Source organism: Rhipicephalus microplus, chromosome 3 (assembly GCF_043290135.1).
Source record: "Rhipicephalus microplus isolate Deutch F79 chromosome 3, USDA_Rmic, whole genome shotgun sequence".
Classification (NCBI taxonomy): Eukaryota; Metazoa; Arthropoda; class Arachnida; order Ixodida; family Ixodidae; genus Rhipicephalus; species Rhipicephalus microplus.
This window is the reverse complement of record NC_134702.1, coordinates 167487125-167631303: the sequence shown is the minus strand read 5'-3', so window position 1 is coordinate 167631303 and position 144179 is coordinate 167487125. Positions and strand designations below refer to the sequence as shown.

The 144179-nt window shown below is 46.3% G+C and overlaps 1 protein-coding gene across 4 annotated transcripts; it reads left to right on the top strand.

The window, feature by feature from the left end:
- The first annotated feature begins 48157 nt into the window (after nt 1-48157).
- LOC119184640 (uncharacterized) lies at nt 48158-140010 on the top strand. 4 transcript variants are annotated; one of them, XM_075890472.1, is made up of 10 exons: nt 48158-48584; nt 92742-93102; nt 95195-95335; nt 96068-96157; nt 98865-101977; nt 102856-103116; nt 111876-112106; nt 117613-117756; nt 120154-120297; nt 135817-140010. In XM_075890472.1, exons 1-10 carry the CDS (start codon nt 48301-48303, stop codon nt 137474-137476), a joined length of 6429 nt encoding a protein of 2142 aa, XP_075746587.1. In that variant the 5' UTR covers nt 48158-48300; the 3' UTR covers nt 137477-140010. The 4 variants fall into 4 exon arrangements, with proteins under 4 accessions (XP_075746587.1, XP_075746588.1, XP_075746589.1 ...); XM_075890474.1 differs by lacking the exon at nt 48158-48584 and adding an exon at nt 69321-69833; XM_075890473.1 differs by lacking the exon at nt 96068-96157.
- The last annotated feature ends 4169 nt before the right edge of the window (nt 140011-144179 follow it).

Below are 144179 nucleotides of genomic sequence, written 5' to 3'. Positions count from 1 at the left end.
AATGGTAGCCATTTCGTGGGGGACCCGTCGAATCTCACTAGGTCTAGCTTAGGGAGCCTTGCTCCTGTGCAGCCCAAAATATCTGATGGGCCTGCTAGACGCGGCAGAGAAGAGTCGGTTGGCAACTACCCATTTTACCTGGCTGGTCCTGATATTCCGACAGCCAGCTCCTGGATGTGATGTTTAAGAAGGCCAACGCTCCCTGCAGTTCGGTTCTCGTACTCTAGCACCGAGTCCATGTCCGCCAGCACCTCGTCATCCGTTATGTGGGCGTGCAGTGCTCCGTAAGCCTTGGCAAGCTCGTCAGTGCTTTTCTACAGGCGCTGAAGAATGCTACAAAGTTCCGCCAAGTCGAATTCATTGGATGCTAGAAGCTCATCAACGGCACTGATGATCTTGGAGCGGTGTCGCCATCTAGCTGCTCTCGTGTTTCGCAGGCGTTCCATGGTCCTCCTTGAAACCAGGTCGGATTTCGGGACCAATGTAAAGTCCAAATGCTTTTTTCGTGGAAAATCGGCTTCAAAGGACTAATACGCCTGGAGATGAAGAGCAGAGCGTCTCGACGTCTGTTTGTTGCGGCGTAAATCCAAGAACCACCCCACGTGCCACGTGCCATCCTTCGTCTTTCTCTTCCTCTCCTGCACCTTACGTCTACTGTTTTTAACAGCTACGATACATAAGAAGCCTTATTTGATACAGGCGATTAAAGGTTCTGGCGCGGATGAGAAGAAGCTTTACAGGCCAGACGTAAGGAAATAGAAGAACGAGAACAGCTTGCGTTTCCTAACGAAACGTGCCGATGGTTAGGGTGATGTAAATCTAGGAGAGACCAGGCACAAGAAACATAGAACACATGGCAGGGCTAGATGTTGACAGCGTCCATCGCCAGTTCGGGAAAGCAGGCGTTCCAATCATGGCCACAAACCAGGTGAATGACTTACTCGTAAAGAAAGTCTTGACGGCACGGCGTAGACTAAATGCGATTTCTTCGAGTGAGCTGCGAAAGAGCACAGTGAGCTGTGAAAGCAGGAAGTGTCGAGTCGAAGGTGGTGTTGCCTGTATATAGTGATATGCAAAGCCAAAATGGCGAAACCGGAGAGGTCATTTGTGAGAACAGCCCTAATAAAGCTTTTAAAAGCGCCACGAGGGATAACGGACTGCAAATTCACGGCTCTTTAAGTGGGTGGACCCCGATACATTTTTCGTGATGTCTCAGGTTGTAGCGTGCAGTTTCTCAGAGGTCATTATTATGTTAGATTTTGAGCCAAAAGAAAGCGTGTGCGTGCAAGTCAGGATCGTTCAGACGCTCCCGTCTGCATGTGACCGGAGGGAAATGCTTCAGTTTGGATCACCTGGTTTCTGCCTCGCGCATAAAGCTTCCTTGTAGCTTGCTGGTGTTTTCGTGCGAATTTCCAGACATGCGTCTAAAATAACGCGCTTGAAAGGGGCATTTTGTCTGGGGTCCATTCAGCACGTCAACTGATTCCGTCGCATTATTTGGCACGTGACCACCTAAGCGTCAAGTTATTTAACGGTTTACCACCATTCTGCAGGCTTCTGATATGCTAAATATTAGGAAAGTAGCCTTTCACTACTTACACCTGGTAGATCTCGTGAGAGCTGAGTGTTCCCAGCGTTGGTATTGGAAAGAGTGCTCCCCTTCCCACCAGGCAGAAGATCAGCTATGGCTATTGGCCCAAGAGTAACCGCCCTATGAAGACGGTGACCTTCAGCGCTGTGGCACCTTCGACCAAGAGACTACCAAGCAGCAGCGCCCGGGTCTCTGCAGCTGTGTACGCCACCTGCTGTGACGAAGCGTGTGTTTGGCGCTGTTGAGTGGTTGCTATACGCCGAGTCGTGTGCGTCTACCTACCGTAAGTCTGTGTTGCGTGGCCCTGAGTTGAGGTGGACAGCGAGTGTGACGCTCAAGGAGACGTACAGCAGCCATTTCAGGGAGCAGGGACGCTGCAGCCCTTACGTGTCCTCTTCGGGCGGCAGACGGGCTGTTACGACCGGCAGGGCAAGGACATGGCCTTCTAGGGTCTGCTCATTGTCGTACTTTCCTAACGCGGTACGCATCCTGCAGGAACGCAAACGGTGTCCGCGTGCGCTGAAGCTAGGGAACGAGCATTGGCGTCACTGGAACACGCATTCAGCGTTTCGAAAGAAGCGCATGCACGTACTGGGGGATACAAGTACCGCACACTGGACAGATGGAGCTGCGTTTATCGCACTGCCCAGTCTCACTCTGACATTCGCCGCTAGGGGCACGCAGAAATAGACGCGTGCTCGCGTCCCCCGTGTATTCCGGTCACAACCAGCCGACAGATGCAGGGCGCGAAACACACGCGTCGTGTTCCATTTCATTGAGGCCGTTTCATGGTTGCTCTTTTTTATCCACTAGGTTATGTATTCTGGCGCTGCAGTCAGACTGTCCAACTCGACTTAACGGGGCCTTTATTAGGAGCATCGCGAGAGCCCTGGATGCTCTCTCTATCTGGCCTTCATTACGGCTGGTCGTGCCTCATGTGAAGGCAGCTCGAGCTTAGTGTGCTTGACCCGTGTAAATATGTAAATAAATCGTGTTTGTGTGAGCAAGAAGCCTCGAAAGGATGTCTCCTTCCCCGGTTGATGGGTGACTGCAGGTGCCCCGCACCTAGGTCACATCAATACCGAGTTTTTTTTTTGTGTGTGCTTTAAGACTTAAGCTGCAAACTTCTTTAAAGCTCGCTTCAGAAGTGGCTTGGTGAAAGTTGGGCTGCGTGTTCGGATCATACCACTAATTGTCCTGAATAGCTCAACTTCTTCACTGCTGTCGTGCCTCTAGTTTGGTGCATATAGTTTAAGTTTGTTACTAGCACACCTTTCGTAAGGTTAAGAAATCGGGTTCCTTAGGTATATCTTCTGAAACTGTACAGAAACGGCACTGAGCCGAATGTAAAGTGTAAAGACAACACAGAAAGCGTGGAGTGGGAATTGTAGCGGCTATGGAGTACTTACGAATTTATGCCCGGTGTTTTGTAATTAGATGTTTAATTATCGAGCCCATGATTCCACTTCAATGAAATTCTCTACACTTGCTGGAAGGCTATGCATGCCGTCCCCTTCTTGTTATAGCGACTGCTTCGCCCTCTTTTTCTTACAATTGACGCCATCCCATTTGTTTTTCTTAAGGCACTAAAATTCGGGAACGCTGCTGGAGCATGCATGCCTTTGCTCTGTGCTCCTATGTTGAAGTGATCTTTGAGGGTTTATGTATTGTACTGTACTGCACAGAGCTATACATAATTAGCAATTTTATACTTATACAAGCCACACATATGTATAGTGCTGGTTACACGGCGAAATTTGAAGAGAAATGGCGACTTTTGTCGACTTCCCGCTCGTCGTTTGGCGAGTTTCACTCGGTAGTCAGTGCCAACCTTGGCATGGGGTTTCCTGTCTGGAAAAGCGTCGTTTTTATCACGTCTGCTACCTCGTCCACTAATTTACGATATTCGCCTTTTCTGCCCTTACGCGGACTTGCACGAGCTCGGCGGACTTTGTCGCCGTTGATTTCCATGAGGCGAACCTAAGGATCGTATCACGCACGCTACTCTTGGATCACTTGCTTTAGCGCGATAATTTCGAGACCCAATTTTTATGTTTTTTAGTTTTCTCGCGAAAACATGCCGCATTGTAGGCTTCCTAGGCCTGATCGTGGTAGGTGCTTTTTGGGAGTGGTCGCGGATGATCAAAATGCGGTTTTGTGCAGAATCAACGTAACTCTCCTCAGAAGCTCTACTGAAAGAAAAGGGGCTGGGGTGGCGCTTGTAACAATTTAAAATGGTTAGCCATTCAATTCCAATGTCTTGAATATGGGTTGAGAGCTTGTGAAATCGAACAATTGGTGCCGTTCAGCGCGCGAAATGGTCTGAAATGCAATCAGCGAATTACCGCGATGGAGGTTTCTTTCTTTAGTTTTTTCTTGCAATCATTTGCTTGGTAACGTGAATGGTAATTTTAGAAATTTCGAGTGCGTATCACGTTAAAAGCCCCGATTCTCGGACGCTCTAGACTGTATGCTCAACACATTTCGCGCTAGTGATAGCCTATGAGGAACGCTGTTTCGGATGTGGTGTGGATATCAGTGACTTCGGGGAAGTACGTTACTAACGGTTTGTGCTGTAGTCGAAAATAAAAATTTCACAAATTTCACCCCACATAATAGACACACCCCGATTTGGGAGCTACATTTCCTGAAAAAAAAATCACAGCATATCCACGAAGTGAATGATGATGAGTGGGCGAAGCTCCGGAGGTAAACCTGGTAAACCATGAATCCTCCGTACATTTTGCCCACTCGATTTTATTGCAACGCTCCCCCTAGCGTACGTCGCCGCACTATATCGAACGATGACACGCGCCATATGTGGCATCATTCTTATTTTATAACACCTCGCATCTTTCATAATCAACTACACGTACCGCCGTCTAGTTTATAACATCTTGCATCATTTGGACGGACGGACGGACGGACGGACGGACGGACGGACGGACGGACGGACGGACGGATGGACGGATGGACGGATGGATGGATGGATGGATGGATGGACGGATGGATGGACGGATGGACGGATGGATATGGCTGTACCCTTTAGATCGGGCGGTGGCTAGCGTAATACTTAATGCCGTCAGCTACAAGTACCGCCATCTAGTGAACACTGCAAGAACTGAACGAGAGGTGGCTACATACAGGGGACGCACAGCCCACGCCTTAAGGAGCTTCGCTCTTAAAAAACAGCGCTATCCTAAAGCTTCGTTTTCAGAAGTTCAACGCGATAGCGACATCCTGTTTTTATAGAGCGTACTTCGAACACTTAATGCATGAAACCTTTTCGAATTCGCTATGCACACACTATACGTGGCCTAAAGGGAATGGACGCAGTAGCGTGTGCCTTTTGTAGTGGGGCAGTTACTTTTAACCACGGAGCCATTATGATAATCACATATTCTGACGCCAGTTGGCAATGGATGCTTGTACCATGCATTATTACTGCAATATTTCGTGTTTCATTATGAAGCATGTATAGAGGACGCGTGTGTTTGTAAAGCACGAATGATACTTTCACTGCATTTGTAAGCAGGGGAAGTTCTTGCCACGCAAACGATCCGGGATAGATCTCCAATTGGACGCAAACAACCATGGTTGAGTCCCCACTGTACTTCAGAATTTTTTAACACTTATTTATCTTATTTGCATTAATTGTTCTCTATTTTTTGGTCACGCATAGGGTCATGATTTTTTACTTACAACCAACGACGCCGACGCCTGAAGTCTTGTGAAACAAGCTATCGCGTTAAATGTGGGCCTATTATGCGAGTGAATACAGTATTTCTTATCTATCTACTTGGAGATGCTCTCCTGATCAGCCACCTTCTAAAGTTCCGGTAGGCCAAGAGCAGTATGGGAGGGTAAGAGCGTTTGATGATCATGGCCGTCTGGTCATGACTTCAATAGTGTCAAAATCTCATCGCGTACGACTTGAAACGCATTTCTCGAGACACGTGTGGAACATACCCGTATATCACATGCCGTGGTATGCCGGTATGCGCCACATGTGTACGACACTTTGTAACTACCGAGTAACGGCTAGACTAGACATCGGTAACTCAAGTGCGACAGCATAAGAAAAACCGGCATCGGCAGCATCGTTCACCCGACGAACGTCAAGAACACCATGGACACAGCATAAGTCGGACCCAAGCATTTTCGGTGGCAATCAATATTCTAGCACAGAGCCGTCCCAGTTCGCAGAACTGCTTTAGAAAAAGATCCTACGCAGGCGTATTATTGGTGAAACGCCAGTTGTGTTTGCAGAGCTGCCCATTTATTTTAATGAACATTACACATGTACCTAAATGATACAGGCGTCATGTCGGGTTAGCGTCGATTTTATTTAGGCGCCATCCACTGAAGTTTTTTTAGGTAGCATTATGTAGTTTTACCATCTGCCCAAGCACAAGTGCTACATTTCAGCTTACCGCTTACAGTGTTGGTAATATGCTTTTGCATCGTTAAGCAACCGTAATTAACTGGATATGCGACACATGTGACTGTTCAACATAATGTCTGCACGTACACTTCAATGCCACTGCAAATAAATTGGTGGGCCATCGGAAAAACTTTCTTGTCCCGGAATTTCGTTGTACAAATATTCCTTCTACAGGTCTTAAAATTTGGGAACATCTGGTATGACTCGTCATTTGGTTCCAGCAAGCGCATTCAGTGACCTCTTGCTAAATAGGAACTACCTGGCCTACACCAAGTGGACGTATTTTATCGCCTATAACATGATCAGAATATATAGAAAATTTGGGGCTGATGTCGGCGTGCGAGTTGTACGAGAATTTCGGTGCGCAGGTTGATTTCATGGCTCGCCCTCACAGTAATGAGAGGAAGGTGGCTTTGCGTCAATACGCGGGCACTTTTGGGGAGCTTGCTCGGGAAGCTTCTTTTGGTCGCGCCCGGTCCGGTGGTCCTGCGGCGTCGGCGTATACAACAGTGTTGCCGGTGTACACTTCCCCGTCACCGCTGAAGGTCTCCGCTCCAGCCACTACGCAAGGGTTATTCTCCCAAGCCCCCTCACTTTCGCCTGCTTTCAACTCCGTTTAAGAACGCCTGATAGCTCCACGTTTGCCATTTGGGACCGTTCGGCAGTTCGCTCACGGTGGCGGCGAGTGTGGCATAAAGGGGCAGGTGGTTAACGCGCTGATCGACGTAGCCAACACTGTTCAGTGCCAGCCACCTAACGCGCCCGACGACGCTGCCTTCGACGTACACATGCACCGGCTCGTTAACAAGCCTTCTTACAGAAATGGTCTCACCAAGAAACGTCTCGTGATATTCCGAGCAAACTCCTGTAACATCGTTCACTTTGTGGGTGTGGCGGCGATTTTAGGGGCGAAGCTCCTTATAGCGGAACCCGTTCGTCGCTCGTAGCCGTTGTAGTATGTAACAAGTGTAACATTTTGACCTGCAAGGTGTTGCCGGTGAGAGATTTCTTCTGTGCGTTGTTGAACAATAAAAGATAGTGCTCAATGTACATGCCAATGGCTGCTAAGGGGGAATGGGAGACAGCAGCATTCGGCTTTTAGTTAACGCGCACTCTGCGATCTGCATTAGCAGCCATTAGCATGCACATTGAGCACTGTCTGACAAGAAAGGGTTGCTACGTTAAACTCGCTGGGTGTAACCTCCTTGGTTTCAGAAAGGTTTAGCGAGCGTTGGGTCACAGTGCCATGAATACAGTGAACTAGTATATACCATGAACTCGAGGTGGTTAAAGGTGGGAAGTAGACCCGAAGTGCAAGCTGTAAGAAACTGTGCGTGTGCCACCTCTCGTGTAGTCCTTGGAATGTCCGCTGGATGGCGGTGCTTCTATATGGGGAATATACGATGAGAAGATGCGGGATGGTCATATTGGAGTGTTGAGTAGATGGACGAACGGACACACAGACATGGATGGATGCATGAACGGACGCAGGGGCGGATGCATGGAGAAGATGCGGGATGGTGGTACTTGGAGTGTTGAACAGATGGACGAACGGACACACAGACAGATGCATGGAAGGACGCATGAACGGACGCAGGGGCGGATGCATGGACGAACGCAGGGACGAACGCATGAACAGACGCACGCACGGATGGGCGGATGGATGCGTGGACGGTCACACAGACGGACGCATGGATGGACGAATGCTTCGCCCCACTCTCCATCATTCACTCCGCGTATATGCTGCCAATTTTTTTAATGTTCGTTGAATGAACGCCACATGGTTATAGAGCGAACGGATGTGCTCTGGGCTCGTGTGGACGCCGAAATGCTACCGGTGAAGTCGGCTGTGTGAACGCGAGTGCTGCTGACAGAAGGATTGGCTTTCCTGCGTGACACGAACGTCTCAGCGGGCAAGATGGCGAACCTTTGCGCAGCCCTGATACCCAGATAGATAGAAAGATATGTGGGGTTTAACGTCCCAAAACCACCGTATGATTATCAGAGACGCCGTAGTGTTGGGCTCTGGAAATTTCGACCACCTGGGGTTTTTAACGTGCACCCGAATCTGAGCACAAGAGCCTACAGCATTTCCGCCTCCATCGAAAATGCAGCCGCCGCAGCCGGGATTCGAACCCGCGACCTGCGGGTCAGCGGCCGAGTACCTTACCTTAGCCACTAGACCACCGCGGCGGGGCAGCTCTGATGCCCAAAGGTAGCATACACAATCACTCTAAGATGTTATACCATGTGCCACGGGGCTGGTGCTTTGTGTGGGAATTGAATGTTCGCCAGTAAAGGTCACCGAAAGTGAACTGTGAAACGTGACCGTTTCAAGGATGCATCGAAACAACATTGGAAGTTGAAAGTGGCGCCAAGAGACCCTTGTAAAAAAAGGACCTGTCCCATGCTTCCGTCCGGAAAACACGTCCGAAAACACGTCCGAAAACACGTCCGAAAACACGTCCGAAAACACGTCCGAAAACACGTCCGAAAACACGTCCGAAAACACGTCCGAAAACACGTCCGAAAACACGTCCGAAAACACGTCCGAAAACACGTCCGAAAACACGTCCGAAAAACCATTACCCCCCCCCCCCCCGGTCTTCGTAGAGCCGCCACATACCTCTCTCGCCAGGCTCAAGGGTCACTTACGGATGGCATTCGCTTGAACTTTGTGGACTGTGAACTTTTATTATTGGTTTAGCTCTCCCTGTTTGATCACCCACCTGTTAAGCATTGTCTCTGCGTATATTAATTTTCATGCAAGCTTGATTTGCAGTGTTGCACACATTCCCCAAACGCGCAACGCATCCGCGTTCCTCCCCGAATTCAAAACTTGTTCCCGTTACAAACTCCCTAAATTAATGTGGAACTTGTTAGTTACGACAGTTATAGCGCAAGAACAAAACGACGACACAGAGACAAGTAGGACACGAAAGACGCTGTGTCGTCGTTTTGTTCTCGCGCTATAACTATCGTCATGCCATACCAACTAGCCCAAGCTGCCACACTCGTTAGTTACGTTTCGAAAATATTAGCATGTCGTTCTATTAACTTTACATCTGAATTTTTATCAAAGTATAGTGCGAGAATCTGGAGGTCACATAAAGTGAGCAATGTATTGTCCATTTAGCGCTACAGGTATGAATTACAAATTTAAAATCGGCAGCAGCAGGTTATATGTAAATAAGAGTGTAAGCAAACGATGCATGCCGAACGTTTAGACGTCACAGGCCCTAGTACAAATATTTCTAAGTGCAATTTTACTGCTCGTATGTTACAAGTGCAACGCATATGGCACTTTCTAAACCAAGAACACCATGGCTTCAAATTCAGTCAGAATACTGCAATTTGAATATTAACACAATAGCGTCAAAGAGCTTGTATTGCTGAAATTCTGCTGTCGGCGTCGGCATTATTGGTTGAGAGCGAAAAACGGGCTTGTCCTTAAGTTGACTACAAATAAATAAATATCGCAAAGCAGTTCGAGTGCGAATTGAGTGCCAGCATTTTACGTATAGCAAGCAGCTGGTGTTCCACCAAACTGTCGGGTAATTGTTTGAAACTGCTTCGGAAAGAAATATAGCAATATGAAGTAATTGGATGAGTATTCTTAACGCATATAGTGTTGCGTGCAGGAGCATACAATCACGCCAGGTGTAACAAATAACGATTGTGCCACCAGGGGGTCTTAAAAGCCCACCCATAAAAATCCCTCAAGCAAAATCAACAGCTGCGTAGGTTCGCGTTTGCCTAACCGATGCGTATACTCTTCCCCATTATAGAAAAAGGAATAAATGATGCGTAGTGGGCACTTCACAATCATTGGCGCACCGAGGGGGGGGGCTGTAAGGGGGTTGTAACCCCCCCCCCCCCGAGACCGACCGAACCGTTCTCTTATATATGCCCCAATGTCCTTGCTGCCGAGTCACATAGGTCAGTTGTGCACCCAAGGGGGCGGGAACCATCGGTTTAAATTCCGCCACCAGAGGTCGACCCCTCCCTCCCCGTAAGTGCAGCCTTGTTTAAGTTGTCGTCGTTCCAATTTAAGAAGTGGCTTGAGGGCAAAGTTTCTTGATTTGTTCTATTAATTATGTCGTATTCACTTATCTCCTCCTATACTGAAAGAGCAGAAACCGCATGCTCCGTTGCTCGAGCTGCGTTCACTTTCAGTGAAGCAGCTTTGTACACAAAAAAGTGCTTTCACGAGTCATCAGTCTGTCCATTCCTATTTTATTCTTGGTGGAAGTCTAAGAGGGGCTGTGTACAATGAGAATGCCCTGCTTGACTTGGCCATAGGCATGACGATAGTTATAGCGCGAGAACAAAACGACGACACAAAGACAAGAAAGACACGAGCGCAAGACACGTCTCTGTGTCGTCGTTTTGTTCTCGCGCTATAACTATCGTCATGCCATACCAACTAGCCCAAGCTGCCACACTTCTTGGCAATAGGCTTTGGTGCACAGTGCGTCCTTTCAAAGTGTATTACATATAGCAGCTCAACCAGTTGTGTATACATTGCTACATACATGTATGTTGCAAATGCGCAACATTTGCAACATTCTTTTGTAATACTTGTGTCCATGTGCTTCGAGTTTTCAATGAATACATCCTCGCGCTATCAAATGCTAGCTACCTGGTTAGCTCAACTGGCACAGCAACCACCCCAGGTGGGTGTTGGTCCTGGCTCGAACCAGGTACCAGGACGAATTTTTCGGCAACTAAGAGGCTTTCTTTCTGAGAAATGTCTATGAATTTCCTTGTGGCTTCCTGCTACGAACGGGTGGTTGTCTTCTTTCCCTTTCATGCATGTGTGTTCAGAACAAGAGTTCGCAGTTTCTTCATTGTTTATAATAATATCCGGTTCACTCGGGCAAATCTGCTGCACTGACTTTCATTCTGCAAATACTTGGTTCACTTGGACGCTCCTAATGAAATTAGAGATTAAGATCTCAAGTGCTTAGATACCACTAAATTATCGGCCTCAAGGCTTGATTTAATGGCCCTAAGGGTGTGTTATTACCAAGCTGCAAAGTTATACCATTACCCTCATGTTGCTTTAAATGTGCAACTTTGTTCAAATAAAAAGTCATGAAGGTCATTTTATAGAAATAACAGGAAAGTTCATTCAATAGCTTTACTCGCTATGGAAGTGAAGCACGTGGTGCCCATTTGTAGTTTCGATTCCGGTGGCAGTTTCGTTGCTTTTTTCCGAATCTTTTATATTAGAGTGAACAAGAATTGTGTCCATTATGTAGCTTGTTTTCCTTTAAATAGTCAGCAATAAACACACTACTTGCCGAAAAATATTCTTTTTGTGTCATAAATGAGCTCCTCAACACACGAAGTAAGAACGAAGGCACCTATTTGACGGCAAACACGTGTTGCCGCTAAAATGCTCTTTATATTTAAAGTCTTTCCAATCAGCGTCACTGTTGACGTGCAAAGGGTGTGTAATTCAAATTGGCAGGATGAAATTGGCAGGATGAAATCAATCAATAAAAAATCAATCAATAAAAAGAGAAAAAAGCATTTCAAGCATCTCTGCATTTCCAGATACATTGTGCGACTCCTCTTTTCCTTGCCTCATCAACAATGCATTGGGTTTGTTATAATACAAACTTTCTCATTATTATTTCACCGTTTGGAACTCTGAACCGTGTCTGCTTGTCGCCGCGACAATGATAACAATTAAACACACCAAGAAACATGATTTTAATCCATTCCAACCGTAGCCGTACCTTCTCAAGGATCAGATTCATCTGAAGGTCTGTCGCTTCATGAAATCTTGAATAGCATTTATTCTCTCATCTAAATTTATAACGAGTATTCAGTTCTTGAAACAGAAGCTCAATGGCGCTTTTGGGTGTTCTCGCAACCACAAAATGAAACGGCAAACACACCTACCCTAACTGATATCTTCAGATCACTTCAGACTACCTGAAAATCCACGATACATCAGTAGTAAAGACAGTAATGCGATGAGCCGCAATCCAGTGCAGTGCACAACTAAAAAAAAGAAAAGAACACGATATATATAGCAATCTCACCAAACACAGTTACCCAAGTGTGGCAGCTTGGGCTAGTTGGTATTGCATGACGATAGTTATAGCGCGAGAACAAAACGACGACACAGAGACAAGAAGGACACGAAAGACACGAGCGCTCGTGTTTTTCGTGTCTGCTCGTGTCTTTTGTATCCTTCTTGTCTCTGTGTCGTCGTTTTGTTCTCGCGCTATAGCTATCGTCGGGTTACCCAAGACTGTTAATTCAAAATCAATGCCCTTCCAAAAACACAACGATACAATATTATAAATGCTGGAACAGTATTCCCCCTATCAACACCACGACAGAAATATATCACTCTCCGTTGTCCGAGGCGCCAGTGGAACAATCACCCGTTTGAAGTGAACTCAGGTGGAGTGCCATTCGTAGAAGGCTGAGTCGGGTGATCGTAAGAACGTGAGTGGAGTGGCCCGTCCACTTTCGCTGCAGCCACGCACACTCACACTCTGAAGCAGGAGGGATAAAGGCCGAACTAGGGCCAGTTATAAAACGGAAACGATCCTTCACACGCGACTTCAAAGTGAACCACATGTTCGAAGAACTGCTCACGTACTCAGCTAAAGAAAGCAAAAAAAGTATCGCTCACTTTCCACCCTCCGAATGCGTTGCCCACAGCCGTGGATGGGAACGGGTGGTTCATGCACCCCTTTTTGAACTCTGAAGAGGAACCGTACGCATTCCGAAACGTCGGGACAATGCCCACTCAAAGTTTTAAAGATAAGAAGGCACTTCGAAACACGTGTTTTCTGTTTTCTTCGGGGCTTGCGTTTTCTGCAGGCAAATAGTACTATGAGCACTGGAGTGGCGAGAAGAAAGGCGGCCTTGCACGTGACTCCTTCATCAAAGCAACTGCGAACCGCGGAGGCTCTGCAGCATAAGCACATGTCGATATTCGTTTAAGCACATACGTAGCTGTGGTTCCTGTATTTCTGAGCAAGGCTTATAGCGTGTGTGCCGCCAGCATGATGGCCAGCCACCCCGCAGGATCACACACATGCAGGGACCCCAAGCAAGCATGACTGTCATGCGAAACCTACAATTGGGAAGAAGGGAGCGGTAAGACGCCGTAGTACAATGAGGAAAATGGCGTTGGGAACTTGCGAAAGGCAATATGGTAGATGTCACAAAAGTCAACTGGTCTTATTAATATTTCTCGTGCATAATGTGCTAAGGTGTGCCGTCTAAGATAATTTTTCCGCTGGCATCTAAGGCCAACTGGATGTAACTCATCTCGAATGGTGGGCCGTGATTGCGCGTGCAGTCATTGGTCTTTGTTAGCGAAAGCCGTATGAATATACCTCTATGTCCTAGTATGGATGCAACATGTCAGAACCGGTGTCTCTGGTCTTGTGCAACTTCAAAATAATGGTTCGCCAGGTAAGGTGGTCTGGTCTCGAAAGCATCAGGGCCGAACGTGCTATCTTGCGTGTCTATGAATGCGGCGCCGCAAATACGTGTACTCCACTTGTATGTTCGCGCTATAGCCGTAGGGCATATAATACCTCTATTTCCGAACATGGCTGAACCGTAAGAGCCATGGTGATTCCTCACTCGGGTTATTGCAGAACTGTCTTTGCTGCAATAGATGCTCGGCTTCCACTGGAATCAGTGGTAAACGTTCTGTAATATAATTCTTTAAGAACGCGGTGCCATGAGCGTGCTTGCACCACTTAGTACGTATTTGCATTAGCAGTAGGGAATATACAACGCTGTACCGTCTTAGAATCTTGAGATCTAAGAACCTTGGTTTTTGACTTGTGGAATTCTGAAACTGTTCTCTCGGCAATGGCTTGCCTGCAAAGTATGAACCTTCGAATGAATCCGAGCTACGTGTCATAACATGTGCTTCTGTTTTGTACATGATTGAATTGCACGCTGGTAAAAGTGAATGTGTCAAAACATGTGATTTTGTTTTGTATATTAAGTGTGTGCCATGAGGGTGACCGACTACTGAGACGTTGTGTCTCCGCAGCCACTAGACGTTGTGTCTGTGCAACGTGTTAGACCGTGTGCTACGTGGTCGGTTGTGTGTATGTGTTGACCTCTCGCCAGTGAAGGTCACCGAGGGGGAGGTGGGAACCACAGATGCAACGAGTGCGTACGTGACCACTTTAAGGATACATCGATACTACACTAGAAGTTGAGTCCGACACCCAGAGACCCTTATAAAAACCGGGCCGATGCCATGCTTCGGCAGTCTGCTCGACACCGGAGAAAAGATTCGCGCTGGGCAACTCCCGCGACACAGCGCAGCAAACAATACGTCCGGAAACCCAACACCGCTCCGTTCTCGTGGAGCCGCCGCCGACCCGTCTCGCCACCCTCAACGGGCACTTCAGAACGGCGCCGGTCTGCTGCACCCGGACACGAATGTCATTCGCTTGATCTTATATAGTGGACTGTAAACTCTAATTAATGGTTCTGCTTTCGCGGTTTTATCATCCACCTGTTTTTGAGCATTGTCTCCACATTCTTTAACTTTCATGCATGCGTCACTTGTATTATGAAATGTGTAATTAATTCCGCTCGGTTTTGGAACGAACTGCACTCTTCGTTTGAAATATCTTCTTTTTATTTGTTGGGAAAACCTTTATCTTTGTTTAACTGCCTTACTAAAGCTTTTGTCTTTTTTTTTTTTGAAAAGGATCTTGACTTCTTCATACCGCCAATTGGCGCAAGCCATACACCATAGGCCCAACCCCGTGCCACGGCTTGGGAGAAGCTTGTGCTTAGGCCCCGAGTCGTGACAGTATCCGGTTTCCGCGAAAAAACATCTGGCGCAAACGCCACCTTGAACAAGTCAGGATCCTTAGCCAGTTATCATTTTAGTGCACGGAAAGTTAGGGAGTTTTGTTTTCGAGCAACAGCAACCAGTCGAAAATCTTCGTTTGGGAAATTCCCTAGCGCTCTATTGCATGCCTAAGGTTTTTTTTCACTATGGAGTTGGAAAAGCTTGCGTCTATCTGCACTCAGCTTGGTCTGTCAGGAGTGGAACTGAGAAAGTGAATAAAGGAGGAACAGGCAAGACAGCGGGCGGAAAGAGCCTTTTCCAGACAGGCTGCAGAGAGAGAGAGAGAGAGCGGTAAGCAGGGAAGAGCGAACGAGAAGCAGCGGAGAGAGAGCACGCAGCAGCACTTAATGCAAGCGAATGTGAGGTTGAAGCGTTACTTTTGAAATTGGAGCTTCAAAAGCTCATAAAGGAGAATGTTGTTAGTGATTTCAGCACCACTCGGAAAAGGGGTGCCGACAGCGGCTGGTGGTTTAATGCGAGAAAACTCATGGCATTTGATGAAAGGAAAGATGATCTTGACGCGTCCATACGCCGCTTTGAAGGTATCGCGAAGGGCCAGAGGCGGCCGGAAGAACAATGGTCAATCATTTTGAGCACGTGCCTAAGTGGGGAAGCAAGCGTCTTTGGCAGGGCCGGAAGACGTGTCGAGCCACCCCAAGGTCGAGGCCGCTCTTTTGAGGCGCTTTCAATTTACCGTTGAAGGCTTCGAAGAGAAATTTAGGACTGCGAAATCAGTGGATGGCGAGACCGCTCTGCAGTTTTCGGCTAGGTTGACGCATTATGCTTTTACCGCTGAGTTTAAATAGCGGGTATAGCGAAGGACTACTCGTCGATCCGCGAACTTTTGATTCCGGAGCGATTTCTGAGAAGTTTCTTTCTAAACCTTATGCTTTATCCAAAAAAAGGAAAGCTGAGTCATTTGAGAAAATGTTAAAACTGCCTGACCGTTTCTTAGGTGCCTAAGGGGGAGCTAAGCTTGCGAAATCAAAAATAGACGTACGAGAAGAAGCAATAATCACGGGGATAGAAAAAAGGCCGGCCAGAAGGCACCGCCAAAGTGTTATATCTGCGGCAAATTGGGACACCCGGCAGCACAATGCAAGAGCAACTTTGCAGGCAGCCATGATCTTGTTTTCTTTAAATGTGGGCGGAAAGGACACAAAGCAGATGCGTGTCAACAAAGAGCGTAGGAAAAGCCTGCGACTTCATGTGTGTACTCGCCCGGCAAGGGAGAGCAACGAGAACACATTCGTGATGAACATGTGGAGTTGAAAAATGGTGACAGGATTCCGGTGGTGAACGCAGTTATACTGACACGACCGCAATTCTTAGATGAGAGAACACCGGCCTTTGCAGGCACCATTTCCTGGAGGTCTGTCTCCGCACTGCGCGATACAGGAAGCAACACGGCAATTGTCAGGCGAAGCCTTGTTGAAAACGAGGGGCTCAAAGGGGATATCAGTCAGTATATTTGGTGGACGGCGCCGTAAAGATGCTATCCGAAGCTCGAATCTCTGTTGAAATCCCCTATTACTCGGGCACCATCACCGCACTTTGTATGCAGGAGCCCTTTTTTATTGTACGATTTAATCTTTCGGAACAAAGAAGACTTACAAGCTGCGGACAACCCGGCAGCCGCCAGCGAAAGACTGATGAAGCAACAGCTCACGGAAGAGAGGGTGACTGCCGCAGCCGTGACTAGAGCCCAGGCAAAAAAAAAAACAGTGAACAAATTTGAGAGGCTCAAAACACCCGGCGCGGGCGATGACCCCGAAAAAACGAATGAGTACGCGGAAGCACAACAAAAGGACGGTTCGTTGCGAAACTGCTTTTCGCCGGATGGCAACAAGCTACAGGGCAAGACTAAAGGCGTCATCGAATTCAGAATTGAAAATGGGCTGTTATATAACGCTTTTTGAGAACAATGTGGGACATATGTGAAGCAGCTGGTTGTGCCGAGGGAACATCGTGAAGTGGTATTGGGGATCGCCCATGACGGAATAAGGGCCGGGCACTTAGGGGCCCAGAAGACAAAAGGGCTTACCACAAGAGATTCGTTAATTCCTGTGACATTTGCCAGCGAATGACACCGAAAGGTAGGGTACCCAGAGTACCCCTGGGAAAAGCTCGCCTTATCGATACGCCTTTCAAAAAAGTGGCGATCGATATCGTGGGACCAATACAACCACCTTCATATAACGGAAATCGTTACATATTGACCCTCATGGAATACGCGATGAGGTATACCCAGATGCTGTCGCACTACCAAGTGTCGAGAAAGAGTGAATCGCAGAAGATCTGGTATAAATGTTTTCGCGCGTGGATTAGCCCAAAGAAGTACTCAGCAATCGCGGAACAAACTTCACCTCAAAACTGATAAAGGAAGTGGCCCGGCTCTTATCACTAAAACAGCTTCACACATAGCCCTATCACCCAATGGCTAACGGCACGGTGGAGAAACTCAATGGGACGCTGAAGCTTATGCTTAAAAGGATGTGTGCTGAGAAGCCTAGTGGCTAGGGCCGACATTTGGCACCCTTATTATTTGCATACAGAGAGAGGTACCTCAGGCTAGCCCTGGGTTTTCACCTTTTGAACTCCTGTACGGTCGTCATGTCTGGGGGCCCCTGGCCATTCTAAAAGAAGTCTGGACCAATGAAAACCTCTAATAAGGAGCTAATACCACGTATCAAAACGTGATCGACCTTCGCAATCGATTGGAGGAGACTAGCCGATTGGCCCACGAAGAAGTCGGGAAAGCCGGTGCTCGCTACGCCAAGCTGTACAACTGCAAGACCAAGGCGAGGTTGTTTCAGTCGGGGGACAAGGTTTTAATGTTATTATCAACTGATAAAAATAAGTTGCTTCTGCAGTGTAAGGGGCCATTCCAAGTAAAAGAAAGGTGATGCAGGCTACACCGTTGAGACTCCTGGTGGTCTGAAAGTTTTTCATGCAAACTTGTTAAAGAAGACAGGAACCTTGTGGTACAAGCAAAACAGTGTAGCGCCATATTTGGCGTCACAGAAGAAGAGAAAGACATCCCAATGCCGGAGTTTGGGAAGAGCGAAACCGTAGAAGACGTCATACTCGCGCCTCTACTGACCAACACACAGATAGTGCGATTCGAATATGAAATGAACAAACAAGCAAACATCTTCTCCAATGTTCCGGGAAAAAATAACTGGTCTGAATGCCACTTAAAAACGGCTACAATGGCCCCTGTAAACGTCAGACAATATTCACTGCCATTTACTACGAAAGCTGAAAAGGAAAAAGAGGTGAAAGAAATGGAGACTCTGGGGATAATCGAAATAACTGAATCGCCTTATAATTTTTCAGTGTTGTTTGTGGAAAAACCAGACGGGACAAACAGGCTGTGTATCGATTTTCACCGTTTAAACAATGATCTAGTTTCAGATTCTGAGCCCATGCCGAGGGCAGATGCCATTTTTGCCACAGTCGGAGAAAAGAATACTTCTCAGAGATGGACTTTACAAAGAGATATTATATTCCACTTTCAGAGGAGTCCAAACCAATGACGGCAGTTTCGACGACCACAGGGCTTTATCAGTTCGTCTTCATGTCATTTGGCATATAAAAACAGCACCAGCCGTATTCGCCAAACATGCGGAGGATCGTGAAGGGAATCCCGGACGTAGAGCGTTACTACGACGACGTCTTAGTCGCAAGCACAACGCGGGAGGAACACCTTCCTTCATTAACAAAACTGTTCAAACGAATACAGGCCGCAGGACCTATGGTGTGCCCGACCAAGTGCGAATTTGCGTTAAAAGAGATTGAAGGACACCGAGCGAGAGGTGGAAGGCTGGAGCCACTTGGGGCCCCGCCGCGGTGGTCTAGTGGCTAAGGTACTCGGCTGCTGACCCGCAGGTCGCGGGTTCGATTCCCGGCTGCGGCGGCTGCATTTCCGATGGAGGCGGAAATGTTGTAGGCCCGTGTACTCAGATTTGGGTGCACGTTAAAGAACCCCAGGTGGTCAAAATTTCCGGAGTCCTCCACTACGGCGTCTCTCATAATCAAATGGTGGTTTTGGGACGTTAAACCCCACAAATCAATCAATCAATCAATCATGGAGCCACTTGGGAAAATCTTCGACGAAATTGAGATGGCACCGCGTCCAAAGACCAAGAAGCAAGTGCGAGTCTTCCTAGACCTCACCGGCTACTACAGAGATTTCATCCCGGGATACGCCGAAATAAGCACCTTGCTTACCGAACTGACAAAGAAGGGAGAAAAGAACGTTGTCAAATGGAATGACACACTAGGAAGCGCTGCTTCATCAAACGGTTTCTTCGCCTTTTCAAGGTTTTTCAAGGTCTCACGGTGATAACCCCTAGAGATTGCTCTCATCATCATCTCATTGCATATAATATTAGTAGTAATGATAAAAAACAAAACAAAACAATTATTATTATTATTAATATAATTATTAATATTATTAATACTAATAATAATATTAATATTAATATTATTAATATTAATATTATTGTTGTTGTTGTTGCAGGTAATATAACCTATAATAATTAGTATGTGGTATTTTAGTTTTATCTCAAGTCCCCCCCCCCCCCGAGAGAGAAATCCTGGGTGCGCCAAGCGCCAATGTTCGCGACTATATTCTAAAATATTTTCAAACGGTGAATGTATAATGCGTGCTAACGCTTTTTTTCTTTGCGGCATACACAGCTAAAGCATCCACCGAGAACCAAAGTTATGCCATAGCAACTGATGATGCGACACATATGGATCCCGATTACGCTATCGCGTTTTACCGTCTTGAAGGCGAAGCTCAAACGTCATCCAAGTTTTGTTGAAATAGAAATTGCTGCACACAGAAATAAAACTGCACCAAAAGGAGCAATACGTGGTCGTTTAATGAGTGCTGATTCAATACTGCAGTGTGAGTATATCAAACAATTATAAGATAGAAGTCCCTTGTTCGCACTCGGCAAAATTTCCATCGCGATGTTGGTATATACGATAGACAAGCTTCGATTTGTCGTTACCAATTCGTTGACAATGTTTAAGAGCCACTTCGTCTAGCGCTTGAGGGTTCTTCCAGTTGTACGCAAATAAGAACCATGTCAGGACGAGGTAGTAGGGGTTTGGGCAGGCTGAGCGGGCGCAACAAGAATGTATGGCTGGATGTAAGCGTATCGTTATTGCATGACAGTCGTTATCGGTGCGGTGGCTGTTGAAATGAATGACAATAAGTACTATAGACTGATAGCCATGGAGATAACTGGCATGTTAAATGATGCCTGTGCAAACGCAATCGTCGCAGGCACCAGACAGGTGCCACTGCGGCACCCGCTTCCAATAAGTATCGTTCCGCTTTCACGCAATTCACGCACCCGGGTGTCAGGACATATTTGTTGATAGTTTCTGGCGGCATGTACGAGATACCTAAGGAACGATTGAGCCACGGAGCAGCTAAACATGCGCGACGAGAAAAACACTCCCAGGATCTAAGCTTTGCAGTCCGTGAGTGCGTTAACACAAAACATATAAAGTCTGAAGCTTACACTGCACGCTTTAAGGGGGCTCAATTTGTACGCATTTCATATGTGTAGCCTTGCCACCGTTACATTGGGGCTGATGTGTTCGGGGGTCTGCCCTGAGGACCGGAGGCAGCCAGAATCTCGGAGAGATGTCGAGGAGAGGAGCCGGGAGCTGTTAACAGTAGCTTTTATTTACATTATATACAGGTAGCGTGTTGCTACATGATGGGATTAGCATCATGGAAGCCCTAGAGCTTCTGTGAGCTTCTCGGAGCTTGTGAAAGCTTGCCGGGAGCGCCTCGGCGCTCCCACATTGTTTCCGGCCCTTCCCAGGGTTCCCTTTTAGAAAAAACAATGGAGGCCAGGACAGTCCGAAAAATTTTGCCATCTTCACCTTCGCCCCCAAAGGGGGAAGGTGAGACGCCGCCTTCTTCCCAACCCACGAAAAGGGGAAAGAGGCAGGCCCAGTTCAGCCCATGGAGAGGGAGGAAACACAGCACACCGCGCACGACACAGCCCAGCACGAAGACATTGCGTACCACGTGGAAATCAACTCTGTAGACCGTTGCAGTGATGAGTATACGGCGCTAGGCAGACCATGACTTGTGGAAACAGTGGTATTAAGCACCACGGAAACCGTGGGAAAGGCATCCGCAGACGGTTCTCAGTCGTTTGGCTTATTGTCCACGGCACTCCGGCGAACAGAGACGTACAGAGATAACCACCCTTTTTAAGCTGTTTTGACCGTGAACAGCCCTTCATAGGCTGTCAATTGGTCGGGTATAAGTTCAAAGGGTTCGACGAAAAGAAACGTCTGCACCGTAAAATTCCAAGTATTGCTTGCCTGCCGTTGTCGTTTTTTGGTTCACCTCTGGGAGCGTTGTCCCGCAACCATCTCCCGTCCAAGTGGCGCCATGTCAGAGAGGCTGATCATAACAGGCCCCAAGATCATTCATGCCCAGTGGGACGTCACTGGGATTGCCGTGGTCAGGACACCGGTTCTTTACTCACTTCTTGGGTCTCACGCTTTGTGATTGTTTCCTCTTTTCTATGCCCGATTAACCCATTTCGCGACATTTATTCGCACCTTTCGAAGACACCGTAGGTCCCTTTTATTTGGCTGCACGGGTGGCACCAGTTCAACGTGTCCAGTACCTTTCTCCTCGATTTGCTAGTGCCACACGTGCGCTCTACACTGGCTCCCTCGTTTTGTCACGGTACAAGCGTAGTGCTGCACGGGTTCTCTGCCGACCTGCACTTGCTGAAAAGGAGGTGCAGTGTGCCCGTCTCTCCTCCCAATTTGGAGCAGAAGACGCTGCCTGTTGTTCAGGGCATGTCTGCAAAACCAGTTCAGCCAAGCTCGTGCCATTGACGGGTAATCTTAGACGTGTCTTTTCGGCTGCTATAAGGATGGATTTTAAAGACGAAGGCCTTTCTTGGGGTACTTAAACGTATCTTGTTTGTCTTCTACGTATTTTGGTCTGTCTGTCTGTCTGTCTGTCTGTCTGTCTGTCTGTCTGTCTGTCTGTCTGTCTGTCTGTCTGTCTGTCTGTCTGTCTGTCTGTCTGTCTGTCTGTCTGTACATTTGTCTGTTTGCCCGCCGTCACGATACCCCAAACGGCACCAAGCGATTCTCCAAACGGCAAACCCCATCCGCAGCGCCCACCAATATTGCTCACGTTTCACCGTTCATACTCGTGCAATCGTGAATTAAAAAGCAATTAATGCGCATAGAAGAACACGTCAATATTTTGTATGTGGGGCATTATACTAAAGAAGGCACACATAAGTAATTCTAAGGATCCGTAGCATTTATCACGCTGCGCTGACAGTGCAACGTGACGCTCAAAAAGTCAAGTGTTTCCAATGCTTTACTATAACGACACGGTGCTGGCACCTGCTCATCGCTTTGCGTTCTGCACATGATCACCTCCGAGACAGGCGCCCATCTTTTTCCGTGGGCGCGCACGCCTTCTATCGTTTCCGAATAAAACTGCCAGATAGCGCCCGTGTCTAACGTGCCTCAATGCGCTCGTTCGCCTTCGCTGCACAAATCGAGACTCTCTAACGCAGCGCTTTCATAATACAATTTACTGATTTTCTCGCACAGAACATCAAATCAGTGTTTTCTTCACTCTTTCCACATGCAAAACTATCTTCTTTTGACGACATTCCCAAGGAAACGTGCAGATACCGCCCTGCCACGGTGGTCTAGCGGCTAAGGTACTCGGCTGCTGATCCGCAGGTTGCGGGATCAAATCCTGGCTGTGGCGGCTGCATTTCCGATGGAGGCGGAAATGTTGTAGGCCCGTGTACTCAGATTTGGGTGCACGTTGAAGAACCCCAGGTGGTCGGAATTCCCGGAGCCCTCCACTACGGCGTCTCTCATAATTATATGGTGGTTTTCAGACGTTAAACCCCACAAATCAAATCAACGTGCAGATACCGGGCCAATGTTTTTTTACATGTGTGTCTTATGAGCAGAAAAATCCACCGTAGTTGACTGCGGCAAGAATCGCAGAAGAAAAAGTTTCAGATAAATCAAAAAGATGTATCTCAAGGCGCAAGCTGTGCGCTCACTTCGTATTTACGAAACCATGAAGCCGATGCGATGGGAAGCCTTCAAAAAGTCTGTTAAGTTAAAACATGTGTTCAAGGGAGCTTGCATATATGTCTTTTAATGGTACAGCGTGGAGAAAAGTGGCTCTGTCGGTCCAAGAACCCTCGAGATTTTTTTCGCATTTTCTTGCCCTATGGCCTCGCACGCACTTGAATAGAAGGTCAGCAGTACGGGATTGAATACTAAATCGCTAAATAGTCGTTCTAGACAGTATCAAGTCTCTTAAAAATCATACTCGTAGACCCGTCCGACAGCGTTCCTGTACCTGGGAACACGTCAGACAGTTTCACGTTCAACGAGCAAACGACCAAACAAAACACGAACCCTGTCAACACCTCCTCTGTTACTGTACAGATTGCCGTTGTCGGAATCATCGACGCTGCCGAGCTGTTTTTTTATACGACAGTTCTTTTTGACAGCCACCACGGCCGTGTTTTTGCAAACACTATCTATACACACCGCGTTGGCTTTTCGGCTTACTCTACCTGCCCTTGCATCTTCGTTTTGGCCGTAGACGCCGCGCTGTATTTTCGCGGCTGCACCTGCACTTGCTGAACCGGTGCTGCGTTCCCACCGCACAGCTGGCCCCGCTGTGACACTTTTCGGAACTAGCGCAGGCAGTGCAAGCCAAATCGAAGAGACCTCGTGAAACCTCACGCAGGTGCCTCGACCATACCGACAAGGTCACATGGGCACATTGCAGAACCGCCAGAACACACACACACACACGCACACGCACACACGCACACACACAGAGACAGACAGACAGACAGACAGACACGCACATACACAGACGGACAGGCGGACAGACACGCACACACACACAGACGGACAGACAGACGGACAGACACGCACACACAGACGGACAGACAGACAGACAGACAGATGGAAGAGAGAGAGAAAGACACAAACACACGCACACAGACGCGCACGCACGCACACACACACACACACACACACACGCACGCACGCATGCACGCACGCACGCACGCACGCACGCACGCGCGCGCGCGTTACTTATGAGTTGGTTGAACGGAAAAGTCCCTGAAGTTTAAAATTGTGCGCCCTTTCATGGCGGCGTCCTTACAATGACGTTCGGTCATTCTCGAATGTCAAGTACAAATGCTCCAAGTTGTGTCAACACTCATGTCCTCCAGAGCGGCCCTTGATTGCTGCTAGAATAAATCATACCAATAGGAAAAGTAATCGGATGCCCTTCCTACACGTGGTCAGTCTCGGTATCACGCACTTCAATCCAGGATGCAGCACAGTCAAGTAACAGGTGAGTGGCTGATTGTAGCACCACACGCAGTCAGCGCTCTGCCCTGTTCTGCATTATATGCAGCGGGTATGCACCTGATCAGTGCCAAGGAACGTTTACAAAAGGAACGCCTCTCTTTCTGCTGTTCCTGTGTACGTAAACGTAACGCGCTACCGTTACTGTTTCACTGATCCTCAGTCGAACAGGGGCGTTCCTTCGTTCCTCCAGAAAGGAACTAGTGCGTTCCTGGAATGTCGTTCTCTGGAACTACGTTCCGCGCAGCACTGGCACTTGTATTATGAAATGTAGAAACAGTTCATTTTGGTTTTGAACTAACTGTTCTCTTCGCTTGGAAAAGGGTGGGTGGGTGGGGGAGATACTCTTATATATGTTTAAATGAATAAATAATGCTTTAGTTTTTTTGTTTGGAAAGGGAAATTGAGTCCTTCATAGCAGCGATTGGCGCAAGCACCAGAGGCGCAATACCGTGCCACAATTTGGGAGGATCTTGTGCTTCGGCCCCGAGTCATGACAGAAGCCAAAGAGAAACTGACCGAATTGGTAGCGTTATTTCACGGCGATTCTAGGCAAGCTCATTTTTCTTTTGTGGTAGTACTCATGTAAACTTCGTAGAAGCGGACGTACCCGGAATAGTGTTCGTTGTGACAAGTCATTTTTCACATTGCTTTCCAGTGGCGGACGTGGAATCGAAAATTATTTGTTCTGGCGGAAGTTTCACTGTAGGCGACTTTGTTAAAGCGAGATTCGATTGTTTTTTGTGCATATTTTTAGCACCATTCCGTAACGTTTGGATTGGCAAAAAAAGCTACACCCCGGTCACTTTCCCTCCACATGTTTCGCATGACATCGATTCCCATGGTATACGGGGGATCTGTCAATTTTTTTTGTCATGGCATACAGATCACTAAATGACTCTACGCCCGATGAAATTTAGACCCCCTCCCTCTTGAAACAAAAATGTTGTAGTCACTTTAGTAAATGGAAGACACAGAACAAGCATTGGCCTTGTCCGAAGAAAAAGTCAAGCTAATGTCGTTTCGGGGCCGGCGGTATACGGGCGCTCATTGCTCATAATGAAGAGCATGCAAGAGGAACTATGTGGTGGGTTTACCGTACAGAGCCCACGTACACTGTCGTACTTTATGACAGGGAACACGCAAACGCGTGGCCTGCGCACTGCGGCGGCTGCCTACAGCACCATCAATTGACAGCAAAAAAAAGCTCGTTTTCAGCGTCAGCTGTTGCCAAAAATAACAATAATAACGAGTTATGGCCGGTAGACAAGCGCTGCTATAGATTGCATTTCAGTGCTTAGTTCACTACCAACATATCAAACCTTGTGCGGGACCATGGTGCAAGCTGCATGCAGTAATCACCCAATATCGCTCGCCGCGCGAGTAGTGAGGGAACGTAATCTAGCAGCGCTTGTCTACCGGCCATGACTCGTTATCTTGCTTGGCCATAGATGACGCAAAATCGAACGTGCTTTCTCCACTTGTCGGTTTATGGTGCTGTAGGCAGCCGCCGCAGAACGCAGGCCACGCGTTGGCGTGTTTCCTTTCATAAAGGACGACAGTGCACATCTCAGGGAGATTACACTACGTTGTTTTATTAGGCAGATATTTTAAATGCAGCCATTTCGAGAGGCGCTTCTCTGCCGCAATTATGCTCGCAGAATCCCAGTGGTTTGTGTTCAAGTGATAATCAGAAAAAGCATTTAATCTTGCGTTGCCCTTCTCTCCACCATTCTACTGCTGCCGGATTCTTCTTTTAAGGTTTCCAGTTTCAGCTATGTAGGATGCGTCACAATCTCTGCTTAGTATAGATAACACTAGGAAATCTTGAGCCTTCTAAACGATCCTTCACGCGTACTACACTCTGCTTGCATCATCTTCATTGTGAATCAGGAACAGGTAGTGGCCCCTAAACGCCAATATGTTTTTTTTTTCGAAAACTTCATTGCGTGTTTTATATTAGCGATTAATTTCCGTCGCCTCACGAGTGTTCGTCCAAACTTGGACTGAGTGACTTGAGTCTCGTTAAGAAGCATTTTGTCACACTTATTCCATCATGCAGTTTTGAACGTGCAAGTCGTTACGACCCCATCTTATTACTCGTCTCGTTTACATCGTCCCATGTGCACACACGTCCAAAGAGAGGAATTACTTTGCTTGTGAGATCATTTTTACTTTATATGACGCATGGCTTGTTCTAATGCACTTTTCACATTCGTACTTCATGGCGCGAAAAGTACTTTTTTTTTGCTTTTGTATGCTATATCATTCCTACCGTATAGTAGTTGCATTCGGATTCAGTTGTATCGGCCTAACATCGTATCCTCATGTGTATGATAGATGTGATTAACTTGCAAGATATTTTTTGTTAACATTTGTTTATGTACTCCACACCCCTCTGTAAGGTTATCGGTGACTGAGGGTAAAGTAGGCCTCAGTCTCACAAATCCTGCTCTTCAGCCACAGAAGTCTCGAATTCACGTACTTGGCCAAAACTGCCTCCCGCAGAAAAAGGGATAGTCAAGGAGGTTACAGCGTAGGTATGGGGGAGGGGAGTTAGAATGAAACTTGAAAGAAGGCCCTTCCTATCCACACTGCATACATGCGTCATTTCTGGCATTTTGCATCAGATTTTCACACCAGATTTAGCAACACTGACTGATACCAATGTCCACAATTGCTAAAGTCCCCGGCTCTGAAATATAGTGATCCCGTTCAATTGTTATGTTTTAACTCACGGTCAGCGCATGGGTTTTTTTTCACGAAAATAAAAACGTTTGAGGCCAGTCACGTGGAATGTAGCCGTTGAGCATTCTTATATTTAAAAATGTACAGGAAACAACCACATACAGGACAGCAGAGGTCTGCCGGCCACGTGCTTCAAGTGGTGGGCAAGGGAGCTGATCGAGTCGGCGATGGTCTTCAATTCCCTTTCGCTTGTGGAAGCACCTCGAACACACTTTGTGTGTTCGCGCATGGATTAGTATGTGTGCGTATATGTATGCGCAAGTAAAATTTAAAAAAAATTGGGGGTAGGGGGAAACTTGTAGCTCCCCTCTTTGGCTATACGTTCCTGCATGTGGGAGCCGAAACGTCAATAAATATTTTTTCATCTCGATCTGCGTCCGTAAAGTGTTTTAACCGATGCTTCATCCAGACCAGATGAGATTTCGTTAGACCCTCAACATTACGCACGGGGTCACCTCGCTGGCGCCAACCCCAACAGTTAGTATGAGGTAACCTTTAGCGGCGTGTTCTGTGTAGCGCAACCAATGCGACTGATGCAGAGCGCGGAGACAGTTCCCGACCCGTCAACTGAGGAAGCTGATCGGTTCCGCGAAGGCGAACGCGGGCAACCTGCGCACGGGAAGTAACGGAGACTCCTTCGTTCACACGGTTCCCTAGCGGAGCCGTCAAGGTTGCCCCCGTTTTGGGACTAGAAGGGGAAAGCTTACTCGGAAAAGCGTCTGGCAAGAAGCAGGCCAGGCGCTGCCGTCTGAGTTTAGGCCATTGTTGGCATGCACCGGTGCCATTTAGAATGACGACGGGACGTGACCACTGAGCTGCCCGAGACACAGTGGCGGCATAGACACGAGCTTATCCTCTCCCGCTATAATGCATCATTACCGACTGTTGTTAGGATGGCGTGGCGCCTCGCTGTCGCATGCACACCTGGTCAGCGCACAGGGCCAGACGGTGTAATCTCCGCGCTTACGGAAGCTTCTACGAAGCAACGTTAATGAGAAAGGTGATGGAGCCCGGGCGTGAGAACGGCTACCGACAGAGGTCGGCCGATACACGGCATCGCTTGGGAGAGAGTGTGAAACGTTAAGAACCTGCACTCGAGTCATCGTGCACTCGAGTCATCGAGGGGACCCATTCTGAACCTCAAACATCTTCCCTCCTTAGCTAGTGTAGAAGCTAGTCGAGGAGGAGAAAATTAACTCCCAACACACGCTCACACGCCCATACTTCTTGGGACGTCTTCGCCTTGAGAAATACATGCCACCAGCGTGCGGAATGCGGCGAGTCCGTCTCGTTAGTCGAGCGGACCACCCGGGATGTCCGACGGCGGCTGCTGGCCAGGAGGCTCACCTTCCATCCCCAAGCACGGCTCTGTCCCGCCCGTGTTGGTCCGAGCGCAGATGCGTTGTCAGCCGGAGACACTGTGGTTCGAAGCCCTGCTTCCACGTATTCGGGGAAACTCGGCGTCGAGGCCCCAAGCTGGACGCGAAGTGTCGCATTGCAGCTTCGGCACCAGCGACAATCGCCGTGTTTTGCCGTGCTCATCTTCTTGAATGTGAAACAGCAGCGCCTTTATGCTTTGTTTTTTTTTTCTTGTCACAGTTACTGGGGGCTGCTGTCGTTACTTTGTCCTGACGACCCACATTGATAGATAGATAGATAGATAGATATAGATATAGATATAGATAGATAGATATAGATAGATAGATATAGATAGATAGATATAGATAGATAGATAGATAGATAGATAGATATAGATATAGATATAGATATAGATATAGATAGATATAGATAGATAGATAGATAGATAGATAGATAGATAGATAGATAGATAGATAGATAGATAGATAGATAGATAGATAGATAGATAGATAGATAGATAGATAGATAGATAGATAGATAGATAGATAGATAGATAGATAGATAATGTGGGGTTTAACGTCTGAAAACCACCATTTGATTATGAGAGACGCCGTAGTGGAGGGCTCCGAAAATTTAGACCACCTGGGGTTCTTTAACGTGCACCCAAATCTGAGCACACGGGCCTACAACATTTCCGCCTCCATCGGAAATGCAGCCGCCGCAGCCGGGATTTAAACCAGCGACCTGCGGGTCAGCAGCCGAGTCCCTTAGCCACTAGACCACCGCGGCAAAGCGACCCGCATTGAAGTCCCGGATTGTGATTCCACGAGAGATGGAGCATGCGTGCCCAGATAATATTTGTTTTGTCTGATTTTGTTCTATGTTATGTGGCTACACATTAGGTGCATGGATCTGCAAATTTGATATCCAAGAACTGATCCTAGTGCCCGCCCCCTTCAAAAAAAAAAAAAAATGGTTGGAAACTCTCGCGATTGCTTGACGCAAAATTTTTTGGATTTTGCAGGTGCATTAAATGTGTGCTGCAAACGTTGTATCGATTTTTTTTCTTGTTTTGAGACGCCTCACAGTGAACTACATCTGTCCGCAAAACTAAATTGATGTGGCATGGCGCATTTCTTATTTCATGCAATTATTTTTTTCAAGAGTGCCAATACAGAACAATATCGTTTCAACACTTCTGCAAAATATTGTTTCCCTAGACGCAGCGTGATAGAAGAAACAAATAGTTAAGAAGCGAGTTTTTTCTTTTTCGAAAATGATTCATCTAAAAAATGTTGAAAAAAAAAGTGGTCACAATTTTAACGATTTTTTTTATCGCAGTCTGCTTAAGACACTCAATACATGGTTCAATTTTTTTTTTATACGGAATACAGCGGGCTAAAATGGCCTTGCTGAACGGGCTGCCTTGAGTGCGGTAATGACACCTTTCGGCTTCAACACTTACGCTGTTTCTTAAAAAAAAAAACGAAAAATGTCAGGCAACGATTGGTACAAACTAAGCAAGATTCGCGTGCGTCTTTTATCATGGCAATAATCGAGAACGTGTTTTGTGCTTTGTATTCTCGTATTCAAAACAAAATCGGACTCTTCTTTGTGGCGCTCGAAGAAGTTAATTTAGAGTTACGGCTCAGAAAGGTTTGATTTGGTCGCGCTCCTCGCTGATTGAAAAGAGGATTTCCTTGAGGCGAGTAAAACAATGCTGCCAAACCTAGTCGGTGCCAAATAGCCTCGACCTCTGGCGGGAGCTTTCACAGAGACGCAACATCCAAAACGTTCACGCAAAGAAATATCTTTTTTTTTTTCTAGCAATCTTCTTCTCGTAAGCGCGTAAATAATCAGCACAGAATACTCAGTCATAGCTATGAGCTCTATGCAAGTCGAGAGGTTAGCACTGAACAGCGCCGCACTCGTCGCTTCTCCTACGGCGTTGCTGTGACTCATGAAGGCATTGCGAATTCACGTTTTAAGACGAGTGCTTTCAAAAGTTTTCACTCTAATAACGTGTGGGCCACCCTGTGCGTCGAAGGACAAAATCCGTCTGGCGCCACCAGAGCCCCGAAGTGACTTTGAAGGAAAAGGGAAGAAATAAGCGCGACGTCGTCACTGTCTCTCTCTATGCAGGACAACCTTGGCAGCACCGCGCGGGGGTGGGGAAGGGGTGTAAAAGAAAAGAACAGGAAGAGAAAAAAAAAAACATTTGGTCTGCCTCACGTACGCGCACAAGAACACCCGCGTGCGACACGTTGTCGGCGGGTAGGTCACCGAGGAAACCGGGGGTACAGTGATATTGACGTTAAAAAGAAAAGAAGAAAGAAAAGAAATGGCAAGAAGAAAAAAGATCGGGGCGCTCCCTGAAGAGATCCCAACCAGTGTCCCTGTTCAGTCAGTCCTCGATCCCGGCCGTAAAGGTCGCATTTCGATAGTGGCAAAGTGGTAAAGGCGAGTGAACTTAGATTTAGGTGTACGTTAATGAACAACAGGTGGCTGAATTTTTCAGAGCCCTCCGCTACAGCAATGTTGTGGTGGTTTTGCGACGTAAAACGCCGCCTTCGCATTTTAGAACACCAGAAACGCCGGGGGTGAGGTAATACAGGAAAAAGTTATCTGAGAGCGACGCCGACCTCGCCGGCTCCCGAAATCGCCTCCAGGAACCAAAGCACGACCGAACTTGCTTCGGCACTTCGTGGCGATCAGGTTGCTCCCTGTTGACTATCGGGAGCAACAGCTCTGTGTGGTGCCCCTGCTCGCCTTCGATTCCATGGCTCCTCGGTTTGGCCTCTCAAGCGGCGCTTCCTCCAGGACAATGGGACACACATCGTGAGTTCGAAAAGCCCATTCCTTTCTCTGTATTGTTTCCCTGGCTTTCTGGGCGGTCTTCTCGGTCGACCCCGTGTGGCATGCGGGTGTTCTTGCGCGAGTACATGAGACAGATTGAATGCTTTTTTTTAATTTTTTTAAGCTTCTCGTACCTTTTTGTTCCAATCCTTTTCATTCCGATTCCCCCATCCCCCGCGCAGTGTTCTCGAGGTGTCGTCCATAGAGAGAACCAGTAACGACACTGCGCTCATTTCTCCCCTTTACATCAAAGACACTTCGAAAGAGATGATAACGGGAAACGAAATTAATGGCTCGAAAGATAGCAGAGGTAATGTCTTCAAAAAATTATTTGCGTACGTTGTGCGTTTCACTACGTGTTTGAAGGTCTTTGTATCTGCTGCATGGTGTGTTAGGGAATGATGCATTAAAAAAAGCCCATCCATAACAGCACACCCGCTCATCGTAGAAGCCGGCAGTAAATGTTGCTTCTTTGGCGCCGATTGCATAAGCTGTACCGCGTGCGCCTGGCTGGTTTCGGCAAGGTCATCTAAAACACCCTTGCGCTGACTGTCCGTCCTCCGGTCTGGCGCGAAGGAGTGCCTTAGATCTTATATAACCTTGATATAATCTTCTTGAATACAAGCTATCAGAATCAAGTTCTTCTGTTGCTGCAGAACATTAAAATTAGAGGTATTAGTAGAATGCAGGCTTATGGACAACCAGTAAGGGCCAAGCACCCTCAGCGAGGGCCCTATTTGCCCGCTCTATTTCTTGAACAAAAAAAATGAGGACATAAAATATTGATACATGTATTTAGTGGCATAAGCGAACGTCAATAAAAATTTTTGGCTGAAATTGGAACCGGGTTTTTAAATTTTTTTTTTCGAAAATGAGCTTTTTTGAAAAAATAAAGAAGTTGCTTTTTCACACATTTTTTCTTCTATCGCGCTGCGTCTAGAAGAATATTCGTTCGCATAAATGTTATAATAACGTTTCTCTATATTTGCATTTTTTTGAAGTTCTTGCGTGAAATGAGAAAAGGGCGCGTCAAAGATACAAAACTTTTTTTTATTTCAACCGAGTTCGTCATTTTTTCAGACTTTTATGGCTCTGTAGACAGCTTAAGGGAAGCATGGGGGTAATTCACTGTGATGTGTATTAAAACTAAAAAAAAAAACATTTCGTCACAACGTTTGCAGTGCGCCATTTATTTCGCCTGCGAAATCAAAAAAATGTTGCGGCAAGCAACAGCGATACAAGCACGCTGCCACCTTCAAATATTTTTTTTTTGTGCGCTACGATCAGTTTTTTTTTTTTTTTTTTGCGGTTCTGTGCACCTCTAATATAGGCACATAGCATAAAAAAAGGCAAAACAAAACTATCGTTCAGACGCATATGTTTACATCTCTCGTGGAATCACCCAGCGAGGCTCGCCAATCTTAACTCTATAGCTCACTTTCTTTTTTTCCTTTTCAAGCATCAGCCCAGCGAAAAATTTTTCCTTTGCATGCTTTTATTACTTCAGGAAAAAAAAAAAACCTTTAGTGTGTATATTCTAGCGTTTTTTTAAGTTTGAGAAGAACCTTCCCGTCTGTCACAACAGCGATGAAGGTTCGTTGTTTATCAGCTTGAAACATTGCAAAGAATTGGTTGCCAGATGCAACCGACACAACGGGTTGCATGTTTGGGTGTGTACGCATGGCTGACTCAGTGGCAACTACATCTGGCTTTACGTAGTTTCTTAGACGAAGACAGCTCGCCGGCGAAAAAAGATAAGTCACAGCTTATCCTTTTACCTTCTCCTCTTTTGCAGTAGATTACAGGTACTTACAGCATCTATCTGTGGTTACAGGGGGAGATCGGCGCGGCAACTGCGGGCCGTTTACCCGTTTTTCAATACCCAGATACGGACATAGCACATGCGTGTAAGAAGCGGGGAACCTTTTTCTCCGGGAATGCTGTCTGCTTTGGGGTCTTTCGTCTGTCAATTCTACACGGAGCATGGCGGCGGCAGGCTCATCCCAAGGTCGGTCGAAGTAATGCGCAGAGCGCGATATTTCTGGTCCCGCGTAAGCCTAAACCGTCTGCCACGGGAAGGACGTGTCCCCCTCTTTCTTTTCCCGCCCGCAGTGGAGTCCTTGGGTAATCACAGGCGCTGGTGCGCGTGGGTCACGTGATTTATTACTGTGCCGTCACGCAAAGGGTCAGAGCGTGAATGGGTGGCCATTTTGGTTTTGCGCCTGACAGCTAGAACCTTGAGCAGCGCACGTGCTCTAAGCGTAAACGCTTGGTTCAAAGCATGTCGTATACTTCGACGTTGGCGCCGCCTGTGAAAGAATGCGATGTCCGAGCTCTCCTTTCTCGTAAATAAACGAATGCAGCGCGAACGAGGAACGAGCGACAAGAAGGCACTTGATGCGAACGTTCGAAAAAGTGCGGCGAGAAACAGAAAAAGTGCGACGAGAAACAGCTTTAAGTACAAAGGCCACGCGGGTTTGGGCGTGCGCCAAGGCGAGTCGATGACTCGTATTCTACAGCCTGTTACGTGTGAGTTTGATTTCCTCCTGTTATGTTTCGCGCCGGATTTCCTGCCGTTCTGTTCCGCGCCGTACATGTTCCATTGACCTCCTCTCTGCGGGGTTTGTTCGTTCCGAGTTTTTGGTCCTCCTGCGTTCGCCAATGCTGTGCTCTGCCGGTTCGGAAGGCCGGTTGGAATTCTTTTGAGCCGTTATTAAAGGCGGTTCTTGTTCTCAGCATTGCTGGCTCGTGTCCTGCGAACTTTGGCTGACTGACGCCCATGAGCGGAGGCGGGTCCCTCAATACATGCATACATACATACATACATACATACATACATACATACATACATACATACATACATACATACATACATACATACATACATACATACATACATACATACATACATACATACATACATACATACATACATACATACATACATACATACATACATACATACATACATACATACATACATACATACATACATACATCAGGGTCTCACCAGATAGCATCATCTACCCGGCCTCCTGAGGTTCGCGCAAAGAACTTTGCTGACTGACGAAGTACCTCTATTATCGTCGTTAGTGTCTGAGACGTGCGGTAAGCGGCGCACGCTGGTGGTCGCCGCAGGCAAGGCGATCACATAAGGGCGGTGTCGTCTTTCGCGAGTGCTGAAATGGGCTCCAACTCGTATTAGAAGCAGTTTTCAGGCGCTGTGCGGCTGCGACCAAGCACGCGCTCTTCCCATTCACTCTGTACGTGATTCCGATTATTATATCACGACGTTGTCTGGTTCTCACGCAACACCATAGCAACGCGCCCTCGCTGACATCTTTACGATGGTGTACTTGTGGCACTTGTAACGAGTTATCAGGTCAGTCTCTTCAAAGTTGCTCATTTCTGTCAAACTTTCAGGTAAACTGCTGTAGGTATTTTGTGGGCTGCCAGGTTTCCAGCGCTGTATCTGACACGTTGCCGATAATTTTACGGTAATGTATTGTTTGTGTTTACGTGGGTTCGATGGAAACATGTCAATGGGAACATTAAGAAATCGGAATAACTTGAAACATTATAGGTGATATTGTGACATATCAGTTGATACGCGTCTTTCAATGCGCCTTAAGAAGGTGTTGAACCGATCACGTCGTAGGTACAGAACAATCTCGAGATGTGTACCCACGAACTGCGATCCCGAACAGCCCCATGCGATGTACAAATGTACGAATCAAGTGACTGTCTTTCTATGCAGTTAGGACAAAAAGTGGATTGTGGCCTAGTTTGGCTCGTTAGTTCTCGCAAATTTTGTTATGCAAAGACTTGATGTAATTTCCTGGAAATTTAACTTGTTATAACTCTTAAAGACGCAGATTGCAGATTGCTTTTCACGCAGATTGCATAATCAGTGCAGCTTCATGCGCATATACGGGTCTACTAATGCATTCAATTCATCACCACTGCCTCGGGCCGTTCGTCTTTGGAATGACCTCCCTGATTGCATAGCCTCCATATCTAATCCCGATACATTTCGCCGTCAGCTACTCACTCTGTTCACCATGTGACCCTGTTTTTGTATTCTGAGTGCATTGCGTAACGGTGATTTATATTCCCCTTGTCTTTTATTTTAAAATGTATCCCTCTGTCGCAATGTTCATATCAACAAGTGCTGTATTCCCTCAAATTTACCTCGCCTTGTATAGCCTAAAATGTGATCTCATTTATATATATATATATATGCTTTTTCGTTGTTTTTGCACTGATCCTGCCTGTAAACTGTTCATTCCGATTCCTCCCCCCCTTACCCAATGCCCTGTTCTGGGGCCTGTAAGGTTTTTTTTGAATAAAGAATAAAGAAGACTACGGTTTATTGTACACTCACGTTACCATAGTTTGGGCATTTCAGTGTTTACGTTTCTGAAAATCGCTCCGAAAGCGCCGGTTTAATACTAAAAATATCAAACACGATACTACAACACAATGTCAGAAATTGAGTCCTCGCAAAATTACATTGTGTTTGTATGTTTCTATCTGTGTTGACGTGTTTAGCTTTCGATATGCCTAATCGGTTTAGTGCAAGATACTTCGAAAATTTGTCTTATTTTTTCCACGAGGCCCTTATATATATCGAGCTCTGTTGAAAACGGTGATATATTGGAATGGCTGTCATGAGCAAGCTGGAACACTGAAATCACCTCCCAAGTATTGCCACTACCTTCAGGTGTTTTTTTTTCCCCATGGCCTGTAAAATTGGCAGAGCTTATTTCGAAAGCCACGGCTTTGCTTTTGGTGGTACCTTGCGAAAGTGGACACGCGCGCGTCCACAATCGTAGTATATGAAAACGAAAAAAAGAAAATGGTTCCAAATCTGCATGTTACACCGCAAATGTAGTCGAAAGACAGTAGTCTTGCATCTGGAGAGAGTGAACAAAACGTCTATTTGCTGTTCTGCGCAAGAAAATCAGTGAATGGTATTCTGGAGCCGCTGCGTTAGAGTGCCTCGAGCGTGTAGTAGAGGCGAACGAGCGCATCGAGGCACGTTAGACACAATCGCCATCTGGCAGTTATCTTCGAAAAGAAAGGCATCCCGCCGAGAAAGATACACGCCAGTCTCGGAGGTGATAAGGTGTAGAACGCAAAGCGACGGACAGGTGCCACTGTACCGTGACGTCGTAGCAAAGCGTTGGAAACGCCTTTTTGAGCATCGCGTTGCACTGTCAGCGCAGCGCGATAAACGCTACATTCCTTAGAGTTACTTGTGTGTGTCTCTTCTAGTTTATAGGCAGCTATACAAAACATCGAAGCGTTGTTATGGCGCCTCAGATATGCGCAATAACTGCTTTTGAATTGACAATCGCGCATCTATGAGCGCTAAACCTTGAGTAATATTGGTGGGCTCTGCGAATAGGGTTGGCTGTTTGGTGCCGTTTGGGGTATCGTTTGGGCGCACAAACAGACAGACAGACAGACCAAATTTTTTCCGTCGAAGGTCCCCCAAGAAAGACTATCGTCTTTAAAAACGGTCAACAGAACATTGTAGGATGCGTAATGATACAACCTATAACGCACAGAAAGCGAAAGATCAAGGGAGAATGCAATTAAGAACGTGAAAATGCTATTCATCCCAGATGAAGCGATCTTTGTACCACTGATCGCGAGCGTTACTACCTCAACTGATCGTTTATGTACTCCTTCCCTTTGACATTGTGTAGATATCGAAAATTAATGCATTTAGGGTCTACCGAACGTACACTGAAGCGCTTGCCTTGAGCTCGATGTCGCCTGATGTTCGCTTTTAATAGTGATTTGAAGAGCGGCAAAATGCCAAACTTCTGTTGCATTGAACTCACTGTTCGCGTTCAGGTTCCTAGTTTTCTGAATCGTAGATTGGCTCAAGAAGCTTTCCATGTTTTTAACTTTGAGGAAACTGTGCTTCAACACCAACGAAAAAGGGTGTTCTAGTCTGGCTTACCCGCAATCGCTTGCGGACGGAGGGCGCTGGTGTCAGTGTTTTTCGTAGCGCCACATTAACAGAGTCTGACGTCTCAGAGTCAAAGTGGATAACAGATATGTGCGATAACTTCTACAGTGTTGAAGTGGATATTATGTATATGAGAGACAGCCCACAAAGAAAGAAGAAAAAGGTGTTTTTCTGGAGGTCCAGGGATCTTTCTGTGCACCTTTTGGAGACAGTATACCACGTGAACGTAACTGAGCTGAGAATTCGTAATCATTTAGGAAGCTGTTATCAGAGGCCCTCATTCTCCGCATCTTTGCGTCCTTGCTACCAAATGTTCTGCTGCTAGTTATTGATAACGGAGCAACCTTCCGACGTAATTTCTATCGCACAAATTTTTGTGTGTGATGACAATTGAAATAGCAAAAAAAATTGGCTGATCTCACGTACAGTGGGAATCGATTATATGCGAAGAACGAATGAGGAAGGTTGTTCTGTCACTTTAAAATCAACACAACGTTACGCGGCGGACTTGATTTTTGCCATACATGACTTCCATGTCATGGTTATCATGTTGGCATGTTTCATTTACCTTCGTTACCTATTTACGTCACGTGACTCCAAATTTGGTATATGTGGATCGAGCGAAACGGCCGCGAGCGCGCTATGAGTGTAGTATGTAGTCAAGTTTTACATGACGATTATTATGTTCGGACGTGTCATTTACCTTCGTCGTTCATTTCCGTCACGCAATACCAAATTAGATATATGTGAAGCTAGCGAAACGGCTGCGAGCACATCTTGAGCACGGCATGTAGTAGTCTTCTTACTTGACACACATCTGAAGATTGATATGTTTGCACTAGTCATATATGTTCGCCATCCATTCACGTCCCGCAATACCAAATCTTGTATATGTGAAGTCAGTGAAACGACTGCGAGCGCACAATGAGTGGGGCGTGTAGTCATAACTTACATGACATGCATGTCATAATTTCCACGTTAGGGTCTGTCACTCATGTTCGCCATGCAGTCATGTCATACCATACTTGTTTGTAATGTCATGGGAACGAAACCACCGAAGGAGCAGCTAGACCATGAAATGTAAATCATGACATTTATGACATACATCATGACATATATGTCATTTTTATTTTATGACTAGTCACTCATGCTCGTTATACGGTCTACTATTCTATACCAATTTCGGTATCGATACCATTATCGAAACTGCCAGGAGAGCTAAAATTTGTAGGCGATAGATAGATAGATAGATAGATAGATAGATAGATAGATAGATAGATAGATAGATAGATAGATAGATAGATAGATAGATAGATAGATAGATAGATAGATAGATAGATAGATAGATAGATAGATACGTTGAAAGTAACCACAGTTCGCTAATAAATTGATCGCATTTCACTTTGAAACTTTATTCATTCCGCCATTCCATCATTTGGGATGCTGAGGGCCGGGGCATGCGATGCGGGCTTGTTGGTATAGCTCATCCCCAGTAAGTTTACTTGTAGCGTACGTGTACAACAGTAGGAAATGAGGGCACATGAGGGGCTAAAATGCCTCTTCACGGGCTTCACCAGGACCACGACCCCCGTACAAAGTGGCATGGATAGTCAAGTGCACAGGGCAATACAGTAGTGTATGGAGTGAAAAAACAACATAACCCGAGTGAGAAAAATTATGGTATAATATAATCAGGCAACAGTATGTCACTCCATTAGAAATCTAAGCAATACTTTAAATAGATACATAAATATTTACATACGCACATATATAGACACAAGTGAAGCAGATCAAAAAATAAAGCCGTTAAAACGATGTACCAACTTCAATTTCGATCATTACGATAGTATTACACAAACAAGACAAAGAAAATTATATTTAGCGATATTTTCACATTTCTTGTTGATTCAGTATAAACGGCAAGAGAAAACGCAACATCTCCTTGCCGTAGTTTGTGCGCGTGCGTGGAAGACACCACGTGTGAGTGTTGTAAAAAAAAGGGTCCACTGGTTTATACGAGCAAGTGTGCCCAAAAAGTAGTCACTTCTTAGTCCAGTGTAATAGCGTTTCATATGACTTGTTTGATAATATAGTGGTGGTAATACTGTACACCAACCACCCGAAGGGCAGCCGGTCAAAGAAGGCGGCCTTGTTCAAAGAAGTCGGGAGCTGTCCCGCAGGCGCTCGGAAACGAGGGGTTAGGCGCGTTCCGCCGGCCACCATTGTGTGGCGGTGCATCAATGGGTGGTTTTTGAAGGAAGGAAAATGGAGCTAATTTCTGTCTGCCTCATCTGGCGACATCGCAAAGCTCTTTTCGGGGGATAGTAGAAGGAATAGTAGAAAGAGAGAACTCACCGCACGCAAGCGACAGAAAGAAGAGAGAAGTAGTATGAATGATGGGGGGCACGGTCGAAGGAAGTCCGAGGACGGTGCACCGATCGGCGACTCTGTTAACTACTAGTAGTACTCAGTGGGAAACCTTCCAGGTACTCCAAAGTGTTCAGAGAGAGAGAGTAGTTCTGCAAAGTGGGGAGCGCGGTTCGGCGCCTGTGATGAGGGGAAAAGGTAGGGAAAGTCAGGTTGACGGGCTACAGCTCAAGGAAACGTCCGGTGGAGACATATTCATTGTTCGGCGAGGTAGTGAACCTTCATACTTGGTTTCAAGGCATGATAGATGGCAAACGCTAGAAATGGCAGGGGACAAAGCGCAATTAAAGCAAGTATTGAAACAATGTCCGTGGATCGCCCCATTCTCTTTTACTACCAAAACTGTTTGAAATAAGCGCTTTCGGGACGAGCTACTATGGCTGTCCCGGTGAGAATTTGACCATGCCTCGTGAGGCAGTGCTCGTCGGTTGCGGTGGGTCAATAGATGTGCTTTGAATGGGCGAAGCATTTTTTTTGAAGAGTAGAAGTTTGCACCGGTGCTTAATGCATTATTCGTGAAAGAAAGAAGAGTAGACGGGACAGCAGAAGGGAAGACAAACAGGGCAAAGGGGTCCGTCCTGTCTATCTCATTTTGTTGTCCCGTTTATATACTGCGCTTCATTTAGGCAAACGAAGTTTTCCCCTTTTTTTCTGATTATGAAGATTGGCTGAATCACCCGTTGTAAGAGGCTTGTTCATTGGCACTTTAAGTCCCACAAATTGTTTTCATTATGTGTGATCCAGTTTTCTGCCACCAGTCTTCAATAGTGGTGACTTGTGCTCGTTGGTTTTCCGTATTGCCGACAGGCACAGCTGTCAGTTGTCAATAAGCGTATGCTCCTGCTCTTCCTCGTTTATTTATTCACTGCTCTGATTCACGGTGCACTTTGTTAACGATCTTCCGGCTTTATCGTAGTGACCATTGCTGCAGTTTCAATTGCGTTCCCAAAGCTGCATTTTAACCCAAAATCTCGGAAAGACAATGCCTGTTCGATTACTGGATAACTGTCTTGAGAATAGGCTCAGTATGATGGATTGTTTCTGGACCAGTAAATACGAATCGACTTCGTTTAATTCTGGAGTCTCGCGTCCTCAGACACCCTTACCTGTCTTCAAACAACAGAAAACTTTGCTTTGATTAGTCATGAAGTTTGCCCTGATTGAGCAGCGTCGTCTGGTGGTGCAATTTGAACTACCTACTGTTTTGCGGCCATGACACCACCGTGCTAAAGCGTGCTTAAACGACAGAAGAATAAATGCACCATGTTATGACCATCGTCAGTAGGCGCCATGCTGTCGCTGAGAAGCGTAGCCGGGCAGTGCTCCCACGCCTGGAACCCCAGTTCTCTCGGAACCAGCGTCCAGAGCTAATGGGGGAGCGGCGCCCTTTTAATCCTCAAACAAGTAGCCGACTGGCCCGCTGATTATGCCCGCCAGGTATTGTCCCTGCTAGCCGGAGGATGAGACGTCGTGTCGCCACGACACCGTAAGCCGTTCCAGAAAGGACAACAAAGACAGCATCTTCCTTGGAAGAAACCGCGGCCGCCGCCACAAATTGCCCTGCTAATTGAGCGGACAGATCGGCGGACCGTTTGATGTATGCTGTCAGGAGCTTGGGACCGCTCGACCAGTGGCACACACACGACGAGGAAGAGCCCCTCTGGCGCCACCTTGCAGTGCAGTGATCACGACTCGATATTGGATGTTCACGTGGGCCGTGCATGCTCGTACCCCTCGCCTGTTGTGTGTGTGTGATTGGTGTTCCACTCAAGAAGGAGTCCGACAGGGCTTATAACGACGCCGCAGAGTGCGGGACGTCGCTCTGAACCATGAAACGGTTCAACCACCACGCTCGTGGTTTGTGAACTCGTAACCTCATGCTGTAAATAATTGTAAATAGTGCCATAAACCTGTTTGTTTTTTCGTATCCCCATCTTGTGAGCGTTCGTTTCCTCAACACGAAACTACACCACGCTACCGCAAAAGACCGGGCAGACCCTGGTGCGCAACAACTGGTGATCAGCGCTGCGATTCGGAGCAACAACTGGTGAACAGCGCCGAGAGCCGCAACAACCACCTCAAACCGAAGCGGTTCTTGTGAAGCAGGAGGAAATGGCGCTATCTTATGCAGCCCTTGCGGGAGGAGCGCGGCACAGTTCTGTTTTGGTCCGACTAATTAAACCATTTGCCTCTCAGCCGAAGGTCGGCGTAGTGCACCAGCTTTTTGTCTTCCTCTCCTCAACCCCTTCAGCACTCTGACTGATAATGTTTTACAGTTCACGCGTCGCTTCTTCTTTGAGGAGGAAGGTCGTACGTGGCAGTACAAAGCGGACGCCGCCACCACCGGCTTATCATCGGTGGTGGTGGTAGGGATTAGAGGAAAGACGCCTAATTTCTGCAGCCCGTTAGGGGGCACGGCGCAGCGTCTTAACCATCGGCCACCCGCGGGTTTCTAGCATCCTGGGAAGGTGCATTCTTTTTTTTTTATGACCACATGAAAAGTTACAAGGGCAAGAGCCACCACAAACGCATCCGCACAACGGCGGCCGAGGCGGCGGCGCCACTTTGACATTGCCGCAAGGCCGTCTTGCTCTGGAGTTCAGGAAACCTACTGGGGAGGGGGCATTACAATGGGACCTTCAGAGAAAAAAAAGAAACGACTGCTTTTATCCTTCTCCCTTCTTTTGCAACGCGAGCCAATGCACATGTACATGCCGGGAAACGTACGAGTTGAGACAGTGAACTGCTTTTAAAAAATCAGCTGAGAAGGACTGAGTGAAAGAGGTGTTGTTTATTAATTTCAGAAGGCAAAATTATTTGGCATCGCTTGAGCAAACACACATATTACACTTCGCTCGTCTGTATAGTTTATGGGCACATGCACCACACACTCAATGCCTCAAAAGATGTATGAGACGTAAATTTATTACGTCTCATACATCGGATTCGGTTTATGCCTCATAATTCGGATTTGGTTCATGCCTCAAATTCCGTATTCAGAAAACTTCTTAGGCTAAAAGCGTGCGAGATTACTTCAGTGAGTCCTAGTGCTGGAGATATTAGGGAATACGGTTGTAACTGATGACAAAAAAAAAAAAAAACGTACACTAAAGCGAAGCATTGTGAGTTTGCCCGATGAGATTATCAGTAAGTATACATAATCTTATTCCCCTTTTTTAGAACAGTTCTACTTATGGTCAACAAAGTAGCCACCGAGCGGGTTATTTTTTTATTGGCACCATTTTTGGGCAGAAAAGAGATTGCACTTGTGAGCACTGATGATCAAATGAAGGAATGGTACGCGGTTGGCTTCTTTACTCCTACGTAGTGCACTAGCACCATATAGCGCGTGCAGGTATTTATGTTAATAATTATATGCTCTCTCGTACATATTGAATTTATGGTTTTGATGTGTGACTCCATATAAGCCCTTGTGACTGTTGAGAAGAAATCTGTACATGAGATCCGAGTATACCGACGTCTCAGAAATCCGGAAACCATCGTGTGGGTTACAGCAATACATTAACTTTCAGAATATTACAAGTTATTATGTATGACAGACATATTGATCTAAGGTTTCCTGCATCAGAAAGCAGAACTCTGTCATATGATTTACATTATTTGCAGAGACAGACATAACTAACGCGATAAATCGTAATGCTGTCAGCCCCAATTTCGGGGAGTACATGCACGGTGAAAAATAGCCTCTCGCTGTTCTGCACCCTCTTTTTCAAAGTGTCAGGCCCCGCCGCGGTGGTCTAGTGGCTAAGGTACTCGGCTGCTGATCCACAGGTTGCGGGTTCAAATCCCGGCTGTGGCGGCTGCATTTCCGATGAAGGCGGAAATGTTGTAGGCCCATGTGCTCAGATTTGGGTGCACGTTAAAGAACCCCAGGTGGTCGAAATTTTCGGAGCCCTCCACTACGGCGTCTCTCATAATCATATACTGGTTTTGGGACGTTAAACTCCACATATCAATCAAAATGTATCGTCAGTTCGGACAGGAGTTCCCCATCCTAAGCTTACATTATCCATACTTTCTGCATCTTAGTTAACTTTTGGTAGTACTAAATACCTTTACTTTCTTCCTTGCGAGATCTACACTGCGAAATTTAGAAGAAATCACCACCGTATCGCGTAAGAGCGATCGTCGGCTTGCGTCGGCGGCAGCGCGTTAGTCATGTGCCAGTCGCCGTGACGTCACTTAAACGCGACTGCAGTGACGCCAGTGTTTGTTCTGCGAGCTAATTGAATATAATCATTTTTTGATTAGAAGTTTGGTGCAAAACATAAATTTGATATACACAAAATTCTTATTGTGAGTTCCTGTAAGAGACACATGGATTGAAGTTTACGATCGTATAGTAACGGCAAAGGTAACGTCCATTACTTTCTTTCGGTAACGTTGGCGTGTTACCTTTTTTTGGCTGTGACGTAGGGTGGCAACGCGTTCATTTTTTCTTGTTGGCCGGCCTTGAAATGGCTACGCAGTAGAAACATTTGCCGGGAAAATAAAATCATCACTAACAATTTTTCTTCCTCTGGCGTTTGCAGCAGGTTGTATTTTCGTTCGAGTGACTGTGCCAGTGAACACCAAAATGAAAAAAAAAAAAAACTTGCTGCCGGTGCGCTGCCAACCGTATTTAAAGAATGCTTGTCATATACCTTGTGCCCCTTGCAAAGGAACAACATCAAGAATCTAAAAGCCCGATAATCTCCTCTTCAAGCAGGGAAACGAAATGAAAGTGGGAACCTGAAGATCGTTCAAAGATCTAGCCAAACATAAAGTCAGTAAATGCACGAAAACACACAACAACAACACAGCGAGTCATTGGGCACGTTTCAGTGATAGCGAGGCGGTGGTCTAAAGAATAGCGTATCTCGTTTCCACTTGCCACAGAGCTAGCCCACCAGCATCTATAAGACGCGAGGATAATGGTCAGCTCTTACCGTAGCAACAAGCACCATTTGTAAACGACAAAGTTTGCTGCGTATGCTAAATAAGGAGAAAAAGAAAAAAGCTTCCTATATACTTCCCTAAATAGAAAATCTACCAGACGGTTCTGTATGGACCCATGGTTTGCAGCATCCCACCGCTGCTACCAGTTCCCGGGTTGTTACCGTTATGGGCACCGGAGATTCGGTAGCAAGAGGCTGATTGAAGTACTTGAATGGCGAAAATTCCCATACATTCCTTGAGCGGGGCATGACCGCCGCTCCTCGCCTGCTGTTAGACCACTGTGTTCGTTCCTTGACGTGAAATGTTCCTTCCTTTCGTCTCGTCGGACACCTAGCGGCGTTGGACTGCATGGCGCCTCACTTTCCTGGAGGAAAGACAATACACGGCTGTCAGCAGGCTCGTGGCCCTTCAGCAACTTGTTTGAGGAACAATGAACGGAGATTGCCACTGCCCGTTCGTCCTAGACGCTGATCATAACAGCGTCGTGCCCGAAGCAGTCAACAAGATTTGATTGATTGATTTGTGGGGTTTAACGTCCCAAAACCACCATATGATTATGAGACGCCGTAGTGGAGGGTTCCGCGAATTTCGACCACCTGGGGTTCTTTAACGTGCATCCAAATATGAGTTGAAGGGGGAGTTGAATAAAGAGACACATTATATCTACAGGTAGACAGATTTGACAGACCTCTGTCTGGCTGGTTAAACGTATACGAGAACAGACTCCAGCGACGTTTATTTTTTCATACTAAAAACTGGCCAGGCTTCGTTTCGAGAACCGTTCAGCTTCTTCTTCAGAGATGACTGTCTGGTCGTCTCTGATGCTAAAAACTTTTTTTACTTGCTGCCTCGCTCTCTGATTTTGTTTTTCTCGTCTTCATTGTTAATGCGTTGTTTTGTCCATCGGTTTTCATTCCGAGTTGAAAAGCCTTAGGGAATAAAAATCGCAAGCAAAGCAAACGGCACAAAATACGTGTGTTTCAGGAATTTATTGCTTTAAGCAATTTAAGCTGAGGATAATAAAACTCTTTACAAATATAATAATTTTGCTACTTTTGCTTTCGTCTTAAGTAACTTTCAACGGTTTTATCACTGCTCATTTTACTTTGCAGCGTGATGAAACTTTAAGTGGCTTTTCCAAAACCGTGACCAAAGATTGGAAATATTTTTCTCAATAAGGCCATTCGTATTTTTGTAATCCTTCTAGTGGAAGTTGAGGGCCCTATCCACCATTACTCGTAAAAGGAAAACAAAAACGTTGAAATATTTTAGTTGCTAACAATTTGTAACGCATCAGATGTAACCAAATCAGAATTGCGGCCACCATTCGCTGTAGGCTGGAAATATGATATAAGTCATTCAGCATAATTGAACGCAACACAATCACAGAACAGCAATTCCACGACGACAAATGCTCATTGAGATTGTATGGTACAGCCTCAATGCAAGTGGTGCCAGGCAGGGGCGACTTATGACCACATACTGGGAAAATACAGCATGGCACCGCCGCCAGTGGACGATATGCGTAATACCTCTCTCGAGCAATGGGAGTCCGCTTTGACCAGCTCACACCCAGTCGTCCAGACAAAGGCCGTGTAGTGGGCCACGCAGGTCGCCGTCAACCTTGGGCAGATGGCCATCCAACATAGAATCGTCCGCAGTTGCCTTCTGACAAAATAAAGTTTTTCCATCGATGTATGATAAATCAACCTTTGTCGCGCTATCAGCCGCCTGATGAATAGGTGGCAGCGGCCGCTCGATGCTGCAGACCTCAAAATTTCTGCTACCTTCTTTTATAATAGTGTAGTCCAGTTACACTCGCAAAAGCAACGCCCTGCACACACCATGCTGCCATGTTCGAGCAGCTTCCCAATCGTCCGAGATCGTATTGCGTTCGGATTCCGTTCAGGACGTGAATAGTCGCGCTTTTTCAGCAGCTCTTGCACGCGCCAGCGATAACTCTAGAACCTTCAATGCCACGTGTCGAAATACCGACGCGCCTTACGCCTGATCACATTACTGACGGCTGACGCGGGGTGCGCCGCTATCCATTGTGCATTGTTGTAGTTTGATGTTCCGTGTTCCGGCCGCAAGTACGGCCAACCAAATAGTTTTCGTCTTGGGCACGCCGACTGCTGCTTTCGTCAACGTCATGACCTCGTGACTAGGGCCACAACTAGGGGGGGGGGGAGGAGGGGAGGGGAGCTTCGGGGGTTCTACCCGAAGTTTCTTCATGCTATAACTTTTCGGGTGACACTGAAATGTTTACATACCTTGACATCGACCATCAGTGGTAAGTTAAACCGTTCTACACATGAACACCCCTCTCTCCTCCCCGAAAAAAAATTTTCGGGCACAGCCCAGCATGCGAGACACCTGTCCTTTGTAAAGAAGGGAGTGGGGGAAGGCAAAAATGCAATGAGCACGAATGCCAGCTTGGAGTTGGTAATTTGCGCAAACGGTCAATTATATATATATATATATATATATATATATATACACACTTATATATATATATACACACTTCGTTACCATCATGTTCTGAAGAGCGATGACCAAGGTTCTTGTGAGCGCGCAGGACTACTTCCGGTATTTTTTTTGTAATTCAGACAAAAAAAATAAGAAATAAAAAAGCAAAAAGAACTGCCCATTCACAGAACCCTCTGAGACCATTCATCAGGATCTTTCACGTCTCCCCCCCCCCCCCCCCTGTCTGCCTCACCCTCCACGTCGTCGAAGCGGAGCGTACAACGCGTTCCTTGTATGTGTGTACTTCATCTTCGTCCGTGTCGTATTCATGCCTTAATCTTCAAGTATGTTAAACCAACAAGCCCAGTCTGCCATTCTTACGGCGGAAAACAAGCGCTGGCATCGAGGAAGGATAGCGTGAGTGCTGGTAAAGGAGGTGGTAGTGGTTAGACGATGAGAAAAGGCACCTAATTTCTGCAACCCGGTCGGGAGCACGGCGCAGTGCCTAGGTAAAGGAGGAAAGCGGCCACGAACTCGTCGCGCCTTCCCTGCTGTCCCCCTTTCCTTCTCGTTCCCAATGTCTACGGGCCTACCGCAGTCTGGGAAAGATCGGCGGCCGCTTGCTCCTTCATGAATGTTTCTTTACTAAGAGAAGGAAAAGATGGGGGCCAACTTGCAGCCTGCGCACCGCTATTGCCAACGCCAACACCATGGCGCCGCTAGAGAAGGGCAACGCGTAAGCAGTACCCCCCCCCCCCCCCCGTCCCCTCTCTCGAATTGTTTAATCTGATGATCCAGTGATGATGCGCGAACTCTTTGAAGTCTCGTGCTCGTCACCCCCCAAGTCGGCTCTTGCTCGGCCTTGAACAAGCTTCGTGCTCGCATTGGGTGCTTCTCTACGTTCCTTCACACTCTCTCCCCTGCGCTGTTGCCACCCCTGGCGACGAGTGGACGAATGTGTGAGGACCACGTGAGACAGCGCTTCGCCGCCGCCAGCATAGTCAGTGCCGCTGAGTGTATACATCGCGCGCGTTGCTCCGCAGATGTGGTGGTGGGACGCGGACGTGCCTGCGCGTGCGGCGGCTTGAGAACCTCGCAGAAGGTGTTCTGTGACCTCGCCTTTTTTCATTGACATAGTGACAGAACGTGTGCGAACTGTGCGCGTCATGGGCCGCTACGGCAAGTGGGTGCGTTACATGCACAACTGCGGACGACCTCAGTACTCGCCCGGTTTGCCCGGCCGGCTCGATCATGGGGCCGCGCGCGGCGATCGCGGCTGGAGGCCGCAACATTGGAAACTTCGAAATGTGCCGCGCAATTTGCGCACGGTTATGATGCTGGTAAGCTCTGTCGGTCCCACCGTGCTGCCGAAGAAATCGTCCGAGCAACCAGATCCACGAATACCCTGTCCTCAAAGGGACTTCAATTGGAACGAAACCCGCCACTCGAGGTGAGTTCACTGCTGGCATCAGCGAGTTGAGATTAGTGATTGCACCTGTTCGTTATAGTAGTGCTCGGAAAAGGAGGAGCACCGTTCTTGAGCCTTCCATTAGCATAATTTTGTGCTCGTCGTTATCGCGTGTAACCCGTGTAGCGTCTGACGATGTAAAGAACACGCGTAGGTATTTTACTGGAATCATAGCGTCATAATAATTGAGCATTTTTAATTGTAGTTTTTTCCCCGAGTTACCAACACTGCGGTTCGCGCTTTCGGAGCTTTTGCTCGCTGTATATTAGCCCGTTTTAGTGGTCACTGGCTGTTTTTTCCCTTGTGCTCGTCGCCAGTGAAGGCCATCTAGGAGGACCAAGTTTTGCCTGTTATTATTTCATGCCCCGCCGCGGTGGTCTAGTGGCTAAGGTACTCGGCTGCTGACCCGCAGGTCGCGGGTTCGAATCCCGGCTGCGGCGGCTGCATTTCCGATGGAGGTAGAAATGTTGTAGGCCCGTGTGCTCAGATATGGGTGCACGTTAAAGAACCCCAGGTGGTCTAAATTTCCGGAGCCCTCCACTACGGCGTCTCTCATAATTATATAGTGGTTTTGGGACGTTGAACCCCACATATCAATCAATGTTATTATTTCATGTGAATAACAACACCCGCGAATTCTTTCGGCAGGGTTCTGTTTGGCGTTGCATAAGTGGTTGCCACACTGGGAGTGTTAGTGTTGCCAGACTGCTGCTAAATATGACCACAAATTTTTTTTTTTGTAGTTGTGGCTTCTCCGTAAGGGTTTGGTGCCATCCGCGGTGTGTTTCGCGAACGAGCGACGTTGGCCGTTTTAATTAACGGAATGAACCGCGCCTAGCAGTAATGGAGCGTGGCGCTGCCGTGCAATTAAGAGGCCGTTCTAATAACGAATGAACCGCGCCTAGCAGAAGTCGAGCGCGGCGCTGCTGCGCAATTAAGAGGCCAATTTAATTAATGGAATGAACCGCGCCTAGCAGAAGTCGAGCGCGGCGCTGCTGCGCAATTAATAGGCCAATTTAATTAACGGAATGAACCGCGCCTAGCAGAAGTCGAGCGCGGCGCTGCTGTGCAATAAGATTTTGTTTTAATTAACGAAATGCACCGCGCCTAGCAGAAGTCGAGGCGCGTTCTCTTGCTGTGTGCGCATCTGTGTGATTAAGATATCGCGTCTCAGTATTAGGGATGACGGGGAAAACTGAATAGAGTCGCAGGAGGTGATGCGCTGCCCACCTTCCCCCTTACTTTTTTTTTTTTTTCTCTGAGCTGATCGTGTCGCGTCGACCGCGCGCTACGACGGGGGACGCTACGCTTCCCCTTGCTGCGTAAGCACAAGACATATCGTTCGGACTCGTATGTACATGTGATGAATAAGCGTTCCAAGGCTGGTTAATAGGGGTACGTCGGATATGCTACAGCTATGTACGCCTGGAAGGCTGCTTTATCGAAGCAGATGGAGCGAATTAAGCGCGACTTGCGCGTACCTGTAAATGGGACCTGGCCGACAAGCCGCCGTCGCTTACAGGGCCCCACCCACAATAAGCACAAATTGCCTCTCAGCTCAAGAGCGCAGTATAAAACAATAGGGTGGGTACATAAGAATAAAATGGCATATGTCTCGCTACACGCTCATTACTCACGATATGGCAGGGATCCCTAAACGGGATATCGGCGAGCGATCACCTCCATTAATCGAAGGAAAGGGTCTTTCACGTTCGGACGTGCAACAACCAAGTACGTCTCGAGAGGCAAAAAAACGAGCCTTCCCCCTGTCTACCCTGCATCGTGAGTGTCCCGCGGAGCTGGGACAGCTAGCTGTTTCTTGCAACCATTGTACCTGAAGTGTGGGTCTGCTCGTTTTTTCGCCGGGGCGATTGTACGTGACGGCTTACTGCATCCTGGGTCACCATAATTAAGCCGAGGTCCTTGCGAATTCTCCATCACTCGGATGTCGGCGGCCGCTTCTGTGCTGTTCCCGACTGTCTGCAGGTCGAACTGCCGCTCGAAGCGATGGCGTCTTCGACAGTCCAATAATGCGACGCCTCCTGAAATGGTGACAATGTACTTCGCAGAACTAACGTTACGGCATTTCATAAGGATCACGATCCTAAAGCTTAGGGATGGCGACCGAGATAGGGAGCACCGAATAAGGAAATTTAAGAGGTTTACGTGAGCAAGTTTGGCCATGCCTCGACGCCCAATGCACCAAGGTTGAGTACATGCCCTAGGTGGTGTACTATTTACGTGATGCGTGGGTCACATCACGTAGCATCACGTAACGTCGTTCGCCCTCCCGCTCAAGTCACCATTGCTGTGGAGAAGGAGGGGCACAGAAGTGGAGTACGTGACCTAGGTGTTGTACGATTCGAGGCGTCTTCGCCTATCCCGTATTTTCACACATATGCTCGCGTCGGCGCCCTGACCCACCCCCTCTTTCTCCGCAGACACGTCGCGTCGGGTCGGCGCCATGTCAACCAACGTTAGAGGTACAAAAAGTTTTTTTGTTTTTTTTTTTTATTCCAGGCGTCTTTGCCCATCCCGTCTTTCTCCGCAGGTGCTCGCGTGGCGTTAGGGCCGTGGCCCATCCACTCTTTCTCCGCAGATGCTCGCGCCACGTCGGCGCCGTGACCCACCCCCTCTTTCTCCGCGGACACTCACGTCGGGTCGGCGCCATGTCAACGTTAAAGGCTTTTTTTTTTTTCTGGCCATGCCGATTTGAGGCGTCTTTGCCCATCCCGTCTTTCTCCGCAGGTGCTCGCGTGGCGTTAGGGCCGTGGCCCATCCACTCTTTCTCCGCAGATGCTCCCGCCTCGTCGGCGCCGTGACCCACCCCCTCTTTCCCCGCTGATGCTGCATCACGTAGGCGCCCTGTCAATGTTAGAGCGCTCTATCCCCCTTTCACTTCACGACCCTTATAAAATGCCGTAACATTAGCCATGCAAGCTACACTGTTACCAGTTCAGGAGGCGTATGGTCATGGACACGCACGGATAGACCCCAGCATTGTCGAAATCGCCGACATCATAAGGTACCCTTCCGCGGAAGAGGCCTTCCTTCGTGAAATCGGACTGTTGCCTGCGCCCATCGCTTCGACCGGCAGTTCGACCTCAGGCAGCCGGAACAACAATGGGGCGGCCACCGACATCCGAGTACTGGGGTATTTGCAAGGATCTCTGCTTTAATCCAGGTGAGCCAGGATGCGGTGGAGAAGTCGTGACGTACAATCGCCCGGGAAAGAAAGGAAGCAGACCCACATTCAGGTGAAATCATTGCAGGAAACAGCTCTCCCAGCTTCGCGGGACGCACGCTCTGCAGGGTAGGCAGGGCCAAGGTTCCTTTTTTGCCTGTAAAGACGTGCTTGGCCGTCCTAACGTAAAGCTCGCTCGACGCGAAATAATATGGCTCACGTACGCCATGGTCAAAGGGTTCTCGTCAAAGAACATGAAAGAGCTTACACAGAAGGAGTTTAAATTTAGCAACTCCATGCGGACCGATTGGAGAAATTATATAAGAGAAGTAGCACTCGAAGAGCTGCGCGCACAGACGGTGATGGGTGGAGTGGGCGAGGTCGTCCAAATCGACGAATGCTTGTTGAGGGGTCGGCGCAAGGCGAATCGAGGTCGCCTGCTGACTGGCGACAATGTTCCTTCAAGGCGCCGCAACAATTACGGTGGCGTTTCTAACAAGGGCCCGTGGATTTTCGGCATGATTCACGTGTCCACGAAGGAGTTGAGGCTGTTTCAAGTGGATAAAAGGGATGCTGCCACCCTTGGTTCACTGATAGCCAAGCACATTCTTCCCGGGACGACGGTGGACAGCGACGAGTGGGCCGCGTACCACTGCATACCCAGCCAACGGAACACCGCTAAACTTGGACTGGCACACCGTGAACCACAGTGTTAACTTCTATGACCCTGCGACAGGCGCCAACACGCAAAGGATTGAAAGTGAATGGCAAAAGGCAAGCGCCGTCTCGTTCGCAACAGCAACAAGACGACTACCTCACTTATGCCGTCTCACCTCGCCTGGCTTTGGTGGAGATCAATTAACGCACGTCCCAACGTGAAAGACCCTTTTCTTCGATTAATGGAGGTAATTGCTCGTCGGTACCCAGTTTAATTGTGATTAGCGCGTAGTGAGACATATTGTCATTTTATTCTTATGTTTATATTGTCATTATATTTTATTTATATTATTGTCATTATTATGTTTATTATGTCATTTTTTATTGTTTTAAACAAAGCTCTTGGGCTGAGAGACAATACACAATCATTATTTGGAATTTTGGTAGTTTGCGCTTATTGTGGGTGGGTCCCTGTAAGCGACGGCGGCTCGTCGGCCGGGTTTCATTCACAGGTACGCGCAAGTCGCGCTGGGAGGTCCGGCTGGGAGGTCCGACCAGGTCCGGCTGGGAGACCGCAGCCTCCCACGCTTCACTGAGGAGGTCTTGGTCCGCATCTGGTGCTGCTGCTCGTAGTCTTGGGACGCTTACTTTGCACTGCAGTAGGAGGTGTGCCAGAGTGTCTGCCACATTGCAGTGAGGGCAGATGTAGCTGTGCAGCGTTGGCCTCATATGGTGCAATAGTACGCCGTGTGTGAACGTGTTGCTTTGAAGACGCCTATAGTCAGTCCTTTCGTCTCTTGTGAGTTTTGGATGTGGCGGGGGGTATAAGCTGCGTTCTAGCCGATAATGTTGCAATAATGCATGGTACGTTAGTGGTATGGCTTCTCTTGCCTCTGATTCTGTTGTTGAGTGGGAGGTGCCTCGGATCTTGTATGGGAATGCCCGGTTGACGCATTCGCGGGCGGCGGTGAGTGCCGCTTCATTTCCCTCGAGACCTTCATGACCCGGAATCCACACGATGCATGTGTAGGGAGGAGGATTGTCCATGCGCTTTAGTAGCCTAATCGCCACCGTGGAGACCCTGCCTTTCAGGTAGTTCCGTGCCGCTGTTTGTGAGTCGGTAAAGGCCACGATGGGATCCTTACTCGTCTGGGTGGCGAGTGCTATAGCAGCCTCTTCAGCTGTTTCCGCACGTTTGGCGAGAATAGTCGCCGATGCCAGTACTGCGCCCTTGCAATCTACGACGGTAATCGCGAAGGCATTACGTCTCGGATATTTGGCTGCGTCCACGTATCGCGCCTGCGGGTCATTGCCATGTTTTTTCCGGATCATGTTAACCCTGGCGAGCCGCCTTTCTCGGTGATGTTGAGGATGCATGTTCCGAGGGATCTGCTGAATTTCAAGGCTTTCTCGCAGCTGTGACGGTATTTTGCCTTTGCGTTCTTCGTTGGGTTCTAGAGTGGTCTGGTATCCTGTGCGTCGAAGCACGGCTTGCCCTGTGAGTGACAGCTTGAGTCTCTCGACCTGGTTGATGAGGTGTGCTTCGGTGAGTTCTTCCCACGTATTATGAACTCCCATGCGAAGCAGTCGGTCAGTGGAGGCGGCTGGCGGCAGTCCTAGGGCAAGCTTTGTAGCCTTTCGTATCAGCAGATTAAGTTTTTGTTTCTCCGCTGTCTTCAGGTTGAGGTAGGGAGTTCCGTACGTTATGCGGCTGTAAAGGAGCGCTTGTACCATTTTTAGGGTGTCGTGCTCTTTGAAGCCACTGCGGCGATTAGCCACCCTTTGGATTAGGTGGGTGAGCTGTGTCACAGTGTTCTGCAGCCGGGGTAGGGCAGCGGAGCCAGACCCATCTTTATGTATGTGTAGTCCAAGGACTCGAAGCGTGTCAACTTGTGGTATTTGGACTCCCTGTAGAAAGACTTGTGGGTCAGGAGTGTCGTAGCTTGGTGGTCTACCCCGGGTGCGTGCCGCAAGTACTAACAGTTCCGACTTTTCCGGAGCACATTGGAGGCCGCAGGTCTTGAGATATCCTTCAGTGATGTTAATCGCCTCTTGAAGTCGGTCCTCCTGTTCACCCGTGCTTGAACCTCTTGTCCACATAGTGATATCATCGGCGTATAACGCGAGATGTATCCCAGGGACAGCGTCCAAGAGACGTGGGAGCTTAAGGAGGGCCAAGTTGAAAAGCACTGGTGATATCACTGAGCCCTGTGGCGTGCCTTTGTTAGGGAGTTGAAAAAGCTCGCTCCTGATATTGGCAATCCCTACAGTGGCAGTGCGGTTGGTGAGGAAAGCCAGCATATAGGCGTATGTCTTGGCACCGCAGCCGACATCTTCCAGGCTACGCAGAATGGCTTCGTGGCTCACATTGTCAAATGCGCCCTTTACGTCCAAACCTAGAACAGGTGACTTACTGTGCTTGCTCAAGCGGAGAAGAATATCTTCCTTTATCTGCAAGAGGACGTCTTGTGTGCTGAGCATTTGGCGGAAGCCGAACATGGTGTTCGGATAGTGACCATTGTCTTCGAGATGTGTGGTGAGCCGCTCGTTTACCATGTGCTCAAAGAGTTTCCCAGCGCAAGATGTAAGGGAAATGGGACGAAGATTCGCAATCGAAATCGGCTTGTTTGGCTTGGGTACCATGGTCACCTCCGAGTGCTTCCAGACTTGTGGTAGCTCGCCCTTCCTCCAGCAGTCGTTATAGTGCCGAAGGAGCGCCGTCAACGCCCGGGGCGGTAGCTGTCGTAGGTGCTTATTGGTCACTCCGTCTTTTCCCGGGCTTGTGTTGCGCGTAAGCTTAGCAAGGGCCGCGTGTAGCTCTGCCAGCGTGAAAGGCTGGTCTATTGCTTCGTTCGGTGCTCCTCGGTACTCCCTGGGCGTCGAATTGTTGATGGAGGTAGCTTGCTGGTTAACCGAGCCACAAAGTTTTGCTTGAAGTTCTTGGAGTATCAGCTGAGAGAAAAAAAAGTAAGGGGGGAGGGGGGCAGCGCATTACCTCCTGCGACTCTATTCAGTTTTCCCCGTCAACCCTAATACTGAGACGCGATATCTTAATCGCACAGCTGCGCACACAGCAAGAGAACGCGCCTCGACTTCTGCTAGGCGCGGTTCATTCCGTGAATTAAAACAACCTCTTAATTGCACGGCAGCGCCGCGCTCGGCTTCTGCTAGGCGCGGTTCATTCCGTTAAATAAATTGGCCTCTTAATTGCGCAGCAGCGCCGCGCTCGACTTCTGCTAGGCGCGGTTCATTCCGTTAATTAAAACGGAATAATTCAATGCGTGGTTCATTCCGTTAATTAAATTGGCCTCCTAATTACACGGCAGTGCCACGCTCGACTTCTGCTAGGCTCAGTTCATTCTGTTAATTAAAACGGAATTCTGCAATGCGCGGTTCATTCCGTTAATTAAATTGGCCTCCTAATTGCACGGCAGCGCCACGCTCGACTTCTGCTAGGCTCGGTTCATTCCGTTAATTAAAACGAATTCCGTAATGCGCGGTTCATTCCGGTAATTAAAACGGCCAGCGTCGCTCGTTCGCGAAATGCACCGCGGATGGCACCAAACCCTCACGGAAAAACCACAACAACAACAACAACATTTTGCAGGCAAATTTAGCGGCAATCTGGCAACACTGACCCTTCCTGTCTGGCAACCACTTATGCAACGCCAAACGGAACCTTGCTGAATTCTTTCTGAACTAGCCGTAATTTCAGACGATTTTCGTGGGCCTAAGACGACAAAAAAAAAAGCATTTTTTAACAAACCATGCAGCTAAACGTGTTACCTTTCTGAATATCCACCTGACCAGCGTTTGCAGCTTCTGCCAAATTAATATCCAAATGAACACCTTTAAAGTAAGTGCTAAAACAGGCGGGCTACTTTCACGATGTCCAAATTAGGCGAAAGGTGAATGGATTTGCTTATTCTAAATATTTTAAGCTTTGATAATACAGGTTTCGGAAGCAAGCGGGAGGTGAAATAATAGTTCAATAAAACTTGTTGCTGGATTGGTTGGAATCACCCGAGAAACACACACGACGCTGAGTGTCGTGGGCGTTTCTCGGATGGATGAACTCGAGTGATTGTACGATTGTTCGCGGGAGTCAAAGTTGCGCCTATTTTCTTGCGAGATGAGGAAGGTAGAGTGACAGTTTTAATGAATTTGTGGAGCGGAATCATGCGCATTTAGAAAAGAATGCACGGGTTTCATTTTTACCGCATGAGATATTCATCGGCAAATCGCATCGGGTCGACCTGGCTTGCGCTTCGTCCAATCATCGTAGCACCTATAAGTGTCCCGCTGCGATTCGTCGAAGGACGCTGTAGTGTTCACTCTGGTCATTGCACGTCTGCTTAACGCGAATGATGGGTCGTTCACAGAAGCAACATAAGGTGGTAGATCTGTTATTGAACTCAGCGCTCAAGCGTCAATGTCACGAACAAGCCGCCGGCAATGCGGGTTTCCATACGCGCGAGTAGTGCCAAAACACACAGCCTAGTGGAAGCATCAAAATCTGTTCCGGCAGCTTGCGTAAAAACGGTGCACAGACAGGAGACAACTGAGCGCGTCGACTAGTTCTGCCAGAGGGTCTACGAGCGCGCCATTTGTTCGGTACCCGTGGTTGCCGTTGCCGGCTTCACTGTGGCGACACAATTCTCGGCACTGCTGAAAGTGAAATTCTCGAATTTTCAGAAATGCGGGTATCAGCCCAAACGCGTGGCTAGCGACTGGAAAACTTCACAAGCGACAGGCTGACTAAACTATGCCCCTGTACAGAAAAAACTTGCCTTCGGATAGTTTGCGAAAACCGTACTATTATTTTTTTTCCTGGGTCGTTGGCATTCCACGTTCATTCATTCTTTTCCCACGTTCCACCTCACGCTTTCTTCCCTTTCCCTCATGACGAGGGAAAAGATGCACTCGATGAAAGGTCGTCACGCCTCAACTTCAGAGCGCGCTCTGAGCAGAGGCCTTCCCTTCACTAATCCTTCATACCAGCTTTTCACGGTACGGCTTCTGTGGTGCCCCGTTTTGTACGTCCCTTTCCTTTGATGTTTTCTTTAGCTACTTTCCATCCGCTGTTTCCCCGGCGGCGCGGCCAGACGAGCGTAGCCCCCTTCTGAAAGGGCCGCCACCGGGATCGGGGTCCTGCAGTTTATGACTGTGCACCGGCTGCGAAGGCATTTGACAGGCTGGGCGACGGCACCAGCTCGCGTTTACCAGAACAGTCATGTTTCTCTATGGAACTGTCGGGGGGGGGGGGGGGGGGGGCGCTGTGGTCGTTGTTTAAGCGACTTTAAGCGGGTAGCCTTAACTTGAAGGAGGTTATCTGATGGTGGCTAAAGTCAAGGCACGAGTGAAAATAAACCCTTCCCTGCAAAGTACAAATCCCCAACCTCATTGCTTAAAGGAAAAAAAAAAAGATAAATCTCATAGTTCACTAAGTATTATGGCTAGGTGGCGTTAGCCGCCGCCCGATCTAAAGGGTACAGCCACATCCATCCATCCCTAAGCGGCGTACGCCCGCCCTTTCGGACTGTGTGTGTGGTGTGCGCTTTACTCGCACGACGACGAAATCGCTATTCGAGATCTCGGATTGCGTACTACGTCACTTCGCTTTACAAGTTACCGCTTCAGTACACTCGTAGCGATTCGCGGAACAGCGGGGGAGAGTCGCGGGAAGAACTTCCACAATCTTTCCTGTAAACTTGCCTTGCTGCGCAAGCTGAAGGCAGAAGAGTCGAAGACAAGATGCTGATTACCGATTTTTTATTGTCGTTTCATGACACCAATATAGGCATGCCACACTGTGCTACCACGATGCGCACAAAACAGGTTTATATTGCAGAAGTGCCGCCACCAGAGCCATCATGACAAAGCACTGCAAAAGTAACAGACGCCTTAATCTAAACTGCGTGCTCTGAAGATGTAAACTTCTATTTTATCTAATTTACTTTTTATCTTTTTATTGCACCAAGCTTCGTCGAGGACGTGAAAGCGTGAAAAGGAACTGTAAAACCTTTCTTTTTTAAATCTTAAAAAAAAAAACGCTTGACACCGAATAAAACGAAAAAAAAACATTTTCAAAACACCCTAAGCCAGCACCAAATTTGCAAAGCGATGAAGCACTACGCCGAGAGAATCAAAAACAATAAACCCCATGAAAAATTACTAAGCATCGCATGGCAAACAATGCAAGAGAAACGAGTGAACGCTCATTAGGTCAACAAAAGAATGAAAGCAAAACGTTGCAATGTGTTACTCACAAAGTAAACATGGTGATGTAGGAAGACTATTTCCCCCTCCAAAAGATGGATTGATGGCATGCTAATGCATTTGTCAATCAATTGCCTGATAAAATACGCTTAAATTATTGCCCTTTCAGTCTTTTCACGTGCCTTAGCCATGACTGCCACATTCTCATATTGGGCGGTGCAACCACATGTCCAACAATAAAATCTAAGTATGGCAACGAGCATGGTTTTCTCTCATACAGAAGGAATTATAATTTTAGTTTGATGTTGAAAGCTGACAAAGAATAACCAGTAGCAGCTCTGAACAGCAAGCTGGTTCAATTACAGGCAGAACAAGAAATTACCGCAAGTTGTTATTTTGCCGAAAAACAAACATCCATAGCTTGAAATTGAATTGCAAGCACTTGAGGCAGCTTTTGGTTGCACCAGAGTACAATTTTTACTTTTTCTCTCACGCGTTCAAAGAGGCGCCCGGTGGCTCTGCCGCCGACGGTGTGTTCGCTTGACTACATGCCTGCCTGGAAACGGCGGAGAAACGCGAGCACTGCAACCACCGCCGCTGATACAAAGAAAAAAAAATGTACCAGCATTAAACGACCACTGAGGTATTTGTTTTATTAATAAAGGCACCTTGATTGGAGCCGCAAAAAAAACAAAACGGTTTCCTTTCAATGTTCACTGGCATTTATCCCGCCGTTGGAAGGAGGCCGAACGCAGATCGAAAAATTCTGTTTTAAAGATTCATACATACTTTCTAGAGAAACCGCTACAAGGTTGTACACTTCAGATTGCGTGTGCCCAGATTAGGGTGCACGTTAAAGAACCCCAGGTGCCCGAAATTTGCGGAGCCCTCCACTACGGCGTCTCTCGTGTTCATATGGTGGCTTTGGAACGTTAAACCTCACATTTTAATCAGTCATACACTTCAGATTGCACGCTTTTGCACGAAACAGAAAAACAGTCAAGAACTGCAGGCAGTCCCTTTAGCTTAAGCTTTTCCTTTATTTCGTTTCTTCCGTTCTGTGGGAATATGACGAGGCGTCACATTTTTGCAGTGTGCCTTGAATAGCCTTTGTGATTTTTGTGGTTCTTCCGCATCTTCACCGGAATGTGGACGTACGGTGGAGGGGTAAACGGCCTCGGAGCTACAAGAACAGTCTGGGAACGAGGCTTCTGGTTCGAAAACATTGCTGCGGGAAAGCCAACTTAAGAGATATCCGAATCACGTCACGTGACTGGTTCGTCCACGATCACATCCGTCGCGTGAATACAGCACAAACGTTACTGTCACACGCAGCTTTTAACAGCGGAATCCGTAACCTGTGTTCAGAATTGACCGCAGTTAACATTGACGCGGTTTGCCATTTGTTCTGATCGGACTACGGCTTGACACCATGGACACTCGGAATGATTTTAGCGGCGCCTGCCCTGCTTTATTCCGAGTCAACGTTCCCCGATGTGAATTTGCTTCATCGGCAACTTGATGGTTGTGTTCATCAAAGCTCTTATTGAACCTCGTCAAGCGCACCCGGCCGAGTTTTAAGTTGTCAAGGCCTGGAAGTGAGCTGTCTGCAATCAGGGCTGCAAAAGAAGCGGTCAACCGTGTGCTGCTTTTGTCTAGCGTTCTGCGACATGCACCGGACGATCAACCGAGTGTCTTAAGATCCTTCAGCAGGCACCCCTTCCAAGTTTCAAGGTGCCTTCGCGACTCGGCCGGCTGGTTTGCATGTGCGACACCTCTAACCGGTCATTCTACTATGTCTTCTCCCACACCGCCAGACGAACCGTGTACGCCATGAACCAGGCGTAGGTCTACCCTCCTTTTTGGGTTAGGCCTAACCCTTTCAGCCCTAGATTTTGTGCGTGTTTTCCTAAGACATAACTTGAATTGACGATACTGTGGTTTGCATCTTCAGGTACCGGGCTGCAGAAATTGGGTGCCTTTTTTTCTTCTAAGCACTATCACCACCACTCTTGCTCGACCTCGCGCAACGCGAAACGGTAGACATCAGATTAGTGCCAGTGGCCATTCCTATTCCTCGCGTTAGCCCATGGCGCGACTGGCGAAGAGAAGAGAGCGGGGAACGCACTACGGAACAGAAAGGGTGAACGACTTTGTCGTCACTTGCACTTGCACTCTAATGCGTTGAAAAGTCATGATGTCGACCGCCACTTTCAGGTACCCAGCGCAGAAAACACTGTGACGCCACGTGCAAGTTCCACAAATGAAAAATTGAGTCACTGGTGCTAGTATTTATATAATAATGAACGCGGTGTCAAGTATGGTCATCATGGCTCAGCTAGTCAAATGATAAAAAATTCGGCAGATCCCACGTACCTGGAAATCGAAGTCATGCGAAGCATGCGGAGGGAAAACGACCGTGTTGCATTTTTTTAAGCGACACGTCATGCAATGACTCTAAATATATGTACAAATGTTGCATGCACAGACATATGTTGAAGAGTTGCAGATGTTTGTATAACCAGTTGTTTGCACTTGCATAATGATGCCAAATGGAACATGCGTATTAGCAACACCAGAAGCTGATATGAAGCGCTGATGCTCGCGAAGGTGCTGGCCCTGAACACTGCTACATAAATCAACTTCAGCGCATGGCAACTAACCACAATTGATGTTAACTCGACGTGACGGCTGTATCAAAGGAGTACATATGTAATGCTTAATAAATTGGAAAGGCAACACTGCAATCACTATTGACGTTTCACGAAGATTAGCGTCTATTCAAAAAGTAGTTCCGAGACCTGGCGTAGCTCTGTGGTAAAATGCTTCGTTGCCATGCAGAGTGCTTCGGTTTGATTCCAGCTGGGACCCTAACATTTATTCTTTTCATTCGTCGGGTCGGCGCTACCGATGTCGGGTATTTCTTGATGCTCGCGCGTTAAAATCGCCCAGGTGTGTTCTTGTCGTTCCTGGGTAGATGCTAAGTGTCAGCCAAATGAACATCCCATGCTAATTTTGGTTCCCGCCAAGTTAAGGGGGTGATCACGAGAGCACCTTAACGTAAGCGGCTATGTAGATGCGCTCAAAGTCGCTGATGTTCACTAAGAAATGCCTCACGTTTAAAATGGCTTCTTTGTTCCTGCTACTCGCTGGAGTACGCAGAATTTGAACCAGCGGCTTTTTTTTTCATTGCGATACTCACTGAAGCAGCTTCGCTACGCCGTCCCGAAAATATGCCTGCCGTGTAGCTTCTTGTATCGAAATGCCGAAAAGACCTAATGCTGAACACCACCTGAGTCATGTTGAACACACGTGGAATTTTATTCCTTCGAAAGGAAATGAACGAAGAGGCGGTTTGGTGTGCTCCCGGAAAAGGAAAGAAAAGAAAACTTTTCTGCAAAGGCGGTTATGTTTACATGCTAGAAAGTAGGTCCTACACAGTATTGGAAGCCAGAAGCGAGGAGAATGGAACACCAGAGGGTTTATCGACCCTCCAGGAGAAGGTACTCGCATGGTAATGTCGAACACAGTGTTCCGTGCTCTTCAAGCTCATCGTCACCATGACAAAGGAGCAAGCTAGACTCAAAAAGGCAAATCGAGAGGCCAGCCGCGCTGCTCGCAGAACAAGAGTCTAAGGCTACGCGAAAGCCATTTGGCAGCTGCTTGCGGGACCGTGACATTGATGTTTACCTTTTCTGCAATGAAATCTGGAACCGGAACGACCCGATGCCGAAGAGTATTCCTTCATAACCTACAGCGACGTTCTGCAGTACTGCAGAACGAGCAGACGCCTCTACCCACCGCCGCACCCAGACCTACAATGGAGCGAAGCAGCCACACTACAGCTGTTGCAAGTACAAGCCGTATGAAGCCCCGTCTGGGTAAAACGCGTCTTCCCGGAGGTGCTTTGAGGTCTACCTGGAGACGCTCCACAGATATATGCCAACTCTGCAAGAAGGCGCGAGCCACACAGAGACATCTCTGGCACGGTGCGCCACCGCCGGGTAACCAAGAAAAAGTGCCAACATTAGCAGAAAAATCATGACCCAAGAGCCATGCAACCAAAGAGTCATGGTCCAGCACGTGCTTGGTATTCTGGAACGCCAGCGGCCGAAAGCAGCGCCCCCACGGATATGACCCGAGTAAGTTGCTGCTCCGGGACGTCTGAGCTCGCTAGAGTTCCTTTAGTTCCCCTACCTCTTCCGCCATTAATGCCATTTCAGTTCTTTCAGGGACATCGGAAGAAGACAACTCGATGTGTGTGTCCGAAGTCACTGCTTGAGGATTGCGCTCAATATAAGTACCAGTTTGACCATAGCGAGGGAGCCGAATTCTGCCAACCGTAAAGGGGCACGGCTCAGTGTCATTGAGGGTTGGGTAACTGGGCGTAGCAAAAAGGGGAGGCGTATTTTTCGAGAAATGCACAAAGTGTGCATCCAGAAATGAGCATGTCACACGCGAGGCTACAATACCATGCGCCGGACAAGGTACGTCTTTCCCTTTCAGGAAAAAGAAAAATCGAGCAGTGACATAGCTGGACTATGTCAGGATATACGTAGCTTGAGCTACGGATGGATGGACTGAAATATCGAACGAATCACCAATCAATAGATAGACGGATGGGCGAATCACGGATGGACAGACTACCGAATGATTTCACGTGAGTCACGTTCCAGCCCACTAGTCACGCTTCACTCCAGGATCTTCAAGGTCTTCTACGGTAAGCCAGCTGTGTGACGTCTGATCACCAAGCGAAACTGCCCAACCTCAGCCAGTGTAGCTAATGCTACAAAAAAAAAAAAAAAAGAAAACCTTGTCCCTGCTCCGCTTGTTAACCAGTTCTGCGAAAGCCCCGACAATTCCCGGAAAGCCATTCCTCTTGGCCATTGCTTCCCAGAAGCCGCTTGCAATGTGGCAGCAATCTGGTTTCGTGCTTTGCTTCCAAGTGGAAAACATGTTTCGTTCGGCCTTAGAGAGTTGCAATTCTTCGAAATAGGACATATTCGGTAATCCACTTTCATTCGTCACACCTGCTTGCCTCTCCCCCCCCCCCCCCCCCACTTTCCTCATGATGGAGGACTTGATCCGCGTTACTGCAGTTGTTGTTTGAAATGCCTCTGTAGTGCTCTTGCACCTTCGCTGGAATGTTGAGAGCTTAATGCAATTATTCATAGTGTTCTCTGACGCCACTGTGGTCGCCATCTTGTAGTGCAGGCTGGTTAAAACCGCTCGCGGAGTGAGACACCGTGACAATAGATTAGTACGCGTTTCCCCTCTCTGTTCCCCGGTGGCGCGGCTGGCGAACAGAAGAAAGCGGTTAGAGCACAAAAGAAGGCGGAGACCAAACCAATCTGTCCTCATCCGCATTCCTAAAGATGGTCACGGTGGCTGCCATGTTTTTGTACACGATACAGAGAACCTGTCTGTGACGTCACGTGAAAACTATGTAGACCATGCAAAGGACCAATGGACGAGAGAACGCTGCCTCGGCGGCTAAAGAAATAGTCCGGGTCATTTTTCACGGTGTCAGTCTGAAGTATGCGCCCACTGGTGCTGGCTTGTGTGAATTGGCCTTCGAGAAGGATAGCCGCGGACTTCCACAGTTGCATCCGACCTCTCAGCAAAGCCAGGTTCGCAAGTTTTGACGGCATGTGGAAGAAATGGGCTTTTTCTCAGATTGGTGACAGCGATCGACTTTGTCTGGATAAAGCGCAGATGACTCGACACGTTGATTCAGCAGGTAATGTGAAACAGCAAAATCATTTTCAACTTCGCTTGCTTATGCCGTGGCATTGATCACAGGTAGCCACGCCTACTCTGAAACATGCACTAAATATGTTGGTGTTCCTGTTCCGAAATTTCTTATAATTCTTATGGTTGCTTTAAAACTGCATTCTAAAACTAACGCAACATTTCAGAGTGCGTTGGACATTTAAACTAGTGATATGTAGTCACTTTCTTCCATTGGGTCGTCGCTATCAATTTCGCCTTTTTAACTTGCGAATACGTCGTCATGCCCGTCATGAATCGGCAATGCTAGCTGCGTAAAAATTTTGATCTGCGCTGTGAGTGGTGACGCCCACGCAGCGGTTAATTTGCTGCCCGCAATAAAACTGGTCATGCGTTCATATCGGGGCAGTAATGAAACGTCGCGACGGGAAATAAGTCCCCGCGATAAAAGATTACACTGCCGTATCAGAACCGATGTTCGCCGACAGGCCTTGATTGGGATGACGATGATGATGAACGAAATTAATTTAATTAGCAGAGAGATCCTCCTCCCCTTTCAGGTGCGAGAGTAAAAGCATGAGTTATTGAAAACAACACATGCAAATATGTCCTCGGCCAGCGCCGGGTTTTGCACGCACGACGGATCCATCAAACTCCACGAGTCATAAGTAGCATTATCGCTCGAAATGCTCACCAAATAGGTCATAAAAGTGACCAACTAAACCATAATTCATTCTAGGCCACGATTTTACTCGGGGCACTGCACTGAGAAGGTGACGCTGCTACACCGGTGAAAACGACGTCATGTTTTCCTACTTCGTGACACATTTTCGCACATAATGTCTTCCTTATTCGTTCCCGCTGTATATTAATCAGAGTATGCGACTACAGCTTACTATGTGTACACATTTCCCCCTTTAAAATAGTGTTTTTCTTGGGCCTGGTTAAGAATGCTGCATTTACTACGTTACCGTCAAAAGTAACGGTACCTAATAAACTATCGTCTTAATAACAGGCAGACACCTCCATATAATGAACACTTATTTTGCTGTCGCTGCTCGAGCGCGAATTTCGTACATGCTATTTAGTGCAACACAGTTTGTTTTTTAACGCAAAGTTGCTAGCACTTTCACGACACCGCAATGTTTTTGGTGAAAACGGTCGTTAAAAAAACCTATCTAGAATTCAGGCGCAATGGCCTGACTTTGTTTTCTCGGTAACATCAAAGGCCTTGAAAATCGGTTATGGAGAATCTTGCAAGTTGGCAGTAAGGTTCTGAAAGGAAATATGTTTTCGTCAATAATGAAGCTTTTGTTCTGAAAAAAAAAAAAAAAATCTGCCGATTGCCTTGTTGCTTTGTACTACACTAGTGGTTGCCAGTCTCCCGTTTCTGGACTAAAGTTTAATCGAAATGCCACTGGTGTAAAATATATAGAGTGGGTCTTTCGTTCTCTCTTTACATTTCGACTGAAGAACGGTGTATTTTTCAACCGCAAGATAGAGCACGCGCCTTCGTCAATTTGTATTCGTTGGCTCTAGCGAGATCCTAAGAAGTCCGAGTACAAGAGCAACAAAATGGCCGCTGTATCAACAAAAGAAGTCCTGAAAAAACATCTTCACTCACAGCAATAGGTGGGGTACCACTCAGAGCCTGGTACAGTACTGTAACAAGGAAAAAAAAAAAAAAAAACTCCAGAACTGGAGGTTGGAAAAGAAGGTAAAAAGTTGGCATGGTATGTGCGCTGGCCCATATGAAAGTTCACCGGCCCGACTTCAGTATAAGTAAGCAGATACACAAAATATTTTAAAGCAAATACATTGTAGTCAGTCACTGTCACGGACGGCTATTTTTGGCGGCACCGCGTCACGGCAATTAACGGGCGCCGTACTCCCCGACTGACCGTGAGAAACGGCGGCACATGAAAGGGAACCGATAAGTGCAAAATGGGGTGCTCTCCTTAGAACGTCGCCGCCGACGGTTAATCCTTTTGTAACTGTGGCGGCGTCTGCAAGGTCGTAGAAGGCCGCGGTATACCCCGTACAAGGATTAGACTACAAGACGCCCGGCTGAGAGCTAAGTGGTTGACCGTTCCCACGGAGAAAAGCGTGGGAAACGCTCTGGTGGCCAAGCCGTATGACAACAACCCGACAGGTTGTCACTCTCGCTAGTTGCGGGCCCTCTCCCTATTAAAAAGGGGTGGGGTCAAAATATTTTTGGGGCGGAGTTTCCCCTCAATTAAACGCGCATGATTGGACCCAGGTAGAGGTCTCTTGTCCCCAAGGAAGAGAGCGAGGAGACACGAGGGGGATTTAAGCGCAGGATTTTGCCCTGCTAGGCAGACTAGTCGCTGACCAAGATGGTGTAGAAACAGATCAACAAGCATCTCTTCTAGAAGTTTTTAGTGTGGCTCTGTATCGGCTGGCCACCTAAACTTAGCCGTTCGTCTAGTTGTGACGCGATATTAACGTCTGCAACGTAGACATCGGGACTTCGCTTCGAGTTAGCTCAACCTGCTCGAAGTCACCTGCAAGCACTAGCCTCCCGGAGCCACCAGCGTTGCAACACCGCCGACATCGCAGTCGTGCCAGAACTCTCTTCGACTTCTCGCTTCCGATCGTCGGGGACGCAACGCTGCCGGTCATCACTCGTATGCCTTCACCTGTTTATATCTTCGAACTTTCTCCTCTGTAGTTCTGTTGTGTTAGTTTGTGTAGTTTGTATTAGTTCTCTCTCATAAGCTGAGTTATTGTTTCTGTTATATATTTCTTAGGTGTATCAAGTGTCGATGTATTTTGTTAGTTGTATTGAAGTGTTGTATTAGATCTCGTGTGCTGCAATATCACTAGAGTAAAGTTGTTTGGTTTTCTCACGTCTCTGATCTCTTCACTGTCTCTGCTTGCGTACGGAACGAACCGACCTGCTGTCATTCCCGTCGCCGACTTCGCGCTGGCGACGCTAGAGTGGCCGCTTGTAACAGCGAGGCTAGGTCCTACGGCTTATAATGTCAACCTTGAAGTCGCCGACTAGTGTAAAGGATGGACGGATACATGAACCGATGAATGAAAAGACACGCTGAAGCACGGACGGACACAGATGCACGAACGGATGTATACGGGTGCAAGAATGGATGGACGGACAGATGGTGAATGGACTGAAGCCCGCAGAAGCGGGCAGATAGGTGGACGAAAGGAAAGATGCGCGGACGAACATACATGCATGGACGGTGGGACGGACAGGCTACGGTCTATCTCCTCCTTCACCGCTTTAAGCGTCTTCAAAGGCAGTACTGTTAAGGCAGTACCAAAATGCGCTACCCCCCCCCCCCCCCCCCCTGGCGTAGCCAGAAGTGGGTGGAAGGGCTAAAACACTCCCGAAAATTTTCAATTTTCCTTGCGTATGTACACAAGCACACACAAAATCCCGAACATACATAAAGTATGGTTGAACCCCCCCCCCCCCCCCGAAAAATATTTCGGGCTACGCTACTGCCACCCCCCATTTTTTTAGACTCTTAGTATTCGTGATTGATTTATATGTGGGGTTTAACGTCCCAAGACCACCATATGATTTTGAGAGACAGCGTAGCGGATGGCTCCGAAAATTTAGACCACCTGGAGACTTTTAGCAAAACACTTCATTCAACTGACACCGATAGGAATGGCTATCAGTAGATTCTTGAAGCAAATGTAGAAGCTACCTTTTTTTTTTTTTAAATAGCGGTGATATCTGAACAGCTTTACGGACCCTGATGCCGACCTATCTCCTTGACGTTGACCGCCTCGGTGTTCAGTGGTCGAGGCGTTCGGCAGCGCACCCAAAGCTGTATGGTTGGATCAGAACCCAGCTGCTGCGGCCGAATTTTCGATGGAGGCTAAAATGCTCGAGGTTCGTGTGCTTAGCTATACGTTACAGAACCCCAGGTCGTCGAAACTTCCGAAGCGCCTCACTGCGGCGTGCCCCATAATCGTATCATCGTTTTGGCGCGTGAAATCCAACATATTATCCTTGGCTCATTTATCTCAATTAAAACCAGCGAACCCCTCAATGCACTTGCCTTGTGGAGTTTTAGAATAGCGTACGCAGAGTTTTGCGTTAGTGTTTCGCGCCAGTGTGCATGCATCGTGCGCTAACCACATGTGGGCTCCCGTAAAGTGACTGAAATAGGGGGCACCCGCAGACAATGCCAAGTTAGTTTACCCTGTTTGAAAATGTAAATTTTTAGAATAGCGTACGCAATGTCTTGCGTTGCGTCGTTCGCTCACTTGTTGCGGGCTCCCGTTGAGAGACGAACGCTTCGCCCGCAACGTCTGCGAACTTGGCGCACGGTATTTAAAACTCTGTAATTTGCACCCTATCAAATGCCTTGCAAAAATGCAGATCGTACCAGTTTGGTCTCTCTCGCCAAGAGCTTTGGAGATTGCGTGTACAGTCACTAATTTCGTTACATACACGTGTTCACAAAAGTCTATGTTGATAAGGCCGTAAAATGCTGTTTTCACTCACATGACCTCTCATGTAGCAATATGCCCGTATACTTTACAACGTGACAAACGACAATGGAAACGCGCGTGTGTGTGTGTTAACTGACGACTCTGGCTTTGACTCCGCGCTTCTTCAGGATTCAACGCATCTTGAAAATGATTTGCCTTGAAAACGGTGTTGAAAGGTCATTTGACAGTCCGTCAGCGCGAGGGCTTTCTCCCCCCCCCTCCCCCCTCTTTTTTTCCCCTTTGCTGCGTGCTCAACACCACCCGCCGTTATCACAGTGAAATTTCACTTCACGCTTCCTGGAGCCAGCGAACTCGAGGGCCGATTACGAACGAAGAACCTGCGATGCGAATTGCGCGCCGCCGCTATCTGCCCCATCACTCCTCCTCTTGGCGCCGCGCCAGTGATCGCTGCCTCATCGCGTTTGACGGCCGTTACCGGGGCACGTACCAGCCGAGTTCCGTGCCGGCCGCAACCGGCGTCAGTGCGGTCTTTTCGGAGCGTTGTCGGCGCCTACTCGCTCGTGCCTTACTCCTTCGGAAAAACGCGTGCTCGTGTCGAAATCGACGGAGGTATCAGATACGCCGCGCCCTTTTCGTTTTGTGCGGCATCTATCGTCCGGCGGTGCACGCGTCGTTCTGTTTGTTTCGTGTGCGCGGTGATCTTCGGCGAGGCACACGCTCCCCATGCGTGCTTGCGCTGCCCGTAAAACGTGGTACTCGTCTCCTAAGCGCTACGTTCTTGTGCCGCGGCTAAGAGGCGTCGGCGATGTACTGCCGTCTCTCGGAGCCCACACGCCGCTGCCGTTCAGTCCTTGGCTCATCTCGTGTTACGGACGCTTCGCGCGCACCAGCGGATGACGTTCCGTTTCGCCACCCTCTGCGAGAGGAGCTTTCTTCGGTTTTTAAAGCTGGCTTGGAAGTCGCTCGGAAGGCTCAATGCATCGGGCCAGGTCAGTGTTTCAAATCTTGGTGTGCTCAGGGATGAGGGAATGTTGACTGCTCTGTGGGGGCCTTTCACCGTGGGCTGCTTGTTATGCATGATCGTAGGAAACGCTGCAAAAAAAAAAAAAAGAATGCTGGAAGGACTACACGTACACAGTGAAATTCATGCTAGATACCCTTTCCTTGGCCTTATTTTGCGCAAATATCTACGATGATGCTGAAACAATTCGCCCAGACATGCATTTTTTTTCTTAAGGATGCATCTGCGCACTAAACAGGAGCTATGCACGCGCGTATAGCTGATTACCCGGCAGGGGATGACGCGTTTTCGTTCAAATATAAGTTAGAAACCCTCCTGCACGTCAAGTTTGTTGCAGTACCGCATGCGCGTGGTACTGCATTTGTTGCGTGCCTCATTTGTGTTTTCGGTCGAGCATGCCTTGGAACTTTTCGGTTCGGACATTGTATCGGGTACTTGATTACGTGGACTGTAGCGAGATCAAAAGTTTTGCCTTACTAGGAATATAGTTTCGAGGCGTCTCTCATAATCATATGGTGGTTTCGCGACGTTAAACCAGATATATCATCAAGGAATATAGTTTCGGAGTGCTCGAGGCACACCTAATCGAAATCGTGTAAGATAATACATTGAAAAAGAACGGCTATTTGGGCTAGTCCCTTGCTGTTTGGGTCTTCGGTACGCTTTGCTTTCAGCACCTTCGTGCTTGCCCTGCAACCGCCATTGACGTGTAAGATAAGCAATCTCTTTATCATGCTCACGTCCGCGATGGATGCTTCCGTAGCAAGTGTAAGCTATTAGTGCCTTGATAGATTCGTCACGGCGCTCCCCCTTTCGCACCCCTGTATCCACAGTTGCCCCCTCGCCGACTGGGGAGAGGGCACGAAACATTTACACACTAGCGCTAAGGATATCAGTTGAAGCCTTAAAAGTGACGAGTCACTTTGCCGAAACTTTGGCTAGAGCGCATCACGCCTGTTCATGCATTTTTATCCGGATAGAGGCACACAAAACCCAACTTGTCGCCTGGGGCAAACGCATCGGACTACTTCTGTTACCTGTATTATATGCTCAAGTGGAAGCATTTCAACGTTTCCGGGATATGCTCTTTTTAGATGAGTGAACTCGCGTGTCGTTGTGGAAGATGTGACAGGAGTGGCAATTAGAGAGTGTTAGCAAGCTACGGAAACACGTTACTGAAATACGACACAGTTCCTTTCCGTATGCGCGTGCAATCGTAGCGCATGCGCGCTCGTAAGCCGCTTCCATGTTGCAGCCTTTCCGTAACGTCTTTCCGTAGCTTGCTAAAACTCTCTAACATTGCGCATATAGTGCGCAGGAGCACCGAAGCTATGAAGTTTGTTGGTCATGTGGGTGAGATAAAAGGCATTGCGGAGTTACGGATAGACGTGCGATTTTATTTGAAATCACGCCTCGTCGCTTGTGTATTCGTTGTCTGACACTGTGGCACTACAATTGTGGGTTACCAAAGTAATAAATTACGTTGGGTGCAAGAAAGACACATTGAAGTACAAACTGCGTGGTGCCCCGCCGCGGTAGTCTAGTTGCTAAAGTACTCGGCTGCTGACCCGCAGGTCGCGGGAACGAATCCCGCATAGTGCTATTATACTATAGAATCCCGGCTTCGCAGTTGCATTTTCGATGGAGGCGAAAATGCTGTAGGCCCGTGTGCTCAGATTTGGGTGCACGTTGAAGAACACCAGGTGGTCGCAACTTCCGGGGCCCTCCACTACGGCGTCTGCCATAATTATATAGTGGTTTTGCGGCGTTAAACCCCACATATCGATAACAAACTGCGTGGTGATATTTTTTGTAATATAAAGGAGCACTGACATCAAATTTATCCACGTCAAGATTTTTGCTCCAACACGTAGCTATCAGCCCCTAGTATTGATTCGCGGCCTAAAACACATCTGAGGTACGAATGAATAACTGTAATATTGATTAATATATCCGCTATCGAACGTGGTTCAAAATGGGTGGAAAGCCCACCAAATTGTAGTGCTCTAAGCGCTTTCTCGTGATCACGTCGAGGCCGCTGCACAGTGTTACACCTGCGAGTCCACACCGAACGTCAATGCCTCGGCAAAAGGCAATCTGTGTCAAGGCCAGCAATCGAGCCCGCCTGACGCGATCAACTCAACGACGTCATCAAGCGGCGGCGCCGGTCTGTCACGCAACGCACCGGGAGCTCCCTCAGCCCGTTGAAGCAATCGGCGCCTTCGAGTCTGGCGAGTCTTACGCAATGCGTGGCAACATCCCTCGTCCTTGGTGCAACCACGCGCAGCGGTGGGCCCCATTGGAGAATTCCGACATCACGGCCAGCGGCGCTTCTGGTTGGACATTTGGTTACTCAAAGAATCCACCCGGTGCCTACGAAAAAAAAAAAAAAAAAAGCCCTGCGGAGCGTCGCGAGCAGCTGACCTATGCGTGAAAGAAGCCTCTCGTCGGTTCCAGCCCCTTCGCAGTCGGCGTGCCCGGTGTCCTTTGCAGCGGCGAGTTTCGTGGCGTCCATCGTAACCTCGTCTGCGGTGCGCCTCGTAACAGCGTGCGTGGGAGAGATGGGAGAGAAGACATCTCTGCTCTTCGAGTCGCTAAACTGTCGGCCCCAGTGCCGAATTTGTAACGCCTCGATTTCTATGCTGTAGATAAAGCTTGTTTTAACTCACCGTTGTCTGGTCCGCTCGTCTAGGAGTGCTGCGCAGAAGCAGTCCCTAGCTGAGAAACCTACGCTACCAAATGGCTGATGACCCTGTTGGCGGAGTTCGGAGCAGTGGTGCCTTCGGGACCGTGTTGTCTTCGTAACAACAGCTGATGCTGCTTTCACAAAAAAGTGACGTCACACACACTGGCATTTTGTCTGCTAATAGCGCACGTGCGCTCAGTCCAGCTGTGTCTCTGATGATGTAGACTAAAGCCCCTCCATGCGTATTTTGGCGGCTAGGCCAGAGTGACTTTCTAGCTAACTCTAAATAGGTCAAGTAGCGCCAACTGGTTCTTTTTTGCTCTCCCTTTAGCCCTGGCCTCGAGAAGGGGCCTTGTATTGCCACTGAAACCCAACTCAGTCGCCAACACAGGATTTACCCTGTAGTGGCTGCCGGCGCAAAGTGAAGCGAGCAAATACGTCTGTTCTTAGGCTTCCAGTCCCTCTGTTCACGGGTGCCTACGAAGTCGACCCACTGGCTGCGTTGAGGTGCAGCGGTTCCCCGACATTCTGGCTCGTGTTGTCACTCGGAATGATTGTACTCACGCTATGAAGCGCATGTCAAATCAGTCGATGCGACACAATGAATCGCACGCATGCTTCAACACAGCAAGGAGAGCCATTAGTGAGGGCATGGCCGAGAGTCGGCTCCAAACCCGCTCGGATCGTCCACATCATTGTTACTAGCGTATCGTCACTCAGGATGGTATTTGTGGAATGTGTCACACCGAACACGTAGCACTACTGTCGATGTCACAGGGCAGTCTATTTTCCGTTTTTTTTCCTAAGCTTTTCTACGCTCTTTGACATCGAATCAAAATAGCTTCCACGCGACGGATGTCATTCAAATTTGGCCAAGAAGACCGATGCATACCAAGTGATAGAATGACCGGTACATCTCGACCTTGAAATTTGATATCAGTGCTCCTTTAAAGGGGTTCCAGGAAACTTCCCAGTTGCAAGTTTTCCTTCTTCAATACGGATTAGATATACCGAATCTGATGTTTTGACACAATATGCAGTCTTGTAAGTTAATTTTCAGACATTTTATGATTTTGCCCCACTCGCGAACAAGTTGGTACGCCATTCGTCGCTGCTCGTGAATTAGCATTAGCAACTGATCGTTCATCCTCGCTGTCATTCCCGGTGCGTACGTTTAAAGCGCGAGACAGATGTGCGATTTTCCGTGCGATGCGGCGTGCGGTGTCTCATGCTGCAGCGTGCCGCATGCGACGTTTCTGGACACACTAGGGCAAAGGAGCTATCGGCAGCAGACTCCGCCCCCATGCAGTGCCTCGGCATGCAGGGTCGAACGACTTGGTATCCTCGTAATGAGGCTCAAGACAAAAACAACATTGCACAGCCACGCGTAGTTCCACAAAAAATAATTACTAAATCGCCTTCGTGAACGACAAGCACGTCGCAACAGCGGTAACAGCTGATTATTCATGACTCCGACAAGTAGGCCTAGCCTGGCGGACGCCGGCCGTCGCCTACGCTGTTCACACGTGAGCTCGTCATCGAGCGCTTGTTTTTGACAACACTATCAAGCATTGCACTCGTATGTGATGCGTTAGCATACATTATTACTTTATCGATGCCATCGATGTGAAGAGAAAAGGTGGAAGCGAAGCGAGCTAGCGCAGAGACGCCGGTAGCTGTGTTTACCTGCGAAATGACCTTGCATCGCTGCTCACGATCTCCGATCTCGCTAGCGGTTTCAAAACCGGCGTTGTCGTGCAGAAAAGGCATAGCCACCACCATCTCCTAACTGCTTATTTGTCGAGTTTTACCACGACGGTGTTTTCTACGTAGTGCCACGCTTTGAAAGCGTGTGAGTCCTCGGAAGTGATGTCATACAAGCGTGGTTCGCAATGCTGCCATCGGTTGCACACCAGGCCAATACACAGGACGTGCGCAAACAACGGGCAGAATTCTTACTTTGTGTGTGAGCATTGCTCTTCTTATTGAACGCTGCCGTGGCAGCGAGTGAAGTGACGTTCGCGCTCTGTTTAGCTACTGTAAATTCAAAGCAAACTTGCGGTGGCAACAAAAGAAGTACAGAGCGCCCAAATCTAGAGACAAGTGTGCGCCAGTGATTCACCCCGCAAGAGGACATTTACATGCACTTTAATCGTGGCATGTGGAGGCGCGCGTGCATAGCGATGCGCAGGTACGTGGGGCTCGCGCCGGCCATGCCACTTCACTACTGATGATGAAAATGTGCTGAAGCTGCTGAGCTCCTAGGTCTGCCAGCGGTACATGGCGTATATTATATAAACGGCTCGCCGTTAGCAAGCTGAAGAAGGTTGGCTTTGTTGTTTAGTGGTTAGCGCCGTGCGCTAGCAGCACGATGTCACTGGTTGCTGCGCTGTCGACACTCCGCTCCATCTTGATTTTTCTTTACAATATGGTAGTATATATTTTACAACGTCATATTCGTGGTGAACCACGGCATCACAGCTTCGTGTTAAAAATAGCATGGCTAGTGTGCACAAGCCAACCTACACTGCAGTTGCTTGCTCCTCGCGTTCGTGCTCGTTTCCCATGATGCTCTTGTTTCATATTGCCACACACGTTTCTTGTTTTCACTTTTTCGTTTTCGCCCACAAAGCCTGTCAATAATACTAGGTGCAAACTGCGCCTCATTGTTCAAGAAGGTTCGCGATTATTGTAGGTCGCTCTGTTAAGCTTATTCCAGAGGTTGGGCTCAGTTTGCCGCTATTAGTGCCACTGATAGGGGCGAACTGGTTATCTGACTTTCCGTTCACCCATAGAGTTTCCTAAAATGAACTAGAGGGCACTCTGGTGCTGCGATCGTTCAGCGACCTTGGGAATGATAGGTAGTGCACACATTTGCTTAGTCTTCGTACTTGCAGGTGGCAAATCATACTTATGGCTTCGTTTATTGCTGTTTCGGTTTTGTTTTGAAAGAAAGATTCAATAAATTTTAAGCTTTGTGACCCGATTTGGAAAGGTAAGTCTAAAAGAATAAGATGGTGAAGCGCAACCGCTGAACATTTGCTAATATTTGTTTCGTAAGAAAGCAGCTCCAAGCCACACGAACACACACAGAGCCAAAAGTAGGCCATAGGTACGAATATTAGACAAATGTGTGTACTGCCCATCATTCCCATGCTCGCTGAAGCGGCGTGCATTGCAGCTCCCATAGACACTAGTGCCAGAGTTCCCTCTAGTGTATATTAGGAAACTCTATGCGTTCACCGACTACAAGTTTCACATAAAACCTCTGCTCCCGACCCCGTAAAAATATCCTTGTTTGAAATGCTCGGGGGGGGGGGGGGGGGGGAAACTTGAGAGCGCGCATTCCAACAGAGCCAACCTCGTTGGGCGCTGCCCCCCTCCCCCCGTTGTACACAGGACTTACTTTCCAGCCCGCCTCTGTTGAATTTTCTGTGGCTGGGCGTCAAAAATTTCGAGTGATTCTCTCTAACTTTTCCCCTTTGGTATGCCCTGGTACTTGATCACACCATTGACTGTCAGTCGTCCGCGTTCTTGTGCAAATGAGAACCATAGAATGGATGCTTGCACAAACTGGCATGCACTGCCTTTCGTGTATTTTTAAACATCTACGGCATCAAGATGCATTGACATCATGCTATCAAGAACACCAATATTCAAGAACACCAATATTTGCGATAAACATATATAGGTGGTTTCAGTGTTTGTAAACAAGCTGGCTCGCGCCAAACAACCTACCCAAGAAGACTTCCAGTGCTCCACTTCCTGCAATGCTTTTTTGATCATCCCTGTGGTGTTTTCGTAGTGTGTTCCAAGTTTGCTGCTCTATTATTTCTGGCCTATTCCTTAGCATGTGTTTAGAGCAATATCCAGTGACTACAGAAGGAGCCACTGGTAGAAACTGGAGCCACTGGTAGAACTGGTAGAGGTAGAAACGAAAAATGCCTTAACCAGAAAAGAAGTTAGTCAGGGCACTTAATATGGCCAGTTAGTTCTGCATGTCGACGATGAACACGGGTATGTTTGAAGACTCAGACAGGGAAGAAACAGGACACACCCGTCTTCTTCCTGTCCATGTCTTCAAAGCGCCGCACCCACGTTGTCTACATGTAATAGAGTATCCAGACACATGGTGAAGTTATACAATTTAGCTTTTTGACTAGAGGTCAAAACCTGCCTCCTGTCGTACCATTAACATATTTGTGTTTTCGCCTAAGCAAACAACCTCAGGATTTTTCTGCACCTGTGTTACACTGGGCCCCTTTTATAGATATCTGCGGTGATCGAAATCGCTCGCGATATGAAGTATACGGTGTGACTGAGAAATTATAAAATGCACTCAATATACGATGACGTCAACTTGGGCTAGGTCATGGGAACAATTATTGTTTATTTTACAAGTAAGCTATCCATGATTCTAACATAAGTTAAACCCACCCAAACCTACAGTCCATGTCCCTATGAAAAATAACTTAGCTAGAACGTCGCAATGTTCATCGCCGCCAGCAAAACAGGCGACGAGTCATTTGCTTGCACAGATTGATTTATGTTCAGTGCAGCTGCTTTGTGTCCCATGTTTCGAACAGTACACATCAGTCACGGGGCTGAAACTACACCAGGAACACCTTTGCGATGAGTTTTCAGTTTTATCTCTCGCATTTTGCTATCTACTTCTAATGTCAGCGCACTTATCTGCAAAGGGTGGAAGACAACAGCGTCCTACATATTTCCTGTGACTGGGGGCCTTCAATTAATCTAACATCTGGACATTACCTGTCTGCCAATAGTTGGAGCTGAGCTTTACAGGGCCTTCAATAAAGTGGGCTTAACAAACCTATGTGCTGTTTGTATAAATCCAAATTTCTTATGTGATTGCTGCAATGTAGGTGTTCCTTGCTATGTCCATCGATCAGAAAACAATGTTATGAAATTAGTTCATACTTGCAGACTCCAAATTTCTTATGTGATCGGTGCAATGTAGGTGTTTCTTGCTATGTTCATCAATCAGAAAACAATGTTATGAAATTAGTTCAGACTTGCAGACTGCATCCTGGCTTGAAACAGATGTGCTTGAGTTGCGAACGCTTCATTGGAATAATTTTATTCGCATAAAACACCAAAGCACGAGCAGCCATGGCCAGGAACAAATGCGAAAGCTATACAAAAACGAGTTGAGCTGGAAGTTTCCAAAGGTGAATTTCCGCTGAACGCACATTGATGCCAGAGACCAGCAGGTGATGGCATAACCGTCAATACTTGAAATGTGTTTTGTGCGATACAGACTGGGCAGTACAGATTGCGCAGGTTATACAGACCTGTTGTAGTTGGACTGGGCCATACCGGTTGTATTGCCCAGTGCAACTCTAAAAACCGCTCGAATGCGCTGATCTTCACAAGTAACACTTTCCATAAACAAAGACGACCAAAAATAACTCAAATCTTATTGCCCCCAACGTTGATTGAGGACGCTCACAAGGTTATTGGACGTGGTACAAACATGCATGGAAGGAAAGGTAAGAACATTCGTGGGTGAAAGGGCTGTGTCAATTGTGCCATTCTGTACCAATTTGACATGCTGCATGAAGTTGTGTATAAATGACCGTACAGTGCCATATTTAGCCTACTCTTATTATCAAGCGAGCAACATGCGTTGGATATGCATGGACACTGCCTCATACATATCCCGTGTAGTTCAGTTTCATTGTATTTCAGTTCTCGCATATGTGAACACCGTGCATGAATCTTGCACCGCGTGAGTGAAAGCGTTAAGCTTCTTAACAAAATCTTGATGGGAGCCGACAGAAGGAAACAGCGTAGTGGGATAATCATAAGATGAACAGGTGAAGTGCCTCGGACTGGCTGGCTGACATATCGATAGGAGATGCTATCTTTTTCAAAGGCGCCGTGTCATTCTTGGCATATTAGTTTTAAAGGGGCTAGTGGTGACGTCATCAAACCTAACACGCCAAGGATGACACGGCGGTTTTGAAAAAGATAGGTCTTCCTATGGAAACGTCGGCCAGCCACTCTGGGGCACTTACCTGCTCATCTTATGATTATCCCACTAAGCTTCTTAATGGTCTTCATTGCTTCCGTTACTGATTAGGGCACTTTTATAAGAAGTGTTCTAGTGTATGGCACTCTTCGTCAACAAGTCGTAATGTCGCAGCTTCCGCTCTTCAGTCATCTGGGAGATCTTGAACTTCGAATGGACCACAACTGTGAGGGCCAGATCGACGAGCGTATCGCTTATCTCCATGTTCCCCGTGGTTATGTCAGCTGTGGTGTTTTAGTGACTGGAGCATAATGTTTCTTAGTTAATTTTTAAGAGTCCTGTTGACTTTAATACTAGGATAACATTCAATAACTTTAATCTTCAGTTGCTGTTCTTGCGAGATCTATCTTTAATCTTCAGTTGCTGTTCTTGCGAGATCTGTTCTTTATGGCCATTTTAACATTTCAACATTAACGTTTTTTATATTCATCTAAGGCCTAGTAGCTATCCAAAGCATTGCATGTCTTTTTCTTTGAGTTGCTGCACTTTCAGCAGTAATGTTTTAATCTTTAGAGCATGTACTTGTGCTAAGTCACTCCATCAGTATTGTATCTTTAGTAGAAACCACCAAAATATTTTGTGCTTAGCAGAAACACACTTCTAATCAACAGTAATGCGTGACCCTAGAAATTCGCTCCAAATGTAACTTGCAAAGCTCCAAGAGGTACCTTTTACTACTCCAGAGCAGCTCCAAAGTTGCATCCTCCCCGCTCCCTGAGCTGCACGGTGTTGGCACCACTCTCTGATCCTGGCAGATAACGGAAAGATAACAAAGCTCAATATTGTTGCGCATACTTGCAAGAACAATGAAGATGAGTAAACGTGCTGGCTACCCTGAGCTGGACCTAGAGAGAAGGCGACAATGCTGCAAAATTCAACCCGTTGGCCCCTCCTGCGCTTGAGTTCATGACCTAATAAATGACCGCTTCAACCTGGTTTCCTTTGCACGTAATAACATTGCCAAAGGAGCAGCGGATTTCCTGTCATGATCTTTTCAGGTCTACTAGGAAGATAGAAAAAAAAAAAGGTTGCATTTTTCAGTTATACTTTTTTCAATCGAGCCATATGGAGCACTTTAGATCGTCGTGTTGTGTAATATCCAACTCTTCTGATACCATTTGAATTAATGTAGCCAAATTTTGGTGTCCAACTATAACATTTGCATTTGATGAAATGTTTATTTCAATATTTTGCAAGTAAACTAAGTTAAAGCACTTGATAAATAGTTTTTTGACAAAATGGTGCACGCAAATTTTCATCTGAACTGCATAGTTCAAGAAAGTGAGCTGTGATTTGGCGATCCAACTCGATTCAAATGACCCAGATAGATTCCATTTGGTTCAGTTGAAATCCAGCATATCCGCTTGAACCTATTTGATAATTTCATCTCTTCCAAAAGGTATAGCTAAAAATCCCTTATATATATACATATATATCCCAAAATGTATATATATTGTTCGCGAACCCCGACGAAGACCGGTCCATCGGTCGAAACCATTGGAAGTAAGTTTAATTTAAGGTAACCGCCAAGTTGTCTCTTCTCTTCCCTATATATATATAAAGTGTATATTAAAGGGCTCCTTTTTCCCTCTTTCACACATTATTTATATGTAACATACAATAATGCCAAGGAAAATATAGGGCAAGTTTTTAGACCAAATTGTATTGTATTTGCGAAGAAAGAAAAGTGGTGAAAAGATGACTTGCCCTGGACAGGAACCGAATTTGCGAGAGGTCGCAGGTTCGGTATATATATATATATATATATATATATATATATATATATATATATATACACATACATATACACACCTTAAAGGAGAGACAACTTCTTCGACGCACTTGCACTTTCATGTGATTTTTCATACAACCAGCAATCGTTCAATCGCGCAAAAAACGACAGTCAGTTTTAAGCAGCATGTACTAGGACAACACATACCTGTTGGTCATGCATGTACAGTATAACCTCGTTACAACGGACTCGGATACAACGGACATTCGGATACTACGTACCAATTCGCGGCGTTATGCTGATCTCCCTATCTTTTCCATTGATTGAGCTTCGTTTACAACGGACTTGGGTACAACGGACATTCGGATATAATTGACTAAATTGTGACGCCAGCAAGGTGGTCAGGCCTTCTTTACAGCGGACTTTTCTATCACGGACATCCGAGATTCAATTGTTTCCGATTTCAGGCATCTGTAGGCATAGTTGCGGCACGGGAAAAGCACGCCGGCGGTGTCAACACAAGCGGCGGCCATTTCAGGGAGGCCGCGCTTGGCTTGGATTGATCTGGCTGCAGGTGCTGACTTCGACTTCTGTTGCATTTAGCGAGCCATAATTTGCAATGATTGCAATGTTGTCAAAATAGCATAAAGATAAAAGATAAAAAAATCTTAGACTCGTAACGGACAATAGTGACCACTTGCATAAAACTGTGGTCAAAGTGAAAAATAAATAGAAAGCATGCGCTTGGTAGCGGCCCCTCTCGGAATAAAAGGTTTAGTGGCGCTTATGCTCGGCCCGGCACAGGCGCTGCTGGCGCCCTGGCGCCGTGTACTTCGCTTTGTTCAATTGGGGCAGTTGGGGCTGTTTGGCCTCATGGTTTGTCATTGTGTATCCTGTTGGCCTCTGTGCATTGCGGACGTGATCGTGGTGTGATGGAACCGATGGAGCCGAACGCATCAGCCAACGCCATGCGTCAGAAAGCGACGAAGCGCAAGCAGATTTCCCTTAAAGACAAGCTTGATATCATCGAGCAAGTTGAGAAGGGAAAGAAGCAGGTGGACGTCGCCATGGCCTACGGCTTGTCGAAGCAGACGGTTAGCACTATCATCAACGCCAAAGAGGTAGTCTTGGCGAAGAAAGTCTCAGGTGACTTGCAACCCAAGAGGTTCCGGCTCCGCGAAGCTTCATATCCTGACGTTGAAGAGGCCCTGCTATACCCGTTAACGGACTGCTGCTACGAAAACGCGCGGAGCAACTTGCCGTTGTTCTTAACCAAGAACAGTTCCAGTGCAGCGAAGGCTGGCTGAGCGGATTTAAATCTAGGCATGCCATCGCGTTTAAGTGCCTTTCTGGAGAGTCTGCCAGCGTCGACGACACTGTTGTAGCCGACTGGATAGCAGATGTTCTACCTGCACACCTTGAAGGCTACGTACCGCGGGATGTATTCAATGCCGATGAAAGCGGCATTTTTTATAAGTTAAAACCAGGCAAGACTTTTTGTTTTGGCGATGACACATGCCACGGCGGCAAGAAATCTAAGGAGCGCATTAGCGTTCTCTTCTGCTGCAATATGGACGGGAGTGAGAAAGAAAAACTCCTGGTGATAGGGAAGTCGAGAAGACCACGGTGCATGCGCAATATGCACGTTCCCGTAGACTGGCACTCCAACAAAAGTGCTTGGATGACAAAAGATATTTTTAACAAATGGCTACTCGATTTTGACAGCAAGATGGTGAAGCAGAAAAGGAATGTGATACTATTCCTGGACAATTGCTCAAGCCATATGCAGCTTCCCGGGCTTCATGCAACGAAGGTGGCGTACTTTCCACCGAACACAACGTCAAAAGCTCAGCCGATTGACCAAGGTATTGTGCACTCAGTGAAGTCACGGTACCGCTCACGCCTTGCTGAGCGTTTGCTTTTTGACATGCAGCAGAAGCGGGACTCAGTGATCGACCTGAATTTTGCCATGCAGGTGCTGTCAACTGTATGGGCGCAGATTCAGCCATGAATCGTAAAGAATTGCTTTAGGAAAGCAGGTTTCCGAGTTGACAGCGACTGCACAGACTGCTTGCCACAGGAAGACCAACCAGATCCTGGTGTGTGGTCAGCTGTCGAGGAGGCCTTTGGGAGCCAGCAGTTTTCTGATTACGTCACTGCAGATGATAACCTGGTCACTGCAGATGATGACCTGGTCAGCTCAGAGCAGCTGACAGATGAAGAGATTGTAGCCCAAATTCGCCAAGTGCCTAATGCTGAGCAAGAAGAAGAACAAAATGAAGAAGGCAACTCAGGGATTGTCACAGAGGAGGTCACAACTTCTCAGGCGTTGGACTACATTCAAGGGCTCAAAAGCTATTTTGAACAACAGGCCACGACTTCAGATGAAATGAACACACTTGTCATAATGAAGACACGTATAGTGTCTAAAGCTGTCGGCCACACAGTACAGGCAAAGCTGACTAGCTTCTTTCAAAACATTTAATAAATCCGTAATTTGACTATGTTTGTGACTTTCAATTCTCTCCTGTTATAACAGACTCATTACGTGTTTACGTAAATGTCTGTTGTAACAGTACATGGATTGTACAGACTCCTTTTACAACAGACCAAATCCTCTTCACTATGAAAGTCTGTTGTAACGAGGTTATGCTGTAATAGCAATACACGCGACGTTTTTTATGCATCATGGTTACCTCACAACTTTCAGAATGAATACAATGAAGGTGGTAGGCCACCTTCAAAAGTCTTTTTTTTTTTCGCAAAATAAATTTTTAGTGTTTTGTTTTCCTTGCACGCCCAAACATTCACATATATGTTGCAACAAAAACTATCCTCCTAGCGTCATTAGTTTGCGAGTTACAGCAAGTTTTCTATACCCTATGCTCCTATAGCAAAACCGAAACCACATTTCCAACTGTGGTTTCGGTTTTGAAAAATCGCTTTCAAAAGCAAGTGTTGTTTCATCTATATTAATGCTATTCAAAATACTTTATGCATTTTATTGTGACTGTTATATAAGATGATGTCATTAAATGCAACTTTGTGTTTAAAAGTCTTCAATAATCTCTAGCAACAGCCACGAGGGGGACGCACGATGCTCGTCTGAATTTTCGTTGTTTGCCTCTGTCAGGCTACGTCAGGCTTTGTTCTGCATTTGTTACACATGTCAATGCTACTATGGCTGTATCCTTAGGCCACCTGGACCATATTACAACCAGCATGGGAAAGTGCAGAACACAGAAGACAAGGAAGTGCAAGTTGGCTGGAAATTGCTACACGACGACGAGGCTGCCTACTGACACAGACGCCGGTATTTCGGCGACCGTGAAGATGCTTGGGGACATAAACAAGGCGTACCAGGCTCCACTAGAGAATTCTGCACTCCAAAAGAACAGAATAATGGACATTGGTATTCTTTCTTCAGTGTTTTCATGGCTGGCATGTTCCGAATGCATGAACACAACACTAAAGCTTGAGGAACGCTCTCACCAAAGGATATGCTTGGCTTGTGCGGTCGTGTGTACTGACTGTGGGTTCAAGCGCCCATTTTAACCGACAAGAAAGGTGGGTCATGCCAATGAGAACAATTTGCGTCTGGTTTACGTGATGTGCTAGTTAGAAAAAGGGCACGCTGGTGCGAAAACGTTTTCCAATGTGATGAACATGCCTACTCCTCCACTTCACTCCGCCTACGACGAATTGTCATCTCTGCTTTCTGCAGCGGCAGGAGAAGTGGCGTCGAAGTCTATGACTGATGCTGCTGTGGAAGTTCGTCGTGTTGTGGGGAGTGCAGAGTGTGGTGTTTCAGGTGATGGCACGTGGCAGAAGCGTGGCCATTCTTCTTTGAACCGTTGTGTGTCTGTGATTTCTGTTGACACGGGAAAGGTTATTGATGTAGAGGCCCTTTCTAGTTCGTGTAAGTCTTGTAAAACCAAAAGCAAGTTGAGGCAAGATAGTGTTTCGTACCAGGAATGGAAGGCAAACCACACTTACTGTCAAGCAAACCATGAAGGAAGTGCTGGCACTCTGGAGACGGTTGGTCTATACCGAATATTTGAAAGGTCGAAAGGCAAAAGAGATTTCAAGTACCTGCAGTACTACGGCGATGGTGATTCCAAGAGCTATGCCGCTGTCGAAGACATGTATGGAAAGGACAGTGTGCAGAAACTGGAATGTATTGGGCATGTCAAGAAGCGTGTTGGCTGCCGCCTCAGAAAACTGAAGAAGACAGTGCGTGGACTCGTTGGTAAGGGAAAGCTCACTGATGCCCTCATTGACCGCCTGCAAAACTACTATGGCATCGCCATAAGGGCTAATGTGGGCAACCTTTCTGCAATGATAAAGGCTATCCTTGCCAGTCTTTTTTTTTTTTTTTTTTTTTCATTTCAGCTCTACCTACAAGCAGCCGAGACATGGCCTGTGTCCACTTGGACCGAAAAGCTGGTGCGGATACCAAAGGGTCGAAGCACCCGGCCATGGGAAATATGTACACAAAGGAGGGCCTCCAAATGATGTGCTCAACAAAGTTAAAACTGTCTACAGTGATCTGTGCTCTGATGAACTTCTAATGAAGTGCCTTCATGAAAAGACTCAAAATGTTAATGAGTGTTTCAATGGTCTAATATGGCAGCGGGCACCCGAAGAAGTCTACGTAAGCTTGCCTACAGTAATGTTTGCCTTGCATGATGCTGTGGCAAACTTTAATAATGGCAGTGTAAGCACCCTAGATTTTCTGAGTCAAGCTGGCATAGAACCGGGGTACCACACGACGAAAGCTTGCATTGCCAGGGATCACCTGCACATGCAGAATGCTAAACGCAAGTCAGCGGATGGGACACAACAGGCCAGGAAGAAAAGACGAGCAGCCACGCAAACAAAAGGAGGCAATAATGTTTCCGCAGAAGGGCCCAGCTATGAATCTGGTGCATTTTAGGCCTGCATGCGAAAATTGTGACCCTCTTTAAAAGCTCGGAAATCTTTGTTTAACGTTTTTTTGGAAATAACAATTTGCTCAAAATGTTGCGACGCAAACTTTTACCCCGCCGCGGTGGTCTAGTGGCTTAGGTACTCGGCTGCTGACCCGCAGGTCGCGGGTTCAAATCCCGGCTGCGGCGACTGCGTTTCCGATGGAGGCGGAAATGTTGTAGGCCCGTGTACTCAGATTTGGGTGCACGTCAAAGAACCCCAGGTGGTCGAAATTCCCGGAGCCCTCCACTACGGCGTCTCTCATAATCATATGGTGGTTTTGGGACGTTAAACCCCACATGTCAATCAATCAATCAGCGCAAATTTTTATAGCGTATTTCTCAGCGTATACATTGAACTGAAATTTCGCACAATGATTTACAACATATATATCTGTGCAGTGAACTAGAATAAAAGAAATCCATAGAATATTTTTTAGTTTACAGCTGAATTTTCCAACAGGTTCACTCTAAATTGGCTCTTTTCCCCCGTTTTTTTGTTTTTTGGCATTACTTCCTTGATATTCACTGCATAATACTTATTCCAGTTCACTGCATAGCTCCAGCCATTAGTTACACAAATGTCAAAGCTTTACTGAATAAAGCCACCCATTAGTCACTTATCACAGCTGGCGTGTCTAGCACTTTTAATGCTATTTTTGACAAAGATTACCTCCCACCCAATAAATAAATATTCAGTATTTTGCACTGTAAATAGCTGGGTAAATTAAATAAGACATGCTTGTTTTGAGGAAAAAGTTATTTCAATGCTGGCTGCCCTTAAAAAAATGTTTGTTTTTGACTGGCCTACCACCTTAAGTTGATGGCGGCCTCCTCAACAGAAAATATTTTCTCACTAAAGACAGCTCGCAAAAAATTCTGTTTTAAATGTGAAGCAACCCTTGAGGAACCACGGGTATATTCAGAAATTTTTTCTACTTAGCTTCCCACTGAGCACGAGTTCACCGCTTTATTCGTCGCCACTTTGCAAGCATGCCGCCATCGCCTCAAGTTGCTATGAGCAAGGCTGATCATATTTATCGGAAATTAAAGTGGAAACCTTTCTTTGCGCTTCTAGCACAGGAAAACTCAACTATTTAAAAATATTAGTCGCAATGGTGTGATCACAGCTTTGACAGAGCAGCGGTGATAGTAATGCTTTTCGCTGAAAAAAAAAATTATTTTCGTGAAGCAGCACATGCTTTGAACAGTCCATAAAGAGTGTTTTTCGTTCCCATCTATAACTGCATCGGCCAGTCGCAGCATAATAAAAACATGAACAAGTGATATAATATTACAGGGCCCCTGTTCTGCACTAGCCTGCTCTGCCAGTTTTTCTACCACGAAGGTAGATAAACTGGTCCCAGCCTGCCAGTGTGCCAACCATTGTCGTGGCATGTGAACATTGTTAATATCTGTGAATATACATTTCCTTGTAAGATTATCGGTGGAGGTGCTGGGTACGCCTAACTGTTTCTCCCGGCAAACCAACACGGAACTTCAGAACGGTTGCCATCTTTTTTCCTGCAATAGCTCAACAGGCTAACCTACATAAGCAACAGCAGCCGCAGCAGCAGCAGCAGCAGCAGCTGCTGCCTGCTCTAATTCTCCTGCCTCCACAAGACCCCAGAACCTTCTCGGGCGCCGGCAAGGACAAGGTGAATGTCGAAGATTTGATCGCATTGTATAGCGCGTGAGAAAATACTATATGTGGGAACCCACGTTGATGCTGGCCATTGTTGTATTTTACTTGCGGGTTGCGGCACTCATCGGGTATGAGATGCATGAGTCGGGGTCGACCAGCTGGGACATTTGCAAACTGAAGCTTGTCAAGTTGTTCAGCAGGCCATTTGGGCGTCAGCAGGCCTCGAGGAAAGACCTTGAATGCCGCGTGCAGATATCGACGGTATCGTATATGTGTCTTATATACAAGACCTACTGGGCCTCTGTTGTAAGGTTGATGAGAACATGTGCGAAACTGACACAATCGCCCACATATTATAGGGAATTGCCGACGATGCCCTTAATCTGTTGATCATTAAAGGTTGCGACACAGTCGATGCCGTTGTGAAAGAATGTCAGCGCTTCGAGCACGCCTAGAGCTGTCTCATCAGTTGCCAGTATACGCGTCTGCCTAATACTGCAGCCACATAGACCTGCAAAGACTGCCCCAAGTTCACGCAAGCTACATCATCGGACAGTGTCACCCGAATCCCCTGCCGCGAACTGGAAGCAATGGCTCTTGCAGCCGACGGCCCTCAAGACAATGCATTCACCGTCTCCCTCATCCAAGCCGTCGTTCGCCAAGAAATAGCAAATTTCGGCATCACACCTGTTTGCACTGTTCGTACTACCGAGAGTGTGGCTTCAGTTAACCAGATCCCGGTGAACCCTTCACGCTACCCTTCCCGCTACCAGAACCCTGCTTAATAGAGGACGTCAGACGATCGACCGATCTGCTTCTACTGCTCTCGCACATGACACATTGCGTGCTACTGTCACAATCATTGGGCGTCCAATTCATCCTGGAACACTGGGACATGGCGTCGCTTGGAGGCAACTTTCGCCCGTTTTCTACATAAGATCCCCAGCCTGCTGCTACTAACGTTCAGGGCCGAAGGTTCAGCCGGTCACCATCACCCCAAGGCTGCTAATCTCTCTCGCCAATGACTCTTCGATCCAGGTCTCCTGCACGACCTAGGCCCTCAACCTCGGGAATCTAGAACATGTTGCTCCCCGAGGTGACTCTGCATAAACGACCCGGTCTGAAAATCTGTTGACGATTCCTACATGTGGTAATATTTTGGACTTTTTGGTGGATGACGTAACAGTTACATCCCTCATAGACACATGCACAAATTTCAGTCATGAGCACTGCTCTCTGTAGTAAACTGTGCAAAGTGATCATGCTTCCTAAGTGTGCAGTAATGCTTGCTGATGGGAGCACATCTACTTCTCGGCATGTGTACCTCTCGCGTATGTATTGCTGGCCGTCAGACCGTCGTATTATTCACCGTGCTTGAGCAGTGCCCACATGATGTGACTCTCGGTCTCAACTTTCTGCGCACTCTGCCCTTATCGAATGTGCACCTCTCGCGTATGTATTGCTGGCCGTCGGACCGTCGTATTATTCACCGTGCTTGAGCAGTGCCCACATGATGTGACTCTCGGTTTCAACTTTCTGCGCACTCTGCCCTTATCGACAGCTTGACAAGCAGTTCTTCGGCTGGAACTACCTTTTGACGCCGCCGTCGCCTGTGATGCTTAAAGCCACCTTTGTGCAACCGAGTTCCTGCATCTTCCGCCGCAAGCCGAGATTTGCGTGCAGCGCATGTGTGATTGGCGTGTTCGCGATGGCGAATGTCGTTTCACCCATTACAGACGTGTTAAAGCATTCCATTGCTGTCTCGCACACGGTGGTGAGAGTACAGACCTATTTGTCTCTTTTGAACTTTGGTTTCACCGTGCACGTGCTGCCTGCTGGTATTAAACAAGGCGTCGTGTCGTCGTTGCAAGAGTGTGATATCTCTGAACTGCCAGCTGCGCAGCCTAGTCCGCACGTCAACTTGCTCACTGCTGCCAACCTTTCAAGCATTGACAATGCCAAAATGATAGCCCCAGATCTTTCCTCCTCCGAAGCTCAAGACCTCCACAGTCTCTTGACATTCTATGCGGACATATTCGATCTTGACAACCACCCTTTAGGCCAGACATCAGTTGTGACCCATCATATCAACACTGGTGATGCCAACCCAATACATTGCCGCCCTTACCCTGTCTTTGCTGCCGAACGCTCTGTCATCCAGAAAGAGGTCGAGAAAATGCTCGCCAAAGGCGTCGTCCAACACTCATCTAGCCCATGGGCATCCTTGGTCATGCTTGGCAAGAAGGACAATACGTGGCGGTTTTACGTCGTCTATAGACATCTCAACAAGGTCACTAAGAAGGATGTTTACTCCTTACCAAGAATAGGTGACGCCCTTGATTGCCTTCATTTCGCCAAGTTTTTCTCGTTCATTGACCTTTCATCTGGTTATTGGCAAATCGCTGTTGACCCACGGGACCTGAAGAAAACAGTATTTGTAACCCCACGATGGGTTATACCAATTTAAAGTAATGTTGTTTGGGCTTTGCAATGTGCCAGCCACCTTTGAGCGTATGATGGATTCCCTTCTGGTGCAGCTTAAAATGGTCTACTTGCGTGTGCTACTTAGATAATATTCTTTTTTCACCGATCTTTGGGAGCCATCTTAAGGGACTGTCCAATATTCTCCAACTGAACTCTTCCAAATACCGTTGCTGTTCCTAAATAACTGTAACTGGTCACCTCGTTAACGTTAAATAACTGTAACTGGTCACCTCGTTAACGTTTCTGAGGTACAGCCCGATCCGGACAAAATTCGCACAGTGACACAATTTCTCATACCCTCTTCTGCTAAGGATGTCCGGAGCTTCCTTGGTTTGTGCTCTTATTTCCATCGCTTTGTCCGGAATTAGGTCGATATTTTGCGGCCTCTTATCGAGCTTCTCAAAAAAAAGGACCCTCTAAGGATTTCGCCTCAAAGTGCTGCATTTTTGGCGCTCATTGCAGCCCTCACGACTACGCCAATATTAGCCCACTTCGATTACACTGCACCGACTGAAGTTCGCACTGATGCGAGTGGTCACAGAATTGGTGCTGTTTGCCTTTGCCAGCCGCCTTTTGTCCCTTGCCGAGAAGGACTATTCCATCACTGAAAGAGAGTGTCTTGCTCTTGTTTGGGCTGTCGCTAAATTTCGCTCGTACCTGTTCAGCCGCAGTTTTACTGTTGTAACTGATCATGCGCTCTGCCGGCTTTCGTCGCTCAAGTATCCCGTGGGACGTCTCGGTCGTTGGTCTCTCTTCCTCCAAGAATACACCTCCTCAGTCGTGTATAACACTGGTCACCTCCATCAGGACGCCGACTGCCTGTCATGGTATTCAGTGAATCTGCCAGACGCCACAGAGAGAGCTACTGAGGCTTGCGACTTATCAATACCAGACTTTCTTGATATCGCTTCTGAGCAACGCTGCGACCCGGACTTACTTCCCATCATAGAAAGCCTGAGTTCCGCTACTCTACCCACTTCTCGGAACTTGTATTTCCTTCATGAAGGGGTTTTCTGCCGCCACAACATGCGCCCTAATGATACTGACCGCCTTCTCGTCGTGCCTTCCCATTTGCATGTAGATGTTCTCTGACAGCTTCATGAACCTGCCGCCGGTCATCTGGGAGGCAGCCGCACTAATGATCACGTGCGATGCTGTTTTTTTTTTGCTATGCTTACATCATTCTGTGCAAAAGTATGTCGCCAGCTGCAACCTTTGTCAATGTCGAAAACGACCAACAACGCTTCCAGCTGGCCTCCTCCACCCTATTGAGATCCCTGCTGAATCATTCTACCGCATAGGACTCGACCTTCTCGGGCCATTTCCCACTTCTGCCTCTGGGAACAAACGGGTTACCGTGGTGACCAACTACGCGACATGTTACGTGATCACCCACCTTTCCCAACCAGCTGCGCTACCGATGTCGCCGACTTTCTACTGCATGACATCATTTTGCATAGCGGTGCTTCTCAACAGCTTGTTACTGACCAAGGCCGATACTTTTTCTCTCATGTCGTCCAGGATATCGTATGCTCCTGTTCCACGAACCATAAATTTAGAACGGCATACTATCCGCAAACTAATAGACTTGCAGAGCACCTGAATAGCACTATCACTGACATGTTGTCGATGTATGTTTCTCCAGAACACTGTGACTGGGACACAAGGTCACCCCACGTCACCTTCACTTACAACTCCTCCAGACATGACCCCGCAGGCTATTCCCCGTTCTACCTTCTTTATGGACGTGAACCCTCTCTGCCTCTTGATACACTCCTGCCCGCTGGTTCAAGCTCCCCTGTCACATACGTCTGCGATGCCATAGAGCGAGCCGGCACAGCGCGACTGATTGCACGAGAATGGCTCATACTTTTTGAAGCCTCTAAGAAAGATAGATATGATCGCCACCATGAAGTTTCGCATACACCCGGTTCTCTGTACTCTTCTGGACCCCATGTCATCACATCGGCCTCTCTGAAAAGCTTCTATTTTGCTATGATGGACCATACAAAGTCCTGCGCAAGGTCACTGACCTCACCTACGGGATACATCGAGTCATGCAGCGCACTCAATGCCACCACCATCTACTGTTGTCTACGTCACAAGACTGAAGCTTTATGTGTCACCCAACACTCCGCTTCCGTGACAAGCGCCGGGTCAGCGCTTTAACGCCATTGGGTAGTGCCACAAGGCAGTAGTGGGATTGGGGCATAAAGCGGTAGAAAGTCTCTGCCTGGAAGAAAAGACAACGAAGTGGATAGATACTGGTCCCAGTCCGCCAGTGTGCCAGCTGTTGTCGCCGCGTGTAAACATTGTAAATATCCGTAAATATACGTTTCCTTGTACGAATATCGATTTATAACGCGATGGCAGAAATGTTTCGCAGAAATTTCGATGCCTGCGTCAGCGTTGTTGGTCGTGAGCGAAAATTCTCATGTGTGATCAAAAAACTGAGAACGATGCAAATGAAATCAAATAAATGATAAAAAAATCTGGAGCAGAGTGGGGCCGAACCAGGGTTGTTAGGGTGAGAGTGGGGATTAAACCCAGGTCGTTTGCACCGCAAGCTAATGTTCTACCACCTGGTCACACCTCCTCTGCTTGTGAAAACAGTGGAAAAAAAAAAAACTTATTCTGCTGGAAAGTACAGTGGAAGTAGTTTTCATGCTTCACAAACACATGCGTCCTGTATATATATTCTGTTGCGGACTGGGGTACGGCAAACTTTGTTTAAGTAAACTTCAGATATTGCTCGTAAGAATAAGTTCCTCTGTAAACACGTAGCTACATTGGCACTTCGACTTTCACCCTATCCACCCTCACCCCGGTTTCTGGCAAAATGGAGAAGCTGTGCTTCTGATGTGGATTCTGGCAAGCTGTAGCCATATGTTTCACCCCCACCCTGAAGTGGCAGTTGCATTGCACGTCATTAAAGATGTGTACTCGTAGGTTTAAAGAGGCCCTGTGGAGTTTTTGTCTGCATTTTACAGCGCTTGAAGTGTGTGCAGTAGTGAATGTTGAGATACGGGTGCAACAAGTATGATTAAAATTGGTGCGCAGTAAAGGAAGTTATCAGCCTTCAGGGGATAAAAGAAAAAAAAGTTCCCTTTCGCATTTCGCTCTCCCACTGATGTTGGAGGCCACTTCCAATCATAGAGCCTCTTACAGAGACACACCTGAAGACTCGTCTCTTGGTGGCAATTGTGTTTTGCCCTTAGCACTGATCTCAAATTCTTCTGAAGATTTAACGTTTAAAAACATGAAGCCTTTGGTACAAGAATGGCTTGGTATCTTTATTCTTTTGTAGTGTGCAAGGAAAGGATCCAGCGAACTTCCAGCAGCTGTCGTGGGGCACACGGAAGCCACGCCGACACAAGCCCAGGGCACATTCAACGTCATTGGAAAAGATTGGGGAACCCGGCTTTGGAAAGCAAGAGGTCCACGTTACCGCTGCTTCTGGGTCCCATTTGGCAGAGAAGGGGCCCGCCACAGCAGTCAATACACACACACTCGTTGTCGAGTGTGGCACCGTGAAAGCTCCAGATGGTGAAGGTGCAGCCACCACTGCCATAGAGTCATTTAGGGTAGACAAGCAGTACCTGCCAGAGCCCACTGAGGACTGTGCCATGCGGGATGACTATACCGGACCTGCCAAACCCCAAACACAGGTGGGGTGTCTACAGTAAGGTTGTGACTGGTGGCTCCTTTCTGCCAAATTGGCGAAAATAAGAAGCCCATGGCGACCTAAATGTTTTGCATGGCAACAATACAAATTTTCGGCAATTTTCGGCTCAAGTCTCGGCTGAGTTATGCTCAGTCTTCAAAACGAGTGGATGACATTTTTTATTTTTCTTAGTTTCTCATCTACGAATACAAGCACACTTTACGAGTGATTCAGTACTTTTGCCCTGTTTCTCATATCTCCTCAATTCAGCTAGATTTTGGGGATACTGGTACATCTGCTAGTAAACCTCTAGAAATTTATGTCAGCAGACTGCTTCATATGCCGCAAGGTGGTGAAGTTCTACCAAGTTTCTCAGCTGCTTAAAGAGCATTAAGCTTATTTGAAGTTCCACTTCTGAAGCGGCTAGGTAGTGGTTAGGCTGTATGTTCTGACCACAGCTGCAGCTGTCCTGAATAGCTGGTTGACTTTTTCACAGTTGTAGTACCTCCTAATTCACCAGGTATTGTTTTTGTTGACATACTTTTCGGTTCAGCTATGAAGTCTGCTTCTTTAGGCAGCTTTTGGAAACTGCACTGAGGTAAAGGTGTAGCGTAAGCATTATCGCACACATTATGCTTAAGTGGGTGATGCGACTGGCATTGAAAAACAGCAATTTAACTTGGGGTTTGACAATGTTAACAAGTAACATTTATTACTAGGCAGATCACACATATGTAGAGTGGCTACTTTTTTTGCGCTAAATTTAAACCTACAATGTTAATTTACAGTTCTATTGCACAATTTCGTGTGATGCAGTGAAAGCTTGTTAACTTGACCCTCTTTAAAGAATTTGATCATTCAGACACACTCCGGTCTCAACATATATAATGATTAATGATGCCAATCATGATTAACTAAATGATATTTCACCACAATTCGGTTAGTTTGGATGAGCCTAGAAGGGTACCAAGTGCAAAGAGGTGCAAAAACGCGCAATACAAAGTAGCGAAAATGACATTCACGAACAATCAAGATCACTATTAGCCCTAATAATAATAGCTTGGGTTTGACATTCCAAAATCAAGATGTGATTATGAGAAATGCTGTTGTGAAAGACTCCAGCAGTTTTGACCCCCTGTGTCGAAATCGCTGAGCTTTCACTATGTTTTTGAAAATGCGCACCTGAATCTAAGTACACCTGCCTCAAGCATTTTCCCCTGGATCGAAAATGACATTTGATCCTGCGGCCTTCAGGTCAGTGGTGCCATGAGCCTTCAGAAATGTGTTGTCTCCATCCACAATCTTGAAAAAATTGCGATGTTGGCAGCCAAAACTTCAGCCGATGCGGCAAACTTTTTTCATTTTCATTCATACACGGTTAAAGTGAACTTTGCATTTGCTTTTTTTTTATTGCACTCGTAGCCGCTAACTTTAGAGCTGCAACAAGCAGTAGTTTCATTTTGACAGTTTTTCTTCACAACTCCATAGCCACCCTCCATGATAGTAATGGTACATTAGGAATCCAGGGGGACAATGTTTTACATATTCTATGATCGAGCTCATGTAACGTCTTACTTGTAGTTAATTTTGCAGTAAATGGAAGCAGAATGTGCTTGAGTAGACGTGTAAGGAAACCATGGGTGACCTGGCTTTCACTAAACATATTCCGTAGCTCTAATGTTGCTTTTGGCTATACAGATCAATCAGTCAATGGTGATCAAGATTATGATAGTAAACTCGCTAGGTGAGCCTACGCTATTTCACTGCTTCATGATCTCTGGCTTATGAAATGCACAGCGGTCTTTAGCAAGAGTTTTATGCTGGTGTACCCCATTGTTTCAAAGGTTCACTATGTTTCTGAATGTGTGAAGCAGCTGAAACATCCACACTGTTAGGTAGTAAACTCGCTAGGTGAGCCTACGCTATTTCACTGCTTCATGATCTCTGGCTTATGAAATGCACAGCGGTCTGCAGCAAGAGTTTTATGCTGGTGTACCCCATTGTTTAAAAGGTTCACTATGTTTCTGAATGTGTGAAGCAGCTGAAACATCCACACTGTTAGGCTGTTTTCACTAATATTGTACGTTGTTATGCAGGACAAGCAGTGCCATTCCCTCGCAAGTAATACCTCACAAGGTTCACCGACAGGGAAGCCTGTGACAAAAATTGGTTCGAGCTTTGAAGACCTGCGCTATTACAAGATCCCAAAGATAAAACAACAGGTGCCATCAACTAAGGTGCGTTGATTTTGTAGTAACAGTCAAGCTGCGATGCGTAAGGCATTTCAATATCTTACTTAAAAGTAAGAGGTAGTGCTATACATGGTTCATTGTTTGGTTTATTTAAAGCCGCTAGGAGTGTCGCACATAAGTAGCCACCAACATACGATGTCTAGTTGGAAATCAATGTGACGTTGGCCTTTTACTTGTGGAAATATTCTCGGAGAAGGGGACAAATGCCTCTTATGCCTTGAGGAGGAAGAGTTGCCCTGCCTTTGCTGTCATATCATCTCTGTTGCTACGAGATAGAGGTATGAGGGATATGGCACGAAGCAGCCTTGGAAGTACTCGATTCCGTCAAGTTAGTTAAAAGAGACTTATATTTACACGTATGAGGCCATTGAGACCCTGCTCCCTACTCGCTCTGAGGACCCTGTTTCTTCTTTTGTGCTTGCTGCCACTTCTTCTTTATCGTCTGGTAATTCGCCAGCACTCCCGATAGAATTATTGGAGGGATTAGGCTGCTAAGGTCTGCTGCATGAAGGCATTGAAGGGACTGTAAGGCAAAACACGTTCTTACTGACTGACAATGGTGGTTTAATACAATTGACCTTTATGGGTGCAGTTGGGAGGTCCTTTAGCGGTGCGACAGCTTATACTGCATGCAACTAGTCAAAATGTTAGTGAAAGTGTGCCAAGGTTACTTCTAACCACCAACATTGCTGCGCATGTGTTTTTCTTTTTATTCAGCCCACATGCTCTGAAGAGCTGTCGACGTGCCCAACTTTTGGGTGCCGAGCTGACAGGGTCTCTTGCACATCTGCCCAAGACGACTTAAAGGTTAAAGCCATCTGCTTTGTTTACTTCTCAATTAATGTATTAACCTTCTCTTCAGACCCCTCTGAATGCTTTTTGAACCTAAAGTGTCTTGCGCTGACTCCAGAATTAGAAGCAATCCAAGCTTTCTGCATATAACCTGTCCTTGCACTTTCTGTAAAAAGCCCACATTTAATCTAGTGACAATGGCATGTGACATCGTCGTGTGATATCATGCTATTTAATTTTAACGTGACATAGTGACACTGTCATGTGATTCCTTGCATTCAATTCAACAGTCAATTTTCGTGCTTGATGAGGCACCTAAAACTTGTTGACACACTACTCCCGCGAAGCTTGCAGTGAAGTGTGGGGATGGGTAGCACGTGTTTTGAAAACAGTATTGGCTACGGACTTGCCATGGCCTCTCCAAACCGGGAATCGAGGGTCACGTGACTGAGTTCACATGTCAGAAGATCTTTTTGACCTATCATCGGAGTCCACCATTCAGCATTTTTAGCGATCACTATTTCTATTATTTTGCAGTACAATACTCATATGCTGGAAATTACCTATTTGTAGCACTCATCAAACAGCATCAACTTAACTTGATGAGGGTCAGGGGACTACTCGACGGCTTTACGAAGTGCCTCAAAAATAACTCGTATTTTTCCTCAGCACAGGGGTTTTAATATGCAACTGCACAACAGCCATGAGCGCAATTCATGGGTCTTAGGGCCCATAGTTAAAGGCCAACTTTCAGGCCTAACCTTATGCACACAATTTTCGAGGGACAACAGATTTGCTGTTGCCATGGCTGTCATGATGGACCGTTCGTCGCCACCCCGTCGCAGGTTTCTGGAAAACTAGAAAAATTGGCCCACAAAAGATCACGTTGATTTTTGTAACGTGGTAGCACCCCCGATTCTCGCTTCGGCTGCAATTTGCTCATAATGCTTGTTATCTTGTGTACTTCGAGGAATGCAAGATGTAGGCTACCATTACACGTAGGCTACCATTTCTACGGTAACTTCTAATGTGGACAGGGAGGCGGTGGCCATAGTTTGTCGGTTATATTTTTTATTGATGCTTTGTTTTGAAGCTTCGGTGGTTGCTTCCTGCAATGTTGGTTATTTGCTGCAATGTCAATGGCGGCAGCGTTGTTGTTACGAAGTTGGCAAAGTGCATCATAGGATTGTAGCGCATGCTTCTAAGTGACCCTAGAGGTCACAGCAGATACCATTGTTGCGGTTAAACGGTCGCGAAAAAACAAAGGGGTGAAACACAATTATGGAGTGCGCGGGCGGTGCAGGGACGGCTTTCAAAAGATAGCATGCCTTCAACCACTGAAGTTGAGCGAAGTGCAACCTAAAAGCTGTTTCTAAACAGTGTGTGTGTATGTTGATTGTGAAAGGCTAAGCGACCTAACTTTTTTCCCCATTACTGTATTTTTTCTTATCCTGAGAAAGTTTTCATCGAATTTGCCCCGCATGATAAACTTACTTATGACTTTGCTAGGATTTTTTGGAAAAAAAAAGTGCGTTCATAACGACAGTATCCAAAAGTGATGCAAAAGCCAGTAAAATCATGTGTTATGCATGTCTCTTTTTTTTTTCTAATCGTCAAAATATGGTTGTGCTACAGTTTTACTTTTAATATCTAGTAGCAATTTATTTATGAGCATGGTATAAACTTGCAAATTTGGGGACTCGTTAAATTTGATTAAGTACTATACCTGAAGGCATAGTTTTTAAATAAATGCTTTTTCTTGTGACATTCCCCCCATAGTAAATATACTACCTTCAGCATTTTCATGTAGCATATTTGGATCCTCTTGGCATGTCAACATTTCCTTTTGGGGGCCATCCTGATAAGCTGACCTTCTGATAGGACGAACAAATGACCATGGTCCCTTCAAGTGTGTGCAGAAGCTGCAGAAGAATGGTGCAGAAGCTTCAATACAACTTGGGTCACCCATTTGTTCTAGATGCGCATCATTCTTTTACTGGGTGTTGAATTAATCAACATTAATTATTTCTGAGCTATTCTTTCACTTATGAAGAGCACAACTTCAATGGCCACAGACTGAACATTCCTCTCTTTGCTTGGCCCTCAAACTTTTCTAAAGGCATCTTATATGCCATTGCTAAGTATTGTGCACTGGTTTTAAGTTAGTCAGGTTAAAGGAGAAAATAAGTAAGGGCAGGTTTACGCAGTCTAATCAGTTTTAGAAATTTTCAACTGGCTACCGTGTGGTGTATTCACAAGTTTTTATTATATGAGATGCTAAAATGCTTTAGTGTTAAGGGTATTATGGCAGAACTTACAGATAAAATATGAATGCAACATATGCAAGTCAGTTTCATGGTGCTTTCTCACACACGTCAAAATGTACACATGGCAGTGCATCAGTATTCTACAACGCTTACAAATTTTTATTGAAGGCCTCTGTTATTTTATTGTAGCAGTAGCTAGTAAACGTATGTTTTCTAGGGCAACTCTAATTGAAAAATTAGGCTCTTTTGCAAGATCAGGACAACCTATGCTTTGTTGGCTTTGCATCATTGCTCGCTTGGTTACATTGAAATTTCATTTATTGAAAGTAGAATATTTATGGAAGAAGTCCAGTACAGTGTGATAAGAGTTAGAAGAATATATGCACTTGTTTGCAATCCTGATGTAGCTCTATTGCTCATTTAATTGGTAGTTGAAGTCCTCTGTCTTATTGCAGGAACATTGCAGTGATATATCCAGAACCTGCCCCTCGCTTGTGGACGAAATAATAAAGGACATGGACAAGGCTTACCCAAAGATCTCTGGGTGCTACGTTTCGGGCAGCAACTACTGTCCCCATCGAAATCAAGTTAATGAGATGCCCAAGAGCCCTGCAAAGTGCCCACTTGAAGACAATCGGAGCCTATCGAAGTCTGCTAACATCGACTGTGCACCAGTGAGCAGTCAGATCAAACAGAAAAAACAAATGAAGATTTGCACTGTGTGCAAACGCAAAAATGTTTCTGAGAGAGTAGGTCAAGGAACCTGTGTCAGGTGCTCTCTTTACGAGGAGATTAACAATGAACAGGCTGCAATGAAAGAGCAGGGGAGAAAGCAGAGGCTAGCTGTTTGTGAACCAGTTACGCCAGCTGAACTATCAGCACGTCGAAGCTCGTCAGATGTTGAGAACAAGGAGATGGTGGCTAAAATCCCAACCAGGCCAAGGTCCAGATCCAAATCAAAATCGAGGACCAGCAACATAGATACAGTGGGCAGTGCAGCGCTGCAGGCAAATGAGCACGAAAGTATTTTCAAAAAAAGAAAACGCAAGACCTGCTGTCTTACAAAGCCTATCATCTCATCTAGTGACCATTCTTCCAGCAGTGAGGATGATGTCTGCGTTGTGGCTGCGAGTGCTGGTAGTGCGAGTTTGCCACTGTCTGAGCAGGCTCGGCCACAACGCAAATGCAGGGCCCTCAGTGAGAGTCCACAGAATATGAGAGGAGAGCCACCCCGAAAGGGTATCGGTGAGATTTCTGAGAAGCCTCTGACTACCGGTTCCAAAAATGGCAAAGCAGAAGCGAAGCTTCAGCGATCGCAAAGTAAGACAGCCAAACCGAAGGCTCAGCTGAATAAATGTAAAGGGAGCGAAGAAGAGAAGCAAAGGCGGCTAGTGATGAGAAAAGCATGGAGAAAAGCAAAGGACACAGATGACTATTTGACAACGCTGGGTGAACTAGAGAAGTGCACGAAAAGAAGGAAGACTCTTTGTACGATAGCCAAGGAAAGCGAAAAGCCTGAAGAGTGTAAAACCAGGAGTGGTGGCCACACTGATGCAAAACGTGCTCTTGGAGAGCATGAACAGCTTCAAAGTGTAAAGGGTGAGTGCACTGATGGGAAAAGTGCAATTGAAGAGTGTGAACAGCTTGAAAAGGTGACGGGTGACCATGCTCTTGGAGAGCGTGAACAGCCTAAAAGTGTTAAGGGTGACTGCACTGATGGGAAACGTACAATTGAAGAACATGAACAGCTTGAAAGGGTTAGGGGTGACCATACTGGTGTAAAACCTACAGCTTTTGGAGAGCATGAACAGCCTAAACGTGTTAAGGGTGACTGCACTGATGGAAAACGTGCAATTGAAGAACATGAACAGCTTGAAAGGGTTAGGGGTGACCGTATTGGTGTAAAACCTACACTCGAAGAGCGTGAACAGATAGAAAGTGCTAAGGGTGACTGCACTGAGGCAAAAGAAGCATTTGAAAAACGTGAACAGCTTGCAAATTTAAATGGTGACCATGCTGATGCAGAGCCTCAACTTGAAGAGCATGAACAGTTTAAAAGCAATAAGGGTGACCATACTGAGCTCGCACATGCATCAGAATCAGCATCTGCAAAGCAAAGTGGTGAAGTTGCCATTGATATGTGCAGACTTGCTGCAGATTCTTTAGTCTTGGCAAGTAGTCCAGCGTTAGTGGTTGCGTCATGCTGTAGTCTCAGCTTGACAGACTGGGAAAGCATGGCAAATGATTCAGACAACAGTATAAACTCCGAGGTGGTTAGAAGCGTAGTTACCAAAGTCACGCCTGCTTACAGCTTGCCAAGTGATAGGCCTCTGTCAGACGTCCATGCATCAACAAGTTTTAGGAAGTGTGCTGAAAAGGCAGTTTTACCTTCTGCAGTGGTCACTGATCCTTCTACTGTCACATTTAATGAGAAGCCTGTTGATGCAGCGGTGAAGTGTCCCATGAGACTGCCATTCCTGCTATCTTTTGAGGACGATGGTACAATGTCTGTCACTATTCGAGACAGTGATTGTGTCAGTAATCAAGAGAAAGGTTTCCCTACAAATGAAGTGGGTGGGCTGGGGCTGCAGCCTCAGGAAGTTGGGCCTTCCTCTTCCAGTGACGCAGACTATGTGTCTGCTTTTATAGCAAGCTTGCAGGAGAGTGATTTCAATTTAAACCAAGGACAGGCCGTTAGGAAGTCTCATCTTGACAAAGAGCATGCTTTGACAGACACACACACAAAGAAAACAGGAACAAAGAAAAAAAGAACAAAGGCTGAGGAACCTAGTTCATCAAAACAAGAGGAACCTGATGCATTATCTACTTTTGCACTGCAACCCTTGCCTTGCCTCAACAGTGACAGCGAGATCACAGCAGATACAGCTGCCCCGAGTGGATGTGATGACCTCTTGTCTTCAAGGGTGGCTCAGTTGCACTTGGATTCATTGCACACAGTTTCATCTTGTGTGCACCCAACTCAGGTGAACAGTCAAAGGTTCAGAAATGCTTTACTGCAGAATTTTCGGGATTCTAGTGATACAGCCAAGTCAGTGAGGTCTTTGGCAGGAAATATGGACAGTTCAGGTAGCAATGCCTCGCTTGACATAGTCTCTCTGGTGGACACTGTCTTAGTGATATCAAAGGATGCTATTGGCACCACTGACAAAGGCCATGCTGGCCAAGGAGGCGTGCTGTGTCAGCTGCTGGATGAGTACGTCAAAAATATAGAGGGATTTCTCATGTCCCTATCTGAATGTGCACCAAGCTATCGTGATAAATTGGTCAGTGCCCTGTTGCCTCACGGCATTGTCGGATTGAAGACAATCATTCAGCTGGTGTGGAAAATGGAGGCTGAATTGCAGTTTCTAGGAAGAGACAGAGTCTCGGACCTAGACAAAGGCATCTTCTCGCTGCTCATGGAACAGGCGGATAGCCTCTCGAAGACTACTACAGAGCAAGACCTGCCGGCCTTTATGACGATTGAGGCGTGCATTGAGCCTCAGCTACCGACTCTGGCTGATCCACCTGGTGAGCCAGTGGCAGATGACGAGCAGCGTACTAACTGGTGAGAACCTTGAAAAACTTTTGTCACGGCTGCATGTTGCTATCTCTGTGAACTTCAACAGTGTCCCACATTCTTTGTATAACCAAATATTTTGGTTGTTTCACTGAACAAAGCTTTCTTTTTTTCTTCACCTAAATTTGAGGTCATACTTATATTTTTGGCATGCACATCTCGGTCGGGTTTTCAAAGGTTTCCAGTGGGAAAACTTCTGTTTTGGGAAGTTCAAATGAATTTTCTTGGAGCCTTGCTCTGCTACATTTGGGTGAATACCCAATTTCCCTTTTTGTAACTCTTCTCCGCACTTGTAAAATTTCTGCAGAACCCAATTCTGGCATGAATTGCTGTAATATCATTTTAGGCCGTAACCTGTTGACTTTAAGGTTGTTAGAAACACTGCTGATTGCTCAATGTTTAACTGAAGTCAGCCGAATTCCAACTTTTCATTATCTAGAGAGCTTTACCTTTGGGAAATCCACGCAGGTTTCTGTAGGGTTCACTTACATACGAAGTTGCTACAGATTTTCTTGGAAGAGATGGATGCCTGATTTGTCTTCTGCCACCTTGTGGTGTTTTTGCAGAACCCATTTGTTGCAAAATTATAGTAATTTTTGTTTATCAGAACATAACCAATTGAACTTGAAGTTGTTGGGAAACCTGGGATTGCACGAAGAATAATTGAAGTGAGCCAGCTCCTCGGAAGAGTTCCTCTTGGCATTTCTTTTGTTTATGGCTTGATGTTAATCACAATCGCAAACTAACCTAGTCAACAAGTTTAGGAGGATTATTCACATTGTTGAAATGCATGTCCCACTTCATCATGAGTGGAAAAAAAACACAGTACATTCATAGTGCCTCTTTTCTCTCTCAATTTTTCTCAGCAATGATGTACTCGAACACCGCACAAAGTCAAACCCTGCAGCAGATGTGACTTCAGAGGCAGTTGGCCAGCTTGGGAGAGCAGAGGCATCGCCAGTTTCTGTTGCTTCTTCTGTGGATTTCTGTGCGACAGAAAATTCGGATGATGATGAAATTATAATTGTTGATGATGCTGATCATGAGGGGCTGATGACTGATGCACTGACAGCAAGTCCACAGGGGACATTAACCGGGGTGCAAAGGAACAGGATTCAAAGACTTGGGTAAGACTTCAGTCTTTCATTTTGGCTTCAGCAAGACTTTATGCACTAATATAAAGATAATTGCCATGTCATGAAATCTGAGCTTTCTTGCATTGGTAAGCTGGGATGTATCATGTACAGGAACTGACATACCTAGTACTCTTTAAGGGACACTAAATTGAAACAATGGCTTGGTTTAGATTAATAAGCTGTACTCTGAGAACTGTCACAACTTCCGCTATCATAAGTTTATTATTAGCCAAGAAAGCTAAAATTGAACTAATAGATGTATGAAGAACACCTTTACTGAGGTGCTGAAGGATTCTGCTCCCCGTTTTTTAGCGGAAGGATCAAAAGCCGCATCGGGAGCCTCCACACAGCATGGCCTCTACTGCGCATGTGCTTATCAGACTAGTAACCCAGGAGAAGGCAAAGGTCACTTCATACGTGCTACGACCGCGTTTACGAAAGGACTGCACTGTTGACACACGACACAAGTGTAATCGTGACAGTTGTTCGCGCTTGTCCTGTGTATACTTGTGCGCTCGTTTTGTGCCACCTGCAGTTTGAACTTGGGCACAGGGAAGCCTAGCCGCACCACCGCATCGTGGGCCTTCTGGACAATCTTGCGTTGTTGAAGGAGGGCTGGGCTCTTCAGCCCCGTAACTGAAGTTGGCGTATGCTTCCATCTGAAGCATGTGAAGGGAGTTTGCCTGTGGCCTAAACAACTTTTTGTGTGGTAGTGGAAAATACCTACAACCCATTTGAAAATGTTTTGTGACCTTATTGAATGTAGTTCCTAAAATGTAGGCTAGGGGCGAACCCCTCTGTCTGAGCCCCGCCGCAGGGGTATAGCAGCTAAAATATTCGGCTGCTGACCCGCCGGTCGCGGGTTCCAATTCCGGCTGCGGCGGCTGCATTTTTGATGGAGGGGAAAATGCCTTAGGCCCGTGTGCTCAGATTTTTGTGCACATTAAAGAACCCCAGGTGGTCGAAATTTCCGGAGTCTTCCACTACGGCGTCTCTCGTAATCATAGGGTGGTTTTCGGTTGTTAAACTCCACATATCAATCATCGATCGACTTCTCTGTCTGGCCGCTCATGTTACGGCTTGGTAAGTATAAACGTCGTGCCTTGGAGTGGGCTATCTCATTGACTTGGAAAGGCCCCAGACCTTCAAGTCTAGCCCATGCCTAGCCGTGGGTTGCTGAGCCATGTCTGGGGAAAAGGGGGTCCTGGAGGTTGAGCCAATGGTGGGTAATTGTACCTTTAAGGCCCCCTGGCAGAGGCAACGCATTTGTTTGACCCCGGCATCGCGCAGACTGCACCCCTGATTTGACGCACCCAGAGGAAATCGGCAGTCGCCTTTTGCCATCTCTTTTTCTCCCCACATATTCGTCTTTCTCTCTCACTTGCAATTTGTCCTTTCTCATACTCTTTTCGCTTATTAACACGAAAGTGTTTTATGCCAGGTTACACCACAGCGCCCTTGACATACGTTTGTCATGGAAAAATATGTACTAATAGATTGAAAAAACAAAAAAACCAGAAAGCAAGCATCTGTCGCGCAGACTCAAACCAGCAACCTCTCAATTCCCAGCATGCGGCGCTAACCACTTTACTACAGAGAGCACGTTCTCCAAGATGTATGGTGTACGGGAATGGGGCGATAAATGCCATGACTGCCAGAACGGCCACAACACACCGTACTACTGTGTCTCCATGCCTGTTGGCACTTTCTGAAGTATTTTATGAGCAGCTGAGAAGGTCTTCAAGATTGATGGTTGTAGTTGCCACGCTGGTTGTAAAATGTATAAAAATGATTATAAATATTGTCACAAAGTTTCACTTGGGTTTCTAACAGGAGAATTGGGGAGATGCTATGCAAGCATCTTCAATGTAGCACGCCTGCATGTGCTTTCTGCGGCACCATGAGCAATCTACCCGAATCAATTGAAACCGGTTACAGTAAACTCCGTGTCAGACCTGATGTCCGAAGTACGTGTCGATGTTTCAAATGTAAGTGCCTTGGACATGGATCGTAAACCTGCAGAGGGTGCGCTACTTGAGAAAAGTGTGCCCACAATGAGCACACATCAGACACTTGCGCTTTAGCAGCCCATTGTGCAAACTTATTTGACGTATGCATGTGGGAGGTACATGGGAGAGGCCTTTGTCCTGCAGTGGACGTAGTCAGGATGATGATGATGATGATGATGATGATGATGATGATGATGATGTGCAAACTTTGAAGGAGACCACCCCGCCCACTCACGATAATGCCGATCGTGATAAAGAAAAAAAGAAATTCTAGAGCTTAGTCAAATTCATCACATCCTTCCAAGAGGCCATCAAATGCTCCTTGGTACATAACTAGTCAGATTCCTCCTTTGCTGATGTGACGCGCTGGGGTGCTGAACCATGTCCTTTCGCGGCCGCAAATGTCGCACAGACTGTGAGTGCGGCTCTCGCTCTGCCACTAGCTCTCTCGGCTGGAGCAGCCTCTAGCCCCGCCGCAAGGGTCTAGTGGCTAAGTTAGAAGATTCGCGAGGCAATAAGTTCTTCTAGTGAATTCATTCCATGTTTACTTGAAAAAGTGTTTCAGGGCCCCTTTAATGTGTATTGGCATCGCACAGAACACGTGCCCTCAGCATTTCACCTCCTTCGAAACGGGACCACTAGACCACCATGGCGGACTGCAACCAGGTTCACTTTGTTAGTGTACTGTTCGATGCTTCAGTTCCAGATGAATGCAACTACTGTAAGTTTTCATCATTAACCCAAATGCAAAAAATGCACAATAATTGGCTGGTAAAGCCAAAAATAGAAAAAAAGATGCCAATGTTAGCTCGCGGGTCCACGGAAAGCACTTTCTGGAAGAGGATTTTGTGTATGCCCGGCAGCAAAGATATTTGGTTGGAACTTGCGCATGCTCACGAGTGCTCTCAGCAGCTCATCGCATGAGTTTGCCTATGAATTTGCTGTTGATGGAAAATGACATGCTCTCTGTAAATCGAAGTGGTCTGCAATAAGCACACGGAAGAGGATGGAGTGGAACGAAGGGGGACTGAAGAAAGAAGTTGGAATAAAATGGAGGATGACACTTGTCTCTCGTAGATTATCTTTGTTTAATGTGTTAGCTCCTAGTCAGAACGCTACTTTTTGGCGCAGTCGTCAGCTTGTAAGAGCCAGAAATGTGGGTCACCTTCCTCATCGTCAAAGACTCAACGAAGCCCCTAGTTTTCATGCGGTACCAAGTCCACGATGAGCCAGCGATGGACATTCCTCGTGAAGTTAGCTCGACCAGATTAATAGACACAGTACTGAAAGAAGCTTCGATGAGCTGTCAAACCCTTGTGCAAGCAGGCTCAGTGAAGGTGAACCTGCAGCTCCAGAGACTCGGCAAACTTGTTCTGGAACCCATTTGCCGTGGCACCTTCAAGCAAGAAACGGCTTCCGAGAAGGTGAGCATCGTTTTGACTGCTATTGAGCGACAACAATGACACATGTGGCAATAAACTGAAATAATTGAAATGCTGATCAAGTTGCTTAGCCAAGAAAAGCCACAACGGATTGTAGAACCAGACTTTTTTTTTAAGGAGGCTCAAAAAATGCAGACTATTGGATGTGGTTTTTCGAGTATGCATGCAAAAAGAAGAATGGGGAAAAGTGACCGCACAAAGGTTGTAAACAGGCACCATTATTTGAGTGCCATTGTGTGGAACTGGTATGACTTATGGACAGAGCACCAACGTGTTGGGAAAGGTGGAAGAGCAACTTCTTGGCGAGTTTCCAAAGCAATGCTGTAGAAAGATGGGATGTGGCACTACACTTTACATACACGTCTGGCTCTTTTCTAGAGTACTGTCTCGAGAAGCATTGCCTGCTGCATTTTGCAGAGCCAAAGTTTCCATCATCTGATGTTGTAGCTTTGGTATCGGAAGGTTTTTTCGTCGACATCCACTGATATAAATCGGTGATCGGGAACGTTTCATGATCTTCTGTGATGCGTGCCGACCTTAATGACATCATTCTCTTCACGAGAACAGCAAGGTGGGAAACAAACGCTCGATAAAAAGGGGCAATTTTCAGTGGTACAGGATGCAGAGCTTCCACGTGAAGTAATCATCTGCGATGGCAAGCCCCAAGTAGAAACCTGCACCGTAACAGTTTACTTGCTATCATCAACCATTAAAGTAGTCTGAAATGAAAGCCCTTGTTGACACTGGGGCTTCTGTCTCTATCATCAATAAGAGTAGAGTGGATGGTAGTTGACTGCACGCTGGTAGAGCATTGTGCGTGCAAGCCTATGATCGGTCATTGAGCACGCATAATGAATGAATTACTCTAAACAATAAATTTTAAGGTCAAACAATTATGGCTAGCATATTAACCATCCCCGACGTCAGCTATGATTTTGTTTTGTCGCACCCAGACATGAAGAGGCTTCATCTTAATATCTAATAAATCCCACTCACTAAAGAAACAAAGAAGTAAACTGCATTTATAGCCCCTTTTGACTTATTTGAATACAACCGCTTACCATTTGGTTGGAAAAATTTTCTGCTCCGGTATGGTTTCAGAAAATGATGACTGATATTCTGGAACCTTATTTGGGTGTATTTTACAACGTCTGCATTGATGACATCGTCGTGTATTCAAAGACAAAAGAGGAACACCGGGATCATTCTTCAAAAGTTCTTCATACTTTGAGCTTTTCGCAACTCAAAGTCAATTTCAATTTCAAGAAAAGGGCTTTCTTTGAAGACAAAGTTGTATTTCTCAGAAGGGTGTTCGACAGACGTACCAAAAGCACGAAACGAGAATCAGTAGACAGAATTTCTCAGCTGGCAAAACCTTATGATGTGCACTCTTTACTTGTCTTCCTTGGCCTGGCAGGACACTTCAGAACCTTTATCAAGGTCTGCGCACTGAAGACACGATGCCTTACACGCTTAACTCAAACAGACGTATCTTTCAAATGGAATGAGGAGTGCGAAGTTGTTTATTCTGAGCTTGTAAAGCTAATATCATCGGGTCCCGTCCTGTGAATACCGAACTTTTCTTGGCCTTTCGTACTGAATACAGACACATAACACTACGCAACTGGTGCAATTTTGTATCGGTAACCCCCAAAATAGGCCGATCCAATGAAACATTATGTGGTGGGATTTTACAGCTACACGCTGAAGCCAGCTGAAATTAATTTTTCTACAGAAAAGGAAGCACTGGCAGTCTTGAAAGCAGTTCAGTATTTCAGAACTTATTTTGAAGGGACTAGTTCAACCTCTTCATGGACCATCAGGAGGTGACACAACTTTCGAATATGGCACAACTAAGAGGACGCATTGCTAGATTGGTCAACTATCTCCAGCAATTTGATTTCACCATTTTGCACCATCCTGGCCCGCTTCTCACCGAGGCTGATGCGCTGTCTAAATTCCTTGTTCATCAACCAGCGAAAATGCAGTAATGATCGATCATATTAAGCTATGGGAAGATACAGGAGATGTACAGTCTATTGATGGAAAGTATCATGTCCCACCCACTCTGGTTCAAAAGATTCTTCGAGTCTACCACGACACCCCTAAATTGTGTGGACACGATGGCTTCTGGCGCACATACAAGAATTTGCTTATGAGGTTCAAATGGCCAAACATGAAAAACGACGTCAGTAATCATATCTGGAAATGCCATCTTTGCCAGATAAACAAAGTGAAGTGCAAGCAGTTGACAGATGTCATGACGAACCCCGAATGTTGAAAGGTACCCTTCGAAGTGGTATTTAGACTTTGCAGAGCAGACGAATGCAAGCTTTTCTGCTTTCTATTGATGAATGTACCAGAACTACTGTAGCCAAAGCAGGGAAAGAAGATGCGACTTGTGTCATCAGTCTACTAAAAGATGCGTGTTTTAAGCGCACCAAGACGCTAGTCTGCGATAACGGTCCTGCTCTCCATAGTACGAAGCTAGCAAGATGGGCTAAAGACCAAGGAATTGTTAGTACATATTCTTCTCCATGTCACCCGGCAGCGAACAAATTAGCAGAACGGGCCATACGGGTCATTGAACAGTTTTTTTGGAGATGTATCCGGACTTTATCAGAGGGTGGAAGAGCTGTCCTGAGGCCGCTGTAAAGCTCCGCAACTGTTCATTCATCACAGGTTTAGGATGCAGTCCTCATTTCGCTACAACTGGAATAGCACCCATACTACTGGCAGATCGTGATCTGGGCCTCCTTGAAGAACTCCAACTTACGTAAGCTGAGAAAAGTGCTGAAGGTCAAGAAGTATTATATAAGCAGCGGATGAAGAAGAATTTTGATAAGAGGCACAACAGAGACATACCACCCATTCAGCCGGGAGATTATATCCTCTTCTTCTTCAAATACCAAATATTACGGGTCGTTCCAAAGTTGTCAAGACCGTATCTCAGCACGGGATTCTTACGGTGTTGTACACTGTAGCCTCGGGTCAAAGAGAGTGTGCTTGCATTGGCAACGTATTCAAGTGTTATGCCCGGAGCTGTAATCAAAGAAGGTGGGAAGAGTGAAGTAGTCTACAATAAGCGCACGAATTAGGATGAAGTTGAATGAAGGGGGACTGAAGAAAGAAGTTCGAATAAAATGGCAGATGACACCCATCTGTCGTAGATTATCTGTTTAATGTGTTAGTTCGTAGTCATAACACTACGTAAGTTAACAAAAGAAGTGAAAAGAAGTGAAAAGAAATCTCTCACTGCAAGGTCCTTGCAAAAAAACAGTTGCATTAGCTTTCTGTAGATCTCATTGAAAGCTCTGAAATCTAACATCAATACGTTGCAAACAAGTGATAAACCAGGGTAAAAAGTACGAAAAGTAAATTTAGCAGTAGTAAGAAAAAGAACACTGATGATCCTCAGTCAGAACACAACAAAATTGTGCAGTAGAGAGTAAATTGGCACTTTGTTTGGCAAATTCCACCAGCACTTCCAATTATCCATGATAATTTGCTCACCATTCATGCTGGCTCGTTGGCAGTTCTGCTTTGTACTGCACTCGTGAAAGATAATACTTTTCAGGGCTCATTTCCCTTGTTTGTGCAAGTTCACTCTAACATTTTATAAATAACATTAAAATTCTCACAAGAAAATTGTATTTGATAACATATTAGCAGCTTAGATTTTGCCACATCACTGGCATCGTCCTCTGTGGTATCAGCTGCACAGGGGACGTTATAACATGCTACATGCGATTTCCCCTGGAGTAATCAGAGTTTAAGCGAAGCGTCATACACTCGCTGCTTGCCATAAATTTAGTGCCCCATGCTAGTGCAGAATATTGCATTGAGTCCACATTTTTTTATTTTTACATACCCCTTCTTTAACCTATAAGCTTCATAACAAGAACATGTGGTACACTAACACACACGCTCCCGCACAATGACAGAAGCACTGGAAGTGCCGTGTTCGAGCAGACGACATAACCTGACATCCTATGAGTGATGTCACAATGTAGGTGGCACCACACTATGTCTTCGAAACCAATAGCAGGCAACTAAAAGATTGCGAGAGAGACTGAAAGTCTGAAACTTGCTTGCACTTACGAAACATGACCTCTCAATGCAAGGCTAGCTTTTTGGGCCTTTCCTTTTTACCCTGTTATAATGTGCATTGCGTATGTTTGATGCATTGATAGTTATCACACTCAAAAATTGCCCGGGCCAATTTTAATGTTCTAATTATTCAAACTTCTTAATTCAAAAGTGCTATGTTGTCAATGTTCACAAAGCAGGTTTGAAGCTCTGAATTGTGCTTCCTTACAATATTAGCTAGAGAGAAATGTGGTGCTTCGATCGTTGTACCCCCCTGCGAATTATGAGAAGTACATACTTCAGATTACGTAGCGTTTGCTAGCAAACTGTCTATAGATATTTTCAACAGTTTCAGTTCCGTTTTTCATGCGGCGTGTGTTGTGGGGTGTAGTGCAAAGCACTGAAGCAGTGCCTTTGCTGTTCGATAAGGCTGAAGACCGCTAGGTCTTTTGATTTGCTGTGATGTTGGCGCTTCACAAGTGGTTATTTGACAGTTTAATCGAAGGGTTGTCCACTCACTGCTGCAAATAGATTCAGCGCCCCATGCCAGTGCAGGATATTGCATTGAGTTCACTTTTTTTTATGATTCCTTCTTGTCCCAACTCTCAAATCAACTGCAAAACCATGGCAAGGCTAACCAGATGCACTGCTGCACTCTTTTGACTCTATTTAACAAAACGAGAGGTGTGTTGGGGGCAAATCCTTTGCACAGGTTTTCCTGGCATCACAGCAGACGAAACATTTCTCACCTAATATTGTACTTTTCTTTCCGTAAATAGATCGTGCGTACTTCCGAGGGAAAAACAAGCATGTTTCTTTTAGTGTGTTAAAAAGAAAAATAATTCATTATATATTCATGACAAACTTGGATTGGAATGGTGTAGCGATGTGTACCCTGGTGGTTAAATTTGTCCAGGTTTCGCTTTTACCTCATAGTCACAAAAATGTTTTGCGATACTATGTATGTACAAAGGAATGAAGCAAGTTTAAATTGTGTACAACTTACTGCCATGTTGTTTTACACTACGCAAACAAGTGTCTCGAATCTCGCGAACGTGATCCATCTGAAGCAGATCGGAAGCTTGTACTTCCCATAATTCCCATAGGGGTACAAGCACCGGTGAAAGAGCCCACATAGACACTAGCGCAAGATTCCTTACTAAGTACTCTATGCTCAATTTTCGCTGATGGGCCTTTATCCGTACTGCAGCAGCATCTCTGGACTGCGGCAGCCATCCAAGACCGTGCCAGGAAAGGATGAAATCGCTAGCCAACCGAAGTCGCTACGAGCAGGGACAGTTGACGTGGCAGTTCAAGGCACAGCACATACTGCAGCTGCTGTTGATGTCCCTCCCGTTGAGCAAGGACAGCTGAGCACGGGGATCACTTGTCCACCACATGCTGCCACAGGAATTGTCCAGAATCGCATTTTTGACAAGCCGTAAGTTATGTTGAGTAAAGTTGTTAATAGTGATGTTATGGGGAGCATCTTCTTGCACTACTGATGTTTGGGCCTGTCTGTGTCTAGAGTAATCAAGAACATTGCTATGTGCAAGAAGATATCTCTGTGGCCTCCAGCACCTATGAAGCAGTGAGAGAGGGAGCACTGTAATGTGCAGTAACTGTGTAAAATTTATCGTGCTTAAATGGTGCTCAACACTGGGAATCGAAGGAAGTCTTGAATACTGCCATGGCTTCCAGTCCTTTTATTCTTGGAGATATGGATTGGCCCACTGCTGGCTGAGTTGCGTTGACTTGGCCTAGTATGGATTGATTAACTCATTTTCATGGTACCCATTTTTCTTAGTGCAGCGCAAAGCTTTGCTGGTCAGTGTCTAATTATAAAAAGTTTACATTGAAAATGCCTTTACTAATTTTTTATCAGATTTTCTCAATATTTAGCATTGGTGATGTTCACACAACCAATGCTTTGAGCACTGGTGGATGAACATGAAGTAATGATGGGTTTATCAAAGCTGTGTTGCTGCCATTGCTGTGCGTGTTCAATGTATTTTCACATTTGTCTTGACGTAGGTTTTTCTGATCCAGTAATTGCCATGAAGACAGTGCTTCTTTGCGATGCCTGCTCCTTTTTACCTCGTAATGAGCGCAGAATAAAGTTGGGATGCCCAATAATATACAGACTGTAAGTTTAAGCATAGATTTAGACACCCAGGCAATGGCAGACTACTCGCAGCATTTTGAACTACTCCTTCGCGCAGTGCCAAGGCTTCTCGACCAGGTAGCTTGACATGCTAACTTTGTGAATTTCAAAAGCAATTTAAAAGAGAAATTTTACTGAAATCATGAAAAAAGATGCTTGATTCTGTCAGCATATTGTCTTTCCAGTCCCACTAAGGTTGAAAAAAGTTTTTAAAAGAATTATCTGATTTGAATGAAACATAATACGGTTATCAAGTTTTTCACAGATTCCTAATCTCTAAGTAGATTTTCGATAGCTGCATCAGAACAGAAGATACTAAATTTTTATAATACACAATGAACATATTTCTTACGGGGCTTTTTGGTGATTTCGCCATGTCAGACACAAAAACAAAGTACACATCCAGATTGCGAGAGAGCTGGTTGCCAGTGATGCTAATTTTATTGTTTGCAACAAACATCAAGTGTGAAATAAAGGAATAAAAATGTGAGTGAAATATTTCTGCCTTATATTGTTTACAATCATCATAAATTACAATTTGGTGAACAACATATGGAAGAAAGTGAATAGCATCACTGGCTAGATCAATTCAATACAATTGCATTGGTATTAAAATTGTTATTGTGAGTCAATAAAAACATGTCAAAAAGCCCCGTAAGCCTACGTATTACATCGAAAATCATGAAACAGAGAAAAATGCATTTGAAGATTTAGTTTGCCATAAATTGATGAGGTATGGCAACATAACTGTATAAATGGCATCATTATGTAGCTCTGCCGTTCAGGAACAAGATAATGTCATACATGTTACAACGTCACAGAAACCATAAAAAATTTGCTGTATTAGCATGCTTAGTCCTTGTAAATAGTGCGAGAAAGCTGCTACCAAACACTTCGCAGTTTTATTTCTGCTTGTATGTGTACACTGTGCATAAGAATGACATGCCTATGGGGTCTGTGCTGTCGCTATTTGCACCTAAGTCAGGGTCACAAAAATAAAAAAAGGAAAAATAACATTATTTGAATTCTCGCAATGACTAAGAGCTTGAATTTATACTTAACAGCTGACCAGAACTGCAAGCAGTGTTTGTTTTTCACGAGCTTGTTTTTTGTGGCATTCCTGGCTGCATTGTCTTTGTTGCATATATAAATGACATTGATGAATTTCCAGTCATCCTCAGTGAAGCAAATCGCTAATTGCGCGTGCCGCGCGCTGAGCATGTCATCGAGTTCTATACTAAAGTCCTCATTTCTTTCCTCCTTGCACACTGTTGCCACAGTCGGGCAAATCTTAAGTTCGAGAAAGTAATTAAACACGCTCACATTTACTATAGAGAATTCCGATCCACTATCACTGAAGTTCCCCTGTTCTTTGTCGACGCCGAGAAGTTCAAATTCTGTTTCAGTTTCCGACTTGACGCCAAGTGCTTCTTCACCTCGGCCGCACTTGCTGCATGCTGGCCATTTTCTTCAGGCGATAAGAAAAGGTTATCGACGCATTTTCTGATTACACTCGAGGCTTGGGCCTACAAAATATACATACTACATGGGCCAAGTTGCGCTTTCAAGCACAAACCGTCAACTGACCATCCCCGATGCGTTTTGTGGCAGCACTCGAAGCATGGCTGAACGAGGCGCACACACTTGATGTAGTGGGCTGCGGGGCTGTAGTTGATGCGTCAACAGGCAATTCTGCAATTATGATGAGTGCCGTGCTGGCATTAGAGGCGTCCACGCTGGATGCAGATGCGTGTTCAATCCGTCCAGCGGCTATTGCGGGACATGCTTGGCCGAATTTTGTCGGGAATTCCATGGTCACCGTCGTTTCTTGCCAAATACGTAGCGTGTGGTTTTCTTAAGACAAATGTCTTTGAACATTTGCACAGTTCAATAATCACAGTAGTTGAAACGTGATAGTGAAGTTGTAAACCTTTTGAACATTTGCGCAGTTCAATAATCACAGTAGTTGAAACGTGATAGTGAAGTTGTGAACCTGAAGAATGTCGCAGAGCAGCCGAAAGCCCGAGCCAAGCGAGTGCGCAATCAGAACGTGAAACTGGGAAAAAACAAAAAACAAAAAACACACGACAAACCAATAGGAGGTCAGCGCGCGGGGCGAGCACGCGCTTTACCCAACCATGTGCGTGCAGGCGACCTTCGGAAAAGGAGTGGTAGCATCACTCTTCCTGCACCGTCACTCTCCCTGCACCGTCACTCTCCCTGCACCGTCACTCTCCCTGCACCGTCACTCTCCCTGCACCACCCACTCTCCCTGCACCGGCGCCATTTCGAAGACAAGGAAAAGGCGCACAAAGAAAGCAGCTTCAAAGCAACACTAAGATGGCGGCACCCGGTTGCCGCATTCATAAGTTACGGGCGTGCGAACTTCGAACATAATTAGCCATTTTTCGGTCATTTCGCTTCTACCTAAGCATGTAAAATGCTGTTTTTTAAATATTTCTAGATTGAATACAGATTTCAGTTTTCTCCGGAAGATTATTAAATGTTTGAACATCGCGATACTGCACTTTTTCGAAAATTCACTTTTTTAAAATTTTTCGCCATTTCAAGACCCGCGCCTCCTCTTAAATGAGACACGAAGGTAAAATATATTGGACTTGTTGCTGTATATGAGAACACGAGTGTCGATAGCCCTAAACAAAGTGCTGTGGTGCCTGCGAATGCTTCGCATATATTTTCAATACTGCTACCTGAAACGGACACTTTTGGTTTCAGTATCAAGGGCGCGGCTTTTTTGATACCTGTCATGTCGGGGTTATGTTACAGTAAGCTCATTGCACGCTTAGACAACGTAGAGTAGATTGTCTCCAGCGACCCCAGCACCAACTTCTGTGATTTAGGCTGCTTGCAGGATGCAGAGCTTGCCAACTCAGTGGAACTGTGCTGACTCGTCAGGATAATGTTCATTACAGTGTGGCTTTAGCTCAGTTGAGCAAGTCGATTAAATCGCGTGATTTTGCAGTTAGCACTAAGTGCCGTTCTCTCTCAATACCCCCACTGATACTGGAATAATCTCTAATGTTAGCCTTTCACTGAAACCTCACTTTCTACGACTGTAGTCATGTTCCGTAAAAATCCTTCAAAAGCCCAATGTTGCCAATTAACTTGCGCTGGTTTACAGCTGGTGCACTTGCAGCTTGTCTGCCATCTTGTAAGCTTCTCTGTTTGTGAGGGTAAACTGCACTTGCCTAGCTCAGCTTGTGATAACTGCGGTCAGAAGATTAGCTACAGTTGTCTCTGCCGTGCAGCTACCTCTAGCCATGTAAAACATCGTTGGCGCAAACTTGGAAGGAGACGAGAGAAAAGAATCGGAAAAGCGCACACTCGCAACTGACTTTTATTGAACCGAAGCTTCCCTATGTGCACAGAGTGGCTCATTAATTGAAGAACCTCGCCTCTCGTTTTGAGGTCCCTGTCATGTTCTCGGCACCTCGGAGGCTTTCGCGTATTTGTGCTCGTTCGTGTTGTGTACCAATTGCTCATTGTGTAAATAAGCACGAAAGGAAGGATTTGAGTTGTTTGGTAGGTTTTGTCTACTTGATCCTACTCAGTTGTGGCTAGGTGTACATTTGCTAGCCGGGCCGTTGTATAAACGATCGCTTAATGAACATGTGCTGTCAATGAGAAACGGCACGGGTTCGTATTTGCCGCGTCATTGTAGGGAGTGCTCGTGTGAATCGCTACTGGACTGCACGAGAATCTTGCGAAGAAGCAAAGACAAAGTGGCACGTGAATAGGCACAGGCGATGTGTATTAGGCAATTTGGTGAACAATTTATCAGTGTTCCCTCCCTGTCATTGTATGATAATGAATTTGCTTTTCTATTTGATAGGTTGTGATTGTAGTTGTTTGGGCTTTTCGTGTAGTTGTGTGCATGCGTGATCTTCGGTTAAATAAAAATCACTTGCTAGTGTGCGCTTTTCTGAGTCTCTTCTCTCGTCTTCTTTCAAATTTGCGCCAATGATGTTTTACACAGCCACACACCAACTAGCCCGACAGCATACGTTACCTCTAGCAGTGGTTAACCATAGCCGTAGTTAGCTTCACTGCAATTAAGGCAGTAAGTGTGATGGATAAATGACTTGCAAACAAAATGAAAATTGGTGGCTTTTACCTGTAGAGCATTCCTCGGCTAAATGCTTAAAAATTGATTGCAACATAGATTGTTTGCGAGCCAGCTTGTTCGTACTGAACATGAAACTGGGCTCTTGGATGGAACAACAAACTACAACAAGCACACGTATGTACAGTTAGCAGCACTGTGTGTGCGATTCTTGGTAACGTTTTGTCCCGTCTAGGCGCGCTGTTTCACGTTCACTTTAAAAATTCAGTTGCATCATAGTGAATAGCAGTGGTGGGTCCCAGAGGGGGGACAGTAGGGGTGATTGCACCATTCCCCACTTCTGAAGCCTATGTCGTCAGTACCCCACCCCCTTTCTTCAATGCTTGTTTTACACCTCCGGTCACCAATTAGAACAAATGAGTGGGACCACTGTGAGCATACAGTAACAGTATTTACGTTATGACGGTGTTGTCGTGATACCTCGCCCCTCTTGCTCCGGTTTTATTTCAAGTGACCCCCACAATATGAGTGACTGGGTCCACCTCTGGTGAAAAACCAACATGTTAATTATTTAGGTGCATTATACCATGCATTGAGGAGGTATGCATTCTGAATACATTTTTTATGTATATAGTGTGTGGAAGAAGCAATTTCCTCTCTGCTTGTTTCTTCAATAATATTTGGCTTTTGCTTCTGCAGCCTGACAGGGAAGCCAAAAAATCTGGATGCTGCTTCTAGTGCCAAGGTCTCCCGGGTGGTCAATGCAAAGGAGGCCCCCAGAGTACCAACAGATACAGCGGTTGCAGTTGCAGCAACTCAAATAAACAGCTCTGATAAGTACAGGTGAAATTTCATGTTTTTTTTTCTGACTGTGCTATAAAATTACTGATGTTACGTTGTATACTTATCATTTCACTCTTCGAAGCTTTAATTTTAAAAAGTTGAAGAGGTAATGGAGGTATATTCTCGAGGTGTTCGATTTGCCGGAACACGTTCAGTTATGCAAAAGTAACAGTGAGTCCTGACGTTATGGTCCGCTTGACCACATCGGGGCACCAAACCCACAAGCGTATTCTCAGCGTAAAAGGAAAGTGCACGAAATTTAGAGTGCGTATGAACGTGTTGAGGTAATTGAAGAGCGCTGCAGAGAATGCGTACAGACCTTCCAGGGGCATCAGGCGAGCAGCCGCATTAAACCTGATTCAAGGGTAAAGTAATCGGTCCATGCACTGCCTCGGAAATGTGCATCTAGAAGCGCATCTCTGGGTGCAGCATTCGTTGTGGCAAATTGCATTCCATCTTTTTCGTTTGTGTCGAGAGTAGTGAAAGCTGTGTGGCGTCAGAATGAGGTTGCGGAAGAAAGACTGGAAACAGCCGGCGTGCTGCTCGCCAGCTCCAGCCATCCCGGGAAGGCCGGTATGTCCACTGATTGAAGAGCGCGAGAATAGCTCCGAACCCCTGGCTTCTGTTGTAGCACACTGAATAATTTGCTACTTTTTCATGCAATTCACTTTCATTGCCTTTATATTGATTAAGTTGCTTAATCATTGTTCACTAAAAGCTTCCTCATTTTCAACTAAACAATTCCTAGTTTTCAGTAATTCAAACGACGTTACACAGTCAGACAAAGCTTCAAGAAACATTTATTGGAGAGCTCAATGGTTCGCGTGGAGATTGAAGCTCTAATGGATAACTCACAACTACATGCTACCATTGCCATATCTCGCACTGGTCGTCACTTTTCCCACTAAGCTAGTTGATACCACTTACTAGCCATTATGACCCTCTTCATGTGATATCTGTTGTCACTGAATGAAAGGAAGAGGGTGGATTGACTGCAGACTCGTTTCTTTGTTATACTAAAACCTTGCCATAACGAAACCGGATATAACGAATCATCAGTTATGACGAAATAAGTGAAGAATAGCTGTGTGATACAGTGCTACAAATTTGTCTATAAGTAATTTTTGGATATAAAGAAGTATTTTTGTAGCAGATGCGACTGTTACAATGAGGTTGGAGTGTACACTACTTTACAAAGTCAGCAGACAATGAAGCGGTTGTATGAAACATTACTTGTAGGTTTTAACAGCTAAAAGCTACAAAAATGTCTCCATCAAAACAATTGGTTTCACTAAGTTCTTTCGTCAATGAGGGGCACAGCCCTCACAAACCTTGAAGGTTGTGCTTTGCTGTCGAAAAAATGTCATGGCTGCCTCGTGAGTGTATATCAGTTTTTTTAACTGGTCGATGTTGCAGCATCGGTAGTCAATTAGAGCACACGTAGAGGTCCACAAATTGATGCCCCTCAATCCTACGTGCAAAGTGCTTAAACTTGTGAAGCTTCCTAATGTGCTGCAAGTCTACACCAAGGCATTATTTCAGCGGTATTTTGGATAAAGAAAAGAATAAAAGTGCTTGAAATGTGTCACTGCAACGTTTTGATCACATCAAGTCACAGTCTGGTATTTGGTCAGTGCAGCTTATGGGGCTTTGAGCTTCCCCGGAAATTGTTTAATTTTGCATGGGCATGTGCAGTAGAGCTTCGTTCATAGTCTTTGTGAAAAAAAAATGTGGCAAATAAATGCAACATTTGGGCAAATCTATATTGCAATTCAGTAAAAATTGAGGTAGATACATTGATTTATTTCAAAACATGGCCATATTATTTTGGTTTGCTACTCTTGCACAGAAGCGAATCGTTTTAAACACATTGCAAACTTTTGTTTACATTCTCATTGTCCATCATTTAAAGATGTGTAAACTTTCAAGTCCAGTGATAGTTTTAGTTGAGGTAGTCAGTGGGCACCAGCCACTGAGTAGTCAGTGGGCACCAGTCCCAGAGGGGGGACAGTAGGGGTGATTGCACCATTCCCCACTTCTGAAGCCTATGTCGTCAGTACCCCACCCCCTTTCTTCAATGCTTGTTTTACACCTCCGGTCACCAATTAGAACAAATGAGTGGGACCACTGTGAGCATACAGTAACAGTATTTACGTTATGACGGTGTTGTCGTGATACCTCGCCCCTCTTGCTCCGGTTTTATTTCAAGTGACCCCCACAATATGAGTGACTGGGTCCACCTCTGGTGAAAAACCAACATGTTAATTATTTAGGTGCATTATACCATGCATTGAGGAGGTATGCATTCTGAATACATTTTTTATGTATATAGTGTGTGGAAGAAGCAATTTCCTCTCTGCTTGTTTCTTCAATAATATTTGGCTTTTGCTTCTGCAGCCTGACAGGGAAGCCAAAAAATCTGGATGCTGCTTCTAGTGCCAAGGTCTCCCGGGTGGTCAATGCAAAGGAGGCCCCCAGAGTACCAACAGATACAGCGGTTGCAGTTGCAGCAACTCAAATAAACAGCTCTGATAAGTACAGGTGAAATTTCATGTTTTTTTTTCTGACTGTGCTATAAAATTACTGATGTTACGTTGTATACTTATCATTTCACTCTTCGAAGCTTTAATTTTAAAAAGTTGAAGAGGTAATGGAGGTATATTCTCGAGGTGTTCGATTTGCCGGAACACGTTCAGTTATGCAAAAGTAACAGTGAGTCCTGACGTTATGGTCCGCTTGACCACATCGGGGCACCAAACCCACAAGCGTATTCTCAGCGTAAAAGGAAAGTGCACGAAATTTAGAGTGCGTATGAACGTGTTGAGGTAATTGAAGAGCGCTGCAGAGAATGCGTACAGACCTTCCAGGGGCATCAGGCGAGCAGCCGCATTAAACCTGATTCAAGGGTAAAGTAATCGGTCCATGCACTGCCTCGGAAATGTGCATCTAGAAGCGCATCTCTGGGTGCAGCATTCGTTGTGGCAAATTGCATTCCATCTTTTTCGTTTGTGTCGAGAGTAGTGAAAGCTGTGTGGCGTCAGAATGAGGTTGCGGAAGAAAGACTGGAAACAGCCGGCGTGCTGCTCGCCAGCTCCAGCCATCCCGGGAAGGCCGGTATGTCCACTGATTGAAGAGCGCGAGAATAGCTCCGAACCCCTGGCTTCTGTTGTAGCACACTGAATAATTTGCTACTTTTTCATGCAATTCACTTTCATTGCCTTTATATTGATTAAGTTGCTTAATCATTGTTCACTAAAAGCTTCCTCATTTTCAACTAAACAATTCCTAGTTTTCAGTAATTCAAACGACGTTACACAGTCAGACAAAGCTTCAAGAAACATTTATTGGAGAGCTCAATGGTTCGCGTGGAGATTGAAGCTCTAATGGATAACTCACAACTACATGCTACCATTGCCATATCTCGCACTGGTCGTCACTTTTCCCACTAAGCTAGTTGATACCACTTACTAGCCATTATGACCCTCTTCATGTGATATCTGTTGTCACTGAATGAAAGGAAGAGGGTGGATTGACTGCAGACTCGTTTCTTTGTTATACTAAAACCTTGCCATAACGAAACCGGATATAACGAATCATCAGTTATGACGAAATAAGTGAAGAATAGCTGTGTGATACAGTGCTACAAATTTGTCTATAAGTAATTTTTGGATATAAAGAAGTATTTTTGTAGCAGATGCGACTGTTACAATGAGGTTGGAGTGTACACTACTTTACAAAGTCAGCAGACAATGAAGCGGTTGTATGAAACATTACTTGTAGGTTTTAACAGCTAAAAGCTACAAAAATGTCTCCATCAAAACAATTGGTTTCACTAAGTTCTTTCGTCAATGAGGGGCACAGCCCTCACAAACCTTGAAGGTTGTGCTTTGCTGTCGAAAAAATGTCATGGCTGCCTCGTGAGTGTATATCAGTTTTTTTAACTGGTCGATGTTGCAGCATCGGTAGTCAATTAGAGCACACGTAGAGGTCCACAAATTGATGCCCCTCAATCCTACGTGCAAAGTGCTTAAACTTGTGAAGCTTCCTAATGTGCTGCAAGTCTACACCAAGGCATTATTTCAGCGGTATTTTGGATAAAGAAAAGAATAAAAGTGCTTGAAATGTGTCACTGCAACGTTTTGATCACATCAAGTCACAGTCTGGTATTTGGTCAGTGCAGCTTATGGGGCTTTGAGCTTCCCCGGAAATTGTTTAATTTTGCATGGGCATGTGCAGTAGAGCTTCGTTCATAGTCTTTGTGAAAAAAAAATGTGGCAAATAAATGCAACATTTGGGCAAATCTATATTGCAATTCAGTAAAAATTGAGGTAGATACATTGATTTATTTCAAAACATGGCCATATTATTTTGGTTTGCTACTCTTGCACAGAAGCGAATCGTTTTAAACACATTGCAAACTTTTGTTTACATTCTCATTGTCCATCATTTAAAGATGTGTAAACTTTCAAGTCCAGTGATAGTTTTAGTTGAGGTAGTCAGTGGGCACCAGCCACCATTCTTGCTGTCATCGTCAGTTGCCTCGTCCACTACTACCTTCACTGCCTTGCCCCCCATAGCCTCAGCTATAACCTTGGGGACACTTTCCAGCACACAACTTAGGACAATATCACAACAAAGTTTAGGATTAGGCCAGGCGGCTTATTGCTTAAAATGAGTGACAAGTAGCACAAAGAACGAGGACAGTGAAAGCACAAAAATATAGGACGGGTGCAGGTTTTCAACTACATTTCAGGAGTCCACTATAAATGTATAGAAATGCGCATTTTTCAAACATTCCAAAGTTTTTTCATGAAACCTCTTGACATTGAGGCGTGATTTGCCCTTCTCACTGGCTCAATTCTACGCTCTCATTTTGATAGAGGTGAAATGCTAAAAGCCCGTATTCTTTGCGATGTCGTTGCTCGTTAAAACACGTGAGATCGTCAAAAGTTTCACAGTACTTCACGACCGCGTGCCTCATGATTGTGTTGTGGTTTTCAGCGCTGAATATTACTATTGATTTGCCCTTCACAAAGTTTTGTACAATACAGCGAACTCTGCTGAGGACAAGCTGACGCTAGTGGACAGTAATTCCTCGTCCATGTCTTCATAAAGAAGGTGCATTCATTATTTTTACCCGTACCACAACACCAAAAGTCGGTTATTTAAACGGTGACAACAGTTAAACTTGGATATTACAAAACTGACCAATTGAGTAGCAACAGTGAACGTTGATTTTAAGGGCACAGTCACGATCACTGGCACACATGCTATCTCGGCCAGCATAAGTGCACTTTCAATGCCAAGAGACTGTATCAAAAAAGCACCTTTCCTTGGAGTGGCGGTATTTGCTTACACCGGCATTTTCTAGGAGTTCGGCAATATCGAATCCAAAACAGTTGGCTTCCAGCCTTACTTCGTATAACATTGCGATTTGTTGCTATGGCATTCATTGCATTGCATTCAATGCACCATCGTGTTGTTGCCAGAGCTAATTGGTTAATTGCGAAAGCTATGGTCCCGCAAACACGCGGCGCATGATGGAAGTGTGTGACGAGTCGACCTTTGAAGATCCGTCGTCACCCGTATCTCGGAGAGCCTCCATTAGTGCCTGATCTGACATCCCCTAAGTAGAGATGGCACAGTTGTCCACTTAAAAAAAAAAAAAAGAGGAAAAAAAAGCAAAGCTTCGCGTTCCCAGGGGCCACTTCATGTGCGTGCATTGACACCATGCATCTGTGCACGGTGCTGAAAACGAAGAGCAAATGACACGGATACTGTTGAAAATTAATTTGTAAAGTGTGCTCCATATGCAGCATGGTTCATATGTGTGACACTAGCTAGAAGCATGGTAGTACTAACACAAATATTTTTTGTTTTTGGTTTGGAGGTGTGGTGAACTTCAATTGTGCCACGGCGCAGCAGGTGGCACTTCCAACATGTTGCAGTCCACATTTCTTTCTCTCCTTCTGCATCACTGACAAAGGCACGGAGGGGGAGAGGAAAGGAGAACAAGTCCCGAGTTAAACGAACAATCAAGTTGGTTGGTATCAAGACTTAGCAACACGCTTCATCTCTACGTTAGTCGCGCGTACCAACGATTGGTGACCTGTAGTCCGGAACATGGAATACAACTGCGAAGAATGCCCTATAGTGGCTGTATTAGACATGAAGCTTCCTTTCTTTTGAACCAGAGACCCGGCACTTTGGTTCACCGAGGTGGAAGCTCAGTTCACCGCACACTGCGCCAGCGCCGACACCACCAAATACCACCACGTAGTGGCCAACATTCCACCTGCCACAGCGAGTAAGGTGCACGACATCCTGCCTGCCCCACCAGCAGATGTGTAGCAGATGTGTATAGAATGCTGAAAGACGTACCAGTTTGCTATCTCACCCCTTCGAAGCCGGTGTGCCTACAGCAGGTACTACTTCGTGAAGCAAAACTGCGCGACACCAGCAGATGTGTATAGAGTGCTGAAAGACGTACCAGTTTGCTATCTCACCCCTTTGAAGTCGGTGTGCCTACAGCAGCTACTACTTCGTGAAGCAAAACTGCGCGAGTACCGCTCAAGCCAACTATTGGGCCAGATGCAGCAACTAGCTTGAAGCACAACAAGCTTCGACAGTCACTTGGTGCTTTCCCTTCAGGGATTGCCTGCGACGGTGTGTATAGACGTCACAGCCTCCGGAGAGATGGATGTTCATAAGATCGCCAAACCAGCTGACCGACTCTCCCCCCCCCCCCCCCCCCCCCACAGTAGTCGCCAACGTCCTTGCCGAAGCTTTGCCATCTCCCGCCTTGCTGGAGATTGGGGCAGAAATTTTTCGCCTTGCCGACACTGTCGCAGCACTACAATCAAGCAGAAGCCAAAGAACACAGTATGCAGCATAACAACAGCGACAGCTGTGCTGGTACCACTGTAAGTTCGGTGGCACTGCACGAAACTGTGTGACACCGTGCGAGACATCAGGAAATGCACCAAGCCTAGCACTGAGAATGACAGGTGCCACCGGCTTGGGGCAAAGTTACTTGTCTGTCTTCTTCCTGACTGATTGCAAAAAAGGCACCCGCTACCTTGCCGACACAGGGTCAAAAGTGAGCGTGCTGCCGGCGTCGCGAGCCCATTGCACAGGCCCGAGCTCGTTGCTATTGTAAGCTGTAAATATCATGACGATACCGGTATACAGGCACCGCTCTTTCTCGCTAAACCTTGGCTTCAAGAGGGCATTCATGTGGATATTTGGGGTAGCCGACATAAAATTTGCTATCCTGAGAGCGGACTTCTTCAGTCACTTTTAGACTTCTTGTTAATGTCCCCTCTCTTAAGATCCCCTCTCTCAAGCAGAAAGCCTACTAAGCATTTGCCTGTCAGCCCTACGCTCGTGATACGACTTGGCACTGCCAATTTTATGGCTATCCTACGAGAGTTCCTTGTGCTGACGTCGCTGCCACGGACCATCACATTTCTACCACAAGAGGGTTCATGCTGCCTGACCCCCCAGAAGCTAAAAGTAGCAAATCAGTTACTCAACCACAAGCTCGAGCTCTGCATAATTCGCCCGTTTGCTAGCTCTTCGGCGTCCCCACTACACATGGTGCCTAAATCTACATCAGGAATCTGGCGACCCCGCGGTTATTATCGACCCCTTAACTGAGCAACCCTGCCCTACCGTTGTCTATTACCAAATATTCATGACGTCATGGCCAACGTGCATAGTGTGACACTTTTCTCGAAGAACGACCTCGTATGTGCACCAACCATGGAATTCCCATGGCCCCAGATGACATCCTCAAAGACAGCGATATCAACACTGTTTGGCCTGTTTGATTCCCTCCACATGCTGTTTCACTTGGGAAACACTGGACAGACATTTCTGCACTTTATTAATGGTGTTTTGCACGGCCATGACTTCTGTGTTGCGTACCTCGACAATTCACTCATGGCAAGTAGCTCATCATACGAGCATGAGGTGCATGTGCAATCTGTGTTTCAGTGCCTGGCAGAGCATAGAATACTGGTGAACACGAGCAAGTTTGAGTTTGGGGTGCACAAGCTGACATTTTTGGTCGAACTGCAGAATTAAACCTCATCCAGGCAAGGTCAAAGCAGTCCAGCAATTCCCACGACCCAACACTAAACATCAGCTCCATGAGTTCCTTGGGCTTGTGAGCTATTACTACAGTTTGATAACTCAGTGTGTAACTATTCTGCTGCCCCTTAACCTCCTGCTGTCGACTCGCAAAGGTACCGCTAAGGAGCTCCACTGGACGGGGGGGTGATCCCGGCTGCGGCGGCTGCATTTCCGATAGAGGCGGAAATGTCGAGGCCCGTGTGCTCAGATTTGGGTGCACGTTAAAGAACCCGAGGTGGTCAAAATTTCTGGAGCCCTCCACTACGGCGTCTCTCATAATCATATGGTGGTTTTGGGACGTTAAACCCCACAAATCAATCAAATCATCTGGACGGAGGGTGCCCAAGCAGCTTTCGAGAAGATCGAGAGACGTCTTGCCAACAACATGCTCCTCATTTACCCACTACTGGGAGTTCTACAGTTTGTTATGGTTGACACATCAGACACAGCTATGAGTGCCGCACTTAATGCATGAAAGGAGTATGGTGACCAATCGCTTTTTCCCCCTGGAAATTGTGGCTCACTGAACAGCAGTACAGCACTTTCGCACCCGAACTGTTAACCGTCTACGCGACAGTCTGACATTTCCTGCATTACTTATTAAAAGGTGCCGTGTTCTTTATCTTAATGAACCACAAACCTCTCGCGTATGCTTTGCCGCCACCGAGTACTGAGGGGGACACCAATGCTACTCATGAATTGAGGCAGATGTCATACATATCTCAATTTACCATGAACATCCTCCACATCAAAGGAGTAGAAAAGGTTGTTGCCGATGCCCTTTTGTATAGCCTTGTTAGCGCCATAATCTTGCTCACAGAAATAGATCTAAACAAAATGGCAGCTGCTCAACACAATAATAATGAATTGTGTTGCCTACAAGAAACGTTGACACCGCTAAACCTGCAGTGGTTCTCCTCGCCAGGTACGGAAAGCCTTTGCTGCGACACGTCTACTGGCAAGGCACAACCAATCTTGCCCACGCACTTTCGTCACGAGGTATTTGCATCGCTACATAAGATGTTACCCCGGGAATCGGAGCTATGCAAAAGCACCTCGCAGCACGTTTCATATGGCCAAGCATAATCATTGACTCCCAACAATGGACTCCTGAATGTCTCACTTTCCCATGCTCCAAGGTACAGCGTCGCACGATGATACTGTTGGAGACACTTCCTAGTCGAGATGCTTGATTTGACCGTGTATTCGTCGACATTGCCGGGCCGTTGCCACCCTGTCGGAGCCAAATATACTTAACAAGAAAAGGTGTGAATCGGTGTATTAACCATGTTAGAAGCCACCATGAATGTAGTCATCATCATTCTCCTTGGTGCACTTTCTTTTCATGGCATACTTGAAGTTTTCAGCATGCTCATGCTTCTTCTCCGATGCCACTAGTCGGTGACTGTCGTTTGTTTTTGGACACGAGCGGCCAGATGACGGAGTGCAGGCTCTCGTTTGGGTTCTGTGTTTTGCCTAGCTGACAACGCTCCAGCCATTTCTTGTCAGAGAGGCGCGTGTAAATAGGCCGCAAGGCATCAACCACATACTCCGGCAGGTTGTAGCAATGATTCGGAGGAGTCTCCTGCTTGGCAACAGCCTTGTTGTACTTGCACCATGACTCTTCACCAGTTGGGCAGTGAGAGTGCTGAGGGCTTGCATCAGTAGATGCTACGTGATAAAAGGTTGCCCAGACAGCATTATTCATGGCCTCAGTGCTTCCTTGGTTGCTTTGTAAAGCCCATCCATAATATGACTTGAGCTTTGTGACCAGCTCGCCTGTCAGTTTGCCCTTGCCGCCAAGGCTTGGCTCTCCTTCGGCTCTTTGTTTTTGCTGGAGGTTTCGAAGTGCTATGCCCATGCGCTTATGCACATGGTTGACACAGTCCTCTTTTTCTATTGGCACGAAGTCATATACCTGTGCCTCCTGCAGACTGTTGAAGGCCCGGCTGTCTCCATCACACAACATGGTTGTGTAGCGGAGCCAATGTTTCTCCAATGGGCGGCCAAATAAAATTTGTGCTGCTTCCACCTCCATTTGTCCTGGCTTACTGGAGGTATTCTTTTGGTAAGTGTGACCAGCTAGCCACTCGGCATACCTTGGGTTGTCCTCCTTCGGCCCTAGCTGGCAGCCCAAACAGAAGTTCTATAGGACGACGAAGTCGAGCACATAACCCGTGAATAGTTCAATCACGGTCCCTACACAAATATGGCATGAGTGGCCCCTGGTCAGCCAAGTCCCATCAAAGGAAACGGCAATATTTTCAGGATTTCCATAGTTGAGTTCGGAATTGTTGCAAAGCGCGCCTCCGACGACGTTACGAAGGGCGCTACGAATCTCACCGCTGCAACCACTGTTTCGAAAGACGGCGACGCCAACACGGTCCCGAAGGCGCCACTGCTTCGAACTCCACCCGAAAGGTCACCAGCCGTTTGGTAGCATAGGTTTCTCAGCTCGCGACTGCTTCTGTGCAGAGCTGATAGACGAGCGGACGAGACGACGGTGAGTTAAACAAGGTTTATGTACAGCATATATACAGAGGCGTTACGAATTCGGCACTGGGGCCGACAGCTTAGAGACCCGAAGAGCCGAGCTCTCCGCTCTAACACATAGGTCTGCTGCTAACACATAGCTCAACTCTCTATCACATAGCTCTCTTCTCTGACACACAGCTCAACTCTCTATCACATAGCTCTCTTCTCTGACACACGTCTGCTCTCCAACAGGTCTGCTGCTCACACATACGTCTGCTGCTCCACATTCCAATGAGGCGAAATGTCACAGCTGATGGCTGTGCACTCAAAGCTATTATTATAACACTCTAGGTGGTTAGTTGACCAAGGTTCCCACACTACCAGGTTTGTCATGTACGACTCCAGATTTTATCCCTCCCTGTTCTCCCTTGGTCACTGAAGCCAACAGGCATACTTCACTGATCTTTCATCTACACATTAAGGCTCCTTGTGTGGCTTGCTTTTGTTCCCTTGCTCAATAACTACCGTAAAAACGGAGATATAGATGGGACCGCAATATAGGTTGACCCCTCAAACTTTGAACTCCGAAAAATAACTTTTTAAAAATCGCAGAGTATCGTGGTACTTCCCTAACTTCGTGAATACGCGAACAACCAGGAGTAACATTTCTTCTTATTTGGGCACTAAAATTACGTAGTTAAACACCAGAAGACCACAAAGAGCTGTCGCTCAGACTCGTCTGAACTTCAGTCCAACGACGTCTGTTTTCCACAAGTAACGTCCAAGAGTGCATCGTCCTCTGTTTTATTCAGTGCATAACTGATGCAGCATTTGTGGGAAGACAAAAGAACGCTGCCTCAGTGCAATGCTTTTCCGTTTCATAAATAGGTGCACCCACGATGGCGATCCCTTGAGTTACTCAAGGGAGAGTCGCGCACTATCTCGAGAGCTTTCAGGCGGATACGTTATGCTGTTACGGGTAGCGACCTTACACGCAGCTCCCGAACGAATTCAGCGAGTAGCATTTCCAGTTTGGGGTGCACAGCATTCTGTACACGAAACGTTGTTTGTTTTTTGGTTGCTGCTGAATGTGTTGTACTGCTTGTGGCTTTTCCAGTATCAAACGCTTTTCTCAGATGCACCGAATTCTAGTTTTGCTGCCAGGTTGCATTGTGCTTTGGCACACTCGTTAACTTTTTTTTGAAAAGCCTATCCATGAGCTTTCGTCGACTGCCACTCATTTCTGAAGGAAATAGAAAAACCGCAGACTTGCAGCAGATAACCGAGGCAAAATGGCGTTGCTAGAACACTGTAGGCCTTGCCTAGCCTTGTCCAATGACGCTGCTGCTGATGCTCACGATGGCAATAGATAGAGGCTTTAAACTTCAGCTGCCCATTCTTGTTAGACTCACATTTTCTTCTGCCAATGGCCGGTACACAAGACGAGGGTCAAATTTTCATTGTGTTTTCATTGCATCGAACACAAATTCGATTTATATTCCGGTTTTTACTGTACATATGCGCGCTTGCCATTTTACAATCAAAAGTGCTCTGTCACGCTGATGGCCTTGCAATAATGATCAAGCCGTACTGGGCACAAGGTAATAACACAAGGAAGTCCTGCAAGATGGATGATTACTTTTATGCGACAATAAGACACCCCTAATAGGCCTTTCTTTTTTAAATTGAGCCACAACTGCCAGTGGCAAAGGCACTATTTTGCTGCAATGTGACCACCTTTGATGCACAGGCTGCTGATGACGCTAAACTGACGTTGGCAAAAACAGTGAGGCCGCTGAAACATAGTTACGGAGGATTGATTGCACGAGATACTGCCATGAGAGTTTGATGACGTATTACAAATTTCCAAAGGTGCTGTTGGGAAAGCGGCATAAGCATGTAGCGAGTGCCTCAAATTTTTCTCACCTTACATGTGCATAGTTGGCAATTGTGCGCAACCATCAAATCATTTTTTATTTATGCTCGCTTTACTGACAAGGTTGCACAGCTTACAGACGACTTGTCGGGCTTTCGTCGGTGCATGCAACTAAGTTCTTGCGACAATCACTTAGCGAAAAATGGCACAGCTACAAAAGATACACATTACCTGCTGCATTGTCAAGCTGAGCGTGCCTAGCTAGTTGCTTGCAATGCGTGTCGCCCAAGCTCACTCCATCAGGGCCATCCGTTGTAACATACGCGTACATTTTCCCTCGTGCAGTAACATTTTTTGGGGGAGCTTGATCAGCCCTAGATCGGGCATAGGTGCTATGAGTATTTTGTTGGGCCAATGCAGTAGCGGTGAGTTGCCTTAATTTTCGTAAGTGATACACACTTTAATGAAGCGGTTTCGTGCACAAAGGCACGCCAATGAACAGTGGGTTCGGTACAGTTAAAGTACGTTTACACGAGCGGAAACAGTGATAAACCACCAAGCCACACATACTGCAAAGGAGGCACTTCATGGCTTCGATTTTTTAAGATGTTTATCATTAGTAGAAGTGTCATGATTAGAGACTGGATTATAGGCAAATGCCTATTTTCTTCCTTGCGTCCTTATCATGCCATTTTGATATATGAGCATGAATTAGAGGTTAAGAACGGCTTTTGTGGTGTTTTTATGGTGCCTATGAATGACTATTTTAGGTTTTCATGCCTAAATGCCTATAAGTGCATATAAATGCCTCTATTTCAAATAAGCACCTATATGAGCGCTATTTAAGCCCAAATTTTATTTTCGAGCGCCAGTTGAAACCCTTATTCATGTATAAAAGGCGACATTTACTTTATACAACGGAGCCCGAGGCAGGTGCCGGCATGTTGACAATCAACGGTGTACTTGGCATACATTCACCCTATGACTGAATACGCTTGTGCCGTATGACATCCCTTGGTACATGTCTTTAAGTGACAAAGATGATAAAGTACAGAACCGGGCTGCAAAGTTTGATGTAAGGCATTACTCAAAAAATGACAGCTGTACCAAATATGAAAAATAAACAAGGAAGGGAAGTGCTATCATCACGTCGAATTAATCTGCTGTTGAAGCTCCTATGTCTAACATTTTATGGGAAAACTCGCATTAGAAAATGATTGTACCTAAACAGTCCTCTTTGCGCAATGGTGAGTATTAAAATTGAAGATTGTAGTATCAGATCTAATTTTTATACACTTCGTTCTTTGTTAGTTTCCAGACTGAATTAAATGGCCTATAAAGTTAACAAGTGTACCGTATCAATGAAGGCGTGATTTATTTGACATTGTAATGTGTTTTTCTCTTCAAGAGATCTAATAGTCATCGTACGTGATGCTAATATTTACCTCCAAAATTTATCGCAGTGGTTAAGTGCAAATCAGCTACTTTTAAATACACAAAAAACTAAGTATATTACTTTTTTCTGCTATAAGTAAACCGGTCGAACGTCAAGATGCTATATCGTTCGAATCATAAGTGTTACAACAAGTTTCAGAATGTAAGTTTCTTGATGTCCATTTCCACGAATCCCTTCGGTGGACGTATCATGTAAATTATGTAAAACGTAGTATAGCCCAAACAATTGGCGCCCTAAACAAACTTCGTATGTTGTTACCCAAAAACATAAAACGAAAACTTTCCTTTGTACTGTTCACACAAGGCTACAGTATTGTATACTAGTTTGGGGTGCTACGTCAAAAACAAACATTCATGTTCTTTATTTAATGCAAGAACGTGGTTTACGATTCATTCACAACTTATCAAGTCGACAACATGTTTCTTCCTATTTTAAATATAGCTACATATTGACTATTAAGGACATATATAATCAACGCCTAGCCGAAACTGCCTTCCTGAACTTGAAATAAGACCCAGAAATATTTTTATCATTATACACTAATCCTGATCCGGATTATAGTCTCGCACTGCATTTAAAAAAATTCAGACTAGGACAGGATATGGCATACAACTGCTCCAATGGCAGATACCAACTCTTATGTACCCTTCTCTACATGATGTGATGCACAGCTGCTCTTCTTTGCTAGTCTTCCGGAAAAAAAGTTAAAACAGCTTCTACTCGAGCAATAATGTCATGTTCTTCTGTGTTCTCTTTTGTAGTTCTATTATTGTGTGCGAATGTGTTTTTGTGTTTTTTTGTAAAAATGCTTTCATGTTAAATGTCTGTAAAAAAAAATTTTTTTGGTGTGTAACAAGAGTTATTTTATTACACATATTTATGCTTACAAAGTTTGACTACAGATTTCAGAAATGGAATACAAACTGTGTATGGTTTGCCTGATAGTGTTGTATGGTTGAACATACAATTGTAGAAGGTTTTTCAATTAGTTTCTAAGCTATTTGCATTTTGTATTAAAATGCTGCTTGTGTGATTGTGCTGCCTGGGACTAGGGGCCTAGTCAGGCAACTTTAAATGTTGCCGAAAGAGGTTGCCCAAGGCAGCCTCTTTTGTTGCCAAAAAAATAAACAATTCAATTCAACCTATCTGCTGCAGTGCCTTTGCATAAAAATTGTGATTTGCGTGCGGCTTTTGTTTTACTTGTAATTTACTTCTTTAAGCACCCTCTCTAGGTGACATAAGAAGTTGTAGTTAGACACTAGAACTTCTTGCATGCCCAATGAAAAGCTTTCTACCACAGATTTTTCAAATTGATTCGCTACTAGCCACAAAACCATGATGCAAAGAGGCAAGCTTGAATTTCTTTGCTCTTGCCCCATGTAGCCATCGCGAGCCTAATCCCTTCCTTGCTATCTTCGGTATCAGGGCTGGAGGTTCACATGATGCAAACACACCAAGAACATGTGCAAGCAAGGTCGTGCGCACATGACATGCCCCAGCCTACTAGAGCACGCGCGCCATCGATGTTGTGCCACTTCAGCGGTCTCTGTTGTGTGTTACCCGTTTCTGTGGGATAGATCTGTCAGTGGACGTACTTTTCGAGAGGCTGGGACGCATCATGTATTGTAACCGCGATACACGACGTTGCTCTGCTGAAACTGGGGTCAGAGACGACGCACAAAACACAAGCAAAGTGCTGTCAGGGTTGGCGAAGGCATGATGCAGGAATTTGAAGACAAACGCAAAAGAAATGTGGTAGTAGTGGTAGTATGTGTGGTCGGAATGCAGCCTGCAATATTTGGGTCATCAGAGGAGCACCCTATAGCCACTGGTCCACCGAGGCGGATGTGAAATGAGAACAATTAGCCTCTGAAAATAAAAATAACAAGCTGGCATTCAATTCGCACATTTTAAAATTTTTCACAGCTCTAAATCATTATACTCATTTTGAAAAGGCAGCGCAAGGATTTGGGAAAAAGAAAGACATAGAGAGAAAGAACGCTGTATTTCTTTTCCCTTTGTCTTTGCGCTTCTCTTTCAAAATGATAGGAAGCAGCTAGCTCAAACCAAAGTACTCCTCATTTATGCTACACAACAGAATACACAAATCACACATGCCAACTAGAATAAATCACGTTCAAGGCTCTTAGTGTAGTAGCTTTTTAGAATGCAAAATATAATCTGGAAGTGGGACATTTTTCATCTTTTTTTAGCTATAGCCAGCATTTAACCAAGATCTGATGAAGATTGTATGGTGAGTGACATCAGAGCACCAATGTCAACATAAAGGAGCGACGTAATGTCAGGATCATTCCTTGCTCTACGTCCCTCCCTCCATCTTGGAAACGCATGCCCGCGAGAAGGTCAAGTGGCATTCAGTACAAATTTTGCGTATTTCTGTAACACCTGGCATTCCAAAATTTAACAGGCATGATTCTGAGTGCCCAGTACATTCATTACGCTTGTCAGCTTCAAATGCCCATACTTAGTGAGGAGCCCTGTAAGTTGTTCACCGACAGCAGAGAAATTACGCGATTAAACCTGGCATCCCTCTCTTCTGGGGTATCAGTGGTCTGGTTGTTTACTCCTGCGCTGCCTTTCCCAGCCAGGACGAAGGAAAAGAAACCCAGTAGAGTGGGGATTGATTGATATGTGGGGTTTAACGTCCCAAAACCACCATATGATTATGAGAGACGCCGTAGTGGAGGGCTCCGGAAATTTAGACCACCTGGGGTTCTTTAACGTGCACCCAAATCTGAGCACACGGGCCTACAACATTTCAGCCTAGTAGAGTGGGGATTGGACGATGGACACGACTCAAAATGCGGGACAATAAAATTAAAATCCGTAATCTGCAAATCGCGTGGGAAATGCATGCCTATGTTCAACCGTTAGTGCCTTTGTTCTGCCTTAAGCAAAACCATTTTTTTGCTTCTTATCGTAGATAGAAATCACCAGTCTTTGTTTTAAAATATTTCAATTTTCGTATAACTTGATTGTGCCTATATTTATGATATTGAAGGCCTAAAACCTGTCTTCTACCTGTATACCTGTCTTTGGCACCTAAAACACGCTTTTTTAGTGCCTAAACATCCGGCCTCTAGTCATGATTACGTATGTTCCGGCACGTTCATCGGTAGAAGTCATCACACTCCAGTGTATTTATGTGTAGGGATCATGACATTTGCGCCGAAGTTGCAGTAATCATTGCATGGTCAACTGTTGATGCACTTATCTTAAAGGGACACTAAAGAGGAAAACAATTTTTCTCGTAATGCTAAGGCACAATGTCACAATTTCGAAAACAAAATTCTTACCACTGCACGATGCTTGGTAAGCGAGCAAATGCGCAAAAAGAAAACGACACTGGAGCTAAAAAGAAAACGAGAGTGGAGCTGCTACTTCGAGAATACCGTAACAAACACCGTGACGTCATCGATTTTCAAGGAGTCTATTGGGCCCTATGTAGCTCCTAGATGAAAAAAAGTGAAGTACGTTGTGATCTGTGGGTGCCAGCGACCTAGCATACGAAGCTTCTGAAAATTTCATCGGTGAATGTCATGAAAATACGAAAAATAATTTTCAACCTTTTTGACATCAAGCGCATGCAGTACAGCGCACTATTTAAAACTGAAAAATAAAAAATGAAGCATTTCATCTGCTATTTATGAACTTACAGTAGTGAAACACATGGTATTACAGTTCTTAATGAAAACCACGTCATTTATTTGGTTTAGTATCTTCATAAAGGTACTAAATCGGAAGTTCTTTACAATAACATATGTCACTGGACATTAGAAAAGATAGAATATTTGAAACTTTTAAATATGTGGTCTTCGGCTCGAATACAAATGTATTACGATTGCAACATTTGATAAATATTCAAAATTACCACCTGTTTTGTGCACCTCACTCCTATGACATGTCCGAATAATGTATGAGCACGTCAGATGTCCTCTCGCACAGAGTGTTGGCTTATTGCATTGGCATGTGCTGTTTCGTTGATCGTTGATTAGTTGTGTATCATGGCAGGCTGCAGGTTTTTCACTCTACCGACTCTTTGTGTGGCTTAAGTGATAAGTATCCATATTTACCTTGTTTTCATGCTGTGTTTCAGACTCCCATTCACGGAAAAGACTGTTGAATGTAGACAGCAGAGGTGGGATCAGGGACCAAAAATGGCACCTAGTGTGAACCAGCATTCAGTGCTTTACGCTGGAATGGAACTGGACCTAAGTATGCAAGGCAGACAGCAGCCAGACAGGAGTGCACTTCGAAGCCCATTAGGGTGTCGTCCAAGAGGAAATGTGAGTGACACTTGCAGCACAGCCCAGCACAGCACCCAGGCACCAAAGAGGAAAGTTGCCAAAGTGAGCAGCCAGCAAGCCATTCTACAAGGCGTTCTTTCAAGTCAAAGCTCTAGGCAAGGACAGCTGGCATATTCAGCTGCTGGCAAGCCTCAACAGGGCCGCCAAGTAAATGTGGAGCTGAGGGATCCTTCACAACTCATCTACACAGGGCCACAGCACACTGGGCAGAATGAAATGGCTTCCGTACAGCAAAGTGTCATGAGTTCGAGGCAGCGCGAAGAGCTTGCAAAGCAGATTGCTTGGATGAGTGCGAATGCCCATACTTTTCCAAGAAACTTGCAAGGCTCGGCAGGGCCTCCCGATTGGGTTAGAAGAACAGTGCTATCGGATGATGCTTCAAGACCTGCTCATGCACAGAGTTTCTCACCACAGTCAGATTTACTGCAAGGATCTAGCAATGCACACGCACAACTCCAAGAGCGTGAGCCATGTTTACTGCAGCAGCATGAGCGAGGACAACAGTATGCAGCTAATACTAATGCATCAAGTTTTCTACCTTCACCGTCGGCAAGTTATGGTTTCCGAGCCGTTCCCATGGACACTGCATTGATTGAAGTAGAAAAAGAAGTACTAGACCGGCTACAGATGCAAAGTTATCTCGACCAGATCGTGCACAAAGTAAAAGCTGGAAAAGCAGCTCCTGTCCAACAGCCAGGACACTCTGAGGCACTGAAACAAAGGCAGCTGTCTCAAAGAGAACTGCTCTTGCGGCAGCAGATAAACAATGCTCTACATGCATTTGCAATAAGTGCACCCCAGAAGGCCCAGCAGTGGCACTTTCGAGCCTATCAATCCTACCAGCGACCGCTGCAGGACCCCACTGTAGAGCTCTCATGCGACTCTTCAGCACAGGCAAGGGTTGACAGGAACAACAGCAGTGCAGGCATTTCTCAAGAAAGCACTTCATCAGAATCCCCTGTAGGATTCGTGCGACCTTGGACTGCTCAGTCGAAACAGCCCAAGCCTTACTCAGCATGTCAGGATACGCTGCAGAGGTGGAAGAATCGGCAGTTGGATGGAGCGCCCAAATCGGGGTTGCCAGAGGATGCCGCAGAACAAATTCTAGACGAGTACAGAGTAGATGCAAACGCCCATCCTCGGCAGACCACGGAGGCACAAAACCATGTGTTCATGCACCAAGTTTTTCTGCCAGAGCCAAATAGAAACACCGCACATTGTGATATTTCTAATCACACACCGGTGCCTCATACATCTGTGTCAGGGCGAAAAAGGAACATTGGGGCACGATCCAAAGTTTCCTCTTCAGCACTAGTGCAACAAGAAGTTTCTGGGCCACAGCAAAGTCCTAACTCAATGGCAAGGTCTGGTGTACCTGGCAGGGCCTATAGAGAGCGAAGCACGTCAACATGGCATCCACCGACCTCCATTCATGATCCTCCTGCTTAAGCTGAAGTTTCCAGTAGCCATCTTTCAGAAGATGTTGGTGGCACTTCTCTTTGACTGCCAAGCCAGCAGATCTCAAGGGAAGGCTTAGTGCTCCAGCCTGTACCAGGACAACTCCCGAATTCAGGGCAAGGCATATTGCCACAGTGACTGCCTTCTGTGACAGTACACCGCACATTGTGATATTTCGAATCACATACCGGTGCCCCATACATCTGTATCAGGGCGAAAAAGGAACATTGGGGCACGACCCAAAGTTTCCTCTTCAGCACTAGTGCAACAAGAACTTTCTGCGCCACAGCAAAGTCCTAACTCAATGGCAGGGTCTGGTGTACCTGGCAGGGCCTATAGAGAGTGAACCACGTCAACATGGCATCCACCGACCTCCATTCATGATTCTCCTGCTTAATCTGAAGTTTCCAGTAGCCATCTTGCAGAAGATGGTGGTGGCACTTCTCTTTGACTGCCAAGCCAGCAGATCTCAAGGGAAGGCTTAGTGTTCCAGCCCGTACCAGGACAACTCCCTTAGTGTTCCAGCCCGTACCAGGACAACTCCCGAATTCAGGGCAAGGCATATTGCCACAGTGACTGCCTTCTGTGAGAGTAAAGCTTTGTGTTGGGCATTATGTGCAATAAGTGATGAGTGATCAGTACTTTAACTCTGGTAGTTGATCGTACTTTAACTCTGGCAGTTAATCGCAGCGGCCATTGCATTTTTTCTTGCCAATATGTTCACACAGGGTGTCTGTTTGTGATACCTACGGTCAAGGCTTTCTCAAGAGAAGCAGATGAGCTGCATTTTTAGAAAAGTCCTCCAAGGTTGCAATTTGGTTGCAATTTGTGTGTTTGTAACATTGATGGGAAATTTGCATTTTTAGGCTACCATTCATCTCAATGTACACTTAGCATTTAAGTTATTTGCACCCAGAGGCCACTGTGCCAGAATTTTATAATACTCATTTCTGTTACTTCATTTGACAATTAAAAAAAAAAGACTTGTGCAAAGTGTAATTGTATCAATGTGCTCAGTGCAAAACTTACTAGTTGTTGAATTTATTTTTGTGTGTTCCTATACAAGACCCTTTTCTTCGCTTTGTTTGGTGCAAGAGTTTTGTGTTGCATTTATTGAAGTACTGTAATAGTGTACAGAAGTTGATGTTGAGTGTTAAAGTGAATGCCTACATAGAACTTAGAGATATGACAGCCTGCCACATTTTTATTACTTGAATGTTTTAGGTCTGTGAAAGCAGAAGGCAAGCTGGTTGAAAGGAAACGTGCCGAAATGTTATTGTCACCTTGTTTGAGTAAATTGTGACTAGTGAATGATTTGGCTGCAGCACAACATGTTTGTTACCTGTAGAAGTTACAGTTGTCACAAGCAAATGGAATTGTGCACAGATCACTCAGGAGTTGTTGATAGTAAATGTGTCACCTGCAGGTGGTACTGTAGATGTACTAACGAGGTATATAATGCTGTACATGCCGCACAAAATGGCCTTGGGCATGAATATTTTTTTCCAGAATTCTCCAAAGGGTCCGATTGGGCTATATCGAAATTTATGCTTTACTAATCAGGCTTTCATGCTTCTAAGATTTGCACATCCTTTCATATATGTGGCTCCTTGGAAGATTTTGCAGCATGTGCACTTTATTTAGGCACTTAAAGTGACTGCTTTTGGGTTTGCAAATAAATTACATATTGCAGTTTAAGTGTCGTATGGATGCAGTGGCAGAAAAGCGGCAAATAATGTTTAAATTGAAATATATGCTGCTGGAAATCAAGCGCTTATCAAATTATTTTACAAGCCCTTTTCTTTCCTGAACGGGCACACAGGTTGTGCCTTGGCTAGAAGAAATCTAGCCTTGTTACTGTCGTGTACGCAGGGATAATTTTAGTTCCAGGTTAGCGATGTTCATGGCATGCTTAGTCTCTGATGTTATTGTGATTGCTTTCGAGCACAGTTAACGGAGTTCGAAAATGGAAGAAATGCAATGAGTCCCGCGAGCCTGTGTGCTTTTTTGCTTAAAATTTACTGCGATGGGATGTGCATATGCAGTGAATTTGGCTACATTTGAAGATTCACGACCACTTGAGTCATCAAATGATTGAAGACCGCATGTCCATTGCCATGTGCACTAGCTGCTGAAGCACGAATAGATTTTGTAGCCTATGGAAAGTTGCCCAAAAGCTTCGGTATTCCACACCCTTCTGAAGTTTTTGATTCATTTCCTTTTTTGCTAGTCTTTCAAGAGCCATTTGCTTTCGGCTCGGCAAGTGGCAAAGGGTTGTGCCTTCAAACAGTAAACATCTATATTCATTCATTTTCTATAGCCCTGTAGTTGTTAATGTTGAAGTTTTATGCATATTTTTGTTCTGTGAATAGTGTCCTCATTGTTCTTGCCAGAGATTCTCATCATAAAATGTTTCCTCATTTCTCTTTGTCTCCTTAGCTCAGTGGGCATCAAGCCATATAAGATCATTATTGTTTGGATGTACATGTCATGTGGAAATAAACTGCTCGTTTCTGTTTGCAGTATTTTAGTGCATACTTTTTGGTGCTTCATGATTTTTTGTCCTCAATTTTCAAAATCGCACTGTGCAGTGCTTGTCCACATAGCTTCTTGATCTTACAACTGCTTCAATGTAGTCTGTGGTGATGCGCTGTCAAACTTTTGGGCATAGCCGACATGCCATTCATTGTCACCACTGGTCAGACACAGCTGCATGCACAACTTCTTTGGCAATGGGGAGTGTTAAAGCAGGCAACGAAGCAGAATACACCACTCACCACACATATTCTCGAGGCATCGGGAAGGGCCAGTGCCGCTACCACTTATGAAATAAAGGCAATAAACTATAGTTTATATTTTGTACAGAATTTCTTTGCTCATGCTTGATCAATCTGGGCATGCCAAAAATGGAGAAGAAACCTTCATGCATGAACTACCTCGACGTTCTAAACAATGTATTGAATCGCTGCAAAGGTAGCTTTACCTGTTCACGCCCACCGGCCATGCCGACTAGTTCTTCTGCAATGAGTAATGGCATGATTTTGAGAAAACATTGTATTGAATCGCTGCAGGGGTAGTTTTACCGGCTTACGCACACCGGCCATGCCCACTAGTTCTGCAATGAGTAATGGCACAATTTTGAGGCACCCCAGAAGGAGGAAGAGGAGAAAAACTTTATTCAACAGAGGAGTTTGGAGCTCGCAGGCTCCCGGGCCCCCGCACGACCCCCTTGCGCTCAAGCGTTCATTTGGTGGTGGTCCATGACGCTGGCAGCCCGGTCGGCCGCCATGGTCTGCTCAACCGGGTCCTCTGAGCGCAGTAGGGTCTCCCAATCCTCCCAAGTCTTTAGGTGCTCTAGGGCCCGCGGGGGAGCATCCGCCGGGCAGTGAGAAAGGATGTGTATAGCAGAAGCATGAGGTTCAGGGCAAAGGGTACAGGCTGAGGTGAGGAAAAGGGGGTGACAGTGCGATAGAATGAGAGGAGAGGGAAGAGTGTGAGTTTGTAGCTGGCGCCAGAGGGTTGCCTGTCGGTTGCTCAGGGACTTGTGCGGTGGGGGATATAGCTGACGTGCTGCCCTATAGGCCTGAGCTCGTTGAAAGTGTGCGCGCGGTCCTTCGTGAATCCCAGATCGGAGGCCGCGGGAGCCCGGTTTAAAGAACCTCGGGCTAAGAGGTTGGCGGCCTCGTTTCCAGGATTCCCGCAGTGCGCGGGCACCCAAATCAACTCCACTTGACGGGGCGGGGTTGCAGCGGGCGAATCCAGTATGCAAAAAGCAGGGACGTGAACTCGGCCTCGTGCAAAATTCAAAATTGCGGTTTCGGAATCTGATAAGACGTACCGTGCTTCTGTGTTTACGATTGCTAAGGCAATGGCAGCTTCCTCTGCAGCTTCGGGGGACGTGTCTGGAGGGAGTGTGTGTGTACCTATGGGAGAGAGATTGTGATCCACCACGGCAGCGACCGCTTCATCACCCATGCAGGCTGCGTCTACCCATACGGCGTCTGGTTCGGCGCCGTAACATAGGTGTAGAGTTTTAGCGCGAGCTCTGCGACGTTTATCGTGGTGGTCGCGGTGCATGTTACGGGGAAGTGGTGTAATGAGGAGTTCGCGGTGCAGGGGTCTTGGTATGGGGAGTAATGTGGGATCATTGGCGGGTATCTGGATTCCAAGAGAATGTAGAATATGCCGACCAGTGTCGGTTTGTGTGAGATGAAGGTATTGTGCTTGGCGGTGCGCGTCTATAAGTTCCCCGATAGTGTTGTGAAGGCCTAACTTGAGAAGTCGATCGGTAGGTGTACTTATGGGAAGGTGGAAGGCTACTTTGTATGCCCGACGAATGAGGGCGTCCAATGTTTCAGTGTCGCGGCGAGAGAGTTGGAGGTGGGGGGTGCAGTAGAGCACACGGCTGAGTACAAAGGCATGAATAAGGCGACATAGGTCGCCCTCCTTCATGCCTCAGTAACGGCCTTTTTCGCTTCTATGATTCGCACTATCAAAACTCCCAGTGATGAAAATGCTGATCCAATTGCTCCAAACTGCTAACGAGAAATGCTGCTCAAACGATAGATTTTGTTTGTAATTGCTACGAAATGACACTGAGAGAAGGAAAATACAAGCTCTTGTATACTGTTTGACCGACTAGTAAGTCCTAAAGATACTGAAAATCTGTATACTATCATCCCAGTGTGTTGCTGGAGTGCAGCTTTAACGGCTCTGATCTTTTGTGTAACAAGGACTGGACATTAAGCGTATAGTTTATTTGGCCATTTTTTTATTTGCATCCAGACATGTAGGCGGTGGAATGGGAAAATGAGCAGCATTGCAATGATTTCGAACCGATTATTTAGTGCTTATTTAGCAACAGTGGCAACAGTTATATAAATATAACTGCGGTTGCTTCAAAATTGTAGCACTGGGCTATTCTGGATTGGTTTGGTTTCTGTCAAAAACACTGGTATATTAAACTTTAACTCATTTTGGAACACATTTTAGAGAACCCACCATTGCTTGCGTCATAAAATTCATATTGGTTGTCTTTTTAAGTATGTTTCATAAGTAATATTTACGATATGTTTCAACAGCCCTCTAATGTACGGCAAAGTTATTATCCGCTCCTAAACCACTGATAGCTGCGATAAACTAGGATTTTTTGCAGCTCAAAAATACTTGAGGCTGCTCCAAAACTACTTTTCCTGCTCTGAAGTATGCTCCATCAAGGCTGGGCTAGACGGCACCTCTGCGCTCGCTTCTTGCGGCTTTCGAATGGGATGTAGTACATGCCTCTCGTTACTTCTTTGAGCGACGGCGCTGCGATCCTAACCCTCTGCCTCTCCGTGCAGGGTGCGCGAGGCAGGCACATCGAGGCAGGCACATCGGGCGCGCTTTACTCTTTTTTTGCTTTATTGCCTGTTTATAGGCGCGTACATCAAACAAACGCGCTTTACTCGCCGCGCGTTGAAAAAAAAAGTGGCATAATCGTTGAAGACGCACAAGTGATTTATTTTGGCTTCTTATAGGTGCACTTTGCATCGAGCTTGAGTTTAGCGAAAAACGAAAAACGTATAAATGCAAGAGCCGCAAGTACAGCTCTCCACCATCAAACATGTAGACATTTTGAGGTCTGGAAATATTTATCGCTCCTATAGGCGCAATTAAACTAGAGCGATAGGACACTGACATAACCACAATGAAGAGACGCTGACCATCGGCTGACTAGTCACCCGCTGACGGAAGTCGCCACACGTCATGGCCACACTAGGCCGACGACGCCTCAAAAGACCGCATGTCGTCGTAGTGTAACATGACGGAACGAAAACACCAGCAAAACGCATCCGCAGACCTGTCGTCGGAGTGTCTTCGGGAGATCTGTGACTGAGCGAAAATTTGCCCCATGTCTACTTCAATTGACCACGAAGAGGGCAAGAACCTCAGGTGGTCGAAATTTCCGGAGTCCTCCACTATAGCCCCGTGTACATGGACGCGACGGGGGCGGGCTGAGTTGAGTGGCGGGTTCAGCTTACCTCGACGCGCCCGAGTTTATATGAACTCGCACGGACGAGTTGAGGTGAGCGGTGATCGCAGCGACGCTTTGCGTCGAGGGCTGCGGTTGTTTACGCAGTTGTCGCTCCGCCACCGCGATGGCTGTCTTGGTATTTTTTCTCAGTTTGCACCAGCTGTACTTTATGTTTGTTTTGGTGTCTTGGCTAACGCTGCACAACGCGATGGCAGCAGTGGTTCTGTTGCGGCACAGCGCTCGCCGCAGGCGTATCCGCAGCCTGACGCACCGCCCCCTGTTCACCCCTGGCTGGTCTCTCCAGGAATGTCCTCGTCTTCGGCGGCGGTGTCAACACCGTAATCTCTTGCTTGCACCATCAGGCGGTCGCCAAGCAGAAGGCTCATTTTGTCAAACCACTTCCACTTTGACGGCTCCCCGCCACTTTTGCATAGGAGCAGGCGTTCCTACGAATGCCAAAAAAGTCATTAGAAATTAAAGCGCCTGAAAACTTTTCGAATCAAAGCGAACAGGGAGGTACTTACAGCCGTGAAGCGTTTCTTCAAATTCTTCCAACAGGTCCTTACTTGCTCCCACGTCCACGTCAGGCCCTGTTCCTTCAAACATCTTTGCAGGTCCATGAATATGTCCTTATTTTTTTGCCGCTTGCTATCGAGCAAATCACTCAGTTTTTTCTCGTTG

Coding starts and splice junctions, on each gene's coding strand:
- LOC119184640 (XM_075890472.1), top strand. CDS start 48,301: ATGGGCCGCTACGGCAAGTGGGTGCGTTACATGCACAACTGCGGACGA. Junction 96,158..98,864: donor CTGCCCAAGACGACTTAAAG/GTTAAAGCCATC, acceptor GTCTTATTGCAG/GAACATTGCAGTGATATATC. Junction 103,117..111,875: donor AACAGGATTCAAAGACTTGG/GTAAGACTTCAG, acceptor TCCGTACTGCAG/CAGCATCTCTGGACTGCGGC.